This window comes from Patagioenas fasciata, chromosome 5 (assembly GCF_037038585.1).
Source record: "Patagioenas fasciata isolate bPatFas1 chromosome 5, bPatFas1.hap1, whole genome shotgun sequence".
Classification (NCBI taxonomy): domain Eukaryota; kingdom Metazoa; phylum Chordata; class Aves; order Columbiformes; family Columbidae; genus Patagioenas; species Patagioenas fasciata.
The window spans coordinates 43,502,379-43,623,953 of record NC_092524.1 but is presented as its reverse complement, the minus strand read 5'-3'; the positions used below and the strand labels follow the sequence as shown (position 1 = coordinate 43,623,953).

At 40.8% G+C, this 121,575-nt stretch overlaps 2 protein-coding genes and 1 long non-coding RNA gene across 8 annotated transcripts; all 3 read left to right on the top strand.

Annotated features, from left to right (window-relative positions):
• The first annotated feature begins 32,718 nt into the window (after positions 1 to 32,718).
• BAZ1A (bromodomain adjacent to zinc finger domain 1A) lies at positions 32,719 to 96,565 on the top strand. Of its 5 annotated transcripts, XM_071809394.1 has the most exons (28): positions 32,720 to 32,894; positions 33,568 to 33,717; positions 40,787 to 41,065; positions 52,816 to 52,959; positions 57,586 to 57,687; positions 58,891 to 58,978; positions 60,805 to 60,939; positions 61,600 to 61,702; positions 64,390 to 64,556; positions 65,356 to 65,451; positions 67,272 to 67,410; positions 67,862 to 68,008; positions 71,439 to 71,534; positions 71,663 to 71,887; positions 72,534 to 72,699; positions 72,963 to 73,076; positions 74,225 to 74,349; positions 75,028 to 75,144; positions 75,960 to 76,568; positions 79,219 to 79,382; positions 79,563 to 79,714; positions 81,971 to 82,119; positions 89,602 to 89,849; positions 89,949 to 90,175; positions 91,382 to 91,866; positions 93,055 to 93,200; positions 94,901 to 94,988; positions 95,515 to 96,565. In XM_071809394.1, exons 2-28 carry the CDS (start codon positions 33,605 to 33,607, stop codon positions 95,703 to 95,705), a joined length of 4,815 nt encoding a protein of 1,604 aa, XP_071665495.1. In that variant the 5' UTR covers positions 32,720 to 32,894; positions 33,568 to 33,604; the 3' UTR covers positions 95,706 to 96,565. The 5 variants fall into 5 exon arrangements, with proteins under 5 accessions (XP_071665496.1, XP_071665495.1, XP_065695283.1 ...); XM_071809395.1 differs by lacking the exon at positions 71,439 to 71,534 and having other exon boundaries at positions 32,719 to 32,894; XM_065839211.2 differs by lacking the exon at positions 75,028 to 75,144 and having other exon boundaries at positions 32,723 to 32,894.
• A 419-nt stretch (positions 96,566 to 96,984) lies between these two features.
• LOC139828110 (uncharacterized) lies at positions 96,985 to 106,043 on the top strand. The gene is made up of 3 exons (XR_011739384.1): positions 96,985 to 97,016; positions 100,224 to 100,841; positions 102,327 to 106,043. It is a non-coding gene; the product is annotated as an uncharacterized lncRNA (long non-coding RNA).
• Positions 106,044 to 110,290: 4,247 nt separating this feature from the next.
• On the top strand, positions 110,291 to 116,000 carry CFL2 (cofilin 2). Of its 2 annotated transcripts, none has more exons than XM_065838532.1 (4): positions 110,291 to 110,444; positions 111,860 to 112,167; positions 112,264 to 112,340; positions 112,433 to 116,000. In XM_065838532.1, exons 1-4 carry the CDS (start codon positions 110,442 to 110,444, stop codon positions 112,543 to 112,545), a joined length of 501 nt encoding a protein of 166 aa, XP_065694604.1. In that variant the 5' UTR covers positions 110,291 to 110,441; the 3' UTR covers positions 112,546 to 116,000. The 2 variants fall into 2 exon arrangements, with proteins under 2 accessions (XP_065694604.1, XP_065694605.1); XM_065838533.2 differs by lacking the exon at positions 110,291 to 110,444 and adding an exon at positions 110,611 to 110,720.
• Positions 116,001 to 121,575: the final 5,575 nt, after the last annotated feature.

The following is a 121,575-nucleotide window of genomic DNA, read 5'->3' as shown; positions in this document are numbered from 1 at the left end:
TAGCATAATGTTACTTAAAAGCCGCAGTACATTAGTTTTCTGGTTCGTTTTGTGTAGACCATTTATTGTTATCAGTAATAGTATTTATTATTAACAGTATTATATTTAATGTTCCTCCTATGGAATTTTTAGGTTTTCTTTCCAGAGTCTGCTTGATAACCAGAGCATCTATTGGCCTTAGTTGTGAGAAGCAAGTCCTTCCTGTTAGTTAGTTGCCCTTTACAGTGGGTATTAATGTAAAATATCGCAAGATGCCGAGGAGCCAGTGAGAATTAATACAGCAAGTCCAGGATAACAGAATTCTGTTCTGCTTCCTGCACTTTTGCTGTGGATGGTAGGAAGTGTAATAAGGGGTTAAGAAGCTGAAAATTCTGAACAGGTGTCACAGCTTAGCAGAGGCTTGGTGGTGGCGTAAAACATTGGAAATTTGTAACAGAACCTCCTCAGAGAGAAAAGATCCACATGCGCCCACCACATTTATATTTAGATTTAACATTCTAAGGATGTGAAGCTTTTAGTCAGCTGAAGGATGTTTCAGGTTTTAGCAAACATTAACAATTCAAGTGCAAAAATATTAACTTCAGAAGTTTGAGACTGTGCTGTGAATTTAGAAGCATTGTTAAAAAGTTTGCTACACTGCTTATGTCTAGTGCAAATGAGAAAACTTGAAATTGGATTTCAGTCTTCAAATGATTTACAGGTCAGTGAACTTGATAATAATGCTGTAGGCAAAAAAGAGCAGTGGCAATTAGGCAATCACTAATGTAGTAAATTATGCTGTAGAAAGGATAGTGAGTTTTAAGAAGTCTTATTTTTCATGGTCTGTTTGGAGTGGAGGAGGATGTTTTAACTTAAGTGATACTGAACCACTGCCCAAATACTGTGTTGACTCTATTCTTCATGCATTTAAAAATGAACAAAGATGGAAAGCTTTTCTTAAAGTGTTTATTTTATTAAAGTACAGTAACTGAGCTGTTGATTACTTACGGACAAATGCCCCTAGAAAGGGAACCTAGGAGAGGCTAAGCAATGGGTTGGAGGTAATACAAGGCTAATAGATCTATCAAGGAGAGAATAAAAAATGAGAAAATAATTTCATGTGCAATTCAGAATGAGGAAATGAGCACTATAGTAATCAGTACAGTACAGTGGAAGCTGTGACTGAATTTGAAGTATATAAATAGACTGCTATAAAAGGAAAACTGACTGGGTCTTAAAAGGCTACTTCATAACCTTACTAATACGTGATAAGAAAACACGATGTTGGAATGTTGCTTACTTCTTCCAGAGGTCCTGCAACATCTCCCGAATCAATTGTCAGAACTTCTGGCCCATGATACTGGGTATGATTTGTGCCCTGCACCTTGTTTTGGTAATACGGGAACTATAGCTTTCATTGCTCTTTATGCTGAGTCTTCAAATACTTTTTTTGGTGTTGATCTCAGATGAAAAACATTTCAATAGGCTGGAGCAGATCACCAGCATGTTTAATGACATCTGTATCCTCTGACTCTAGAAATAGCATGCACACATCTGGAGCTCATATGCAACAGAGGGTGCAACAGGGAAGCTCCCCCTGTCTATTTTAAACATCAGGAGAAAAGAGGTGAGTTCAAGCTGCTGAAATTCCTGTCTTCCTCTCCTGCCCTCACAAGGTCCTCGATTTAAACCCACACCCCGACATGTTCACAGAGAAGAGGTGGTGGTACTCCAGTTTGATTTTGTTTAACTGATACTCAGAAATACAGCTTCTGTGTCCCTTTAGACATCTCTTCCTAACTTGGCTTCATAGGGTCGAGCTCATAGGGCCATTCTCAAGGATGTTATGACCTGTTTAACTTCTCTGCTGAAGAGCTCAAAACAACTAGCAAGTGAAATAAAGTATTAATTGAATTTGCACATTTTCCAGCTTTAACTTGCGTTATCTTGCCCCTTCTAGTCCTGTTGTAGATTCCCACACAAAAGTGTAGCAAAAGTAAGGTGTGAGGAGGTTTGCAAAACCCTGTGTGAAAGTGGGCAAATCTGTACTCCCTGGATAAGCTCAGGCGGCCTCGGACATCAGCCAAAATCCTTCCAAGAGTGTGTATTGCCTCAGCTTAGGTTTTGCTTCTTCAGCTTGAGGAAGCTGCCAAGGGTATATCCAGTGTGCCAAGTCCTTGTTCTCAGTTCTGCTACTGCTGTGTGGCATGATATTTGGCAGATAATTGAACTTTTCTCTGCCTCAGTGTCCACAGTGAAAATGGAAATAACAAATCCAAAATCAGAGCAAGGTTGTGAATTAATTGAATATCAATTGCTTTGAGATTGTCATATAAAAAGTGCTAAACAGCCAAACTATGTTTTGTAAACTGACCTAATTTAAACGACCTGAAAGGCAAAGAAAATATCATTACCTCTCTGAGATAAACTTTCTGGCCCTTTTCTTCACAAGTCAGCTTTGAAAAGGAAGCTTAGATTAACCACACTGCAGTGTTGAAAATGCGTAAATAGTTATTTCCTAGTGCTCTCAGTTTTTACGCTCGCCTTGCTGTTAGAAGGCCAGTGGTGTTGGGAGGAGGGAAAAACTGCCACTGGTACCTGGATTTTTGGTTTTGTGTGCGAGGCAGCTCCGCGACAGCAACCACAGGTGTCATAGTGGCTGTTGTGTGCTGCCAGCCCCTGTGATGCTTGCTGCCTCCAGCAGCTCTTGGGCTGCATGACCGTGTGCTACATCTTGCCATCAAGACAGCTTTATGTCTGACCTCGCGGAGGTCCTAACCCCAGCTATGACAGCGAAACCCTGCGGTCAACTCGTAAATCACAACATTTCACATTTGTAGGCCTGAATTAGAACAAATTAATCTGAGGAACCTGCTCATCTGCAGTGCTGCTTGTAATCACCAGGAGCTTCTGGCACACATGGAAAGCCGCTCTGTGCTTCCTCAGCAGCATAACTTTCCATGTAGTACTCTGGCTTACTGCAGAACGAGTGATCTGAAATTTAAATCCGTCAAGAACTGCTTCTGTAAAGCAAAGAACACTCTGTGGATCCACTGTGATAGGGCAAAAAATGTCAAGGTGAAAGAATGATAGATTAGCTTTGCAGACAGAAAACATTGCAAATATTTTCACTTCAGATTGTGTTTTGAAAAAAATCATCAAATGCCTGGTGTGGGCAGCCTGGCTCTTGAAGGTGAGTCATTTTCCATGTGTCCTTTTTCCCAGTAAGTAATACTGAAAGGGACCGATGGCCCATGCTTGGGAAAACTTGATAGTGGGGCAAGCTTGAAAAAACCCAAATCCAGCTCCTCCATTCCTCACTGTCTATGTCCTCCTCTCTTTCCTAGGTTTCTCCTGTCTCTAGTCTCTTTTCAGCCGTCTTCTCCATCCCTGCTCCCAGCACCAAGACCGGCCTGTGGTGCGGCAGGAGGCACACAGAAGCTCTGCCTGCGCGTGGCTGCAGCCTGCACATTGTCTCCATCACTGGAAGACAGCAATAGTGAACGTAGCTGGTAACTTTAACTGAGCAACTTGTAGGGGTCAGTGCTGACTGGAGTAATGATGGAAACATTTTTAAGGGGCTGCTTTGCACGCTCTGGGAATTCTTGGTAAAGACTCCAGAGAAACAAGCAGAACCAGCTCTATCTCATCTCTGAGGCATCACAACAGACCCAGTCTCTGGCTCCCCCTCCGTAAAGCGGGAGCTCAGCACACTCAATGCCACGGCTTGTTACCAGCATTTTAATAAGTGTCTTCTTTAAATGTGCCCTGTCACAAGCCCTCTGCAGTAGAAGGGCTTGTGTTTGTAGAAATAAACAGATGAGGAGGCAGTGCTGCTTGGCCAACAAATGCATGTAAAATATTCTTTCTGGAAATATCTGTACTTGTTCATTATTTGAGAGCAGATTAATGTGGCACAGTGTTTTGGGAAAGGAACAGAGATAGAACACCATGCTTAAATATATATGTATTTTTTAAATTCCTCTAGCTCAGTTCAGCTTGCATCATTTAAAAAAATGACGTTTGTGTGGCCCTAGGGATGAGTCTTTTCTGACAGAAACAAGGTAGCAGTAGCCCGAAGGTTTGGAGCTGATCACCTCTGGTGTCCCTCATAGCTTGTAACACAGCAGTCCCCTAAGAGAACACATGCTGGAGTCATCCCCCACTCTCTCTTTCAGGAATGCCAACAAATAGATCTTAAAAACCCAAATCCAGAAGTTCGCTATTGCAAGTCTTTTGTACTAAGCATTTTGCATACCCACCTTTTTTTCTACTGTATCACCTGCATGACATCCCAGCCCCTCCTGCAGCTGTGGTACTTCGTTACCTGTAAACACTCGCCCAGGGATTTTTGGATTTGTGCTTCTTGAGAGGCTCCTCTCCTGCCACTTGGTGGGACAGAAAGAAGAGGAAAGCAGTTTTCATTTTTCATCACAGGGTGCAGTAGAGTCCTCCTGGGCTCTTCCTGCTCTGCCCCTTTCTGTGTGACAATGGCTGCGAGCACTCATTTTTCCATCACCTGCTCCAAGCCCCACCAAGAGCCCACAGGGCAAGTGGGGGAGATTTTGGGCTCTGCTCCTCTCCTCCCACCTTTCTGCTCAGCTATGCTTCCCTTCGTCTGCTGGAGCGTGGAAGGCAACCAGCCAGAGCTGTCAGCCTGGGCTGGAAATAGCAAGGATGAGGAAAGTCGTCAGGAGATTTCATGCTAAAATTTGAAGCAGAATATTTTACCGTGGTCAGTAGCAGCCCCAACAGAGATCAGGCCCTGATTGCAGCATTGTGTGAGCGTATGTATTGTGTATGTGTGTGTATATATATATATCCACCCACTGAATGAAACCCTTCTTATCCTCAAGAGTCCACTACGTACACTGACAAAGGTAGAAGAAAGGAAATATTATTTCCTGTCTTCCAGATGGGGCATTGAATTTCATGTCCTTATTGTGATTGTGTAAATGAGGTAATTGCACGCACATCATCTGCTGTAGGATTGGTGACTGCACTTTTTATGGTCAGTGTATTCAGGGACTGACAACGGTGAGCACAAAAATCTGGACATAGCTGTTAAAGGAAGGAGTCCCTCTTTTCAAAATGCAATTAAGATAAATAGTACAGTTTACTGGGGAGGGGGGAGGGGAAAGGAACATCGCTGACAGCTTCCTGGCAAAATGCTCAAGACACCAGAATACAGACACCAAGCTGACACACAGATAAACATTGCAAGGGCACTGGTGTAATGAAGAATTTGAGTGGAACTGCGTGCTTCCAACTGCTTGAACAAAGAAACAAACAAAGGAAAAATTAACAATTTTAGTAGTAATTTAAATGGAAAGCTAACAAAACTCAAGGCGTAGTGTCTCAAAAGTAAAATGAAACTAAGCATGATGTTGCAAAAGCATTTGCCAACTAACTGGGGCTGGGTGCTGAGCAGCAGTATTCTGTACTAGAGATAATAGGTTCCTGCATGTTTTCTTCCAGTCCTGCATAGCGTGTGCAAGCTGAGGATGTACACAAAGTGGTACATCTTAATAATTTTGAAAGCATTTTGAATAGTAAATACATTCCAATTATGAACTGTGACAATTAGGGAAAACGATTACTTGAACTTACTGGTAATCTTACAATTAATCTTGAACTACTATGTGTATGTGTATGTGTATGTGTATGTGTATGTGTATGTGTATGTGTATGTGTATGTGTATGTGTATGTGTATGTGTATGTGTATGTGTATGTGTATGTGTACTAGGGGTGTCTCTCTCAGAAGTCTGCACAGATGTTCTCCCTGATCCTTTCTCACTTGAGCATGTTAGAAAGGTGGGACTGGTGACTGGTAGGGTCACTGTCAGAGTTCTGTTCCTGACAGGCAATAATCCAGAAGGTCATCAGCAAAAAAATCCAAACCAGAGCCTGGCAATGGGTGGGTCACAGTAAGCATTCAAGGATTTTATAATCAAAACTGCTGCACGTGTATGTACAACATGTGGTGTTGCAATACCGTGAGTCTCTTAGTCTAATGCACTTATTGGAATTAGTAAGGACCTCCACTGGCTAGTTAAAAGCTGCGCTTCATAGACTGACTCTCAGTGTCATCAAGGTGTCAGCCAAAGATTCTGAAGCTGCACTAAGATCTGCTGTGGAAGAGACTCCAAAATATGTACAGCTTTTGGCCCTCTTTCAGGAAGGGGCTGGTTGTGAAGTATGGTACATGTTGTTAGGCTTTTTTTATTTTTTAATGATTCATATTTTGGAGCTTATTCCTGTTTGTCTTTCAACGCCAAACAGAAATTGCTATTTAGGTCAAACTGCTGTTTTGGTACTAATAGAAGGAGACATACGTTTCGTCTAAGGATTTCGCAGCTCTGCATTTTTCGGAGTGAAGTCCCCTCTTTTGGCTACCGCTGACATTAGGGCCACTCATCCCTTCCTATCAGGTAACCAGGTGAGTTGAAGCAGCTCTGTGCAACCTGACATCTGCACAATTTGAGCATCTTCCCTTTAAGGTGGCGGTGTTACACCAGCTTTTCGCGCTACCTCTGCCGCATCACTTGTGTGTGTACAGTTGTGGGGTACAGCTGGGGAGCTGCCTTTCAGATGGAGCTACATTTTTGTTCATGTGGTCTCTGACTACAGCATCTTCTCCTGCCAGCTCCCGCTTTCGGACCTCCTGCTGCCGCACTGTCCTGGCTCTCACCTTCTCGACTCTTCTCACCCACTGGCATGATCCTGCCTCCTGGCCCGTCCCTGGCTGCTGCCAGCTCTGCTGTGTCCCGCTTTTCTGCAGGGCTGTTTCCTCACCCTGACACCCCGGGCTCTTGCTTAGTGCTTCCCGATGAGTGTCAGCTTTGGAGAGGAGCCCCAACTCATGCCTAGCAGAGCTTTTTAGCCTGTGTTCTGCTCCGTGCCTCATCTTGGATGCTGGCGTGCCTCCACAGTGCTGCACACCGTGCTGCTTCCCTGGAACCAGTGCCTTGGAGGCACACGTGGGAACAGGAGACCTGCTAACTCAGGCGCCAGGAGAAGTCTGGCACCAGCACAGAGGTTGCTACAGGCCACTCATCCCTTCCTATCAGGTAACCAGGTGAGTTGAAGCAGCTCTGTGCAACCTGACATCTGCACAATTTAAGCATCTTCCCTCTATTAGAGCTGCCGTGACCTGTCAAGTGGTGCTGAGCATGGAAACTGTTAAAAAAAGGGGGAGCGTGCTGGTTCGGAGCCTGCTGGTGTAACTCCATGTGTGCAAGACTTCAGTGTATTTCCTTCAGTTCTTATCAGCTGAATATCTGACTCTCCACCTTTAACTCAGCACCGAGACTTCTGAAGAGGGATCTCTAAACCTATTTGTGCACAGATACTCATATCCTGAGCTACAGCCAAAGGTGTGGGCTGAGGGAGAAAGTACAAAAATGGCTTTAAGCTACCTTTGAAGTTCTGCCATATCAATACTATTTTGCTTGCTCTGATTAAAAATAATCATAATAAATAACACCTTAACTTGCAGAACAGTGACGTATGAGCTGGCTAGCAGTTATGCCAGGGCTTCTACTACCAGCTAAGGTCTAGAAGACTGAAGCACCTCTTAGGGCTACTATTTTCTTCCTTCCCATCCTCCTCAGGCTCTCCTGCAGGTAATAGTAACATTAAAATGACTTGTTTTGTTGTTCAGTTCTGAGAGCGCTTTGCTCACAGGAACAGCACAACTGAGCACAGCATGAGAATTAGATTAGGGTTTACTTACATAGATAGCAAGATGGTTTCTGTGAAATTTTCCGGTCCCTTTCAAATTGATCCTCTTTTACAGTACATGTATAATGTACAGTCCAACGCTGCATTCCTTTTTCTCTGAGCCACTGTGGTCTGTCCTTGGTTTTGTCTTTTTGTATTTGGTTTTGTTTGGTGGTGTTGTCTTGGGTTTGTTTGTTTGTTTCTTTGGGTTTTTTCTGGTCAACTGCTTTCCCCAAACTGAACTCAGAACAGCTAATGCCCCCCTGAAACTCTCTGGTAACAGAAGGATGTTCTTACATGTTTTACTATTTTTTTTTCCTCTTACCACTCATCAGTTTGAGTTGATTTTCATGCTCTGAATTAACAGAAGTTAGTTGCAGCACCCACATTTCATCATAACTATACATATGGTTTAGCTCTCACAAATAACAAGGACGAATTTTTATTTAACAGCTAGAAGGAGGTATTTTACTGAGACAGAACTAGATCATTCAAGCCAGGGCTACTGTCCTTTGAGTAATACAGATTTATGGTTTTTTACTGTCTTGTAACTACAGAGTTATGGTATCCAGACCTGGGATTATTCCTTTGTCCCTCCTACAAGTGGCTGCAAGGACATGAAAGGAGTGGAATAGACACACAGCTGGCCAGAAACTAATTCCCCCTTCCCCATGCGGGCCTTAAGAGTGGTGAGGGACCCTGGCAGAGTGGAGAGCAGATAAGCATCCTGCATGTGTGGATGACATCCGTGCTCACAGCCGAGGGGAACTGGCAGAGCTATCTGGGAGTAGCCCATGGGAATGGGCAAACCTCCCTGCTGTGACCACAGCACAGGAGAGACAAGGTGTAAACTTCACAGCATCCCCAGGGCAGCAAACACTGATGGTGATATGGTGGGCAAAGTAGCAATATACTGCTGGGTGCCTCAGAAAGAAGAGGTAAAATCTACAACCTGGGCCTCGGGATGAGCCCTGTTTAGTGTTGCACCATAGCTGAGCCCCTTCTGTTGCTTTCAGCCCTGAAGGGCCCAACCCTCTGGTGCTGCAGCCACTGGGTTTGCTAAGTCAGGACCTTCCCGCATGGGCGAGCTTCTCACTTTGCTTCTTGCATGACCCAGCCAGTTTTCTCTGCCTTGCAGAACCATCCCCTCTCTCCCAGTCATGTTCCCACTTTTATTCTTCCTACGATGTTTTCAGAAATGTATGTGGGCTGTCCCATCACCCCTCACTTCAGTAAGGGGAGTTGGAGTAGGAGGTCAACAGACTGGGATCACTTTCTGCCCGAACCAGTTCACCTGGATGCTGGTTCCCAGCCAGCCTCCTTGTGAGGTGGGAGAGGGGCAAGGCATGAAAGAAAAGCCAGAGAAATCGGTAGCAGCAAGACTTGCTCTGAAAGAATTAGGGAGAACTGCTCAGGGCTGTGATTTCTGCATCTGTCCCTGGAGCTGGGGTGATGCACAGCTGGCGATCAGCCTTCCCTGCCTCCTCGGGGTCCTCCCTGTTTCCAGGGCAGTTTTAAGGCACTGGGCATGCAAGGCAAGAGGAAGAGGTGGATTAGAGGGAAGAGCGACCGAGGAGCTGGTTGGAAGGAGGATGGCTCTGCCAGCAGCGGACTTTCTGGCAGCACCTGATGTGGACACAGCAAGGGATAGCAGCCAGCACTCCTCCTTCTGCCATGAGCAGCCCTCTTTCAAGTTCTCTCCTTCCACTGCCAGGATCACTGGTCTTCACCTGGTACCTGTGTTTTCCACAAAAACTTGCTCTTTCCAGGCTGGCTGATGAGAAGGCTCCTTCCCATCTCCCTTGTGCTCAGACGCTGGTACTCAAAAAGAGCTAAACCTGCGAAGCCTAGACTCAGCCTAACACTTTCAACCACCCTAAAGCCAGTGTTTTTTCAGAAGCTATGTTTATGACCACATATAAATTAGATACAGATTGCTTAATTTGCATTGGTGCCAGACACAGAGATGCACAAAACTTGGCAGGTATGCCCAGACACAAGGAGGGTGGGTGTTGCAGAAGGGTGGAGACAGGGCCCATGTTTGTGTTCCTGTGAGGATTGCTGCTGGCAGGGCAAAAGGGGTTTACTAGAACCCAACAAGTTTCAGATCAAAGCTGTGAAAGGGTTTTTAAATCCATCCCGCTCTCCGCCTGCACTGCACCAGCACTCTCTTATGCTTTGCTTTAAGCAAAAACTTTGACTGTGGTCAAATTATTATGCATGTGAAGAAGCTGCCAGCATGAGGCAGCTACAGAAGGTTTTGGCAAACCAGCTGAGTGTGAGACATCATGGTCGGACTCTGTCAGGTTTAGCAGTGATGGTGACACGTTGCCTACTCCCCATCTCCTCCACCTCGCTGCCAGGGTCACTGCCCCTACACCAGCGGTGGCCAGGGCAGGGGCTGCTGCCTCGGTCCGCACCCGCCCCAGGCCAGATTCAGCAGCAAAACCACCCTCGTCAGTATCTGCTCTTGTTTCCCCTGCTGCTGGGACTGACAGCACTGAAGAGGGTTACAGCAAGCATGGGGGAGGTAAAGCACTACAGATTGCTGCTGTTCAATCCAGTAAAGCCCATCTGTCAGAGCCCTTAAAATGGATTCAGTCCCAAGATGGAGGTTTCCCTTACAAATCAAGCAGCTTTAGTTTGATGCTATTTAGTAGTGTTTGCTTATAGTGAACCAAAAATTTGGACAGGCACTCTCTCCCAAATCTAGCTAGATAGTTTAATGCACTAACACAACCAGCTTGCTCCTCGTCACCCCGAGCAGGACAGGATGGGTTCCACACCTCGCCCCTTCCCCTTCATTTGCCAGGGTTTCGGCTTAAGTTTATAATAAAGATGGGTTTGTGCTAAGACACTGAGCTGTAAATGAGGATGCCTCTCACAAATGCCTGAATCCTGCTCTGCTACCTGGCAAAAGAGGCAGTAACTTGTCATGACTATGATATATTAAACCTTTTTTTGACAAAGATGACATTCAGAAAGGGAAATTCATCAGAGCTCTGCAGACCCCTTACTCCTGAACTAGAGGATCTGTGCAGGGTTTGAGATGTCTTAAATTGTTCACATTGTCTTCATGCCTTTAGCTGATTCATCTTGAGTTTTCTAAGTGGAGACATGGCAGAAATTTGCTAAAAAGCCAATGGAAATTTTGCCTGTAGGCAAAGGCCAACTACGAGTAATTATTGTGAAGGCACCTGTTGCCAAGTGAGGTTACGTACATCCTCTTTGTTTTCATCACTTCTCTCTGTTAAGCAGAAGGCACATCGGAAATTCTGCTGTCTGAGGATGACAGCAGATTGGGGATGTGGTTATCGGCCTCCACTTGCTACACCCTCAATACTCCCTCTCAGAGGCTGAGTGGGATGGCTAGAAAATATGGAGGATGTGGTTTCTGAATTCTGAATCATGACAGTTTTCCCCCAACACTCGTCTGTAGTAATTAAAAAATTCCAGCCTAGTAATTAGACTGTAGCTGGTCCCAGGCTCTGTGAGCCATGACATTAGCTTCTTAAATTTTAGGACTAACCAGAGTAATCAAATTATGGCTTTTTTTAATTAACAGTTCTACTAAACTGATACTCAATTGGAGGCCAAGCTAAGCAACAGCATTTTAGAAGTAATTCTGTTACTTCCACTCCTGATTTCATTTCTTCCTCAGGGAGTTGCAAGTCCCACGCTAATTCCTTTTGGAAAACCTGGTATCAGAATCAGACACAGGCTGCACACTAGAAACAGATAATGTGAATGAAGATATTCAAGCAATTTGATCTTTACTGTTTCAACCCGCCTCAGAATGGAGAATGGATTAGATGACCTTCAGAGATCCCTTCCAGCCCTATTTTTTCCAGTCTTCCTAAAATCTATGGGAATATGATGATCAAAAAGAGGTGGGTGCCTCTTGCTTCCAAAGATTTATTTTCAGCTGGTAAACCAATTAACTGCATGCATAGAAAAAAAACAACCAACCAAAAAACCCAAACAAACAAACACAAACACCAGAACCCAACCCAACAACAACAAAACACACAACAAAAAACCAAAACAACCCTTAAAAAACCTTAGGAGGCTTCCAGAACATTAAATATGTACCTCAGAATAGCTGAGCTCTAATTTAGACAGTAGAGATGTGATTAATATTTCTTCTCAGATCAGGCTAGAGCACTTGGAAGGGAGCTTGTGGTAGCTGTCAGCTTTTACCCTAGTCCTGCCTGGCCACAGGTTTCAGCTGGTACTTGGGTCCCTTCCCTCCTGTGCCTGGGTACCACTGAGGGAATAAAGCAGCAAGTGATTAGCACCGGTTCCTGCAGGACCCCAGAGGTGCCTTTCGGAGATCCCTCAGCAGACTTCAGTTCTGTCTGGTGACAGGATTATCTTGGTCCTCGATCCAGATCAAACAGATGTTGCCTTTGAGAACTTGTGCTTACAGCCTGGGGTTCTGGCGTGCCAAGCACTAACTCCACGTACAGGATCAGGCATTGGTGTAATACCTGATCCCCTATGTAGCTTAACACCAAACTCAAATTCTTTCATACATTGCAGCTTCTCTTAGTTTAGTTATGACCTCATACAGTGTTTTACCAAGTTAAAGGCTAACTGACACCTATTAACTGGTACTTACTCTAACATCAACCTTTTCCCTGGCTACTGCTCACCTTGTCCCTGAAATTAATCTTCAGGCATTGGACCACCCTTCCCCTGAAAACTGAGCAATAGTAAAATGCAACAATCTCAAATACTGTCGCAGCACATCTTAAACTGCCTACGCCTCACGGAAAAACCTGACAGATGCCAAGTGCTGTACTTAGAAATGCTTTGGTTTAGGTATGTCATTCTCTTGTTTCTTTAATACGTTTCTATGAAAACGGGGTTACGGTTTAGGATTTAATCTTCTGTGTACTCCTGACTTCAGTCATAATCTCTGTCCACAGCAAAATTAGCTGGGACATCATCTTCACAGTGCACATGAGATGTGAAAATGATTTTTTTTTTTCTGTAAATATCTAAAACCTAAGCAGGAAAATAATGAAAATAACCTACCTTCATTTCACTGATGTGTCATGCTCAAAGTTGTCTCATCCTTTTAAAATTATTCTTAGTGTAAATTGATTTTTTGGTATTGATTCTAGGAATACTGTCTGTAAGAAGTTATGTTTTGTGCAATATATTAAATAGTAAAAAGGATCTGGGTGCATGTATTTATAAAAAAATAGAATAACTCTTTTATATAATCCCACGTAACCCTAGAAATTAAATCAATCAAGAGGTATTTCTGGTTACAATACTGCACTTGTTTTTCAATTCTATGTTGTCACTAGAAAAGATGCTAAAAACCCTGCAGTTGTCTTTTCCAGTGCAGAACAGCATATACATTTGACACTTACTGAGGAAAAAAAACACTCCATGAATTTGCATGAGTAGCCGAAAAGCCGAGTAACAAAACTGGTGAAAGACTCATTGTAACAACACACAGAATAAAAAAACTAGCGGCTTATACCTGAAGTTATGTATTCATTATGGGAAAGTGAATTTAAATTCAATGTCAGAATGCTGTCACCTGCCCTAACTATAATGATGCCTTATGGTCATCTTAAGGAGGTTGTATTTGAGCTATTACAAAAAGAATCCCAAAGCAAGCAAAACCACTATTTCCTCGGAGAGTTGCTCGTTGTTCCTTGCTTCAAAAGGACCCAGGAAGCAGTGGACATATATATATATATATATACACACACATATATATATATATACACACATATATATATATATATATGGCAAATCAAAGACAAGTGGGTGATTGATAGGTTACCTGACCTTTCCCAGGGAATGACAGCCGGGAGGGCTGGAGAGGCCTGCGGGGAAGGAGGGCTGCGCCGCTCCACGGGGCACGAGCTGCTTTTATGCATCTTTCCAGACTAATTTCTGAACCACGTATTCTCCAGTCTTTTATGAGTTGTCTGTTAACGCTTAAGGGTTCACCTACATGTTGGTTTTGGGATTAGTGTAACTGCAGATCAGTTCAGAAAGAGGAAGCCACATGGGTACAAGCTACAGTGATAGACGCACCTCTGGCCTAGTATAACTGCAGCCACTCTAACAGGGCGTGAAGTAATTTTAATGATATTCGTAAGTTAAAAACATTACCAAAATATGTTTAAATCATCTTTGAGGGCAAATATAACAGACGAATGAGCTATATTGCAAGAGCTGGTTGAAATACTTTTGTGTTAATAGTGCTAGTGTTGGTACTTTAGAATAATCTGCATTATAACTTTAAAATGATTTGATAAATATTTCAATTTATTTTAGTTGTGACCAGCTTGTCAATGTGAGGCTGCTTAACAATAATTAAATCCGAACTTTATGAAATGCATTTATCCAAAATGATTTCTTAGAAATCTTAGCTTCCCATGAATTGCTTTAGCCCCCCTCAGTGATCGCAGGTTGGGACTCATTTGCCTCACCAGGCTAAAGAGAACAATTTAGATCATTTCACTTGAGGTCTCGGTTAGCACTTTTTACGACCATGAAATTCTCCAAGAATTAAAGGGTGACAGAAAAATCCCACAAATCACATTTTTTTAAAGCATTTTTCAAAACTGACTACGTTAGTAGACTTTATTGTCACCAGAAAGCCTCTGTTAATCCTACAAAGCATCTGCAATGAATAATCTTCCCCTCCCCCATTCTTATTTGCTGCCAGAAACAGCTTATAAATGCTCACTTGAAAACTCTGCCAAATTTTGCTTTTGGGCACACTGTTGTAAATAGAGAATATTTCTACTGATTTTGGTAGAATTACTCCAGATTCACGTGGATGCAAATGAAAGCCAAATTTTGCCTGAGTCTTTCCTCATCGGCTGCCACGCGGTGCCCTGGTCAGCACCAGAACTGCCGCCTCTGGTGTCGGTGGAAGGCAAGTGCTTGAGCCGAGCCTACCCATCATTTGACAAATTGTTGTAAACAGATTTGACCAACTATTTCTTTACGAAACAAACTGGTCAGCAGGCTGCAGGCTCTATTCTCCTGATGCATTTTACAGGAAATAATATCAAGTTAGCTATTATGAAACTACCCCCTCCTCACACACACGTAATTGCTTCCAGCTTGCTGATTATTACCCTTTCCTTAACTGATAGAGTGAGAAGAGAAATAAAAATATCTCCATACAGTGGGCCAAATCCTCATATGGTATAAATCGGCGTTGTTCCATCAAAGTCAATAAAACCATGTTGATTTACACCAGTTGAGGAGCTGGTGCTGGGTGCACTATAATTTTTTTACTTGCTTTTAAAAATAAAACCTTATGTGATTGTGTAACCAACATTGCAACAGAAAACAGCATTTTCTTTTGTGAAGTCAAACATGTGCCCTCCCTTTGACTTTCAAACATTTTCACTTAGATAGTCCTTCTACAGCTTTTATTTCCTCACCCTCTGGTAGAATGCTCCTACCACCCTTTTTACTGTGCCAGTGTCATGAGCAGGGTACAGACTGGGCTGAATGATGGTCAGACACAAAATAATAAGTTTGTGGAGTAATGAGGGTACGAAGAAAAATGCTACCACTACTCTTTCACACAAAAGAGGGAGAAGGGCTAAGCAAAGCAAAAGATAAGACAATTATTTCTCTGCTGACATTCTCTCTGATCTCCACAGCACTTTCCAGGTAGCTAACAAGTATTAACAGCTCCAAGTAATTAGTAATTCCTACCCAGGAATGGCAGTACAGTAAACTACTATTATAGATTGAGTTTCTTAAAAAATCTTAAAAATAGTACGATTTGAGTTATCGCAAGGTTTACTAAAGCTGATAGAAACTATGTGCTCTGTCTGGACAAACTCACATTTCTAAAGTCTTTCTTCAGTCTTCACTAAGGGCTGTCAAACACATGGTGAATTTTTTAGGAATACTCTTTGTGTCTTGTTCTGAACAAGAGCACAAAGAGATGTTCCACAGCAAATCTTTTACATGCATTTCAGAGGTTCTAGGTATTACAGTGTGGTACATTGTCAAAGAAAGCTCTGGTCTGTCCCAAACCCAATTTTTTTTTGGCTGTTTTTTTTGATTGATATGTGTATTCAGAAATTCATGATAATTTCAATAGCATCTTGAAAAATCTGAACAATTTTACTGCTAAAGCTGACATAGGTTTGTACTGGTTCAGAAAAGACTCTTAAGAAAACTTTAATTTATTAATTCTTTGTATTTAGCAGCTCATAATAGCATGATGGTAGTTTTGTTAAAGTTAATGGTGATATTTACAGGATCATAGCCTTTAATTTCCAATAGCCTTTTTGAATACTGTAGCAGACTAAGATGTAATAAAAATTGCAATAGTACGCATTTCCAAACGATTTTGTGCAAAATCTGGGCAAGATTAATCTCACTTTAAAATACATATTCCGTTGCCTTGAATAATATCTTGGAAATCATTCTATGATGTCTGGAATTTACTTGCAAAGACTGAATCAGAATTCAGTCTCTGTATTAATATACTTTTTTTGTTTTTAATTCATAGGCCAATATGAAATGTATTCAGAAATGACTGAAAAACTTTTTATAGTAAGACCTGAAAATTTCCTTATCATATTGGGCATGTACCACTGCACTACTTATTTTGATTTGGGAAAGATTGCTTATCTCTATTAAACTGTGAAGCCTTTCATTTTGGGATCCTGCTTTTGCTGTAACCATCATTTTGGATTGCAGGCTTTATTTTGTAATGAGGGTTTGCCACCTGGTTAAATGAATGACTGAGATATTGATGCAGAGAAATCCAATTCTGATCCTTCATTACCATGGCAAGGTATGACTCAAAACCATGATCTAGATCCTGGAGAAAACAGGGGTTTTCCAAGCACTCTATAAGCAGGTATTTATAGGCAGGCACTCTCCAGATCTGGGCAGAGGAAATTAAAATAAAAGACACAGAAATTGGCAAAGACTTTCAGTTCAGTCAGGATTGAAAGAGCAGCCCTGTCTCTAAAGAAAGGTGATGGTAGATCATGCCAAACAGTTCTGTCACAGGTAGGGTAGGACAGCCTTGCATAACATGGGCAAGAAATGTTGGGTCCTGCTGGAGACCAACAAAAGTTATTTAAGAAGTCAGGTGCTGTCCTCCCTGGTAGTGATGGGGACAAACAAGCACTAAAAAAACATAAAAAAGAGTTTTACTTAGCTAGAAAGTGCAGTCCTCCACAGGGTTGCAGTTCAGGCTTGCTAACACTCAGGAGGAGGTTTCAGAGGCTTCAGGAGGTTGGCGTTCAAGCTGGCAGCTTGATAAACCAGTCAAGAGGCTGCTCTCTGCAAACCTGACCCTGTTTCCTACTTGACAACAAGAGCGACAGTCACACGGCAACATCCACACTTGTGAGGCTTGAGCTTTTCCTGGAATTTAACACATTGCTCTTTGAGGAAGTTGTGTCAGCCAGTGTCGACACGGGTGACACGGATGCTGAGCCTCCACAAACCATTCGCCAGAGGGTCAGAGACCAGAGACCTGGCTGGTGCAGTGCCCCATTTTGGGGAGCTTGGATTCAGCTCTGATTGCTGAAAGTTCACCAAAGCAGAATGCTTTGAGCGAAACACTTCAAGCTCAGAGCTTGTTTCAACAGAAACAGCGAATCTAACCAGCTCCAATGCAAGGTTCCTTCCTCTGAGTATAATCTATGTATGGAATAGGTGTAGAAGATTTAAGTAACATCTCAGACACGCTTTTCTTTTAACGTATAGGAAAACTTTTATGCTCTTCCAAAGTATGGCAACAAAGATTGAAAAAAAGCACAGCACTGCTTTGCCGTAAGCATGCTGAAGCTTTGTGGCATCTTTAAACTGAATTCTTGGCTTTGGAGACTGGTGAAACCTGAAAGTGTACGGGATGTGAAATGTTAAGAACACAGGCAAATAACGCTTGGATACAATTCCCTTTGTTTGTGTGGAGTTGCATTTGTTTGTCTGAAGCCAAACTGGGTGGATAATTTTGCATTCTTCATCTTAGCGGTGAATTGTGTGGTTCTGAAATTTGAATAAGATAAGATCACAAACAAGTAAAAACATGTGTAGGCTGAAAAATCAATATGTTTCAAAGTAACACTTGAGAAACAAATATTCCTGTACTGATACACTGAAAACTATTTTAAGGGACTCTGCTAGGACTGTTAGTATCACTAACAGCTAAAGCAGTATTGTAAGGAAGCTGAGCTGCCTTCATGGTTAGATGTTAATCATGCCACCACCTAGAAATAAAGTACTAAAAAGGCTGATAATGGTAAACTGCAATATTGGTGATTTTTTAAAGCTTCTCAGTCTTTGCATAATAATTAGATCTTAACGACTGTAGTTCTTTTTAATCACTCGTGTTGAGGTCTGCTCTTTCCATTTACCCTGAAATCTTCTAATGTTTTAGTTGAATTTTTCAGAATAGCTACCCTCTTGCTAAGATGTTCCTATTTTTCAGTTCAGGACTCACGTCATTGTCACTGAAGAGTGGCAGAATTCCTGCTAACTTAATCATATTCAGACCTGTACCATGCCTAACATCAGAAAGCCATTAATAACTGGATTATACCAACCAAACTCTGTTCTGTCGGTGATGACACATCTTTAAAATAGTTTCCTCTGAATGAAATCTACATTTCTGTACTGAATTATTACTTGCTGGGAGTCATTCTTCTGGTAACTCCTACACTTTGCTGAAACAAAACACACATTGCCCTTGAGAAACACCTGAATAAGCCATGCTTAATATGATACAACTCAAGAATAATTAAAGACAATAACTGAAAACTGTAGGCTAGCAGCAATAGGAAGATTTCCTTTGCCACCAGAATCTGACGTTTTTCCTTTCATCCCCTGCTTCATTTAGGGTATTCAGGAATGGTGTAGGACTTGACCACTCAACTTTTCAGAAATAATCCTCAGAATCCCCAGTGTCTGTGTCTGGTACATAATTCACCAGGACAGGACAATAGGACAGAATGAAGTATCTCATGTTTATATTTCTATCTATATGCTTAACCCTCCTCAGTGCTAGCTTTGTCTGCAAGCAAGCCATATATGTACTATAGACATCTGCGTATTTATAGTAAAGAATTCCCCAAATTCTTATCACCTCAGCAGATGATTGAATTTTCTATAAAGCTACACATGCAATAGCAGTATCGTCCTCCCTGCAGGTATTTGTTTGGTCAACTGCATTCTTCAGAGAAATGCTGTGTTGACAGGAAAAGGGGCAAGTTGTTGAGTTATGAGGCTGTGGAACGATTGTGGTAGGCAAGACTCGGCAGCTACAAGTAGAGCTGTAAACCAAGACGGGTGTCAGGTCAGTCCTTCAACAAAGCCAGAGCGACTCAAGCAGCACATTGAGGCATACCACATGGAGACTTATCTGCTTAGTTCTACATAAAAGTTTTAGAACAGCAACAAAACAAACAAACAAACAAAAAGTAAAGAAATACTCAGAAATCAGCAGAACTACATCTTCCCAGTGAGGATCCTACTAACATTGATTAAGATGGAGTTTGGACTTGAGGCCTCATCTGAGAACATTTGAGAAGTTCCCAAACCCGTTTCTTTGGTTGTTATGAGACAGGGGAAAGTGCTGAATAAGGCAGCTATGTAACATACAAAAGGAAGATCCTCACACATGATGTTAAATTGTGGAGGAAAAAGAAGAAATAAATGAATCACCTACTTTTTTACCTATTTAACAATGATCGTAAATATCTACATGGCCCTAGAGTTCTAACTTTATTTTCTTGCAAGTTTTTAAAGAGCTGTGAAATCACTTGCTACTTGCCAATTACAGTATAACTTTGAATACTCAATAGCCACAGCCATTCTAGAAGAAGAAAAGCGAGCTGGCAGCTGAGCACGTGTGTTAAAATGGATATTTATGACTGGATGATGAAGAACAGCAGTTGGAAGGGATCAGGCCTGGCAGCAAAGGTAGGGCCAGAGACAGTAAGTGGGACTGGGGCATACGGGGCAGAAATGTCTCATTTGAAAGAAGGAAACAACTCTTGTAGTAGTGCTAGGAGACTCACACATGTAGTGTGAGAAGCCACTGTCATCTCCAAGGGAGTGGGGTTTTCTAGCTTGGAGAAGCCTGAATTAAACATGAAATCCGGTCAAATTTGGCATTTTTTCTTAGAATGTGGCCTGGTCCTGTTCTAGGAAGGCTTACGGTGTTGTGAATTGATCCTCTCACTTACAGGTCAATAATTCCTAACTTGGTCTTTCCAGTGCATTGCAAACTGTTAGGTCCACATTTGGGATCCTTCCGGAGCAGTGGCAGCTTGTTTAGACCCCAGAACTGGTATCCCAGGCCTTCTGAGTTCCCTCTTGCTCCTGGACCCAAGCCAGGGTGTGCTGTAGCCATCGCCCTGTTTGCTGGGGCAGCAATCCTCAGCCACGTACCCTGGGGGATGAGAATGCACTCCTGGGGAGAGGCTGCATGGTGGAGATGGGAGGAAGTACCATCCTCTGAAAGGGAGTCAGCACTTGGAAGACCAGGAACCCCACTCCACGAGCCCCTTGCCCAAAACATTCAAAGGTTAATCCTGTTGAAACAAGCCAATTTCCTACCCCACAGTAACACTATTCGTGTTGCCATTGGTACCTGTGCTGGAGTTTTAGACATAATCCATTGAAGTCCCTCATGCGTTATACTCACAGTTTGATGGTTAAAAACCCCACTGAAGAGCTGTATTCAAAATGAAAATTGAGATACAGCATGGCATTAACAAAATCCAAAGGGAATTCATACAGTAATACAGATGTGGTCTTGGTTTTTGCTACAAAGTTTAATGTGGACCTAGCTTGAAACATACCAGAATATGTATTACTTGTTATGAATAAGAAAACCAATTATGACAGAGTACCAAGTGGCATCTGCCATTACAAGTTATTTAAAAGCACTCTTAAGTACTATAAATATCCCAAGGAGCTGTGACTTCTTTCTCCACTGAAAACATTTTATAACATCAGAGCAAACTTCTGCTGTATGCTACTGCTATAAAACTGGATATGACAGGCCAGTGCTGAGCTGTGTTTCTGATTGATAAGGATGCATTTCAAGTAATACTAGCAATTTATCTTTTCTAATGATCTAAATTATTCTAGAAGTAGAAACAACATGTTCAAAGATATATATATATACATAACCAACCAACCAACCAAAAAACAACAAAAGAGTTGAAAAGGGCAACATTAATAGAAATGTTATAAATCTAATATTTTTTAAATCAGGCAGTGAAAAGCAAGGTGGAATTTACCTTGTACAGATAACAGATACCACTTTCCTTGCAGAGTGTCCGAACAGGGAGTCAGCTGAATCCTTTAGTGCATAATCTTTCTCTTATCTTTTCTTGAGACAAAGTCCATGTGAAGCGTTAAGAAGGTGAAGCAAATTAGTAGAAGATGAATTCTGAAATTGTTAAAAGAGTACTTCAAATAGGTGCCTATGCTACCTTTTACTTTTTTTGGTTGTTGTGTTTTCATTGCTGTTGCTGCCTGACCCTCCAAAATATGGTACTGATGAAGATCCTTCTTTGAAACAGGGTTTCATGTACCTACAGAAACAGAGGACAGGACGTGATAATCATTCACGCCAGTGAAGCAGATTTAAACCATCTGAAATCAGCATCTTTCTCAGGTGTCCTTGTTCTGTTCCCTTCTCTGTCAGACCTGGGAAGAAACTAGCCCACGTTTGGAGAAGCTTAGCTCTCACTGCATTTTGCTAAGTGAGCCCTGTAAGTTTATGGTGTCTCTAGATAGGCTTTTTTTATGTGTTACCTACTACACTTTAAATTACTATGAACCCATCTCTGCACTGTTTAGCTGCTTACTGTACTGGCAACCAAATTAGTTAAGTTGGAGGGTGTGAAGTCCTCTTTTCCTCTTAACTGGCATCACCTATCTCTTAGATGCACATTGAGTGTTCCTCCCACTAAATGTCTGATTGTCATAAAAGGAGAAAATAACATTTTCTTCCTGGCTTTAGAAGGTATTATTGGAGTATTTGAATTAGGGGGAGGACAAAGGGGTAGTACCAGCTCTAGCCCTTCCTCTAAAGTCTTTGTAAATAAGCAGACAGTAAGAAATTTCTTGTTCCCAAACCTTATGCTTGGCCATCAGGCCCATTCAGTGCCCCAAAGGTCTCTTTCTCTCTCTTTTCTTTCTTCTTCCTTCTCACACAGTATTTTACCCAGTCAGCCACAGGATTTGTAGCTAGTTGTAAAAGGGCAAAGGTTTTACGTGACTCTAGGCAACAGAAACACAGAAACAAAATTTCCGTCCCCTTGCTCTAGGCAACTTCTAGACAGAGGGCTGGCTTTTTGTTCTGTTTTTTTCATGTGTGTGCGTGTTGGTTTTGTTTTTGTTTTGTTTTCTCCTGGAGGCAATGCCTTTGCTCTTAATTCATTCATATCACACGTACTGCCTGGACTACTTCTTGCTCAGGCCTTCAGATTAAACCCATTGCTTTGGATTGCTGCTACTTAAATGTTTCCAGAGTTATCACTGTACAAAGCCACATCTCGGCGCACTCTCCAGTTGTCCTGAAAGAAAAGCCAGTAGAGCAGCTAGCTGTATAAATCAAGTACATGACTGTCAACAGATTAAAGGCTTTTGATGTTGATTATTAACAGTTTTCAACATTGTAAAATGTTGATTCTTTTTTACTACTCCACAAATTCTCATTACTTCCTCTCCAGAAAGAAGCCTCAGAGTGTGTTTGTATAAAACAAGCAACAGGAGCACTGAAATGATACCTAGGCTGATTCACTAGACACCAAGGAAAAGCAAACATGCCCAAATCCCATCAGTTGATGTTAAAAAAGTAATAATTTATTAATGCTGATTCTATCCTATCTCCAAATATGATGTTTGTTTTGTTGGGGCTGTTTTTGTTGTTTACAGAATTAATCAGCTGCTCCCAGCAGTGTTCCCAAGGCCGAGAGGCACTGCAGAGCAGGTACGCTCTGCCTGTGCCATTTGGTCCTTGCCGGTGTTCTGGGAGCCTGAGTTCAGAAGCAGGGAAGCGTGGGCTGTCTCAACGGGTCTATACCCTACAGAGCTGTTCCTGGAGAAGTGAAAATAGTTATGGCTGGGGCAGTTAAGCTGGCTCTGGACCTGTTTTGAACTGTTGGAGTAGTGCCAAGGACCTGGCTCAACTGATAGATTTTGTTTCCAAGCTGCGTAAGAGCAAGTAACCTGCAAGACTTCACTCTTTTTTTAGTACAATGGTTAAATTCAGATAGAATTATTTAAATAGCAACTACAATAGGAACCATGTAAACATTTTTCACTTTACCTTGATCACCCTCCCAGGTGCTGCATCCTTGCTTGTAGGCCTCTGGGTTCTGATCCTACAGCTGCTCAAGTGTTTTGACATACTGAACACCACTGAATCTTTAAAGATCCTGCCTACAAGGCATTTCTCTGTGTGTGTATTCACTTACTCCTTCAGAAAAATTGTGGATCATATTCATCCATATTATTTTTATTGGGAAAAAAAATCAGGTTTCTTGATGAACTAAAGAGAAATTTTAGTATGATTGAACTTATGGGGGTAGCATTCCCTGCTTCTGGATAATTTTTCATTGTACTGCCTTTAACTTCTTTACAAGTTCAGGCACACCAATGAGCTTTTCCTCTCACTGACCTTTTGCAAAGGCTTTGGAACACACTCGTATGAGGAAAATACTTATGTCTTGAAATACATGATTTTCACTATCTCAAAGGAAATAATAAATTACATTTAAGTGTAAAGAAAAGAGTGTGTAAGTCAGCTGATAGGGCTGGATTTTTAGTTTTACTAATACTATAGGGAGGAAAGCATATTATATCACATATTTCAGATACTTCAAGGCAAATCTCCCTTTGGTGGGACACGTATATACTTACACCAGTCATCTGATACAGAATTAGGCAGAGTTCCTATACAGGCAAACTCCAGGCAAAAGGAACTTAATTCCAAATAATGCTAAAGCTAGCCTATGCACAAAGCTTGCACTGGCTCATCTAGTTCACTTTTTACGCCCACTTAACTAAATACTTTTAAAACCTCGTGCTAATGTGCTAATATAATGTTTACACCTTGTTCCTCAGTGTGTCCACCAGACAGTTCCCACCACAGCAGCTAAACTGTTGCCAAAATAACTCTAGTTAAACTAGTTCGTGGTCTGGTCTGCATGCAAAACTGACAACACATCTAAGAGTAGGGTTTAGGAGTAGACTGTTAAAAAAAAGAGTCAGGAAATTTTCCTGCTGCATTCTCTAAGACTGTGAAACCGGAACAATTTACAGGGGCTTTTATCCCTCCCTCAATCCTTATTAGTTGATTGTTTATAAAATAGAGTGATAGAAGGGACAGGCTTAATTTTACAAAGAAGGATGGTCACATGCACAAGGTCTATACAACATGGAAATATGAAAGACTAGTTATATAGATTAATTCTGGTTTAACTGAAGAAACAAAGTCCAAATTATTCCCAGCAGCATTTTGTTGTTCAACCCCCACTGGAACTGATTACATTTTATGACTCTCAGCAGAAGGATCACTTAATTTCTGAGAGGTTTTACACGCGCCGTGCACCAATGCTGAGCGCTGGGTGTGATCCAGCTGCTGTACGAGGAACAGGGTGGCTCATGGCGCTGACCCAGGTGCCGCTTCTTCACCGCTGACTGACCAAACCCGGTGCCTGTGACACACACGCTTCAGAGCCAAAAGATGGTTTCTACACAATTTCAGCAAAGGTCTAAAAGGTGGAGTGGACAGCGGGCCTCCCTTGGGCAGGGTGACCCACTTCATAGTAGGTGACCGGTGCATGACTGTCGTGCTGCCGAGGCTCCTGACCTGCCACGTGGAGACACGTGGAGGAGGTCGAGGTGATGAACCTTGTGGCCTTCCCATGGCAGCCACAATCCCAAGCGTTCCTCCTCAGGCAACCCACAGGGGAGCGGTGACTTTCAGCCTCCCGTGCACCCCCTGGAAGGTGGGTCAGACAGACCATGAGGGCTGCCCCCAGAACGCCTCCCCCCGCCTGCTGGGGTTAAGCTTCAACCAGCCGCCTTATCTACAGGCGGGTGCGTGGACGCTCGGCCCTCCATGCGGCCGCCCCTGACGAGTGGTTTGTGAGAGAGACCCCGTCCACACACGCACACTGCGCTGGCAGCTTGAGGGACTGGAGGCCCCTCTGTGGATGGACATCGCTGTCCTGCACCAATGCAGAACAGCTCATGGGTCAGGCAGGCGTGAAGCTGCGAGGAGGGACACAAAACCAGCCAGACATCCAGCCTGGCCTTGGGACACCGGGAGCCATGCATGAGAGCTCCCTACATTGTGTGGGCAGTGCGGCAGTGCCTTGGCTGTTAAGAACCAGCCAGTGTAGAAGTGGCTTTGGCCTCCTCCACACTCACCTGAAAACGCGTGTATCCAAAAGTGCTTTTCTTCCAGATTTCACAGCACCAAATTCTGTCCAGATCCCACTGACAGGCCAGCCCGGTGCCCACCAGGGTGGCAGCATCGGCCCAATGCCAAGATACAAACTGATGGCAGCGAATAAAACTTCTCTGGCAGCATTTACTCATCAACACTGCAGGACTGAGCTTTGCCAGGCAGAAGAGCAGTGCTTCCATTTGCTCCTGCAAAGCCATTTGGAAAGTCACAAATTTTTGCAACCAGGTTTTATGTGAACGTCAAGAATTTGTATCCGTCGGCCTCAAAGATGGGCTGTAGTTACAGGCTGTTTTGAACTCACTGAGAATCCACGCGTCGGCACAGACCCGAGTTGTGTTTCCTGGCGTACCTTTCCCTTTCCTCCTCACGATTTTTACGACAAATCGTTCTCCTGCCAGCAGATTCCTTCAGATTGTGTGAATGAGGTATTATTTGCGTGGGGGAGGAAGGGGAAAGTGTTTTATTTCAACTTATGTCAGCTCTCAAACATTTTTATCCAAGCATGTGCACATCCAATATGCACAAGTATTAGATAATGCTGAGGTTGTAACTCATTTTGCTGCTAAACTCTCAGTTGCACAACAGGCAAGAAATGGAGAATTGAGGTCATGCACATGCCTTGCATGGTTAAAAACCTATCTATGAAGCAGGAAATTCTCTCACTGAACTTTAGTTTTGTCACAGAAGTACAACACACCCACTCACAGACATAAGAACACAAAAATCAAGGTAATTCAGGGCAGTGATGGGAAGCCATGGGCATTCTTAAACCTGACATGACCTTTTAAAACTTTCTGCTTAGTACTGACTTTAGTGGAGGTAATTATTAAGATAAGGTATAAAAGAACCATCTTGCACGCTTCCTCCTTTTTCTTATTATTAGCTGCATTTCTGTCACTGGACCTCAGATGTGTCAGTGGTACTGAGCATAACTGAAAGCTTTTTTTAGAGGAGGGGTCTAACCCATTGCATCCATTAGGGACTAGGCAGAGCTGCATGTGACCTTTTTGTTTTGCCCTAATGGAGGCGTGCAGTTAAAAGTAACTTTCTGATTTCTAGGGGACAACAGGATGGTTGGTAAGCTTTTTAAGTGTTACTGTCTCGGTACATCTGGATTTACATACATTTTTATGACATTCTGTAATTATAACTAGGGTGCAAACTTTAAAAAAAAAAAAAAAAAGAAAAAAAAGTTAGCCTCCAATATTTATACCAATTATATATACACACCAACCCTTAACATGGGTACATTTAGAGATGCATAACCATAAATTGTACCACTAGAAGGTGTTCCTATAGAACAACAAACTATGTGGATATGAACATTTTTACAACATTATATCTCTGTTCACACTGTGGGGTTATACTCAGTGAGGTTCCAGGTACTATAACTTCCATATGTGAAAGTGGTCTTAGGATTGTAAAGTCTTGCTTTTGCTTTTTGTTTAGGAACTTCTTGGATGACTGGATATTACAACTGAAATAATTTTCAGTTCTTGATTCACAAGTTACTGCGTCTTTAACAATTTCATTCTATCAGTTGTTGCACTAAACTGATACTAGTAACAAAAAGGTTTACATTTTCTTCCTTGCTATGAACGCTTAGCAACTGTATGGTAGCAATCCTATTAACTTTCCAGCTGTCCTGTATCTTCCAAAGCCAGCAAGACTGAAGCGCACACTGGATTTGCCACCTTTTGTTTTTCCTTTAGTTCTGCTCTACATGCATACTTTATATAGACCAAACACATTTATGAGTGCCTGACTTTTAAGAAATGTAGAAATTCTGTCAGAGTCTCACGTTCTCTTGACTGTGAGGCCCCAACATGGGCATCGTGGGACAGTGGTGTCCACCTAATACATGCCAGTCAGGACACGATCTGTGGGAGAAGAATGATCATGTAGGCTGTGCCTCAGGAGCTCTCCTTTCAGAGGATCTCCCTTGAGTATGGTGTTCCCCTAAGGAATATATTCTGTGCCCTTGATGTAGTATGGTGGGCTCCCCTCCAGCTTTAGGACTCAGCACACCAGGCTTGGATCACTCTGCCAGCACCCTGTTAATAAAAGCAGTTATAGAAAAGCAGCATCTTGCAAAAGCAAGAAATCAAAACTGCAGCTTATTTTGTACCCAGGGCAAGCGACCGCTTTATTCCAGCCCTCATCTACCTGGGCCAAAGTGGTGGCCAGAGTCTAAGGACGTGCAAGAGCGTCGTGCATCCACCTGCACACACCACGATTCACCCATGTGTTGTCAAGTGGAGAGACATCCAGAGACCCCGTCAAGCCAGCTACAGGCTTCTTCAACTTCGCTCTTATTTGGCATCTGCCATTGGAACAGCGTCTAGATAGTTAATCTCTTTGCTCATCCTTCCTAAAGCCCTCATGAGTAGCAGGACAGAAGAAAATAAGGTGGGGGCCAAAGGAGGCTCATGAAATGGATAAGTAAGTCAGAATACGAGTTACAGTTGTGAGTCATCACCTTTGGTGAATGAATGGCTCTATGAAAATCCAACATGGTCTGCATTTGAGCAAAATTATATGTTTCAGATTGGCTCATCACTGTAATCTTTGACAAAATGACCCAAATCAGCTACTGGGCCAATTTTTCTTCACGTCCTTCTCAACAGAAACTGCACTGCATGGGATCTCTTTCAATATGCAAGCAAGTTTGTCTAATCTCAGTATTACTGGAAAAAAAAAGTTGGGGCTGTATAGTCTTATAACAAAATCATAAAATTAACATACTTGAAATTATTGTTTCTACTCATGAACTGGCCAGAGAGGTGTTCAACAGAAGTAATTCAAGTAAGATGAATGTAAACTTAGTAAATGGTAGGTTAGTATTATGTAGTTTGAGAATTCTCAATCTTACATTTGACTGCATAAAGAATGTCTTACTGATTCAGATCCAGGTTTCAAGCAGGCTGACGCAGGATATTTAAATCTATTGTAAAATGCCATACATCACTCCAGGAGTGACAACACGCATATGTAGCAAAAGGTAGCAAATTCGCCCATCATTCATTCAAAACCAGTCATCGCTCATAATTCATTCAAAATATTGGTTAGCAATGAGAAATTCAGCATACTTTAGTGTCAGAAAATTACAGTAGTGTCAATACTCTGTACCCTGTGCACTACAACTAAGAAAAAAATGCAGTCCAAATCCTCTCAGAATTTAAGCTAGTTTCTGAGATACTATTAGGAAATGAATAGTAGTTTCACAACAACATTTTATCATTTTGTAATCAGGGTAGAGGCCAATCATACATGGTCATCTCTGCAAAGCAGATGAGGTCAGAGTTCCTCCCCACTAGTATAAGGTTATCAGCTTAAATACTGTTAATAGACTTTTCTGAGAGGGGAAAAAATAAGATATGATTAAAGTAAACTTTAAAGGAACATAACTCTTCATTTCTGGACTTGCATGGAAATTAAACATTCAATATCCATTAAAAGCAGTGAGAACTGTAGGTCTAAATGCCATTAAACTGTGGGAAAAAAAAAAATGAAGAAGATTAAATGCCTGTCTGTAAAATAACTCATGGTATAAGAAGCTTCTTGGTGCTCCCCGAGGGCTTTGTGAGGGATGGGCCCTGCTGTATGGGGTGTTATTTAACCTTAGCAACAGGCGAAGCAGACTCTGGCCGTGACTTACTGCCCTTTATGAGAGCAACAGACCCAAAGATCCTGCCTACATTTGCAACTGTGGAATGCCTGGGTTAAGACTATTAAGAAACTACCAAAAATTATTACTATATCAAGAAGTCACCAAGCACAGGAATTCTTTACCTTTATTTGTGGCCCATGTGAAGGCGTCGAGCAGCTTCAGAATAAGGAACCTCCTATCCTTGTGATTACAGAGCTGCTTTAAAAGCATGTTGAAATACAACTGAGCCAGAATGAAAGAAAAATGAAACGTGTTGTGAAAAATCATCTGCATCTCTTCCTTTTTTCTTTTGACTGAAGTATGTTATTTATAAGTGAGTATGTTATTAAAAACCAAGCATAGCGCTTTACAGCCAGTAAAAGACAATAGACCAAATGTTACTGTTACCCACAGCTGGAGTGGGTTGATAAAACCAGCACATTGTCTTTGCTCACATAGTTTAAAGTCTAAATAAAGATACGTGATCAAAAGAGTAAGTTGGCTCAGCAAGGTGGCAGAGAAAGGGCAAAAGGTGAAAAAAAGCTATAATGGTAAGTTACAAAACACACAAGCAAATAAATAAGGTGTTTTTGCTGGGTGCCATAGGCTTGAAAAAAGTGATCTATGGTTTGTTTGCATTACGAAAATGAAGGATTTTCAAAACAGCATTTGGAAAGAAAAAGGATTATACAATTCCCCCAAAATCTACTCAGTGCATTAAACTGAGTCAACAGTCACATGCATTTTGTCCTTCTCCTTCTTTACATGCTCCAGTCAACTGAGAAAAAGGTCATCTGGCTAAACAACTCACTAGCAACTTAACATTTACACAAATAAGTGCATTTTTCACAATTGAGAACCTGGCATACCACTCAAAGTCCAAGGAAGCTCTTTTTGAAGAAATCCAATGCATTTTTTTTCTCTGACTTCAGCCAAACCCTGAAAGAACAAACAGGTAATTTTACGGGAAAAATAAGAAGAACAAAAAAGCAAGTGAGCAAACGGCTAAACATACTCTACAGAAAAATCTCTCCCAATTGCATGATAATATAGGTAATACTGAGTAAAAATTTTGCTTTTGCATGGCTCTAAGTATATTATTTGGTTAAACATTAGTTATTCCAATATAAAGTTAGGTGTGAATTTAAAGCAGAAATACTCTGGTAACATAATTCCTTGTAATCTACTTGTTCCAGAATAACAGTAGTCACATGTGGAACTGTTTTGTAATGGATAACGCTGAATAGATATTTTAGAATACCTGAATAGATATTTTGGAGTATCTGTGTAAAGCAGTTCTTGGTGTTTTAAAGATAGGAAGAAACAGCATAAGACAAGGAAAGAAATCTATGATAAAGCAGGGAGCAAGTTAAAAGAACTAAACATTTGCAAATTGTGGGGAGCTTTGAAAGAGCAGCTGGGGGGCTGCCCCAAGGCTGGGCCAACACCGTCCCTAGGAAATTGTTCTACCCTTGTAAAACATAGAGACCAAGTGTTTTATAAGATTGTATGTTCCCAATACAGCTATTTTTAAAGTACTGTGAATAAGAACTGCAACTTCCCTAGCTAGGGAGCTCTGTTTAGTTCAACTGTTAGTGTGTAATTCATCTTTTAAAAAGAAAGCAGCTTTTTTTCTTTTTTTTGACCTCTTTGTGGCAAAATCCACATGAACAACTCCATTGAACGTCATCAATAATACCACACATGTATCTTGAATCAAAACTATACTTTCGGTGATGTGTTAAAAAAAAATTGCAAAAATTAAACTAAATGTAAAAATACAATCAATATTCCCATGGAAGGGAAGTAACATTTTTCTGATTTCTCAGAACTAATATCCATTGAAGTCTCAATGCCTACTTGGGAGACATGAGCTGGTGTCATCACAAAAAAATTGTTTCGGTTCCTGCTGACCTTACTGGGAGCAGAATCAGAGCCTGGATTTGTGGGTTTTAAAGAACAGAGCTGGATTCAGAGGTGAAAATTAAATGAACTGCTCCTCTGTATCCTAGGAACATGAAAACGTAGTGCAGCCCTATTATTTAGTGAGGATCTGTTCACTGGAAAATCACCAAGGGAATAATGAGTGGGGAAGAACAAGAGGAGAAGGAAAAGGTGAGAAGAAAAGAGAAAGAGGGCAAGAGAGAGCAAAAAGAAAAAGGGAATTTGCTTTTGATGTCACACTTCTATCACCTTGTGCATTTTTCATGGGTACCAACTAGTGCTAAAATAATGCTGTGCTGCCAGTCTGAGCACAAAAAAACCCCAAGAGCTGAGTTCCCAAACATCATGGCTTAAAAATAATGAGACTTACAAAAATTTGAACTCAAAGGTTTTCTTTCTAATTTGTGAGCCTTTTGGGTTCGCATAGTCAAGCTTTTCTCTCAAATTTGAGATTTAGAAATGTAATTATTTTTTGAGAAGAGCTAATGCTCCACTTTAATTACATCTGCTGAAGAGCTAGTGTTTAAAACAAAGCTAGGGGTTGCAAAATCCACTGTAATCATGAGAGCTGACGACTCTAAGAGTCATAACCATAGCATACTGTACATTTTTGATGGAAAAGGATCTAAAAATTACCAGATGTTAGATACAAGTGCTTTAACTCAAGTTGCATTTGTGCCCTTTGCTCGAAAGTAATTAAAAACTGAAAGTGAAGCCAACTGGCAAATGAAAATAAACTGGTAGGACTCAGGAGTTACCCTGTTTTGTAGCTCAAGCTTCATATTTTGTAACCTTAACAGGAAGAAGCGAGCATTAAAATTTCTCACTGCTTTTGATTAAAACCTGATCACTGTTAAACAAAGTAATTCATGGACTGAATGTAAACATTCTTTGAGGTTTTAGTCACACAGGTTTCAGCAGTGCGGGTCGTTGCCTTTACTTGCAGAGGTAAAGAAAACAACCTGTGCACAGGTGCAGGAAACAGCACAGAATCTTTATTTGCAGGAACAGCATTTGAAGTTGTAAACTTAAACTATTTAGATATTATTCACCTCAATAGTTCTTGAGAGTTTCTGCAATTGTTCTCTAGATTTTTCATGTAAGTGGACCTTGCGATGATGAACTATTATTGATGAGTACTTTTTGTGATTTTATGTCTTTAAGGTGACCAACACGCTTAAGAACAGTTAAATTAACACCCCAGTGTTAATTACCAGTGGCACTGTAAAAGCATTAGCGTAAAAAAGAAAAAAAAAAGTGGTGAAAAATTAATACACTAGTAAACCCATGTAGTGACATTATCAGTGAACTGTAAAAAAAAATATGAGGCAACATAAGGGGCCCGTGTACAACTCTTACGCTCATCTTACTTATATGTAATCTCACTTCCAGCAAAATATATCCGTACGCCCATCTACGCTCGGATAGCACTGCAATCCTTGACTTTTGGGCTGTAATTGAGAGAGAAACGTCTCCGGAACTGCAGTGTCAAACGCCGAAACCCCTGTGGATCAGCCGAGGGGAACAGCCCCGCGGGAGCCGCGCCTGCCCTGGCTAGCCGGGCAGGTACTGAGGACAGCGGATCTCACAGCACCGAGCGGCTGCTGCTCTGCCAGGGGCTGCTGGTCTCCCGGCGGCTCCTTGGCGCCGGTTTCGGAAGCGCTGGTAATGCCGGTGGGCAGGAGGCGCGGGCGGGCAGCGCCGCACGCCGCGTGCTGGGCTGGGTCGCCCCTCCGCGCTGCGCTGCCGTGCCGCCCGCAGCCCAGCCCGTCCGGCAGCGTCGTGCGGAAAGAGCCGCCTTCCCCTCCGCGGTCAGCTGGCCTGGGCCCATCACCCCCCGCACCGGAGATCTCCGGCTGATAATTCAAAAATGGAGGATGCGCCCTCTCAGCCATTAATTAATAATGTAGCTCGCTGTCTTCCTGTGTGACACACGCTGGAAGGCACCAAGCGGCCAATAAAGATGTAGGGGAGAGCAGGGGAAGGCTCCTCCCCGCAGCTCTTCCTGATTGAGGGCTTGAAGAAGTAGATCAAAAACTTCCCAGGAGCCGGGGGGGCAGAGGAAAAGGGAGAAACGCGGCGAAGGCGACCGCGCTTCGCACCGGCCGAGCAGCAAGGGCAGCCTGCGGCCGCACCAGGTGGGCAGGAGGGGAGGGAGCCCCCGCAGCGGCAGGCCGGAGCGCGAGCAGCCCCCCGCGTCGCGGCCGCACTGTCCCGCGGCGGCGGAGTCCGGTGGCGGCCGGGGCGAGGCGCAGCGCGGGGTGGGAAGGGCGAGGACCCCCATCAGGCAGCGTCCCGGCAGGAAGGGAAGGAGGGAAATAAGTGGTCGGCGCTGCCCCTCCTGGGTGTTTGCTTTGCGGGAAGGAGGAGGCGGAGGCGGCGGGGGAGTGGAAGTTGGTGTCCGGCCCGGCGTGTGTGGGTCAGAGGCGGAGGAAGGGGGTGACCCGGGGGCAGGGGAGCCGGAGAAGACAAAGCGCGGCGGCGGCCGGGGTATTCCCGAGCCGAGCACGTTGGGCGGCTGGGGCGGGGGGCGTCGCCTCCGCCCGCCGCTCGGCGTCACGGCCCCATTGTGAGGCAGAGGGAGGCGGAGGCAGGATCCGCCGCTCCGCGCGCAGTCCCAGGCAGGCAGCGGCGTGTCAGGCACACAAAAGGCCGCCGCCGCTTTCTCCCGCTCCTCTCCGGCTCCCCCGGGGGGAGGGACGCGCCGAGACGCTCCCTCCTCCCTGGGCCGGGGGGCGCCGCTGCCCGCACTCGCTCCCTCCGTATTTATTATTATTATTATTATTATTATTTTTTTACTTCTTCTCGAAGCGGGTCCCGGGGCAGGAAGAGAGCGCGGAGCGGGGCGATGCCGCTGCTGCACCGAAAGCCCTTCGTGAGGGTGAAGCCACCCGCCGACCTTCGGCCGGACGAGCGTGTTTTCTACTGCAGGGTCACTAACGAGATCTTCAGGGACTACGAGTAAGAGACAACCCCTGTGTTTGTGTCCGGCCGACCCCCCCACCTCGCCCTCCGGCGGCGGGCAGGGAGCGGTTTAACCCCGAACGGCTGACACCTGGGCGGGCAGGGAGGGGATTCCCCGGCAGCGCCGCGGGGAGCCCTGCCGGGGGTGGGGTGAGGGGGGACGCGGCTGGCGGTGAGCCCGTGCCCTCCCGAAGGGGGTGGGGGGAGAGGGCGGATCTCTCGCCCGGGGCAGGGGGAATCCCGGCCCCTCCTCGGCGGGGCTATCCCGCGGCCCCCCTCCCCTCGCGGAAAAGGAGGGGAGCCGGTTCCCGTCTACCCCCGCTGCCGCACCACTCCTTTCGCGGTGTCGCCCTCGCCCCTGCCGAGGAAGTGAAAGTTGCCCGTGTGGGAGGCAGCGGGCAGGAACGAGCGTCTGCCGGGCCCGGGTTCTCCCCTTCCCCTCCGCCGGCAGCCGCATGTTGGCGGCGGACGGCGCTAGGCCGCCCCGCGGAAGGGACCGCGCCGGGCCCTGGTTCAGCCGGAGCAGCGGGGCCGGCCGCCCTATTGTTGTGGTAGCGGTCGGGTGGGGGCCACCGCCTCCGGAGCCCGTTGGGCTCGGCTCCCCGGCCGGCTCCCGCCGTCGTTAACCCCTCGCTGCCAGCCCACCGCTGGGCTGGGGTGCCGGGTCTGCCGCACCGCCCAGGGCTGTGCTCGCCCCGCCTCCGCAGGAGCCGCCGGCTGACCCGGTTGGAAATGGCTGGCGGGTCGGGCCGCGGCCGTTGCTGCACCTGTCCGGCCAGGGAGCCGCGGCCAGGGGTTAAACTCGGCCTGAAACCGAGCGGACGCACCTGTCCCCTCGGGATCTCTCGTTCCACGGAGGTTTCTCTCTCTCCGCCCCCCCCTTTCTTTTTTTTTTGTTTTGTGCTTTTGCCTCCGTGTGTGAAGAGACCGATGGGAATTGTGAAACTGGCGTTAATCGTTGACAGTGTATTGCTCGGGTAGTCCCGAACTTGCTGCCGCGTACTTTATCGCTTCTAAGAACAGTGGGCAGAAAGTATTTAACGAGACGTTTTTCAAAAGCTCATAAATGTTTTCACTCCCCAGTCTGATCCAGCACCGTCCCCACCTACAAAAACGCCCCCGCATCCAAACTATCTTTTTTTTTTTTGAAGATGTGCAGACTAATGAGATTAAATCTGAAATACTTTTCGTTTGCAGCATATGAAATTAGAGCACACCTAAATCTTTTTCGTGTTTAGACTTGTTTTTCTTACTCAAATACACTTCACCTAATAAAAGAAACAGTATTAGGTAACTTCGAAGGGTAATGCCTTACTGTTTCTCAGACTGCATACTCAGAGGGGGAAAGGGGGCGTTGAATGAGTTGTTGAAGGTTTTGTATGGAGTGTTTTTGTTATTGGGTGTATAAGATCCCGAAGAGTAAGAGCTGACAGACTCCAGTTTCTGTAGGAATTAAGTCCCCCTTCCCCCAGCTTCCAATATTTTGAAAACTGCTTGTCTGGTTACAATTATTATTATCACATAATTAGATCACTGTCATGAATTTGTTGACACTGCACTGAAATATGCTTCAGATACATGTAGTTTCGCTGAAATTTCAGCATGAAAAGTATCCTTTTAAAAGACCTTCCTGCTCTCACAGGGTTTAGTGAATATTTTAAGAACTCTAACAGGCTTATTTACACTGCAAAAATGTCACTAAAAAAAAGTATGAAAGACCAAATCCCATGTTTAACCAAAGTTCACAAATTAAGGGATAAATTTAGACTTGTGTTCACACAGGCGATCCCTAGAAATGTCAGTGGGTGGTTAGCTCAGAGGTCGCAGTTTAGAATACGGTATTTGGGAAAACTGCAGAAAACTCTGCTATGCTTTTGTGTATGTGTTGAGTTGTGGGGCTTTTTGTCATTGTTGTGTTTTGTGATTTTTTGTTGTTGTGGTTTTTTGTTGTTGTTTGTTTGTTTATTTTATTAATTCTGGCTTTTCTGTTAGGTTGGGTAAAATTGGTGCTTTGGATTGAAAAGTTTTGTATTTTTTACTTAATGTGCCCCGGCACGGATGAGTAAGTTTAGATTGTTAGTTGTTTGTGGCGTAATCTACTGGAGAACATAGGGTCATCTTTCAGCAGGTTTTAAAGATGCTGATCCTTGGCTCTGCTGGTTGCAAAGTGATGCTTCAAATAGCTAGTGTCTTCTGAAAACATTTCCCATTTCTTTGCCTGAGCAAGGGCAATGAGATTAATAGGGAAGGGCCCACTTTTTGAAAATTGTTTTAGCTGTTTCTTGAAAACCATTGTCTAAATCAAGCAATAGCAACGTGAATTTTCTAAGGGGAGAATTTAAAAATTATAGTCTGACTAGATCAGGCGGTCCATATAGATACATACAGTAACCTGAATTCACCCCATTTCCCAGCTAAATGAACTCTTTTAATTACTACAAACAGTTAAGACTTAACTTGTTTTCTTGTTGTGGTTGTTTTTTTGTTTTGTTTCTTTCTTTCCCGGAGTACAAACTTAGCATTGAAAAGCTTCTTTACTGCCCGTGGCAGCTTTAGTAGAGAGGAATACAAATCATACATTAGTATGACTCTTCTCGATATAAGAAATCATTATGTTAATGCGAGGAGAATTTGGCAAGACTAGTATTCTGTAAAGTGACTTTCCCATTAAGAATGTATTTCCTTTTTAATCTGCAATACCATTGCATAATTTTGTAACCCTTTAAAAGGAGGTGCAGTGTGGTGGCAGTGTTTGATTGCATTTATCGGGAGTAACAGGAACTGGGGGGACTGGTGTTTTTCATGCTTGGTTGTAGTCCTGGTTAGAGGAACTGACCTGGGGACGGACTAACAGGAGTCTTGAGAGCAGTCATAGTAACTGGAAAAGCAAGTACAGGGATGCAGGTGATACATGAGAAACACATTAAACCAGTGGGATGTTACCACTAGCCTTGGTACCTTGTCTGTGAAAGTTAATAGCTGATAGAGGTGTGCGATGAAAGCTGCTATCAAAGTATGGGAAGTCTTGCTTGTGGAGGCAACCTGAAAAAGACAATTGAGTAGTATAGATACAGTGGTAGGAATGTTCTTCATTCTAAAACACGAGGAGAGGGGGGAGAGCAGTTTTGCATCTTCAGTAGTTACTGAAGCTTCTTTATAGATTGATCTGCGGAATTCTGTGTTACAGTCAAAATGAGATCTGTTCAAAAAGCTTTTAAAAGTGTCTTTAGTCAAATTAGGTGGATTTTTCTCTTTGGTTGAAGTGAAACTCATAACTTGAAATATATTACTTAATGCATAACTAGCCTGTGAATATTAAGGAATAAATGTCAGTTCCTTAGTTTTGTTTGTTTCTTTTGTGTATTGTTTTGGAATATGTATTTTTGACCACTTCTGTAGACAGGGCAGAGTATAAGAATGCTTTTGAGATCCGGAATTACGAAGTTGGTCTTCTGTGATTACTCTTCTGCCAGAGACCAAATAGATTATTTAGTAGAGGTTCACAGGGGCTTCAGGATTAAAAATAAAAATTATTACAAATTAGCCATTCCATAAATTTATTTTTTCCCCTGCTTTTTCCTCTGTCTTAAATTTTACTTAGCATGATTTTATTACATTTTACATTCTCCAATATATAACTCCATTTAAAAAAAAAGTACATCTTCAGCTTGTTTTTAAGATATGCTAAGAAAATGAATGAAAGTACATGATTTGAAATAAACATGTTCCTGAAACACTAAAAATATAGTAGATTTTGGACTCAATGGCACAGAAATTCCAAGTAATTTATTTCTAGCTTCTATTAATGAACTGCCTCCTATCAAATACCTACAGAGTAGCAATATTAAGCTACTTCTTAGTGATTTGCTAATAATTTTGTTGTTTACCTTACCTTGCATGGAAAACTATACAATGTAAATGAAGAAAGACATCCAGCTGTGAAGTCAGCATTAATTACTGCTACAAAGACAGCTCAGTTTTCAGTCCCTGATCCCTGAATGGTTGAGTCAATGTGGACATTGTCACCAGGGCACTGCAGTCCTCTTTGACTTCGCATGGGCAGGTGGACCACGCAAGTGAGCTTTGTGGACATGTTTTGTGTGGGCTTAATCTCTGTGTTGTCAAGAGTTAGAGGTCTTGAACTAGGGAGGAAGCCCTGAAGACCGTAACACCCTGTCATACCCTAGATAAAGATGTAGATGGGGCTTCAGATATGACATAGAAGCAGATGCATTTGCTCTTGTGAATTTAAGTTGAATGTAGAGTATGATCAAGTGTGTTACTACTATTTGAGTAAAGAGAAAGGGTATCACTGCTGCTGCTACCCTTCTCTTGGTTTGGTAGCTGTTGTGTCTGCTCTTTGTAAATCTTTTTGTGGTAATTGATCTGCACCAGAGACAGAAAGAGTACTGCAAATAACGTCTACTGCTACACTGTTGGAATTTTGTATTCTCCTCTCAAAGTTAAAGTGAGATTGTTAAAACAGTGCAAGAAAACTGTGTTAACAGGCTAAGCCACAGATGGTTTGGATGTGCTATAGGTAATGACAAGCTGAAGACAAATAATGCTTTCAAAACTTAATGTAATTTTTTTCACACTTTTTTTGTTTTTGCTCTCTCTAAATTCACAGGGGAAAAAATCTACACAAAACAAAAGAGGAAATGAGGGAGAATGAGACTAGATACACAAACTACTGTCTTATGCAAATGGAAAAATTGTTTCCTCAAATATGTTTCAGTTAAAGTAGTTAAAGTGATCTGAGTTTTTCACTTGCAATGATCATGGATTAAAAAATTGTAGAGAGGGGTTTGTTGGTTGTTTTGGTTCCTGCCCTGCTTCTGCCCTCCCCCCCCCCCTTTAGGATCAATACTGTTGCTTTAAATAGCATGACTGCCCGGTGTCTCTTCACAAAGAAGAACAGCAGCTCTTACAGGGAATCTTGGAGTCAACCTCAGTGTCTCCTTCCTCCTCTGCTCTGTCTGCCCCCCTTCACACCCCCCCCCCCCCTTTTTACTTTTGCAATTTTGTTCTGGTAAATTTTTCATAACTCTTAAGGGTGGTTTTTCTCTTTGCTGGCACAAGATAATTATCAAGAACCTCTTTGGTGAGACACAAAAATATATGTAGAGACACAACTGCATGAAGATTTGAGTATATGTTTCTTTAGTAGTCTTTCTGACTTCAATAGCCAAAAATGATTGTGACTCTAATATGGAAGTATTGAAATACAGGGCAGGAAAAGACCTGAAGAGATCGTGTGTTATGTATTGCATCACCTTTGAAAAAAAAAAAAAAAAAATTCGTGTAACTTGTTCTTTAAAATGTTTAAATAGCTGTTCTATACCTTAAAGATACTGATTCACCGTGGTTGACAACAAAAAAAGAACATTATGTCATACGCACAAAAGATGACTGACGGCCATCCATTCTTCATATATGGAAGAACAACTTTATTACTTGAAGAACAATTTCTCTCATTTTCTCTCCTTTGTTCTTCTCCTTTTCTTGTTTATAGTAAACAAACCTGAATTATTCCTCATTATTATGAGTGTTAGACCCATGTACTATCAAATATATTAAGCAGATGCAGGTGATGTAAAATCTGAAATTATACAACTTGAAATATTATTCAGATAATTTACGTCTTCTGTCCTTTCCCCCTTTTCGTAGCTGATGTTCTTCGTAGAGCATCTTTCTGTCACTCAGAGGAATCCTGTGCTCATACAGAAGGGATTATCTGAGCCAGGACCCTCCATTGTCCTCAATCTGGAGTTTCCATTTTCATTTACAGAATGTTATGGTTTATCCGTTCATCTGCAGTGAACATCGTCATCTGTGTCAGTCTAACTGATGCATGATTGCCAGCTTGAGTTTGCAGGGAGCCTGCAAGAGAAAACTCAAAGTGTGAATTGTCCTGTTCTCTAATCTCATTACTAGAATGATTTGAACAGTTCTGTCCTTTTAGAAATGGGAACACTGTGCAGTGTCAGATTTTTTTTGAAGGAATGAAACTTCAGTGTAGGCATCTCATGTAGCATGTGGTGTGCTGAAAGTGCTGTATGTCTGTCTTGAAATAGCTATGTTGAAGTGGTACAAGGCAGAACAGAATTCAGTTTGTCATGTTGCTGCACAGTTATGAATGGTAATCTGTTAAGATTTTAAAGAAAGGCAAATAAAAATTGTTATCTGAACTTGGGCGTATTGAAAGATTGCCCTGCTGTCCGATCACTGATCCTTAGTATGTGATATGTTTTAACATGGTTTTGTGAGTAGCTACATCATATACTTCATCTGGAAAGTGTTTTAACAAACCTCTGTTTTTCTGATACTGGGCAAAAATTGACAGATATTGACTAATGGAAGCTCATCTTTCTTGATTCCAATATAATAACTAGTAAGACAGCAATAATAATATAATTTTAGCATTAATTGAAATACAGGGAAGGAGGAGTATCAATATTTGCTAATGGAATGAGGGAGGAGAAGAATCTGTTCGAAAAAATAGTTTAATGCTTTTTCTAAGAGCAATGCAAACAGTGAAGGAATAAAAACTATTTAGAGAACTACTTGACATTAATTTTTTTACCTCTCCCATCTTTTCATTTATGAGCTAGGGTACTCAAAATCAGAAACTTATCCAAGTTTCAACATGTTTCTCTGATGTTAAGGTTATTTTATGTTTGTACAGTTTTAAACCCTCCTCTTGCAAGTATTTGTGGAAATGGGGGATGTGAGGAGGATATGATGCCTATTAAACTCATTGTGATTGTTTTTATGCATAAGGTTTATTATATGTGAATATTTGTTTGCAACACTTCTGAGACGTGATGCTCTGTTATTGTAGTCTGTAGTTAGAGGAGACTTTAGTTTTACCACAGCAATTTACCATACCGTGGCTATAAAGTGGTAAATAACCCTTGAGTATATACAACCTGTACAGGAATAGAGCTGCCTTTGCCTTTCGGGCTTGTGAAAGAAATTTGCTGCTGTGTTAATAGTGGTAAATTGCAAATGTTAGTCAGAACTCAACAGTTTTCTTTCTCTCCCCCACCCTCTTTCTTTTCAGTGATTTTTTTGAACGCACCATTCTGTGCAACAGCCTCGTGTGGAGCTGTGCTGTCACAGGCAAACCAGGACTCACATATCAGGAAGCACTGGAATCGGAGAAGAAAGCCAGACTTAATCTTCAAAGTTTTCCAGAGGCACTCATCATTCCAGTTCTCTACTTGGCCACCCTTACCCATCGCTCCCGACTTCATGAGATCTGTGATGAAATCTTTGCTTATGTCAAGGATCGGTATTTTGTTGGTGAAACAGTGGAAGTAGTTAGAAATAATGGTGCAAGGTAAGAATATTTTAAAATAAACACCTATTTCTTTCTGTTTGGCATGGGTGTTTCTTGTATGTGCTTCTTTTAAACCAAAGATCAGGATAATAAGCTCCATCAAGCACACCAGAAATGAGATGTTGTGCTTAAGCTAGTGACACTGCTCCTACTTGCTTTAATTAAGAGTAGGATTGTATTGCTGGGCTTGGTATCTCTTTCCTTAGCTTCGATGCAGCTGTGGAGGCAGGGCAGCTCTCTTGGGTTTTGACACAGCATTTTTTTGGAGTGCTGGATTTGCAAAGAAATGTCAGTCCCCTGGTGTATTTGTGCGAGAATGGTAGGTTGGTTGTAAAATGAGATTTAATTAGAATTAATTAAAAATTGTATGAAAGTTCTGGTGAAATAATCCAGAATGCAATTCATCACATGGTGTTTTGTGTACTCAGAATGGCCAAACTATAGAAACCTCAAAAAAAATGATACTACTTTCATGGTGTTTTTTTTTTAGGTAGGGATAAATTTTGAGTGCATTCTCAGACCAATTGGAAAATAATTGTAAAGTGTTTGTAATAGGTGATTATCTGGGATTTAGTGTCTGTTTGTTTCTTTTTTCATTCAGTGTTATGTTTACTCTTATACTGATGTATATATTGGGAGTGTTTTTATTGTTATCTTAGACTGATAGAAAGCTTGGAAAACCTCAGATGCTTTCTTATATCATTGGTACGTATGCTCTATAGTATAAGTAAGTTCTACAACATGAAGCTAGCTTGAGTCTTTCTTTAAAGGAACTTCTGGGAGAGGACTAGAAAAGGTCCATGTTCTGTCTAAATGAGTTTGCAGTTTCACCTAATTGAAGTTATAAATAGGAAAGATTTAAACATGCTTAACCTGGAAACACCTGAACAATGTGTGCTAATAGCCTTTGTGGGTTCAGCTGTTGCTGGTTGTTTTTTGTTGTTTGCCTGTGGGGTTGTTTTGGTGGTGGTGGTTGTTGTTGTTTTATATAAATGTTTGTTTACCCCTAGGAGGAAGGTGCCAGATTACACTGCAGAGTAGACAGGGCACAACCTATTGGCTTCTGTGGGTAGCGTGAGGTCTCTGCGCTTAATCTGGTGTATACTGGGTGATAGGAATGGGCTGGTTCAAAATGGTCATCAGAGAACATAGTTATTCTGTATGGGATTTTTTTAGTGGCTGATCTAGATGTTAATTAAGGCAAATTTTGTGCTGTATCAGGAAGAAAAATCTGCTGATGTGCTGCAGGAGATAAATTGTAAGGACGTTTGGATGGGTATGTGTGTAAGATCAGTGCAGAATGGAAGAACTTTCTTTATCTACCCTGCTTTATTCCTTTCAACCAGTGAAGTTCTAGTCTGCAAAACCAGGACAAGAACAACATTGGTAGACTTCATGCTTTCTGTACAGAAAACCAATATCCAAAATTTTTTTTATCCTTCTCATATTTGTACTTGTATCATGACTAGACCCTGTGTTCCTACTAGTATTACATTCCCTTTGCTTAGAGAATAAGGTGCGTGGGGTTTTTTATGTTTGTTTGTTTGTTAACCAGAAACCTGAATATTATGAACTACTAGCATAGTTCAGCTGTTGATTTTCATTTGCTCAATGAAATGCCTTTGTTTTCAATCTTTGAAGATACTGTTGGTTTCCAAACTAATAGCAAAAACAATGCTTTAGAAGAACAACATTTCCCCTCGCCCCCCCAGGAGCAACTCTCCTGTCTATTACTTTTCTAAACTCTTAGCTAAGATATTTATGCTTGTGCATCTTAGCTTTTAAAAACTTAAATGAAAAGTAGGCTTATATGCAATTAATACAAGTCTGTCTTGTTTCTTTGTCTTTTGAAATTAAGAATTATTTTCACTTTTCTTTTTAGACCATCGTACATCAGTTTTTAAGTTTGCTCTAACAAAATGGTTTCTACTTACCGTGTAAGCTACATTCTGTTCAGATAAAGTTGTGATATGATTCTGTCTCATGAAGATAGTATTATAACTTTTTACCACCCTTTAATTCAGTCTTCTAGGTTATTCAAAATTCTGTTGAGATGCATACCTGACAAATTTGTGTTTATGTTCCATTTTTCACAGATCAATATATTAATAGGGTATAAGCTGAATTTCTTAAGCCTTTGAGGTGGGCTACATAATCTAAAACACTCAATATTCAAATAAAATTTATTTCCATCAGAAACTAAACTGCAAAAGCTTGTATGTTTCAAACCACACAAGCATAAGCTTTTCTCTGGTAAAATGAAGCATCAAAAATTTGCCTTAGCTGATTGTATGCCACTGATATTCTAGACAAATGTATAGCAGAGAGCTGCTTCAAACCTTAAATACTAAATCCAGGAAATGTTGCAAATAACATGGTAATGCAGAGGGCTTTTTATGCTTAGAGACACATAATTAAAGAATACAAAGTGGGAGGAGGTGAGGCAGAGTTATTCTTCTGCCCAATTAACAGTTGACTTTGACCTATATTTTGAAGTACTACATTGGGTATTAATTATAGCAACTCATGTTACTTGTAAATAACACGACTGTTCAACAGAACGATTTGTGCATGTTTGTCGTGTGCAGCTACGTTTTTGTGATCTTTTCTAACAAAAATGGTCACAGTCCATCTGTAATGTAATTGCATCCTATGAGACAAACGATTTGGCAGATCACGAAAACCCAGTTGTGTCGTGGTGTTGTAAACTGTTCCGCTGCATTTATGTATGAAGTTTTTTGCACATGTAGTGTCAGCAGGGTTGGTTGTTATCTGAGCTTTGCACATCATTTAGTGTGAAGCCTACAGCATAGTTGATGTGTAGCCAGGGATAGGTAAAGGTTGATCAAGCAATTCAAGTATTTATATTTTATAATTCCAAAATTTGCACATGTAGTATTCTTGTAGGATGGATTACTTTGACGTGGCTTTCTGGAGTTCGAACAAAGTAAATGGGAGGGAAGCCAAACACCAGAAGGGTTAGCATTTTGGCTTAATGTAAATGTTTTTATATTGAGCATGCGAAGTAGTCTTCAGTACTGTAAGCAATGGACAAGTGATCTAGAAAGAGTAAGAGGACAAGTGCTTTGTGCAGAGGCTAGGCAGAGCATGACTTTTTTTTTTTTTACTTTTTTTTGGGGGGGACAGGGTAGGCGGGGGGGACGGACACTGGTGGTTCTTGTATCCAACCCGTATGTTCTGGTGGTTGCAGAATCTCATGCCCCATTGCTTTTTCTGGTCTTAGATCTCTACCAGGCTTTCCTGGTTTCTAGCCTTTTGTTGCGCTACACAGTTTTGATTTGGCTGCTTCTGCCTTGGTGCTGAGGTCTGGTATGAGGAATTCAATGAGTTTGGGAGATACTTTGTCTTCCTGTTGTTTTGGTATGTCTGGTGTCTTAACAGGCCTTATCAACCAAAAGAAATTACGAAGAAAGCCCCCCAGTCCTATGATGTGGCTTGTTCAGGCGGTCTGTGAAAATGATGTGTGTAATTTGGTAATCTAGTAGAATCAACAAGGAGATAATTCTACTTGCTCTTTAACTCTTTCAGATGACGTATTGATTAAAAATGGCCAGCTTTTCCAGCCAAACTGAGTCTGATTTTTCTCCCAAGTGGCAGCTTGTGCTGTGCTTTAAAACACGAGGTGATTGCATTCCCAGTTCAAGAACTGTAGGAACTGTGTTACAACGTTTTCCTAGTACTGCCTTAGTGAAAGACAAAATTATTATTTGAAACGTAAGTCAGAAACATCATATCATAGAGACAGAAAAATGAATCTAAAATGAAGTTTAAATTTGTCTGAGTTGCAAAGGAATTGAAAACAGATGACACTGTAAGTACTGTTAGAATGTCAAATTGCTATTTATGGAAAGAAGTTGATTCAAAAAGGCATGGAAATTATTATTTGAGATTTCATTGGGGGGCGGGGGGAATTAGAACAATATTTCATGTTAACCCTGGTCAGTTACAATGTAAAATAAACAGTTAATGTGTTAACTCACACTTTATTGAAGCAGAGGAAAAATGCTGACAATATCGCTGGAGTTGCTTCCTGTACTTGCTCTTCAACACTGAAAGCTTAAGATACATGCCATACTAGTTGGCCTTTTGTTTTCCCACAAGAAATGGAATCTCTTGCAGTAACCTGACCATTTGTTGCTGCCTTAGTACTGTGTTGTATTATTGGTACTTACAACTTGTGAAACTGAATTTCAACATCTTGGCACCTGAGGTTGGTCAGTCAGTTACCTGAAATTTGGAACTGTGAGGTGTGAAAGGCCTACCTGAAATAACCTCAGCAAATGCTTCAGTCACACCAAATAAAACCTATGACTGCCAAGCTCACTCAGCTGTAGGACCTGTTCTTTTCTGCTTGAGCAGTGTGCTTGTTTTTTGTGGTATTTTTTTTTTTTTTGTGTGTGTGTTGTTGTGTTTTGTGGGTTTTTTTGTTTGTGGTTTTTTTTTTTTCCCTCCAATTATTTTAATTTGCTGGAGGAAAAACGAGATGTAAAGCATGTGTAAACAAGCAGTTGTGACTTATCATCAGTGTTCTGAATCTGGGTGGTATCACAAGAAATACTGGTTATCTTTATTAGGGTATACAAGTGAGCAGTGCGATAATTAGTTAATTAACCTGTAAGCTTGCAGTCTGACTTGGTTGGAGAACTCCAGCTCTTCAGCTCCCCCTCCCCCACCCTTAAAAATAGCCAATGTGACTATACCTTCCCTTCCCCATGAAGGTTGGGAGACAACCAATTGTTGTCCATCAATTAGTATGGAACTTAATTAAAAAGTTAACCACCTGCAGACTCAAATAGGTTGCTTAGAGGTAGTGTATAAGAAGTCATACAGAATGTGGCAGATATGAAGAAGGAATATGTTTTTTCATTGAATTTGACCACTAGATGACACCACTGCAAAAGAATACTTGTGTCATGCCTGTGAGCAACAGCAGAATGCTTTAAGAGAACGTAGTGTTTTTAAAATGAACCTGCTTACAGAAGTAGTAGATAAAGTTCTCTGTTAGGAGGATTGCTGCATCTTATAATGCATTTGGTACAGGTTAGCATCCTTTCTCTGCTCTGAACGATCTAATGCTGCCAAGCTGTAGGAAACCTCGATAATCACAGAGCAACCTTTCTGTAACTGAAACTTCTTTTTTTTTAGCTCATCAATTGTTTGGCTGGTGTCCCAGTGCTTCAGGATTGTTCATAGTGGATTAACCACTGCATTAGACCAATTAAAAGATTTGCATACTGTTTTCATCTCTGTAAGTCTTAACTGGGGCACAGAAAACGTGTTGCTGGCGGTGGCTGTGCCTGGCTGATATGGAGTCAGGATGGTACAAGATAATCCTTGTAAGAGATAAGGTTATAGCTAATTTTCCAACTTTTTCGTTCAAACCAGCAACAAGGTATTACTTACATATGTTAATATACAGTTGCCTTCTGAGCACTAGGATAAGTTAGTATAAGACCACTAGGTAGTAAAAGGCAAATTGTCTTCCACGTTTAGACTCTAATGAGTTACAGTGAGTTTAAATTATATTCTAGTCCACCAACGATTTTTCCTCTTTGGCATTTAGGCTTCAAAGCTGACTGGATGCAGAGGTATTGGGGCTCATGTCCACAGAATCAGAAACTTATAGCGTGTTTATGTAGTGCCGAGGCTTAAGCGCAAGTTCCTGCATACAAAGAAGTTTCCTACTTTTTTTTGAAAGGTGAATTTGAATTCCAGTAGCAAAGTTAGTGTGGTGCTTGTGAAACAGCATAGCTGACAGTACTGGAGAGCAGCTTACCTATTCATAGAGCAAGTGCAGTTTGCATTTTTCCAGCATTGCTCTTTAAGGATCAGTCAACTCCTGGCCTGGAAAGATCACGTTTAAGGAATTAGCTTTCCACTTCCCTTAAGTCCTTTGGGATATAAATATATTTGTATTTGTTGACTAATAAATATATTTGTATTTGACTAATGGAAGCTATGAGATTACAATATCTGGGAGAGAACCTGCAATTGCTTTCTTATAGATTGTTGAACAGCTGTTACAACTATTTTTGGGCACAGCTAATCTCTGTTAGTTCTCATTCTGTGTTCTTTCTCTACTTTTGTAACTATAAATTTAAAGGTACAGTGTTTGGTTTGTTGTGTGGATTTTTTTTTTAATCAGTACAGTACTATGAACTGAAGGTTGGGCAATCAAAACAATGCATCTACTGCTACTTAGTGCTGTCCTAAATCTGCAGGAGACAACTGATGCAGCTACTGTGTATACCGGATTCTCTTGTCCTAAGTAAAAACATGCTGCTTACTGGTTTCTTTGAAGTGCACAATCTTACCTATAACTTGACAGACAAATGAAGATGCTGAAACTTGAAAAGAGCAGCTCTTACTGTACTTCAGGAAGCCATTATGTGTGTAAAACTTGCCTCCTCGTTGTGTGCTTTTGTTTTGTGTGTGCATTAAATAGTACCAGTTAGCTCAGTAAGAGATGTCACTTATTCTTTCAGATCTTGTCTCACTTTTATCTTTCTAATTACTTCCAAGTGTACAAGAACTGTTAGGACTAGGATATGAGTTATTGCACTTACCTGACATTTACTTCTTAAAAACTTACTAAAAGCTGACAAAACAGAATGAGGCTGTAGCTTTTTGGTACTTGCTACCATAGCTTCTCATATGTCTCTCTTGGGGTTTTCTTCATTCAACTAACTTCACATACTATTGGAAAATATGTCCTTTTTTTAATTTTGGCATTTGAAAAACTTTGCTTTCATTTGGGTGTCTGTTTTTTAAAAAGTGAATTTCCTTTTGCTTATGTCTTGCTGGTCATTGTTTTGTTTATGTTAAAAGTTGGCCTCAAAGTATTGCAACATTACTCCACTGCCCCATTTCAAACAGTTTTCTGCTGTTTTTTGACTGCTTATTGTAAAGCATACAGACACATGTTTATAAATCACATGGGCATTCAAGGGCTCTTGTGTTTTGGCTTGAAATGAGGACGTAGCAGAGTGCCAGACTATTATTTCTATCGCAGTAGTTAGCACCAGTCAGATCAAAAACAGGGGTGCAGAATGCTCAATTGAGGGGCAGTGAGAAGTGGTCTCTCTTCTCACAGCTTGTATGGCTGGATGTAAAGGCCCACCTGGCCTTTGTGAAGAACTTCTCGTGAGTAAGTTAAAGTGCTGGTAATTGCAGGGTCAAGGTTTCTGCTTGACACCCTGTGATGTCTGGTTTTGGCCCATTACATAGTGGAGTGCAGCTTCTCTTCTTCAAATTGTGTTCTTCTGCTGCTTTGGCAGGAGATGGAGATACCTGCTTGTCCCACAACTTGTAGTAGGTTGTGTACCTGCCTTTTAACTGCTGAGCTGAAAGAAATAGAAATTTGCCGTGTAAGTTACACTTACCCTTTGTTTTGGATTTTCCTGAATCATTCCCATCTTGGACTACTGGTGAATTTGAAGCATGTACTGTGTCATGCCCAACTATAATACCTTGTGAGATACGTGGTTTCCCAAGAACAGACTTTCCTAGCATCCCAGTGTTCGCTTTTCAGTTTGGAAGCATAAGCTACTGAGGTCACTGAGCTCCTCAAGAAATTATAGTGTATCAGGGCTTCTACATGAGAGAGGTCTTGCTGCTTTTCCTCACCTGCTTTTGTCCGTGGCCAATATTTGCTTCTTGTACATGCTGTAGTTCTCATCAGATCCTTCAGGGAAACGCTTGAAGTAGCTGATCTGACACAAACTTATCCAGCTCTTCACCTTGGCTTAGTTTTGGGTTTGTTTGCCTTTTTTTTGTTTGTTTGTTTTTGTGGGGGGGTGGAGGGGCAGGTAATAGAATTTAATGGCAATCAATGAACAATACTGAGTACTAGAGCTCCAAAAAGCAAGCACCACACCAAATATGTGGCTGGAAAGAGGAATGGCAGGGGAGGATTTCCCCCTTGGTAGTGATGAACTGTTAAGTCATCTCCGCATCTTGCAGAGCAGCAGCCTGAGGCTGCGGTTTGCTGCTGTTCACCTTCAACCTGCTGTTTCCTTACTGTTCTTCTCGGAGTGACGAAGTTCCATCCAACCTTAAAGTTTTCTGCTAGTTGTGTTAAGCTGCTTTTCAAAGCACAGCCCAGAATTGTTCTTGTGGAGAATGTGATAGAGTTGGATTTCTGCAGAAACCATGTCCTGTGCCACCGTGTCCAGCCAGTGTATCTTGCTCTTAGATTGCTAGAGTCACTTATGTTCTTTCACCTGGGCAACTGACCAACTCTACCCAAAATTGATGCAATGAAACATTTTAGGTTTTTTTCATTTGAGAGAGGGGATGTGCATGGGTACTTAAAAAAATTAACATTGGTGATATCTCCTCTGGCTTTGCATTTAAAACTTTTGGACTCGTGTTCCTCTCTTTCTTCAAAACAAACCCCAGATTTAATCATCTAGGCCAAACACTTCTTTTCCATAACATAAGAGATCCCAAAGAGCTTGGTTTCTGAGCGTAGAAAAAAAAAAACCTGTGAGCATAAAGGCCATCCTTGGAATTGGTCAGGGAATCCATACCCTGTTGTTGATAGCAGCCTGCAGTGCAGAGAGAGGTACGCAAAACTCTTTGAGTACAGGGTAATCCTTTTGCATGTTTTACTGTTCTAGCTTCTAGCTGTCAGTGTCTGAGCTTGAGTTGCTGGGACTTTTGTGTAGAAGTTCATGATGGTTCTATTCTCAATTTATCTGATCCTTTTCTGAATACCTTTTGGCATTTACTTACAGTGGCTGTAAGCTTTTTTTACAATATTTATTGCTATTAGAAGAAAGTGCTTCCTGACTGAGGGGGATATTAGGATATGTATTTATTTGCTTGAGTGCTCCTGTTTTTTCAGTTTGAGGTGCCCCAGTTCTTATTTTATGGGAAATAGTGAGTGAGCGTGGTTTCACTTTGATGTAAGCTCTGTAAAGATCTTAAGATGTCCTTTTTATAAAGTATTTCCACAAGTATGCTTCGAGTGTCTTGCTTCAGATTTCGGCTCTGCTGTTTTATGTGCTTTATGATATAAAATAAGAGTTGTAATAAGTGAACTCAGGGAATCATTAGGTTATTGAGAAGAGCAGGCCTTTGTTTGTACTAGAAACCAAGTGTCTTTGCCTCTTTTCGCCCAGGGAATTGGCCACTACTAGCCAGGACTTGAGTGTAGCAAGGGCTAAAAAAAGAATTAATAGATTATTATTTCTTCAATGCTACAAGGAGAAGTTGCATCACCTTCTTTAACCCCCTGTCTATCAGTAACCATTAACTTCCATTGGATTATGCTTTTATTGAGCCAGGTAATGTGTGTTTCACTTGATTCCTTCCCCAAAGATTTCTGGTAATTATTTGAATGAAGGCATAGAGGATGGACAATCACTTGCTTTCTGTGGTAGTTTATTCCATTAGTCATGCTTCCTATTTAATAACAAAAAAGGAAGAAGAAAAAAGAGGTAGCTGTATTGGGATTTTGCTACTTACTGAATCAAGTATATAGAATATATAATTTCTGTTCTTACAGAAGGAGATGTGATACTCTAAGTTACAGGGCTGTCTGATGGACACACATGTAAATTAAGCATTGGTAAAATACTCAGTGAACTAAACATTAAAGTCTTTTTGTTGAGGAGGATTGATTCGTGTGTGTGTGTGTGTGTTAGGCTCTTTATCCTTTCATGGCATTGCATAGCATAGGTTGCAAGTTAGCTTTCATGTGGCAGTTTTACTGTGATTGCAAATTCAGTGTATATGTGCTCCCTCTAGTGGGCTTCAAATAGTAAACAAATTAGAAGTGTCATTAGTCTTAAGCATTGGTGCTTTTGATTATTTTCCATTTGGAAAAAACAGACAACACTTAAAAGTGGTTTTTAAATGTAACTGAACTCTCTAGGAAATATATTTTATAATCTGAAACAAAAATATTTCCACTAAGAAGTCTTTTTGAGCAGGTGATCTTTGTTGGATTTAAGAAAATCAGCCTAATGCATTCTGCTATGTAGTCAGCTCCATATTATGCAGTATGAAGGGGAGGCGGTGATGTTCCAAATATTGGAAGACCAAGACACTGTTAATGACAGACACTTCTCTTAGGACTCAGCCGCAGTCTGGTGCTGAGCCAGACCTTAGTAAGCTTCATTGGCCTTGGACTTATTTTGTGAGCAGTCACTAGGCTCTATGTCTGTTACATACTTGGGTGCTCTTGATCCTTCACATGGAGTCTATTCACATTAGCACAGTTGATTATGCTGAGCTCCACTCACCAGGAAAAGGTGTCTTCCAGCCCCAGACCAGCCTTGAACACCGGGGCTGCGTTGGCACGGCAGCTCCTGCAGACAGCAGTCCTCAGCACACAGGCAGCGCTCGTGTCCCCATGGATAACTGGTTGTGTTGTTGTCTTCAGGAGTACATAACCACGTTAATGGTGCTTGGTGTTTTCTTTTAATTATTTCATGTTGTTTTAAAGTAGCACATCCTGTTGGAGCATCTTGGAGCTCTGTCCCTGTTGGAGAGAGATTTGGGGAGGACAGCTACGGGCACCAACTGCGTTACTGCTCCTGGCTAAATTCACAAGTGAATACGACCTAGGATATTTTAATGTTTTCAACTTTTGTCCTTTTTATTTTTTTTTTCTTCCTCAGTGTGTGCAGATAGTACATTCTGCTCGCAGAAAGATGTTTAAGAACTATTTTGACATTGTTTCCTTTTTGCTAGTGTTCAGTTCAGATAGAACAGTTAGAATTTGTCTGTCATAGATTTATTGGGGGAGGTGTTTATTTTTAGCTTAGGCGTGATGCCATGCTGATTCAAGCCCTGTGCTTCCTGCATTCTCCATTTTATTTATTTCAAGTGACAGTGTTTGGTGTCCAGAGAAGAGAATTATTCGGTGTTCTTTATCCCCTCACCCTCTGAGCTTTTAGTGATAGTATGTGACAGCATCCACTGACTGCAATAGTTAATTTTCATGAAGCATACAGGCTTGAGGAGATTAAACTAAAAAATATGAACCATGGAATTCCAGAAAGGGGTGAAAGTTAGTGCTTAAGAACCAGCTGTAATATAGTCACCCAGCATGAAGTGTCGATTAATTATACTTTTTAATATGTAGTTAATTCTGCCTTTTATAACTGACATTCAGGATGGTGAAGAGAGAGACTTGTTTTGTCATTGTGTGCATGCCAGATGGAGCCTTAATATGTGTCAGCAGATAAATGGGCCATTATTAAGATTAGATGCATAATGATCATTTCAGCCTTGTTTATTTAGGTCATCGACAGCAGTAGATGATCTCTTATAAGTAAAAATACTTTGGGATGTGAAAATCTTTTGCTTTTCTTAGACTGCTGTAAAAATAAATCTAAAAGGTTTGGTGTCCAGTTTTAAAGTAATACATTAAGTTAACTTTTTAGTTTAAGTGAGAACTGAAAAAAACAAAACCAAAAACAAACAAAAACAAACAAAAAACAACTGCAAATAATTCTAGCAGTGACTTGTTTTGTTGTCCAGAGTAGTAAAGCTGGTAGCTGTGTAAGCAGATGATTTTTTTCATTTATTGGATGGAACTCACAAAATTAATATTTTACCTAGTATTTCAGTGCAAGACTCTTAAGTGTTTACTTATTTAGTAGACAATACAAGATTCAGTTATAAATGTGTTGTTAAAATAACATCTGCTACAACTTTAGGCTCTTTGCACTATTTGAAGACTTTGAGGGTAATAAAATGTCTTTGTTTTATTTTAGGTTGCAATGTAAGATTTTGGAAGTCATAGCTCCAGCCCATCACAATGGGATGGCAAATGGCCACACCAGCAGCACTGATGGAGACACAATTGTCATCAGTGACAGTGATGACTCAGAAACGCACAATAGCTCTGCACAAAATGGGTAAATGATACTTTTACAGTATAAAGCATTCAGGCTGGGTGGAAATGGGACTAAAGCAAACGTGGTGGGGTCTGACTAAAACAAATTACTTATGTGTGTGGCTCATGAGTGTTCAAGCAGCCGAAGGTGACAAGTTGAATATTCACAGGTGCCAGTTATGCTATGTGTAATCTACCAGAGAACTGCATGTCATGAGAAACAGAGTACCTATGGAATAATCATTGTTAAATCTGTTTGGAATGACAGTGTTTCTGTTGACAGGTGGTGGAAGAGCCATGTGTGCCTATCATAGAATCATAGTTGGAAGGGACCCACAAGGGTCATTGAGTCCAACTCCTGTCCCTGCACAGGACAACCTCACAGTTCACATTATGTACCTATCACTAGTCCTCTCTGTGCTGCAGAACCTGTGCTACTATAGCTTGTAAAATGCAGTTATGTTCTGCATTTCTACAGTCTGGTACTATTTAGCATGATCTATTATTTCATGTCCATCATGGGGCTCAGAGTTTAGATTGCCTTATAAGAGGACATACTCTTGCTGTAACTTTCTGAAAAGTCTTTCCAGAGACTAAATGTGTTTGCATCCAAAGTATTAAAATGTACAAAGCTTTCTTCACTGTGAAAGAAATGCTGGAGTAGCTCAATAACATTGCAATTATAGCCAAGAAGTTCTCTTATTCAGTGTTTAATTTGGAGTATCCCTTTACCAATCAGTAATTGATCTTATGCATGTGGCTTATCCTAGCAGTGTAATGAGAAGAAAGATATCTGTCCTTCACAAGCACAATGTTGATGAAAGAAGAGGGTTTGAAGTGTGCCCTAGTCTTGTATCTGGCAACACACAGGCTTAAAGGAACGGCTGTTGTCTGTGAGATTCTGCGTGGATGCAGAAGTTATTCTCACTGGTTGGTGCATGAGGGCTTCCATGTCTTGGTGTGCCTTGCACAACTAGGGTGGAGCTCCTCACTTGGCTAAGAAGATAACATGGGATACATAATTTTTAAAATTCTATACTATCTCTTGAAGGCAGTGTCTGAGTTGTTCACAAAGAGGTCCTACACCTTGGAGAAAATAAGTGCTCTTTCTGTATTCCATAAGGCATATGGCATTTGAAAGGAGGTTATTCTTGGAATAATGTAAGCGTGCACAGAGCTGACTGTTGGATTGATCCCTTTATGTTGCTGTCACTTCCATGCATGCAGAGCTGGTAGTAAGACTGAGAATTACGCTCCCGGTCAGTCTGTGGTTCTCCCCAGCTCATTACTTATTTTGATAATGCAGGGAAGGGAAGGAAAATATTTCTCTTAGAAGGAGAAATCTCGTGAGAATATACAAATTTTGGAAGTACTGTTCTGTGGCATAACTAACTTTTATGCTACAAACTTAAATTGCAAACCTCTTATGGCTTTAAAATGCTTAGTGGAAGTTTTAAGTGAGTCTTTTTGTAACAAATGCAAGAGTGCAGTAACACTTCTGTTAGTTTCTGGATATATTATGGGCCTATGCAAACTTGAGAAGTATTATTTGCCGTACCTGTAAAACCTATCTGAAAGTAGAGCACTGTTGTCAATTTTTTTTATATTGACATCTAAGATTCTTTATACCCTTGCCCGTAACAGTAAGAATCGCACCGAACTGAATGATGCCGTTTTGCAACCCTAATCCTTCAGGGACTGTGTTTTGCTGTTTATGGAGAAACTTGGATGTCGAGAGTATCAACATTATTTGCCTTGGAACCAATGTCAAGTTGACATGTGCAGAACTGCAGTTCTGCCTCTGTCTGCACACAAATCTCCAGGTTTTGAGACCCAGCCTTCGAACGAAGCTGCAGTGCCGTTAAACAATGGCACAGCAGATGCTCAGTGTGTTTGTGAGGGGGGAGGGGAGCACAGCACAGATTGATGGGCCATCTGCAAATATTTTTCCTAAAGAATCTGTATGGGTAGAGAATCTTAACTGAAAATAGATGTCATTAGAGATCCCAACCTCTCTCTGACCCTACTGCTGTCTGTGTGGGGCAGAAATAGCACAAGTTCTGTACAAGTGTTCCTGCTGTCCTTTTTTTTTATTGTGTTCTGGTGTAAAAACTGAGGTTGTACAGGGAGGAAGAGGCCAGGATGCTCTCACTCCTGCACTCCTCAGAAAAACAGGCTGCCTTGTAAGGCCTGCATTATGAAGCAAAAGGCAGCAATCTTCTGAGGTCTTAAACCATTGATCCTATTGCCTGGGACCCTCTAGTTCTGTAGGGTGGTGGTCCTCGCAGATTAGCAGTGTACACACCTTAAACTGCTGGACTTGGGGTGAGGTCAAACTCTTGCATTCTCGTCAGCACCAAGGAGCAGGCTGGAGATTGAAGGTCTTGTGCTGCTCAATATATACAATACTGGCTGCAGCTGAATTCATGGCATTCCTCCTGCTGGGGCCGTGAGTAGTGTGAACCATCAACCACATCAGAAATACTAGAAGAAAAAAATTCTTGTTGAGTTGCTGGCTGGTTTCTGACAGTAAATTTGGGTGTTTATGCATTTTTATGTATCATCTTTATTTTGGAGAAGGGTTAATTGTTTCTGCAAATTTTGGAATGCAAGCAAAGGTCACAAAGCTTTTGAAAAAAATGTGAGTGAAACCTTATCGAGATTTTTATTTATTTATTTATTTTAAACCATCTTCAACCTAGGTTTCTGCCTTTATTTGGAGAAGAAATTACGAACAGAATACGTCTAAAAGTGCGGTCGTTGCTTGTCATTAAAGCTATACAATGTCTTCAGTAGAACAAATCTTTCCTCATCTTTAATTCTGGTCTTTCCTCTTTCCTTTCATCTTCTCTGACCCCTTCTTTATCTGAATCTAATAACAGAGATGGTATGTCTTAGCAGTTGGAATTGCTCAGTATAGAGTAGCTTGTCAGTGGCAACCTTTGAAGGTGCACAGAGACCATCTTTTTGTTGGGATCAATATACCAAGAGGTTACCTCTGTGTAAGGCTTGTATTGGAGCATAAGGAGATAAATGTTTGCATTATTTAGCCAGCATTCTTCAGGGGAGCTTTTTCCATTCCCAAACTTAGTCAAAGAGAAGAAGAAAAGCCACTACCTCTTTTGGAAAAGCAGAACAGCATTCATTGTAGATGCATTCTTGATTCTCTAACCATCAGTATTCTTCTATGCAGTTTTTCTAGTTCTATTAATACCACAAGATATAGGTAGCTCTAGCAAAACTCAGACCATATAGTATAGATAGTCCTCTCCTTGACAAGGTTTCTCAGAAGCTTCTTGGTAAAGCTACCTTAAGACCATACTGTGAATACAAGACAGCAGAAATTTATATCCAGGTCGTGTGGTCACTGTACCAAAGTAATAGAGGGGCTGATGAGATTATTATCTGTTAGTGGTTCAGAATAACCTCATTCAAAAAATGCAAGACTCTGCCAGGTGCATTTGCTTGAGTGCGGTAGAAACTAGTGTAATATGAGTGAGTCAGTTCCAGTTTTCACTTATTAAGTTCAAGATATTCTGTATTCTTTCCTTGGGATCTGGTAGTCTGTCAGAGCTGTCCTGTTAAGACTTGCTGTATGGACTCTGCTGCAAAATGGGTCTAACCTTTGCTAACTTTTATGTATTTGATATAATGTTTTATAAAGTGCAATACAACAAAAATAATACGACATTTATGCCAAAGTGCCTAGATAATCTTATGTAATTTTTAAAGCTTTCTACATATACTGGATGATCATTTTCTCCCTCTTCTGCACTAAGTAAAATTTTGACTTTGAGTTTGGATTTATGAAGGAGGATTTCAGGAATATGTTAACTTCTTAGGATAATCAAACTCAGAAACTAAGCAGAAAAAAACCCCCTTTGTTTGGGAATTAGGTTGAGGCCATTATACATGATCCAGTAAAGGTGGGAGAATGATTTTACTCAAACTAAAAAGTAAAGGTTAATGATACAAGAGTTAACCATTGATTGTTCTTTGGGCCCTGCTTTTGATTACAGACGGTATTTGAGTTTAGAATCTATTAAAATGTATAAAATAATCTACTTTTGGTATAACATGGGCACTTGGCCTTTTACTTTGTATTTGAACATTATCTGTTTGGAACCTTCATAGCTTGTTAGACTAACGGGCTGGAAATACAGGGGTGTATGTATGGTGAGGGGACAAGTTTCTCTTTGACACTATGAAGAAATTCCTAGTGATAGCCCTCATTACTTTAGCTTTCCTATCTTGAATCTGAGGATGATCATGGAATACCAAGTCATGATATGACCAAAATACAGACAATTTTCTGAGGGACAGGGATGTATCATTACTTATCTCCTCCTTTGTTCTTCCTTCTCCTCTCACCTCCCATCTCACTGGTAAGGACACCAACATCTCCGATCCCTTTTCCTTTTCCTTGCAGGAACTTTGATGCAAATCTATTAATATACCTAGTGGCAGAAAAGCTGACAGAAGTGAACAGGTCTTCTTTGGTACCAGTGGAAGTTACAGTCTGTGTTAAATATGGCTTGTATTTTCAAGAGGTCCATTATGTATGTGTATAAATATGTTAAATGTGTGCAATAAAAGACTGATGTTTTGTGATTGTAGTTAACTTTGTAAACCATCTTAATTTTTTTAGGGAGAAGAAAGCCATAATTGATCCTTCTTTGTTCAAATACAAAGTAGAACCTATTAAAAAAGATTTATATGAGACTGTTATTGTTAAAGCATCTCAACTAAGGTAAAAATTACTGTATTACAGTTAAAATCCTAGTTTATAACTGTGTGAGTTGTGTAAGTCATTGGAAGATGTTTTTGGTATCAAATGAATGGCATTTAAAAATAATATGTTAGAACTATTAATTAGAGGTACTGGAACAAAATACTGTGTTTCACAGGCTTTCTGTAGCCAAGGGTTCCAAGCTTTACTAGTATTAACACAGATAGTAACTCCTTACAAGCCTCTGTGCTTTTGTTGGCTGTTGCTTCTGACGCCTGTGCCTACTGCTGTGACTGATGGCATAGATGAAGTTTGAGAACCCTGTTCTATAATACTGATGAACTATTGGCATTGTGAACCTTCTGTGGTAATATTACTGGTTGGAAGTGGTGGAGCAGATACTGGTTATCAGACTGCTTTAAGATATAAAGCTGCAAAGAGTTTTTGCTTCTTAAATAATTTTGTCTTGAATTTAGTTAATGCATTTTTAGAGTAGATTGTGCATCGAAACTTTATAAACCGGATGCTGGAGGGGTGGGGTGGGGAACACCAAACTTCAATGATTTCACATTATTTAGTTCCAGCATGAATCCAGATTAGTTTTTCCATTAACCCTACCTGTGTAGTTGGTTTTCTCCTTCCTGTGAAGTAACGTGGGTTCCCTGGGGTGCCAGGAACCACGTGGAGCTGATGCTGTCCTGTAGGCAGGAGTGGCACAGGGTGCTCCGCTCGCTGGTTGGCCTGAGAGTTGTGTGCCTTTCCTTCCCCCATGAGAGGTGTGGGTGCTGCTTTCCTGTTGCCCTTGTTTGCTTCCACCCTCTTCTGAGACAATCAGACTGGAGTTTTATTTGGGGATTTTAAAAGCTACTGCGACAGAGAGGAATGTTTGGAGGATCTAGTGGGGATGAGTAGGCTGCTGAGTTTGTTTGTATGTGTGTATAAAAGAGGACATACCAGGATCTTCAAAACAAAAATTACAGATGCATAACCAACTTTTTAAGTATTTCTTGGCTTTTGTTTTGTTCATAAGGAAATTTTTAATTGAATTGGGGTTGCGAAGAATGGCTGTTAATTACAATAGTAAGGATGTAATTTATAATTAAGAAAATGAGAAAAAAAGTCAGTCACATGATCTGTTACCTGTGTTTTTGCATATATTGTGAACTGTACTTAAACAGTAATTAAAGATGTTAGTGATAATGCTACCTTTCTTTCCTAATACAGCCGAAGGAAACATCTCTTTTCCCGTGATAGACTTAAACTTTTTCTGAAACAACACTGTGAACCACATGATGGAGTCATTAAAACTAAGGTAAATAAGAAGGAATAATTTGTGGGATAGAATATTGACCCTACTCAGTCTTTCTTTTGCTCTTCTCTACTAGCTACTCAGAACCTCTCTTTAAAATGACATCAAGTTTAGCTTTTTGTAAGTATTGAGTTCGTATTTGACTTTTCCAGAATAAAACAATGAATACTGCAACTTTTTCTGTAAAAAGAGGTTTATGTTAACTTTTTCTTGTAAACAAGATGGTAAATTTTCTGTACATGAAGCAGAATTTAATTTCTTCTTTAGCTACCAGTTTAGAAAAGTCCCAAAAATAAAAATGGGAGCTTCTACCTAGAAAAATATTATTTATTAAAACATAATATATTTTTGCTTAGTCTAACACAAGTTGTTTTCATTCTTCAGGGTATGCAGCTGGTATTCCTAAGTCAAATAAAAATTATCTATTTCTGGTTTGGTACAGTAATCTAATATTCTTTTGTAATGCTTTTAGCTGGAAAATACTTTATTATAGGTTGTATTAAGTCTCCAGGTCTTCAGTGAGACAGAAGTACTGAAGAGTTCAGGTGGCTGGAATGGGCATTTGATGAGGCCTTAGGTGTTGGAGATGCATATTTTTGTCATCTTTTGTGGAAATATATGGTGATACTTAGTGCTAGTTCAAGCTGAAGTTCATATCTTAGCCTGTGCAGTATGACTCTGAGAATTTTTTTTCCTTGTGCTGAAGGAATTGAGCAGCTTCTCCCATGGTGGCCAAGCAGGCGGCAATTTCCCTTGCCCCTCTTGCTGTACCACAAGGAGATCCTGCATCCTTGCACTGCATATTGCAGCCTTGACCCTGAAATCCTTTTGATCTTCGTCTTGTTTTTAGAAGGAAGCATGTTTGTTTATTACATCTTGCATTTTGTGTGTGTTTAAGAGGAATCCTCGTACAGCTGTGTAAGTGCTCGTTCTGCACAAGGAAGCTCTGAGAGATGAGAGCATCAGTCTTGCCTCTGAAAGCTGTGGAAAATAACAGAACCAACTAATTTCTGAATAAGTTTGTAATTTTGAAGTCTATCTCTTTTAAGGAAGTGGAAATAGAAGAAAATAGATCTGAAAGGGATAAACCACCACCTTCCTTGAGCTAGTTAGCAATTATGTTGTCCTTGATATGATACAGTGAGCTGGGTGTAGTGATCTTTTAGTGATGCTTTCTGGTGCCTCAGGAAAATTATTATATTCTATATGTGTGTGTTTGTCTTACTCCACAAATGCCCCAACAAAAAGAGTATCTCCTTGTTCCCCTGCTGATTGCCTTGCATTTCAGCAGTTACGTGAACATGTCCTGTTTGGGTTATCTCCTGTGTGTCCTCATCTGTATCACTTCATAAGGGTAGAGTTCCTGAAGTCACCAGGTTAAAGCTGACTTTAAAAGAAATTTTGACAATTAAGAATGAGAGAAATAATAAATTTTCTTCTCCTCCAGAACAATTAAAGTATGGTAGAGAATCATATGATTCTTCAGTAAATTTATTTTCCAGTTTTCTCTGTCAAAAGTAATTCTCAACATATTTCAGTAACTTGCTAGGAAGACTCTGTCCAGCTGTGTTTGCAAAAAGGCATCTAAAGAAATAAAATCTTGCCAAATTCTATTTCCAGATGTGTGCTGCTTACATTATAATCCACTTTTGTGGATTAACTCTACACTTACACTTTTTCAGAGTTTTATTTCTTATCCTAAGCTAACTAATTGTAAATCTAGTTACTTTGTCTTTTTTTTTTTGCGAGTTAATGATTCATTCATTAGCTTATGCTTATGAAAAGGTAAGAATTTAGCAATTTATATGTGCTTTCTCTCTCTTACTAAGGCAACATCAATTGCAAAATATAATCTAGCAGAACAAAATTTCTCCTACTTCTTTCCTGATGACCCACCTACATTTGTCTTCAGTCCCGCAAGCAGACGGCGAGGGAGACCCCCAAAGAGGGCATCTGCTAGTCTTGTGAGTAATGACATTTTTAATTCCAGATGAAGACACTTCAATGTAGTCTTTTGAGTTATTCCATTTTCTCTGAACTTTCAGAATAGTTGGAATGCAAGTTTGATGTTATACTTTTTTACTTTGAGGATGAATTGGGATATGTTACATAATTGCTATTAAAGTAGATTGCTTTACAGTTCAGCTGGTAGAAGGGACAATAACTGATGTGTTATCTTCTTATTTTTATCTTTCATATTTTTGTGATCCCACCAAGAAACTAGCTTTTTGGTGTGTTGTGAAGTTACATGCAGTACTTGTCCCTTCTTGGAACAATTAATAAATAATTTGCTAAAAACCTCTAATTGGTACTCCTAGATACACGTATGTGACTTGATCTCAGATACAGTTATGTTACTTGCCTGTATTTAAACACAGCAAAGCTTAGTGCTCTAAACTGCTTTATTTAAAAAGAAAGCTGGCAGAAAAGTTTTGGATTTTCTCCCCTCCTCCCCACCATTAGGCAGGATCTCTGGGTCTGTAGTATGTTTGTGGGAAACTCTTACAGCCTGTTTTTATTCTTGTTTTAGAGAACTGTTGAAAAATTTGGAATATCTGTTTCTAGTCATTTCACTGTAGATATTATGTTCTTTCTTTCCACTCCCCCTCCGAATTCTCGATCAGGAGGATGAAATTACTGCTAAACAAAATACCCAAGGAAACAAAAATAAAGTACCAAGGGAAAAGACAAGATTCCAGAAGCAAAAAGAAGATATGCAGGCCATGGGTAAGTTGAGGTTTAGTCCTATGACTAGTAGAACCAATTTTTGCAGGTCCAAGAGCATGCCATAATTAGAGTACTTTTGGGGTTGTACCTGTCAAAGGGAAAATGTCACAAGAGTGCAGTGCCAGAGCACTATTGCAAAGTGCTGCTTTCAGTAATTAGAATGCTTGTCTCCTGGATTATTTATTTATTTATTAGTTTTCTAAAGTCGGGAAACGTAGGAGGCTTGTGGTCCAGCTATGTTGATTTCTGTCTCAGATAAAGAGCAAAATACTTGCAGAAATTTGGATTCTAAAGTCATCTATAAATTTTACCAGCTGAATGTATATCAAAACATGAGCATTTAACAAAAATCAATCTGTTGTATGAAGACAATCCATAAATGGAAAAACTACATCAAAATTTAAAAGAACTACAATGCTTTTTAAACCCGTAATAATCCTTAAGCAAATCTTGAGTCCTTCTGGAGATGTCTATGGGTAGATATCTAAGATATGTCTAAATGTTCTGCAAGATTACTTACAATCTGTTTACAAATTTTTCCAGTTAAGAGAGCACAAATCACTTGAGGTTTTTATTTTGGACTGATGGAATTATTTTGGCTTAGTTTTGTCCTGCTTCTGATCTATTTAAACTTTATTTCAAATGAAGTAAGGGGGCCCACATACCTTTTGCATGGATTTAACTAGATGAACTGGTGCATCTTCTTGAGGAGACAAAGCTCAGACAAGGAGATGTTCTTCTGGATTGCAAGCACTGATGTCCTTCCTAACAAAAGAGTTTCATCTGTGGAAATGTTTCAGTGGACTTCTGGTTTCTACTACTTGTTTCCATTATCACAGAATATTTTATGATGGCAGGAGTGCCTGGAAATTATCTAGTCCAACATCTTCTTAAGTAACTGCAAAGTTGTCTGAGACTGCTTAGGGCCTTTTCTTAGGAGATGGGGACACTGGGGCTTAATGGGCTCCACTAAACCTGTGCATCCACTTTTCTGCACAACCAGCATCGCCACCTGTTTACGTGGTGGAATGGACAACACAGAACAAGGTAATCACTCATGAATGTCAGAGCTGCTTTTTTTGTGTGTGGCATTAACTGCAGCTTCTAGAAGACTAGTTAAGACACATTCTAGCTTAATTTTAACTTTGTGTTATGCTGTTGTACCCCAAACCCCCACAGCTTTGAAAATGAAATGACAATGAAAAAGCAACCAGCCCTGAAATAAGTTGCATGACATGGAGATCCAAATGTGTTCTTTGTATTTTCTGCCACCTCACTAGAAAGCTGTCAGAGCATGTTGATATTCAGACTTTGTAAATGCTTTCTGTTCTTTGCTGGGGACAAAAAATTATGATAGGTGCATCAAATAAGAAGTCATAATCAAAAAAATACCATGGTGTCAAGCGTTCTGTGTTGTTCATTTTTGGCCCAATGTTGGCCCATGATTATAAACCTTCTTCTTTTAAAATATTTTTTGTTTTTAAGGTGCAGGTTTTTTTATTTGAAACCCGCACCACATTATACTGGTTGTTTAAAAAGTATGGTACCATCCATACAATGAGCTTTAAAAGTACACTTTCAAATATACTATATTAATGTAATAGAATACTAATTTAAACTTTTAACCTGTAAATGTTGTTTAATTGGAATTACAATTACTGACATTCATAAAGTGTGTTATAAAGAGCTGCTATAGTACTTCACTGATTATGTGAAAAGGTAGCAAAATACCAAGTACCTTGAACAATCAGCCTGCTTAGTATGTAGAAGACTACAGGGCTCAGCTTTACTGCTGTTGTTTGCTGGGTGAGAGCTGTCACTGGTATGTACAGTAGCTATCTGTAGAAACAATCTAACCCATTTTCAGAACTTTATAGGAAAATGTAATCCAAATCTTTGAGTGCCATCCTCTTGGTAACAGAAGGATCTTTTTTCATTTTCTTCACTCATGATTTTAGCTCTCTTGTTTATTCAATTAAAATGGGAAGCCCCCTGATACCCTTTTATTTGTTAGTGTGTGTGTACATTGACAGACATTGTCTGTCACAGAAAGTGGAAATTTGTATCCTGCTGTTCTTCTGTAGACAACTGCAAAGAATTCTGATCTCCTCAGGCAAGAACATTTTTTTTACCAATTAAAGTTAATCTTAAACTGTGTAGCAGAAGTAAAACTTGCACAAAAGCCACTGAAATACTTAGTAGGTTTCAAATGTATTGGCTTTTCAGTAATTAATGTATGTAAAGATCACTTATGTAAAGGTTTTTACTATCACAAATATTTCATGGTTATATGCCACACCTAGTTGTGACATGCTTTTATTAGGCAGTCATTACTAATTATGTTGGTGTAATTATATGCAGTTGGAATCGATTCTCATCTTTATAGGTCACTTGATAGAAAACAATGCACAAGTAGTAAACTTCTGTATACGTATAAAAACAGAGAAAGTTGACTTTATTACCGTGATGACAACCTTGTAAAACATCTGTAATACTTAGGCTTAAAATTCTGGTTCTCTGAAGAACTTTCAAGTGATTGAATTTCTAGTTGGCATAGAAGCAATTGAATTGTCATAACAATATCTTTTTTCATATAGTAATTATAAAAAGACTAGTTTGTTTAGCACAGTTAGATAAAATTGACATTTTATAAAAGAAAAATAACTGTTTGTTTTTTTCCTTTATAGCTTTTGAAAAAGCTAAATTAAAACGAGAGAAGGCAAATGCTATAGAAGCTAGGAAAAAGGAAAAAGAAGATAAGGAAAAAAAGAGAGAAGAATTAAAGAAGATTGTGGAAGAAGAAAGGATGAAGAAGAAAGAAGAGAAAGAGAGACTCAAAATAGAAAAGGAAAAAGTAATGCATTTGCAGTTTATGTGTTTCATATAGGAACAAGATAATGTCTTTCTAGTTTGTTTCTTAGTTGCTGTCTGCTTCAAGTTATTTTCCATGAACTGTTTTCAGTTCATAGAAATGCACTTTTGAAGAATAGGCAGTTATATGACTACAGATTTGTATTTCTGGATAATATTTTCTATATAATTTTAGTTCACGAACAGTTCACTTTGAACATAATTCTGAATTAATGGTGTGGGGTGGGAGTTTTTTGCCAATGATGCCTGACAGGATTTGATTTGATGGTTGTCTTCTACTTAATTGTTAGAGACTGTACTGCATCAGATTCACAGCTTATTAAATGGTTGTGGGTTTCCATGTGGTTTCTCTTTGAATTGGAATTTTGTCATTCTGAATGTGAAGAAATTATTTATTCCACTATATTTCACCACAGCCACATCCACGATCAATTTTGATGGTCTTTTTTGTGGCAACTTTTAATAAATACTCTTAGTTTTAGTTTTGGTTTTTTTTATTTCCCTCAGCCACTTCCATTAAAAACAAACAAAAGCAAAAAACCCCACCACAACAACAAAAGAAATAAACCAACCAAACACAAACGTGTCTAATTCAATGAAGTATTACCAGAGTTTACTTCAAAACATTTTTGCCAGTATCTTCTTATAAAAAAAAAAAATCGTTCTAATTAAAAATGGTTTCTTTTTTTTCTTCAGTGTGATTGAAATCATAAAGGAGACAGTTCTAGAAACTATAGTATAGATCTGACCATATCAAATACAATTGTGACTCTCTCTTTCAGGAAAGAGAGAAGCTGCGTGAAGAAAAAAGAAAATATGTGGAATACCTGAAACAGTGGAGTAAACCTAGGGAAGATATGGAGTGTGATGATCTTAAGGTATGATTGAATTTGGAGTAGCTCAATCTTATTCTTTACAGGGTGCCTAATGTAGAGGCAGATCTAGATCTGATCTGAATACTCGGGGTTGTGAATCACCTGCAGTCGTGTAATATTTCCCAGTGCCGATGCTAAAAGGATCACCTGCATCTGTATTTTCACCCTCCAGAAAATCTTTACAGGCTGTTCTCAGTCTTAACATAGAACAGATATATCTTTAAAATGCTGATGTTACTGAGTGGAAGGTATTCAGCATGCCTGACTCTTCTGCTAAATGTACAACATGGTCTCACCTAGAATAAACCCAAGTTACTTAAAAGATTTGAGTAGTGAAGAAACCAAATTTTTGCCTGCAAAATGTAGAAAGGACATTAGCTTGTTACTCTCTGTGGCATTCTTTTGATTTAAACTCTGACAGTATCCTTGCTTAACGAGCATCTTCCTGAATGATCCTAGAAACCTAGAGAAAATAACAAGAATTTATGTCCAAAAGAACTTAATGTTCTAAACAAGAATATAGTGTGGCTGTACATAATGGAAGATTGTCTAGCGTTACACATTTATGTACACTTTATTATGATTTGTTGCCACAGGGGATAGTGAAAGGAGGGAAAACTGTCAAATGCAAGGACGGAGGTTTATTTGAGATACACAGGGAAACATGACAGAAGTGCAAAGAGGACAAGGGAGGACTACAATAATGAATATATTTGCAAGGAGAGCTGCATAGGCCCTTGAATATGTGAGGAAAACCTCTTAGCTGCGTAGAGAAAAGAGGAAACTGAAGAAAGGGAATAACTTGGTCAAAATGAGAGGTAGCTCTGCAAAATAGTGCTGCGGTGTTTCAACTGGAAAAGAAACAGGGAGTGGTGGGAAAGTAGTGTCATCACTGCAGTCAAAATTGACAAGAATATGAATACAGATGGGTGTAGATGAGGAAGCAAGAAGATCCACCTGTCTACTGCTTTTAAAAAAATCCATTTTCAGGAAATGTGTGAAATACCTTACTGTGTTCTTCTCAAAGCACAGTATTTGGCGTTCTCCTTGTTAATGTTTGTGAACTGCCATCATTGTGGAAAGGAGCCATCCTTCTGGAAATTGCTAAGAAATGTTAAGTGAAGACAAATCTTGAAGAGTTACATCAAGATACTAATTTGAAAGTCAAACTCAGTGTTAGTAAACACTGTTGTGTGAGATTTGGAGGTGGTGTCTCTGTTCAGTGGTCTTGTCTTATGGTTACATGAGCTCTCTTTAAAATGTTTTTCGTAACTGCCTCACCAACATAAAACCCCAAGTACCAGAACACTCACTCATTAGACATGATCTTGCATATCCTAGTATTAGATGGGTGTGGTTTTATGTGAATGTGATGGGGTTTTGTTTGCTTGTCTTTGCAAGCAATAATGAGTAACTTTTAAAAGAGTATGTTTATTTTTGCTTGTCTGGACAGTTCCACCAAAATTAAATTCAAAACTCTTGTGAAATAATGCAGGTTTAAAGGAAAAATCTTGACAGCCAGTGTTCTTGATTTGTAGTGCATTTCAGTTCCTTTAAAGGAAGATACAAAATAATTCAGCTTCTCAAATGTTAATCAACTTTTCTCTCAAGATTTATGTCTATGTTGCCTGCTCTTCAGTTTTTAAAGTCAGTACTACCACAGATGTTACCATAATAATTGATTACATGTCTTGCAGAACTGTTTTTAGTAAAATGTAAAGAAACCAAACAGATACACTCCTTAAAATCATAGGCTAGTTTCAATCACTTGTGTACTCTACAAAAACCAAATGCAATATTAAGTTGTCCCATTTGGATTACAGGAACTTCCTGTTCCAATGCCAGTGAAGACGAGACTTCCTCCTGAGATCTTTGGTGATGCTCTGATGGTTTTGGAGTTTTTATATGCTTTTGGGGAACTTTTTGATCTTCAAGATGAATTTCCTGAAGGAGTGACTCTAGGCAAGTTGTTGTTTATGTGGCAGGGTACCCAAATTTTGTTATGCCCCTTCTTCTATCATCCAACCAAATATCTTATGTGCACGCAAGTACTAGTGCTGAAATTTTTTCTGTACAGCTTTAATGTTGGTGCTTACACATGCATATAAATCCACTTTTCACAGTCAACTTCTGCAGTGTTTATAAAATCAAAATTAATTTAAATGTAGAAGCTATTAATCTACGTATTAAAATGTCTACTTGTACTTTACTCTTGCAGTTAAATATTAAGAAAATAATGTTGTTTTGTCAGCACTCTTCCTGACAGAATCACTTTAGGAATATTTGTAATAAGTTATGGAACAGTAACTTGATTATCATACCTGAAGGAAAAAAAAAAAAAATTATGCACTGAAGAGCGAAAACAGTTTCCAACTTTGCGGTAAAAGTGACGCTTCTTAAACTTTATTCACAGAAGTTTTAGAGGAAGCTCTTGTAGGAAATGACACTGAAGGCCCACTATGTGAATTGCTGTTTTTCTTCCTGACTGCCATCTTTCAGGCAATGGCCGAAGAGGAAGAGGAAGTGGCCAAAGATCAAATAGCTGATGCTGAGACCAAAGGTCAGATACTTAATTTTACTGCTGAAAAACTGAAATGCCACTGGAATTAACTTTAAACTGCATGATTTATGGCATTCTTTATTTAACCTTGTCTTATTATGCATGGATATTGTATGCAAATTGACTTGTTTTTTCTCTTTTAACTGAAATTAAAGCTTTAAACTGGGCATGGAGGGTGGGATCGAGGCGGGGAAATAGAGAAAAAACAAGCTCATTGTCACTACAGTTGTATCCAACAAAGCATAATAAGCTTTTTAACAGCACTGCTTATGTTTTGGCGGTGAAGGCGAAACTTTGTCACCTTCTACCTCTTCCTATAGCACTGTTAGATGTTTCTCCTGAGGGTCAAGAAACAAAGCAATTTCTTAAATCTTCTCAAAGGTCTTTATCTGTAGCTATAAAAAAAATCTGGACCTGACTAGATTAAAAACTAAAAATCCCCAGCACAGTTAAAATGAAGAATTTTATGTTCATTGTTTGTCAAGACTTGGTGTGCATCCACAACTCCTAGGTTCTGCCATCTGTGTTTTTCGCAGAATCACAGAATGTTAGGGATTAGAAGGAAACTCAAAAGATCGTCTAGTCCAGTCCCCCTGCCAGAGCAGGAACACCTAGATGAGGTTACACAGGAATGTATCCAGGTGGGTTTTGAATGTCTCCAGAGAAGAAGACTGCACAACCTCCCTGGGCAGCCTGTTCCAGTGTTCTGTTAACCCTTAAATGTCAGAAGAAACTTCTCAGTAAGTGGAACCTCTTGTGTTCCCATTTGTACCCATTGCCCTTTGTCCTATCATTGGTTGTCACTGAGAAGAGCCTGGCTCCATCCTCGTGACACTCACCTTTTATATATTTATAAACATTAATGAGGTCACCCCTCAGTCTCCTCCACGCTAAAGAGACCCAGCTCCTTCAGCCTTTCCTCATAAGGAAGATGCTCCACTCCCTTAATCATCTTCGTTGCTCTGCACTGGACTCTCTCCAGCAGTTCCCTGTCCTTCTTGAACTGAGGGGCCCAGAACTGGACACAATATTCCAGATGCGGTCTCACCAGGGCAGAGTAGAGGGGGAGGAGAACCTCTCTCAACCTCTCACAGTTACTCTGCCTTTGCTCTTCACTCTATGGCTGAAGTTGCCCACGGTTTCAGAGGCATTTGTTGTACACTAAACACTGATAGGAACTGCAGGCTTGGTTCCAAATTTATGTGGTCTGGGACGTTATATATGTATTTTCGTCCTTAGTCACCTGTTTCTCTTCTGTGTTCAGGCAACTCAGTGGTTTGATCGATGGTCTGTGAATGCTCTAAGCCTCATTCCAGAGAGCACTCTACCTAGTGCTTTGGAAAGAGTTTGTCAATAACACAAATTTACAGTATTTTGTATATTGCCCTTGCACAATTTGGGTTTTTAATGCCCTTGCAAGGTGCTTCTGCCTATTTATTTCAGCTCAGTTATTTATAAAGCCTCACTGTGGACCAGAGAACTGGTCTGACTGCTTTCTTATGCTCATTGAGGATCTAATGATGGTCTCTCAAAACTGTGTGTTAGTGTGAGGAGGTAGAAAGAAGCACCAGACTGGGAGCCTTGAAAATATTTTAATATGTTACTGTTGCTATGTAACTTCTGTGTTTTGAATCTGAGGTCTAAGACTTCTCCCAATTCTTTCACCCTCTGTGGTGCTTGGTGGAAAGGGAAGGCAAACATTGTCACTGTGCTGTTGTCCAGTCCAGTGTGTCCTGTGTTTATGGACTGCCAGACTGCCGACTAGTTAAAGGAGAAGCTTTCGCCCTTCATGCTGATCTTGTATTTCATTAGAGGTAGATGGGAACGTAAGACCCCTCCCAGTTTGAGGTCAAGTGAATCCTGTGGTTCTACTGAAAGGCAGATGCGTGAGGTACCGGAAGGCTCTTTTAATTCCTCCCTTGAAGACTGTGTATTCTCATGCTTAAGATTTATGTTTGATTTATAAAATGCCTTTTATATAAAACATGCACACTATCTTAAGCAATAGAGGTTGCTCTTCTTAATTGAATAAAGTTACAGATTTGATACGAAGTTAACAAATATAGACTGTATTTTAATTACCGTTGAATTTAGCAATTAAACTTTTTTTTTTTAACAACTGAGAGCCTTGCTTGGACAATATAAGCAAGGATTCCATTATGAGGTAATCACAGAATAGTTGATTAGATTCTTAATTATTCATAGAACTGATCACAAAAAATGTGACGTAACTTTTGTATTTTAATTTGATTGTATGGGGCTGGCAGTTGCAAAAATCTGCTATTTCACTTGTAGTTCAGCAGAGCTGTGGGCAGAGCACTTTATCTTTTACTTGCCTTTGAACTTTCATTTCTTGTCACTCTTGTTTAGACATCTTCTTTCCTGTAAAAGAACTACATGTTCTCAGCTTTGTAAATCTGGTGAACCAAGCTAGTAGTAGTCAGCATTTTTGCTCACTTAAATTCTGTACAGGCAGTGTTTCTGCAATAGAAGACACTGTGGATGTGGGATTTTGGTGTGCATAATACTTTCTCAAACCCTGTTACGCAGATACAGTGAGAGGAGAGGTGTGGAGGTTAATTTTGCAATGTTTGGGTGACAGTTTTCAAAGAACATCAATCATCATACAAGACTCTGTTGTGGATTTGTTTTTTTACATAGCCTTAGTTTGGATTTGTGGCTGTTTAATGACTTGGTGACTTTTAACTGCTTAGTGATTTGGACTTTAATAAAGTGAAATTGTTGAAACAGTATACAAGGCTGAAAGAATTCTGCCAGCCCTCTGGAGAAATACCTGTAAGTGCTAAGGAAACTTGTCTAAGAAACAGGAATTCTGCCATTTCTCCCTTTCACTGCTCTGCTTCCTTGGTCAGTTTGCTGATGTGTGATGCTCCTCATTAAGTGCAGGTGCTTGCTTTGGTGAAATATAATTTTTTTTTGTCATGCCTTAGTAATTGTATTTGTGCAGAACAGTAAGGCTATATCTAAGTTACAGATTAAAAGTATAAAGGGAATGGTGATAATCAGTATCTGATTGGTTTAGGTGGTCTTTCCTAAAAACAAAATAATGATAGAATACGAGTGTTCTTGCATTATTTGCTTTAGCTTTCAAGTGTGTTTACGGATTTGTTTCTGTTTTTATGTTGCCATTGTGCATGTTCTGTGCATTGGGGTTGCTTTAAGAGCTTCTATATAGGGAAAACAGTGTAGCATGTGGTGCATGTCCTTAACTTTTAGTTGGATTTTTAGTTGCATCTAAAGATGTGTAAATTTTAATTTGGATGTTGAATTGAGTTTTGAATACATTGATGCTTTTGTAAATATTGGCCCCCTTCGCTTTGTCTGCAACTTTAAAAAAATGGCTTGCTTTCCTCCCCTCCACAGTACAAGTTTTAATTTGCACTAGAATAAAGTGTTTATTTCCTTAAAGATTTAACAGAGGCTTTGGATGAAGATGCAGACCCCACAAAATCTGCACTGTCTGCAGTTGCAACTTTGGCAGCTGCATGGCCCCAGTTACATCAGGGTATGTGTGGGTTTCACTTCTTGTTTTGTTACTGTTCTTATTTTGCTCTGTATTTTAAAGCACATTTTTAATGTTTATATGAATTTAAGTATCTATATAAAATAACTGTTCACTCTTCTCAACTGTAGGCTGCAATTTGAAAAACTTGGATCTTGATAGCTGCACTCTCTCTGAGATTCTCAGACTTCACATTCTAGCGTCGGGTGCTGATGTAACATCAGCCAATGCAAAATACCGTTACCAGAAACGAGGAGGGTTTGATGCTACTGATGATGCTTGCATGGAACTGAGATTGAGTAATCCTGGTCTCCTGAAGAAACTTTCAAGTACCTCAGTGTATGATTTGTTGCCAGGTAATAAAGGACAGTAAATGTTAGAGGTGATTAGATTGCTCATCAAATGATCAGATTTATAACTGCTTCAGATCAATGATGGTCAAAATGTGCTGTATTATAGAATAATTTAAGTTGGAAAGGACCTCTGGAGGTCACCTAAACCACCCCCTGTGCTCCAGCCCCGACAAGCAGCAGATCCCACCAGATCAGAGATAGGTGGAGCAAGGCAGTCTCATTAGTTCTGAGGAGTTTTTTAAAATACCGTTTAAAAAAAAAAAAAAAAAGTCGGTTTTACTTGCAGAAGGGAATCTCTCTGGGAGAAGCATCTGAGTATTTGATTGATCTCCTGCTTTTTATTACTGTTCTGGTTTGGCTCTTTTGTTTGTTATTTGGAAATGGAGAAAAAACTATTATTTGCTGTTCCTTTATCTCAGTTTTGAAGATTACGTTTTATGTAAAAGTTAATAAATCATGAAAGAAGGCTTGCATCTCTGAGCAAAGCAGGTATTTCAGGAAATACCTCTCTGCAAGTGCAGCTGGTGCACTAATAATGTTTGTTTGCTTTTTCTTGAGTGAGAACCCATCTTCAGTCTGGAGTGTGTACCATTAAGGCTTATTTATCAATTGTATGATGAAATATAAAAATTGGTCTGAATTTTATTAGGAGAAAAGATGAAGATCCTTCATGCCCTCTGTGGGAAACTTCTGACTCTCGTCTCCACTCGAGATTTCATTGAGGACTCTGTTGACGTGTTACGACAGGCAAAACAGGAGTTCAGAGAATTAAAGGCAGAACAGCATCGCAAAGAACGAGAGGCGGCAGCAGCAAGGTAAAACCAGGATATGGAAAGCTAAATTTTGTTGCTACAAATTAGATTAATTCCCCAATTTCGAAAGGCATGTGAGAAAAAATAGCAGTGTTTGTTTTATACTGTTTTCTTGAGACCCTAGGAGTGAAACTTTATTGTGCTAAGCGTTGTCCTTTCCCATGTTACTGTTATTTTTAGATGATGCGGTAGTATAAAAGAACAAAGATGTAGCCAGCTCAGATACTAGATGAATTGCAACTGGTTTTCTATATTCTTTTTATTAGGATACGTAAGAGGAAAGAAGAAAGGTTAAAAGAACAAGAGTTAAAAATGAAAGAGAAACAAGAAAAGCTGAAGGAAGAGGAGCAAAGAAATCCTGCTGTCGAAGTACCTCTTGGGTATGATACATAGTATTACTGTGACACATATGATACAGCACTTCAGTTATGTGCCCAGACCTTACCTATGTAATTTTCCCTGATGTGATCATATATGAAGTTATATTTAAATATATAGCCCTTACCGTTGATTTTATTTTTCTTCCTAGTGGAATTGCTTTATGAAAGTGATTTTTTTTTTTTTAAATCAACTTTTATTGTACTCATAATTTTACCAGCTGATGAGAAATTTACAAAATCTAATTTGTTGGGGGGTTTTTTGCATTACTTTTTGTCTTGCATTTATTTCTTATCTGTGAGTATCTTCATAACAGACCATTCTAGTTTGTTTTCTAATTTGAGGAATTGATCTGAGCTAGATAATACTGACCTTACATAACAGTTTATGAATCAAATTTAATAGCATTTTAAAAAAATGCTGTGTTATCTCAGATGATTTCCATAAAATCAAGGTTTTTTGTTCTATTAATAAAACTGTATGGTTTCAGGTGATAAGATTCATGCACAGGCATCTGTATATGATTCCAGAAAAAAAGCAAAGTGTGTATACAACACTGTATCTTTACCTGCTTGAGAAAGGGAGTTAGTTAAATAAATCTGCTAGCAAAAGGTGAGCATGGGCCAAAGACAGATTTGTGCTATGTTTTTGGAGCTGTAATTGAAGAAAACCCAAGTTACCCTTTAATGGTTGTGTGTAGTTCTGTAGGTTTTTAATTGTATTTGCTAGATAAGGGGGAAATGTGTAATAAGCGTTTTATAAAATGGTATACATTTTGAGGAGGAAACACATTTTTTTAGTCATGAAAAAATAATTCAGGTCAGTAGAACTTCACTAAGATGTCTCCAGAAAGGATCTGATTATATTAATGCTCTTCAAATGAAAGAGTGAATAGCAAAGAGCAGGCTTTAATCTTTAATATGAAACTTCCCATTTATAGTTTAGTGGGTTTCTGCTGGATTTTAATACATTCTATGACTTGGAAGTTTATTTTTAAAAAGGATTATAGGTCTTTAAGTAGCTTAAATATTTCTGAAATGTAAATACTGTTTGTATAGAAGATGCCGTATTCTAGTGTGTATTTTTTTTCGTTCCGTTCAGCTTTTAATACATGGCTGATCACTTAGCTACTTTTATTTTATTGTGTCAGGGAGGAGGAACGGGAAGACCTTGATACTAGTACAGAGAGCAAAGAAGCTGAACGTAAAGAGCAAGACATGGACACAATGACAGAGGATGAAGAAGAGCTGGGACCAAACAAAAAACGAGGGAGAGGTAATGCTATAATGTTTTGTTCATTCGTGTACATGTATGCACACACACACACGTGTGCAAGCACCCGGGAAGTTCTTGGGTTTTATAGAAAATTTTTATGAAGTATCAATCTTTCCTGTATATTTTTTAAAGGAAAAACAGAAAACCCACCCAGACATGATCCTAATGGGCTCTTAAGCATTGAGCTGGCCTGATGTAGTTCTAGTGGTCAGGTGTACGGTGTCTCACACTTCTGTTTCATCTTGTCTTCCATACTTGCCTTCCGGATTCCTCTTTTGTCTAAAAAAAATGCCCAGGCGGTTGCTGGACAAACCGTTACAGTTATGAGCAGTGGACTCAAAGACAAGGAGTTAGATGAGGAGTCTCATCTAACAGGGTGTGGTGTGGGTTTGGTGATTTTTGTTAGGAAGCTGCAAAAACAACAGGTATTTTGAAAGAAAATGTTATATTGAGTGGTTTGGTTTCGTTTGCCTTTGTTAATGAAGCAACCTAACTTCTGTACAAGAATACAACTAGGTTTCTCCATAGATTCAATTTCCTCAGCAGTGTGCTAGTAGGAGCTGTGGCGCAGTAAATGGCACAGCCTGCAATTGGTAATTAAACATAGATACTGCCACAGGAGGATGAATTGTTGATGGCTTTGGCCTGCTACCTTATCTGTGTCTTTCTCCCATGAAGGCCTTGTGCTCGTGTCTGTGCCGGTGAAAGTCCTGGATGATCATGGACTTAAGGCTACATCTTGTACAGTTCCTAACAATACCTGGGATAGAAATTCTGAGTCATTCAGTAATGCAGGTTTGAATATTTCCTCCAGCTTTATGATAGCAAAACAATGACGTCTTAAAGAGAATGTCAAGTTTCTCAAATGCCTGTGTTTGAGACATTGTGTGTGGAGGGTGAACAAGCGTTATTTCATTCCTACAATTGGAGACACAGGAGGTCACCCTGGAAATTGGTAGAAATTGACTACTGACAGCATCTTTCACCATTGCATGTGTTAATTAGAAGATGTGCTTTTCTAGATGACTATCAGGACGTGATTCTTTGGTAAACTAAGATGTCAGCTGGAATATTTTCAGCTGATATAAGTTGATGGTAAAAAATAGTAGTGTACATATATTTAAAAAAAAAAAAAATAAAGTAGTGTAACTGAGTTTGCAATAAAAGCTCTTAGATAGGGATTCTGGTTTTGCCTGAGGTCTTTGGGGAGTTTAATTGATAATTTAGAGTAAGATAAATTAAGTCCAAAACATAGTTTGTATTCGATAACGAAATTGCTAGAATTTTACTTGATCATGATATTTTTATAACACAATTTGGGTTTTCTTTTAATGGTGTTAAAAATGACTGTCAGACTTGGTCTAGTTTCTGTGAAGTGAAAGTATGCTAAAGACAGCTTTCTCTTTATCAAGAGAAGGGGGTTAATCACTTGAATTTTTCTTTGACAAAACTAGTATTGTTTCTTTACTGAGTTGATGGTCTTTGACAGGGTAAGTTTAACTAGTTTTATCAGAAAGGGACAGAACCAAAACCCGCCCTTTACTTGAGTTTTTGGTTAAAGAAAGAATTTATAAGTGTCTTCATATCATTCTTTTTCCCTTAACTTTTAGGAAGGAGAGGGCAAAATGGATATAAAGAATTTACAAGACAGGAAGAGACCCCTTGTGAAAAGAGTGAACCTCTTACTGCTGAAGAGGAAGAAGCTTTAAAACAGGAGCAACAAAAGAAAGAGAAGGAACTGTTAGAAAAGATTCAGAATGCAACAGCCTGCACAAATATCACCCCGTTAGGTCGTGACCGTCTGTACAGACGCTACTGGATTTTCCCCTCTGTTCCTGGATTGTTTATAGAAGAGGACTATTCTGGTCTCACAGAAGATATGTTGCTGCCTCGAACCTCTTCCTTTCAGAATAATGTACAGTCTTGCACAAATGAACCTCAGGTATTCAGTAAAACTGGAGAGTCTTTGAAATCTTCTGAATCTACCTCCAATATTGACCAAGATTCACACACCAGTGTTGTTGTAGAAGTGCCAAGGCCAGTATATAAACCAAACCGTTGGTGCTTTTACAATTCTCGGGAGCAACTGGACCAACTCCTAGAGGCTCTCAATTCCCGAGGACATAGGGAGAGTGCCTTAAAAGAAACTCTTTTACAAGAAAAAAGTAGAATATATGAACAACTAAGCAGTTTTCCTGTGGAAAAGTTCCATATTCCAGGTAAATGAGGAGTTCCGGATCTTAATTTGCTTCCATGGCTGTAATTTCTATGTTAATATTCTAGAAACCTCTAATTCACGTTTAATTTTAATTCCTAAGAAATATGAATTATTCTTAAGCATTATTTCAGTCTATGGAAAACAGGTTTGGTGTGTGGCCTGTTTCCCTCTGCCCATGATAGATGTTTTTTTCTGGTGTTTTATCCTGAAAAAAAGCAATAATTTTTCTATTATCTCACTGCTTTTTAAAACGGGATTGGCTTTTAAACAAACATCTTTAGGAAGTAATTTGAGCTTTGGGAAAAGATTAACTGGAGAATAAAGATTAATATCTGCTGAAGGCAAATCATAGTATTGATCATCTGATGGCCTCATTTCCAGTATGATGAAAGGAGACACAGATATGACACTCGAGACAGAAACATTGCAAAGGGACACAATTACTACCTTGATGCGTTGAACAGGGCACATTCTTTGCCAACATTATAATGCTTTGCATTATTTGAAAGCCTTTACTGGCCTGTTGTGAGGAAGGGAATGACAGCATCTTGCAGGGTCATACTAAAACCTTTGGGAGGAAAAAGTAGTGTAGCCTGTTGGTTGTTCTGTGGGTTAATGTCAGTGCAGTGGTTTCTTTTCTATTTTTTTTTTTTCCACCTTCTTTTGGCAGAGGCTTATTACAGGAGGGGGACACATCTGCAGGGCATTGTTGTTTTTATGGGTTTCAAAACTGAGAAGTGTACTTGAAACCATCCTAGACCTACGATTTAGGGTTTTTTCCCTTTTCTCCTAGCCAAGTATTTTGCCATTTATTGGCAAGGCATTAGCCCCAATCACGGATAAAATTCTGCATACACAGGATCGCAGCTGGCTTGTTTGTGGTGTGTTGGTGGGTAGAGGATGTTACTAAAATGAAACTCGCTAGGGTAATGTTTAAGAAATTGCAGTTTGTTTTGAATTATACCAAATTACTGTCAGGATTTTAGTGTACCTGAATTATTCACGACAGAGCTGAGTTGTGTTTCACTGGAGTGCGTGTGCCAGAACGTGCCACAAACACGTCAAATACTGCTAAATCTGTAACCGCTTTACCCTTTCGACAGAAACTAGCACAGGACAGAGTTCTTGTGTAGTAATTGAGCTTTATTTGGAGGCCTCATGGCTTATGGCTATGTTTGTGTTTTTTGTGAGAAAACCTATTGCTTTCTGATATGTGTTCGTGTGTGTAGTTCCTTATTTTCCTAATTGCCGCACCTTTATATTTTGTATGCTGTTTTCTGCCCTGAAGCAACTTTCCACAATCATAGATTTTTCTCTTTCTATGCTAGAATTATAGCATAATGTTGATTTAAAAAAAAAAAAAAAGGCAGCTTCAAACTTCACTTTAATAGAAAGACAATTCAAATGCAGTGGTCTAATACCAGTGCCACCTCCCCTCTGTGGTAGGTGCCCACATGTAGCTGTGTTGGCGAGGGAGTTTCTCTGCAGTGGACGTTGACTACTGCCCTGTTGTCTTCACTTAAATGACTTGCAAGACAAATGGGAACTACTCAGTGATTTTCTGGTGCTGTAAACTGCCCTCCTCTGTTTTCTAATTCCCACTCAAAAGAGCGTTGAAATAAAACTGATAACGTGCTATTACCTGATTTCATTCCAGTATCCATTAATATTTCCTCACCAACTGTTTGCAAGCCAATTGCTGCTGTTTCAGTTTTGCTCAAGAAAAAATCATTTCTTCCTTTTCTTTTAAACCAAAAAGAACTTTTCTCACATCCAGACATCAGAGTAAGCAAGTATACATTTTAAGAATATTTGCATAGTTACTTTCAGTTACAGGGAATTGTTTCTGCAGTCGAGAGCACCTTAGAAAATTCATCCTGTACTACTTTACAGCTTTATGGTAATGTTTTATTAAATACCTCCAAGTTTTTGCATTTACCTCCTCATCACTCCACTCCTAGAATTTAATATAAATCCTGGGAACTGAAACATTTGCCACTTATGCAGATTTACAAGCACTAATTTAGGATCTGGGCATACTTTCAGCTCTTTCCTGTGGGTTTTGAGCTTTTGCATGAATTTTCAGTTCTCTTATGAAGAGATTTCTGCATGACTGCCTATCATCAGCTCTTCCCATCTTTTTCATAAATTATGTTGCTGTCTTGTTCTGTTTTTTCCCAGCCTTTAATTAGAGGACACAATCAGTCTAGTCTGTGCCTGTGTCATCTTGATCTGTTTGTTTTGGTTTAAAGTTAGATTTTTAAAAGGGATTATATATTCTTCTGTTAGTTTTTGTGATTATCTTTTGTACATGCTTATTTTAAATGTTGTCATGATAAAGATCCATGCAGGAAAGAAAACTGAGGAGTTCTCCTGTAAAGTAAGGGCCATCGAATGTGAAAAATGCTAGAAATTTGACTTTATTCTCTCTCTTGGTGTTTGTTTTCCTCCTTGCACTTACAGCAGTTGTTGACCATCTACTACTTCAGAAAGCATTTTAAGATGAAAGAATTACTTTTAAATTGACAAGAATTTGTCATCCTGTGTGTTGGGATGAGTGGATGCTAATCCATAGGTCATCCCTTAACGCTCCGCTCAGCTACTTTAAGGAAGAAGGTCCACTAACATGAAGTTACTCGGTATTTTTGCAGACAAACCTCAAAGTGACATTAGACCTTCTTCAGGACGGGGAAGGATGTCAAATGCCCATGATGGATCTTATGTATCTGCAGAGAAGCAGCTTGAGCTGAGACTTCGAGACTTTCTTTTGGACATTGAAGACAGGATCTACCAAGGAACATTGGGGGCTATTAAGGTATTTGTGAATTGTAGCATACCTAGGAGCATGGTGGTGCCATCAAGTCTGTAGCTTGAATGAGAACTCTTGCATGCTGTGGGTTTTACTGAAAGCATAATTAAATTTAGATAGTAATTGGCACTAAAAGTTTGTGGCCTCTGATTCTTTAGAAACTTCAAGTTTCTATGTTGGCTTCAGGTTACAGACAGACAGTCTTGGAGAGCAGCCTTAGAACATGGGCGGTACGAGTTCCTGAACGATGAAAACAAGGAAAATGGTATAATTAAAACTGTGAATGAAGAATCTGAAGAAATGGAAACTGATGAACAAGATAAGTTTGTGAAAGACAGGTAAGAGCTATGGTTTAAATAATGACTCTTCCCTGTGAGATTTACAGCAGTGCTCTGGGGTTTTTTTTAACCTTAAAGTGTTTTTAGCCTCAAATTCTTTGGAATAGTGTTTTTTAAGATTGAGTTGTAAAACGTGACATTTTTCTTTGGTTTATATCTTGTAAATGACACTGTTCTATTACCATATAAGATTAAGACACCAATTTTTACAACAACTTCTACTATTCAGATACTACACTGTTCAAAGTGAACATCAATTATCAAATAAGTAATACATTAATTCATTTTAAAATCATTTGAAATGCAAAGAAAAGTTAATCTGACAATTCCAGTTTGTTTTCCAGAAGGAAAAACAAACAAAAATCCAACACTTTGTGAGAAAAGTAGGAGTGTTTCAAAGGGAACATGGTAATAGTAACAAATTGCTGGTTGAAGTGGCCACTGTACCTCTTCACGAGTCACAGCGAGAACCATCAGTGCAAGAGGCCACGGTCTGGATTAACCTTAAGCAATGCAGCACATCAGAGATATAATCTTATAATTTATGAATGATGATCATTTTGCAGAGCAAGCTGCAGCATAGGAAGAGAGGAAACCTCAAATCATATAGTGTTGTTTTGTTGGTTTGTTTAGGTTTTTTTAATCAAACATTTGAGACAGATGTGGGAGTCCACACTATATCTGTTTGTTGTAAATCAAACTATAGAAACTGAAGATTTCTAAATATTTAATTCGTTCTTTGCAGAAATATCTTATTTACTTAATAGGTGTACAGTTGTATGTCTTTATAGAATGTGAATGTTGAAATATTGCAGGAAAAGAAATTCATTTGAAGTGATCATTATACCAACATACTGTTTGCTTATGTATTCTGTGAGGTTTTCTGCAATTAGACTTCTGTGAAAGCTTTATTTCTGGGTGGACTCTTGAATGCTGTGTTGGATGTAGGAATTTAAAGTTCTTTAAGGTTTTTTCCTTTTTATTTCAGTTGGTTGAATTAGTATTTTCATGTAAGACTGTCCTTCAGATTCGAGTTCTCTAGTTGCATGCAAAATGAATAGGGTCATCCTCTATATTAATGACACAATTTAGACATTTGCTTCCTGAAAACCACAACATAGAAATATTCCAGTGTTTTAATTAAGAAGCTAAAATTCATCTGTCTCCAGTTGCCTTGGGCACTTGCTCCATTGCCAGATCCCAATTCAACTGCAGAAGCTTGTTGCTTCTTTTTTTTTTTTTTCCATTTGATACTGACTCAGTCAAAGTTTCTGAATAAAGTCTGCTCTAATAAAGCCTTGCATATTAAAACAGAGACTATGGGATTCTGAAATCATGTGACAGATTGCTTTTGATGCTGGGCTTTTTATCCACCTCAGAGCGAGTGACATCTCATTAAGACCTTGGAGTTTGACTAGTGAAATGTAAATAACTATGCAGCTTTTTTTCTGTTTGCTTTCAGGCTCTCGAAATGTGTGTGACTGCAAAATATAATGAACAGCTTTTAAGTGTGAAAAAAGAACAGGGACAAGCAAAAGCATTGCTCTTTCACCAGAATAAAGCAGAATCCAGACAGTCTTAATTAGGTTTTTTTTTATAAACCCCAAGTAGAAATTGAATTTTATTTTCCTTAGTGTGAGTTGCTTTTCTACACTATACTTAATGTAATGTTTGTGGTTCGGGAAGATTAACTACACTTTGAAATTAGTACTTAGTCTTTGGTCAAAGAGAGTTAATATTTTAGAAAAATCCTCCAAGGACGAGAACATATAAGTTAACAGTTCTTAATATAACATTCTAAAATGCTTTCTGGTTGTATTTAATTTTCTTTTCAAAAATCTTATTAATTGTGGGGATATATGTAGTTGAACTTCTGCAGATCAAAGTATTCTAAAAGGCTGCACCTCCCCCCTGGAAGTGTTTTCACTGGAGAATCATTGGGAAAATAATTCACAGAAATCTCTCTAAGCTAGCTGATGGATGTTGGATCAAATCTTATGGAAATCTTAATAATAGTATTGAAATTTGTCATATGCATTTCTTGACATTTAGATAATTGTTACCGAAACATTATTTATCTAGATTTATTAGACTAATTAAGCAAATATGAGAACTGGGATAACCGTCTGTTCATATCTGTAGCCCATGCATGTCTGTGAAGTGAAAATAAAAATCTGGATACACACCTGTACAAATATCTATGGTATTAAATTCAAAATACATTAAAACATATAATTTAATATATATCTATTTTAGACTTGTTGGGTTAAAAACTGAAGCTCCAAGTGCTGCGTCAACAAGTACAAGTACTCCTCAGCCAGTTAATAACGTGGTCCACTACTTGGCATCTGCACTGCTTCAGATAGAACAAGGAATTGAGCGCAGGTTTCTCAAAGCACCTCTTGGTAAGCTTTAGAATTGAAACTGTTATGTCTCTAATTTGTGTAAGATTTTGTAACAAACACCCCTCCTCCCAAACAAACAAAAACCGCACAAAACAAAAACAAACAAAACCCCACAAACAACACAGAAAAAGCATGCACTCCAAACTCACTTCTTTTGTATGGCTGGATGCTGTAGAGGGACATGTTGGGGAAAAGAGCAAATAACTGATCTATTACTACGTACCGTTGTAAAATTTAAAAATATTAGATTATCAGGTTACAAGGCCATAGATCATGACGAAACATTAATATTTTTCTTTTCTTCATGTCCTGAATTACATGTATTAATTAATTTACAGGATATTTTACTCTTTAATACATGCCTGTTTAACCTGGATCACTTCAGTGATCTTGTTCATGTGGCCATACAATTATACGGATGCATTGTGAGGCAAGTTGTGCTGTTGGGCAGAAATAAGTGAGCTTTTGGAGGGAATACTCCATAATTCAGCATGCTGTTGAGGCCAGTGTATCATGCAACTATACCATGAGTTTCTTAAGTGGTAAAAATGTGTCCTCCCTTTTATGTTGTTTCTGTGAAAGCAATATAGGCCTGGTTTATCTTGATCACCTTGTTCAGCAATAGCAGAATATTTGCAGTAAAACGTAGTAAAGATTTACACTGCGAACTTTCAGATCCTCGGATTTTGTGTTCATGCTGTAAACTTAGAAATAAAGGGTTGCAAGAATAAATTAAACCAAAGCACGATTATGGGCAAGAGGAGATCCAAAGTGCATAAATTCACTTGTTTTCCTGTGATCCCTTAAGTCTGGATTCCTTAGGATGCATTTGCAATTCAAAACTGGGGTTTTGTCTTGGAGAAGCATGTGCAGGTGGTTCATCCTTCCCAAGGCAGCTGTCTCAATCAGGCTGCCCTTTGGATGTGATGGCGAGGACAAGTGATGCTCTGTGGGCCTCACAGCTTTGCTCCTGGCCTGGGGGAGTGCAGCGTGGGTCACCAGTGCAGCACAGACTGGCGGTACCCCAGAGCACAAACTGCTACACTGCCTCTTACATTGATATTCTCCTCTCATAATGACTCTGTACAAAATCCTTAGGCTCTGGCAGATTTTGCCACAGCAGTTTAAGATGAAAATGCGGGTTTTGGTATATTAACAGTAGACATTAGTGCCCTGTGGCACAGTTGACCTAAAACTGTTTCTGCTTCTTGGCTGCTCCTGCATGGAGTCTGGTGCCTGGTTATCAGTTGACACTGAAGATGAGTTTGAGCTAGATTTGTGCCGGAGACTGACACACAGGCATGGGTTCCCTTCCACAGGCTTTTGTTATCAGTGTGATGACGTCTGGGAGAGGGAAATGTAGCAAATGATTGAGATGAAAGGGGAGAGCATAGGAGTGGTTTAAGCTGCAGCTGTTCACAAGCTTTACTTGGTGAAGTGTGTTTGGTCAACTCAAGGCTGTCTGCCCTTTCCAGGCTAGGCATGATGCAGCTTATTGCCTGCCACAGGACTAGATTTACAATATGTGCCTGGGACAGTGAATTGACAGTACATTCAGTGTTTGCCATATAAACCTGCACACGCAGAGTGGTAAATACATTGTGCAGTACATGCCTCCATTTCCAGACTCTCTGTGGGAGTATTTTGGCAACAGCATCTTGCTTGCAGCTCTAAGTTTAGCCTGTAAGGGGAGGAACGTGGCTATTAGTAGGTTATGGGCATACATTGGGCATCATGAGTTAGAAGAAAAGGACTAAAAGAAGAAAGATGTCCCTGAAGTAATGGAGAGGAAATTTTTTAGCAATCCTCCTGCGTCTTTTTTTTGGTGGTCCCAACTGTGCCATAATCTGATGATGGTTCATGTTTTTTGCCTAACCTTTTGTTGATGGTGGGCTTTCTTGTTTGTTTTTAACTTGGGAATCCTGTTTTCCTTTAGACGCTTTATACTGTGTGACAAAGAAACTATATAGGGAAAACAATCTTATGTGATTTGCATGTCTTAAGTCTTACATGTTTGTTTACCATACTGTGCCTGTGCATCTCTTCTGCTCTGATAAATGGTATTGCAGTAAGATTATGCTAATGTATAGAATAATCTGCATAGCTGAGGGAGCAGGAAGGATCCCAGGTCTCCTCAGCTCTGGCTTACTGCCCTAACCATTACACGACAGCATCGGGTTCCCTCTTCCTTGCTTTACCTTTGGTGCCAAGCGTCTCATGTTTTCAGTTGCGTAATCGGCTGCTTTTAGCGGGATACGAGTCTGAATGAAGGTAAGATTTTAGTTTTGTCACTAGAGAGCTCTTGGAGGAGCCACGGCTTTGAGTGACTGTGTAGTAAGGAAAACTTAAACCACACACCTCTTTGATTTTTCTGAGTGCTAGGCAGTTACACAAAAGGTGCTCTGACTTTGGAACATCTGGATGTAAATAGAAGGTGCAACTGCCAAGTGTCAAGGAAACCTGTGTGTTTGAGAGGCATCTGGCAAACTTGCGGGATGCAGCCCTTTCTGGGTACATATCTTCAGCATTTGCTGTGTTTCAAAAACCAAGTGTGTAAAATTTGCATGATCTTACATTCAGCTTAAGTTCCCCCATTGGAAACAATGTCTTAGTGTGCTACCACAGTGAGCTCTATTTTTTTTAGTTTGCAACTTGCATATGTATAACATGGAAAGGAAAGTTCTATACTTAGCTAGGAGTTCTGTTTTGGTAGCAGTACAGGGGAACGCTTTTGATAGAGAACGTACCCGTGCATTTCTGCTTTACACCAGACTGAACGTGCTTTGTCAGTGTGTCAGTTGCTGCTTTTGCCAGGGCAGTTTCTTTTCCCTCTCTGCCCCCCCCTCATTGTGCTCGGCTCCTGTTAGGGAGTGGAGCCCTATTTAATAGTTTTTAGTTTTCACTCTGTATACAGCTTCAAGCACTAAAGACAGGGCAGTGAAATTCAGTGCAGCCACTGGCAAGTTTGTCCCAGTGGCCTCCAGGGTGCGAAACAGACAAAGGGACCCAGCGCAGCAATAAAAGGACCAGCTGCTCCTCTCTGCACCGGTTTTGTTCTGAGGCTCTATCACGCTGCCAAGAGCCTTGCTGGTGATTCTGATAAGTTTAGAGTTGAGGTGCGTACCGAATATTCAAGTGGAAGAGCAAGAAAAGACTGACGCAGAAGATAGCAATGCAAAAGGAGATCTAGAAACCCCAGAAACAGCACCCTCTGCCTTGCAGGGCTGCTGGATGGCTGCTAATCGTCTCTTGTCTGATGATTAAATATAACATGAATTGTATGCATTTTTTAATTACAAGCTGCATTTTAGAAATCCTTTCGTTACGTGTTAGCTATGAAAATTTCATTGTTCTTTCTGTAGCCAGCTCAAGGTAATGTTTGGGGAGAATTGCAAAAAGGGGGATGCAACTTGCAGTACATGTTCTTCCTGCAAAAATTCTGAGTTAAAATATTAAAATAAAAACAAGCTGTTTGATGGAAACTGAGTGCTGCTTCTCAGATTAAAAAAATACATTTGAGGGGGAAGAAATACAAGCAATTGTGGATTTTGCTTCTTTTTTTTAGTATAAATTACTTTTCTTTAAATTTCAAAATACTTTGCAGTGGAGAAGTAGGTCTGATCATTCCTATTACATAGATGTGAAAATTGAGGTATAAAATGATGAAGTGATTTGGTTGCCCTGGAGCTCAGTGAGGCAACCACAAAAAGCCCTGCTGCCTTCTGCACTAGAGCAGGACTGGAGTCACTAAGCATTCTTCATATTTCCATACAGAAGGCTGGATTCTAATTCATGGGAGCACCTCTGTGACCAGTATAGCAAACCGTTTACCTCCTTTTAAACTTGTGCCACATATTTTCAGTGGAACAAAAAAATCCAAACCAAACAATAAAACAAACAAAACTACCAAACCCCAAACCACAGCTTTTCCCACTCCTTTGTACTTGTCTTTGTTCCATTCACTTCATTCTAGATTTTTATTATTTGTTTCCTCTACTCCCAAAGTTACTTCTTTTCTATTTATAATTGTCTTCCTCTTAATAGCATCAGACATCATCCAGCAGTGAACTGGGATAGGATTTGTATGTAGGCATACTTTGTTCTTGTGCTTTTCTTACTTCTCTGTGGAGTTCCATGAGCAGAGGCAGTGAGGTGCAAGTGGCCTTTTTTTTTTTTATGAAGAAGAATTATTTGCTTACCCTTCAGAGAAGGCAGTCAGAGAAGGTACCTTGCATTTGGAGCAGATGAGGTTTACTCTGGCTCTTACTTCCTGGGAGAGTTAACTTCATGGTTTTAATACTTAAGAATGCCCCTGCATGAAAATATCCGAAGTGTCATTTCACATGGACAGATGAGCTCGTTCTCTTGGTCCTTGAGGGCGGTGCCTGTGAACTACCTGTATTTTCGAGATGTGAGGAGATTCGTGGTAACACACACCAAACAAGTTGTTTCTGAGAGAGAAACCTGTGGTCAGCAAGCTGCTTCTATAGCCATTTGTACTTGGAATGGACAGAAAGGTGTAAGGGAGGGTTGATTTAAGAGTTTTCAGGTTAGCCCTTCTGTTTGTAGTGGGAGTTAAAGTAAATCCCAGGATGTCTAGTTCCTTCGTGCATATTATTCTACTGCCTTTTCCTGCCTACCTTTTTCCACATATGCGTGTTGAGAACCACTGTTCTAGTTACATTTTTAGACTACACAAGTATGGATTATAACAATTAATTAAAAAATAATCTACCATGCTTCGAAAAGGTATTTGAAATAACTTTATGAATTTAATGTTTGGTAATGCAGGAGATGAAAGGAACCACTGGGGGGATAAAAAGAGGAAGAGAGTGAAAGACAAGAGTAGTCAGAGTAATTTTTAATGTTACTTGTTTTAAATTTTAAATGTTACTTGTATTGCTAAGAATTAGAAAGTATTGAATATTTTATCAGGTTTTCTTTTATTTTTTTACTATAATAATTTTATAGCCAGCTCCTTATGTTGAAGAAATTGTGGTATTGAAGCCAAAGGCTTAAACGTGGGTAGGAAAACAAATACAGCTTAATAAATAAATAAATAAAATTTTAAAAAAAAAGTTTTCTGCAACTGGAGATAAAGAACTGTATTTTCTTTCTATCACTTTGGGACAGAAATTTGCATGTTCACATAATCTGCCCCCCCCCCCTTTTTTTTTTTTAACTTCACGGCATTGTGCAACTGCATGTCCTTTCTAGAAATACTAAAATGGAAAACCCTTCCCTGAACTCAATTAGCTATTGACAGATGAGTGCATAGATCTGTCAAACAACTTCATTTGCATTGTAGCGAGGCTTGGGAGGCTTAGCTGACAGAGGGGTATCCCACTGCGCCATGTAGAGCTGCTCAGACACAAAGAAAGAGGCTGTTTCTCTCTCCAAGTTAACAATATTAAATGAGAAAGATGATGGATGGGGGAAAAAAAGTGTTAATCTTATTTTACAAATTGGGATCTAAAACAGTGGGTGTTGTTTAGCTTGTTTCTCTCAGCAGCAGGATGTGCTGAAGCAAGTTGTACTCAGTAATTTCTCTCTCTACATTGACACTGCAGTTTTGCAGTGCAAATATTTGTTGTGTGGTGTGATGAACTATACTGGTGAACCAATTCAGGCTAAAAATAACCACTCAAAAAACCCACCAAGTAATAATGCTCAAGCGGCTATTGTCAGCAAAAGAAATGCTTGTCAAACTATAGATACACAAAAATTAAAGTGTCTTTGCCAGAGTTACAGTAGAAATCTGCAGCAGAGCAGAAGTGGGTCTCACATTACAGTCTAGTGTCCCAACAAGCGGTTTTCATTTTCTTCTTACTGCATTTTAAAAAATACATTGAGAGATGTACTGCAGTGCTGTGAAAAGGACCTTGTCCGCTATCCTTCATAAGACTGAATGAACTTAAGACAGGAAACCTAAGGACGAAGTAAGAGGAAATTTTAGGAAATCTAGATTTGTATTTGCAGTTAGCGAGTGGCTATATTTTACTTATGAAGCTGTGTTGCCTGTTTATCCTCTGCCTTCTCCCATTGCTTCTCTTGTGCTACTTGCTGCTCATGCAAATGTATGCAAGATTAGGCAAATCCTGGCAGACAGTTGATGAGACGGCAGAAAGGCCTTGCCAGGAGAGCAATTAGTCTCATTTTTGTTCTTTCATTTTATTTGTTATTAGATATTTTCTCTTCCTGTTCCTGAGGAGAGCTGCTGTGGCAGACAGGTGGATTGGAGGCCATTTCTCTGCCCACTGTGGCCACTGCAGCAGGAGAGGGGGCGTTTGACACTGGAGTGGATCATTAATCAGCAAGAGATTACACAGCAATAACTGGACTATGACTTCTAGAAGGGAAATCTGTGCATGTCTCTATAATCAAAAGTACTGCTGTATTGTCTCTTTGTCAAACCTTCTTGCTTCAAAATGCAAGAAATTAGCTTTTGACATTCATAAAGAAATTCCCTTTCTGCTCAGCAGCAGCAGTGCAGGGTGTCATTTATACCTTCTTGTTTCTCTAGGTCCTCAAACAACCCAATTTCTCCTGTAATCCCCAGCTGCTCATTCCCATTGGGTACTGCCCCTCTCGCTGTTCTGTGTATGTTGCTGTGGCCACTTTGGTGGCCTGGGTTGCAAACCAAACCTGCCTGAAAATATATTTTTTCACCACTGCCCCCCACCCCCTCCCTCATTTATTTCTGACTTAATTAGGATTCCAGGTCTTGCTTGGTTTGCCCTTAGGTGTGTACCAGAGACTCGTGTGCTACATTGTTTATCAAATACCAAGAAACATTTCTGTTTCTACCAGACCTATCACCCCATCTGGTTAACCAGGCAGACGTGCAGGTTCTTGTGAAGGTGGAGTGCAGGGCAGAAATAAGGTGCTGAGGCAGGGGGACAGGGCTGGAAGTTGGTCTGCTAGACTGTAATGGGGCCAATGCAGGTGAGAAGAGCCCTTTTAGCTGTTTTTTTGCCAATCAAGTCTGTTTAATGCTGGGTTCTTTCTTTAAATATTTTGGGATTTCAAAACATACATAAAATTGAAAGTAAATTGGGAGTGTGTTTTTGGTTTTGCTTGGGTTTGTGTTTTGTGGTTTGTTTTGTTTTTTTTAAATCTTGAGTAATCTTCATTTATACTGTATAAATTTAATCCAATTGTTAGGTTTCCAGGTTGATATCTGAGTAAGACTTTTATGTCTTACTCATGTCCTAGGTGTAACTTGTATGTTGAATTGGTATTGAAGACTAAAATCTTACAGCTCTTAGAGCTTTAGCAGCTTGGAAACTAAGGAGGAAATATTCAAGTATTGAAGAGATAAGACACAGGTTGTTATATTATCCCAGTTCACTACTGCTATCTCTTTGAAAGTCAGAGCCTTACCTCGTAGTCTAGAATAATCTGAGTGCTTGATAAAGAAGTTTGATTGTTCTGCCTTTTTTTTTTTCTTTTTTTCTTTTAAATCCCCTTCTTTAATGGAAGATGCCAGTGATGGTGGACGGTCCTACAAAACAGTTTTGGATCGTTGGAGGGAGTCACTTCTTTCTTCTACCAGTTTGTCCCAAGTCTTCCTTCATCTGTCTACACTGGATCGAAGTGTCATCTGGTCAAAGTCCATCCTCAACGCTCGCTGCAAAGTGTGTCGAAAGAAGGGCGATGCAGAAAGCATGGTGCTGTGCGATGGCTGTGACCGAGGCTATCACACCTACTGTATCAGGCCCAAGCTGAAGGTATCTAGGGAAAAGGGCTTCCTTTTGGCACAAAAGTGAGTACTTCTTAATTGCATATTCCTAACAGTGATTTTTTTTTTTTTTTCCTTCTGTTTGCAGGTCATTCCTGAAGGAGACTGGTTTTGTCCGGAATGCCGACCAAAACAGCGCTCTAGACGCCTCTCCTCCAGACAGAGACCTTCTGTGGAAAGCGATGAAGAGACTGCTGAACAACTAGGAGAAGGGGAAGAGGAGGCAAACTATGATGAAATGAGACAAAGTGAGGAAGAGCATTATGAAGAAGAGCAAGATGGGGAGGATGAATCTCAAGAGGACGAAGAAATAAGGTAAACAGACATCTGGTAAAGTGGTTTCCTACTGAAATATCATCTTGATCATTAGGTGGAATAGTTGTTCACAAAAGCACATATCTTGGAAATTCAGTCTGGAAAAGATGTTTATAAAAAAAAAAGGCATCTTGTTATGAATTTGGCCATTACTGATGTACTTTGTGTTAACAAAAGTTAGGTCCACTGGACTTAGACTCACTTTTCAGGATGAAAATTCCAGCCTTGGATGTATGAGCGAGAGATGGCCATGAGAGTTGTAGTTCTGTATAGCTACTGTTTGAATGTAAAGTGTAGAGTGTTTCAAACAGTAAAGATTTTCTGGAGAAAACCTGGAGTTGTTTTTGTCCAGTTTTGAATTTTGGAGAACTAGCTTCATACAGTAAGTGTTGGAACATGAGGGAAGACAAGGTCATCCATCGGAGTCTATGTGACTTTGAGAGGACTTGAGGACTTCTGCAGTAGCTGTTAAAAAACAAGCAACACCCCACCAAAATGAACCAAACAGAAAAGACCCCAAACAGCTAAATAATCCAATGTATGTGATAATTTCAGTAAAGTGATGGATTTGATATACATGCCAGGAACATAGAAGTTGAAGGAAATTTTCCTGATCTCAGACTACTTTTTTTCTTTTTGGTACAGTCTTTTAAATTGACTGAAGCAAGATTATTTGCAGCTCTGACAGTTGGCATTTAATAACTGGGGAGAACTTGAATCTCCTTGAGAAGTGTATTTATCTCTGGGCTCTTCCTTCTCTCCTGTAACGGAAGGAGAGTCTTGAGTATTAGTTATAAACCCTGACTAGAGCATAAATTTTATACTTGGTGTGTTAGAACTGCAGTTTACTTAGGTAACTGATAATATAGTTCAAAAGTCTTGGTGGTTACAGTTGCTGTGAGAAGTAAGTGATTTAAAGAAATTGATACCTGGTACTCCAGTTAATGCATTTGTATTGCTCAAGCTGCAAGAGTGATCAGAATTCTGGGCATTTCTTTAAAGCGTGTGCTCCAAGTAATATTTATTTAAGAGACTTCAGAGCAGTATTTAAGGTAATAGTAACTGGGTGACTGCATCAGCCTGAAAGCCAGCTGCTCACCAGTCCAAACTTGAATGGTTGGGATTTAAAATGCTGATTAGAAAACTGAGGGAAAAGAGAGGAATGGGATTTTGGTATAAATAAAAATAATTGTTCACTTTTTGTAGCCCTTCAAAGCCAGGAAGACCGCAGGTCAAGTTTCCATTAAAGATGAGAGCAGCAAAACTGAACAATCCGTTCTCAAGTCGTAACAGCCAGCATCAGGCAAGATACGCTTCTCGGAGTCAGCAAAACACACCTAAGCAAGCTGATCCTTTATCTAGAGTGACCAGGAGGGGTATAAGAAAAGTAAAATCAGCCCCTCCGGCTGTGACAAAGCCTTCTTTAAGGCTTCATAGCCGGACCACTCGTCAGAACCAAAGTTCATTACAAGCAGATGTATTCGTGGAATTACTTGGTCCTCGAAGAAGACGAAGAGGAAGAAAGAGTGCTGACAGCACACTGGAAAACAGCCCCTCCAATTCCCTCGGATTTAGAATTGTTGAAACAGCAGATCCGAGTGAACGGCTTAGGAAGTGTCCGGTTTCTGTTTCAAAGCTTTCGCTGCCTGTTACTGAACCCAAGAGAAGAGGCAGGAAACGACAATCCACAGGTTAGAGAAATGTGTTTGTCCGAAACAAAAGCAGTGTTCTGTTCCTTGCTAAAATGTTTGTGTGGTAGGGCAGGGAGATTAGAAGTGGTGGTTGAAGGTGTCTTTACCATTTCCAACAAGACAGCTCCCTCTTTTGCAGTGACAGAATGAACCTGAAAAAAAATTTCAACCATCTAAAGAACAGTACTTAATTTGCCAAGGAGATTTATCATAACCATATTTTAAATTTCATATTTCCACGAAATATGGAGCAATTGCTAATAAGTGAATAGAAAATGTGAAAGTGGTATTTATGCCGTAATCCCTGCAAATGTTTCCTTATAGCTTTTATGGTTTTGTTTTATTAGAGAGTTAAACAGTGAAGAACACAGATGTAGGCAAGGTAGTGAAATTGGGAATATACATGTACAACAGGAAACTGCTACCAGAAGAAAAAGGTTGTCTATCTGGTATAGGGCTAACAGAATCCTTGTGTGTTAAGCTAATCCAAGTGTTTGGTGGTATGGAAATACTTGGAAAGCTACAATAACCTTTTAAAAACAAAAAGGACCCTGTGTGGGGCTGAGGAGTGTAAAAGAGTTTGCACTGCAGTGTGGCAGCATTGTATTCTGCACCACTTCTGTCCCTCACCATTGGGAGTTTCTGGGCTTATCCTCTAACCACCCTGCTGACTACTCTTGAAAGCCGATAAAACCACTCTGAATAGAGGTTTTGTGCAAGTAAAAGTTATGAGTAGGCGGCTTATTCTATCTTCCTCTAATAGGGCTTTTCTTTAGGTGTTTAACTAATTGTTTTAAAATTGAAATAGGTGAAAAAATCCTTTCCAAAATTAATGTGGTGAAGAAGAATGGATGAGGAACCCAGCTAAGTCTTGGTTCTTAGCATTTTGTATGGCAAGAGAGACATTTAGTGGTTAATAACAAGGCTGTAGCGTAGTTAATACCTGAATCTAAACTACATAAGTTGTGCCCTGAAACTATAATTTTAATAGGGGAGAATAATGGTGTTTCACTTTTTTAAAATGATTTTTTTTAACTTAACAGGTTTTTATTTTTATCTAATGTTTTTTTGTTTGTTTTTGTTTGTTTGTGGTGGTGTGTTTTTTGTTTGTGTTTTTTGTTGTTGTTTGTTTGTTTTGTTTTGTTTTGTTGTTGTTGGTTGGTTGGTTTGGTTTTTTTTTTTTTCCAGAATTACCTCCTCAAACCTCATTGAACAGGAGAAGTTCAGGACGTCAAGGGGGAGTCCATGAACTCTCAGCTTTTGAACAACTCATAGTGGAACTAGTACGACATGATGACAGCTGGCCTTTCATGAAACTGGTTTCCAAAATCCAGGTAACTGATAAAACTGGAGATGGAGTGGTAATGCCTGGGAATCCTGTTGGCCGGCGGTAAAAACTTGGGATTTTATAGCATTGCTCCAACAGGGGATACAGCTAAGCAGTGGGATTCAGGAGAACTCTTGCATTTCCACTCAAATACTTGGTGCCAGAAATAACTTTTCCAATTGACTTGTTATTGGGAAGATTTAAAATATGCATCAGGCATTTAAAAATGTGAAATGCTTTGATTTGGAAAACAAACCTCAAAAACAAAGAGAGCACAGGACTGCTAAAAGTAAGCTTATGGTTATCAATTAATTAGTTGAATTAATCTTCAATTTATGCAAAGGTATTTTGAGAACAGACCTGCAATAAAATAACAAGGTAGGAACAACTTCACTCTGTTAACTGTAATGCAGTACAAAGATGATTTCCTAGCTTAGTTCTTAATTTAATTTCTCTCTTGTTTAGATTTTAAAATATTTGATGATAAAGTAGGTACCCAAAGTAAGTGCTGCTGTAGAGGTTTGTGTTACAACAGAAGTTCCTGCAGCACATCAGCTTTTCTGCAGGCTGCCCGGGCTTGTCAGCTGGGAGGTGCTGCTGGAACTGTCCTCTCTGACAACGCGTCCGTCCCCACAGCCCCTGCACCAGCTCTGCTCGGGCCTCCCGCGGCAGCCAGAGCTTGCGGGTTAAGTCCTCTGTTAAAATTAACAGTGATAGCTGATAGGTGAAGGCTTGAAACTTCTAAGGAGTCACAGATAACTGAAAGGATTAATGCATCGAGACAAAAAGAATTGTGTAGAAAGTGCAGAGGAGGAGAAGGAGAGGAGTTTTCAATGAAACAGAGACTAGCGTCTGCCTGCTAGAGTACAGGAGTTACGTTCTTGCGGAATCTGGTGAAGGCAAGGAAGCTTCTTAGGGAGGGATGGAGAATTCAGCTTAGTTTTGATCCTGAAAAGAAGCTGCTAGAACCCAGTGCATTCCGGTTTGCCTGAATCAGTCACTAGGGGATAGTCTCTGTATTGTTCAGAAAGAAAAATCCATACCTGAGTGACCCAAGTTTTCTTCATGATGATAGAAATTTTGGGCTACGTTTTTGCTGCCTTTAAGACAATGTAAGGAATACATTGAATGACCAGTGCACAGCAAGCCAGTACTTGCACAGTGTGTCCTGCTTGCTACAGGAAGCTTCACCACCTTCTCTTCAGCACAACTAAGTGGAATCTCAGGATTTCATTTCTCTTGCAAGATGGTGAATAGTAGTGGAGTAAAAATGGCCTTAACTCAGGATTAAGGAGCTTTTAATATTTTAATATGCTACAGAAAAATGAAAAGTTTTTAAATCTTGGAAATATTTTTTTTTGTCCTTGACAGATGGGAATAGCTGGAACACCATAATGCTTATTGGCTCAGGCAATTTTCTTACAGTTGTTCACAGGGCATTTAGGTTTAGATTTATTCACTGAATTGCTGGCTAATGTTTGTTGTGGTCTGCTACTTTAATTATATAAAAAATTGAAAAGCAATATCTGCAAACTAATATTCTGTCCAGGAAGTGGAGGTGGTTGCTTAGGATTCCTCTGCTTATATATAAAGAAAACCAATATGCTTTCTGCCAGTGCATGGTTTGCTTAAATTTTTTTCACAGGTAGAGTTTTAAGCTTCCATTTGTTTGTCTATGAATCATTCTATTTTTTTTTTCTTTTAAAGGTACCAGACTACTATGACATCATAAAAAAACCTATTGCCTTAAATATAATCCGTGAAAAAGTGAATAAATGTGAATATAAATATGCATGTAAGTATTATTTATTGAAAGAAGTAAAGAACCATGTTCTCTCTCTAAAGTAAATTATTGTCCTAAAATAAGCTGTGTCAGAGGATTAGAAAACTGAAATTGTGTTTGATTTGGGGTTTTGCGGTGTTTTGTGTTTTGCATTTTGTTTTTGTTTTTAAAGAGTATTTTAAAATAAGATTTGTTGAACATAGTTCTTTTACCGGCAAAATACACGATGTACAGATGAATAAGAAATTAGCAGATGAGAAACTGCTGGTAATTTCTCAAGCCTTTCGATGTCAGCGAGTGATACTGATGAAATATTTAGAAAAGATAGCATTGTTACTGCTTCATTTGTATTTCCTTTATTGACAATCAGAGAAATTTAACCATGTTTACATGGCACTTCACTGAATAATGATAGAAACTTGACACATGTGTAAAGACATTTTGTCTCTGTGTAAGATCACTGTACTAAGTCAGTGGTGTCACACCGCTCTCTTACTTGAGACACGCGAAATTAATTTATTTCCTTTTTATTTACTAGCGGAATTCATTGATGACATTGAGCTGATGTTTTCGAACTGCTTTGAATACAACCCTCGTAACACGAGTGAAGCAAAAGCTGGAACTAGACTTCAGGCTTTCTTCCACATTCAGGCTCAAAAGCTTGGACTTCCCATCACATCTGGTAATGTGGACCACGCTGCTCCCGCGGCAAAGAAGTCACGAATCTAACCTCTGCCTTCCAAAGGATTTTCTGAGGGAATCTGTTATTTTCATTAAAATGAAATGTTAAATCACGCAGTCGTCATACCTGTATAAAGCAATAACAACTGTTTATCCACCTTGAAGTGTGGCCTGCACTATATTCTCAATGAAATATTAAGCACTCAGGAGAATGTAGGAAAGATTACCTTTGCTACAGTTTTATTCAGTGTCTAATAATTTTGATAGATGTACTGGGTACAGTACTGGTTTACAGAGGTTTTGTACATTTTTAATACATTCATGTGTCCAAATAACTTCCAGAAGTAAATTGTTTATTCCTGCACCAAATGACCTTGTTTCATCCTCTAGATTTTGTAGGAGCTGTGGTATTGAGGGCTTTATCAACTCAGATAAAATCTTCTGCTGTAGCACAGTTGAAGAAACTGTGTGTATGTTTAAAACTTGTTTGAGCATATCTTCTCAACACTACACATGAATGAGTACAACTGCATATCTTTTAAGTACTGTACCAGTGCTGGCTGGAGGTATTCAGTCTGAGTTTATTAAGTAGATATTTATTTAGCATTCAAAGTAATTTGTGAATTTGTTTTGTATTTATAAAATTTGTACTTGGGGATTAAAAACAAACAAACAAAAAAAAAAGAGTTCCATAACTTTTAATTTTTTTTTCCAGTGGGTTTGTGGTTTGTTTTTTCTTTTTTTTTTTTTGTTTTGTTTATTCCCCTCTAACTTGATGATCAATCAATAAATACCTTCCTGTGTCCTTGGAAGTTCTTCTAGCAATGAGTAAATTTACAGGACTGTGCTATAAGTTTCTACATACAACTTTGGAAGTGTACAAATAAAATGACACATTTTTCAAAGTATTTTGAGCTTCTGGCATTTCTTTTTGAGTTACACTGCTATACCATCTTCCCCATGAATTTACTAGGACAAGTTGCTGGAGAGAACACAGCAGAATCTGGTTTCAGTGTGAGTACCCTGTCCTAGATTTGGCTGGAATGGAGTTAATTTTGTTCCCAGGAGCTGATATAGTGCTGTGCTTGGGATGTAGGAAGAGAAGATGTTGATAACGCACTCACGTTTTAGTTGTTGCTACGTAGCACTTATACTAAGTTGAGGACTTTGCAGCTTCCCATGCTCTGCCAGCTGTGAGGTGCACAAGGAGCTGGGAGGGGACGCAGCCGGGGCAGCTGACCCAAACTTGCCAAAGGGATATTCCACGGCACGTGACATCATGCTCAGTATATAAACTGGGGGGAACTGGCTGGACAGCTGGGATTGCTGCTTGGAGCTGCACTGGGCATCTGTTAACAGGTAGTGAGCACTTGCACTGTGCTTCGCTGGTATATTCTGTTCTATTCTGATTTTTCTCTTCCTTTGCTGCCTTTATCTCAAGCCACAAGTTTTACTTTCTTTGATTCTTTCCCTGATCCTGATTCTCCTGGGAAGGGAGGGCTGAGTGAGCGGCTGCGTGATGCATACTTGCCAGCTGGATTAAACCACAACACACCCTGACCAGTATTTTCAGCAGCTGCAGCCAGTGTGATACCTGGTCTTTGAGGGATGCAAATGTTCATCAGTGTGTAAGGAGTAATGTAAGAAGTTCATGTATAAGTTGTATGGTTCTTTAATTAGGATATTTATTTGAACAGTGTAAAACCTCACTGATTAGTTTTAGCTGACCAGCAGCTTCTTTAAACTATCCTTACTATCCTTGGTAGTCTTACTTTCACTATTTATTAATTTAAGTTTATTAAACTCAGTTTGAGTCCATAGCTTAAAAACCCTTTTAAAGCCAATTTTGCCCACCTGGAGGGATGCCATAGTCTGCAAAAACAGTGTGAGCAGAAGTTTGGGGATAGGAGTGAAGAGGGTAGGAAAAACTAAAACATGAGATTTGCTGCTGCAGTGACTTCTCTGTGTTTGTGCTGGCTCGTGCTGCAGCGTGACGACCTGTATGTGCTACAGACCTGAGCAAGAACTTGCTCTGCAGTTGGGGGTTTTCTTTGCTGCTGTAGAGTTTACCTGGCCTTAGAGGTGGCAAGAGTGGGCATTCCCTTGAGCCTGGGGAATGGATGGTGATCAATAGGAGACTGATCAGGTTGAAGTGGTGGATATCTTCTTTTTAAAGTCTGAGAACTGTGAGGGATATGGTTTAGAAACATCCGTTCTTGTTCAGAGCTGACACCTCTCTCCTGTCCAGATCAAAGATGGATTTCTTGTTGCCACCACAAAGAATGCTAAATAGCATAAGGAATGTGAGCAGCAGAAGGCTTTTTTGCAGGGTGTAGGTTGTACTTGATTATCCATGTATCTGTTCAGTCCCAAGAGGATGTGATCATCCTGACTTAGCAGGTTGCACAAACAGTTGTGCAAGTTCTTGTTCGCATGAATTTGACTTAAGTGTGAATACTGTTTGGGGATGGAGGGCACAGTGAGCTGAACAAGTCCCTCTGTGGCAGATGCAATTTAAATTGTTACTGTCCCCAGCCTACTCCCAGCTGTCCATTCCTATCACTCTTTCTCCAAGGTTATTTCCTTCAGTAGCTTCCCCTCAGCCACACAACTATAATTTTTAGTTTGGGTAGCGCAAGTGGGAACAGTTTAACCCAAATCACTGCTTGTGATGGTGATGTTTGTCTGCTTGGGCTAGGAGTCAAGCTACCAATTTGTCATTAAGTTTGCAAGCCTAAAGCCTTACTTAGACATGCTGAGGTGGGAAAGCGCCCGCTTCTTTCAGCAGCTGTGCTTAAAATATTTGTATATGCTGCATGTGCAATGCCGATCTGACCATCCTTGGCTTTTGTGGTGCTCCCAGGGCATGAACCAAACCCTCTGTTCCTGGCAGCAGGCTGCCTCAGTCAGTACTTGTGTTGCGGCTTTTTGAAACTTCAGCTCTGCTTTTTCTGAGTTATGGCAAGATGGCTTTTTATGGCTGTTTATTTTCCCCACACATTCCCCTTGGAAAAAAGGGGAATTGCTTTGTATCTCTCCCCTTGTCTTAGGAGTGGAGATATTCATTCTCCTTGTCCATCTTTCTCCCCTGGACAAGCCCATATCTTGGTGCAAGCAGCCACCCCACATCCTGTTACTGCTGGGGTAAGGGAGGTGCAACATTTGCAGGGGGCTCCAAGCCACAGTTCCACAAAGGCACAGAAATGGGGTAGGGCCCAGGGCTTGATTTCAGATTCAGAGGCCCTGACTGATCAGGCTGAGCCCAGCTCTCCAGGAAAACAGGCAATAGGCTTCCTTGAGCTTCTGTCCTCCAGACAGGACTTTTACAAGATCCCAGAGTGAAAGTCTTTCCCTTCTTGGTAGCCCAGATATTTCTTTGCCCTGGCAGGTATCCAAAGGCTGCCAGACCAGCTGTTTTTCCTGCTGTGCAAATTCTGCCTCTTCCCTCCTCCCACTCCTTTCATGACAGAGCTAAGAATTACCGAGTAACCAACCAGCCTCAGCAATTTCTTCTGATGCTTTTTGTCTGTAAGTCTTTCATAACCATGGGGCCAGTTCCCTTGGAAGAACTGGGCTCCAACCCAAGCTACTGTCTCTTCCAGGAAATCTCAGCATTTCCTCAAAACCAACTTGCTCTGCTCCCAACCACCACAGACTGTCAAACATTGAGAAGACAAACCCCTGCAGTGGCTGCCGTTACTGGAAGCTGCCCTTCCTACCCAAGCAGGACCAGGTCAGGAGGAGAAGGCCTGTTCTCAGAAATGCTGGATGTAGCCCTGTGTGGTGGCTGCAGTCAAGCTGATACTGGCTGCTCATACTTAGGAGTCAGGTGGCAGCACCAATGTAGCGAAATTATTGTGCCAGGTCCCTTCACCTGTGTTAGGATGCTGATGATCACCTTGATTGTCTATCCAGTGTCAGATTCACCTGCTAGAAGTTTAACTCCTGGAAACCTTTGACGATGCTGGAAAGCTTGAGGTGCTTCCATCTGGCAGACCTTGTGAAAGATTTGGGCCAGAACTCTTCATGGTGAAGGGTTTGGGCTGGGGACACCACTCCTGCACCCAGTGTTGGATGGCTCTTGTGGGGAGGGTGAAGTTTTAAGTATCACAGGAGACAGCACATGAATGTTAGTATTAACAGTAAATAAAGATGACCTTATTGTACTCTTAGCAAACATGGGCATTAGAAACCAGTAAGAAGCAGCAGAAAGACAGCCTGAACTTTCATGTGTAATCATAGGGAAGCAGAGATTGACAGACCCTGAACGGCCCACCTTGCTGCAGTCAGCAGCTGCCCCACAGCCAGTCATCCCTGAAACCACCATGGTCCAGAAGTGGAGATTCTGCTATGGACGAGTGCAGGGAGCAGATCTCTGGGGACACCAGAGCATGGCAGAGTCCTGCCCAATATTATATTGCTGCTGAACTGGTAACCTAGTACTCTAGGATTTAGGAGATTACATGTGTGGTTTATGATTTTTTTTAAATCATTGATGTAATAACTGAATTAACCCTTACCTTACCAAAACCTTGTATCTTCCAAGTTTTATCTATTTGTATTCAGATATCTAACAGTGGTCACATTGCCTAGTGTGGAACACTGTCGTCACTGATTGCAACAATTCCAGCTAACAGTTCCTGGGGCTACCAAGGACTGTCTCTATCCTGCAAAAGTGCTCACACTCTTAAAACAAAACAAAACATCAGCATCCAGATGACTGCAGGTAGTTATCTGTGCGGCACTTGGCTCACCTGCTGTAACACCAGGACATCTCTCCCCTGCACTGCTGAACTGCTGCTTTGATCTTCACAACCGTGACTGCTCGTTCCAGTTCTGCAGAGGTGCTGCTTGGGCTCTGCCCCGTGTCCTCGAAGGTGGTGTTCGGAGATTTCTCAGCCTGACACTGTTGGACCTACTGATGTCGTCTTCCTCCTGCCCTTCATCAGCAACCTACTTCCCTTAATTTGGTGCTTCCTTAAACAGCACTATCAAAATTTTAAGTGCACAGTTGTATATATGTCCAGTATCAGGCCCATATAATAACTCCTCTTGGAGAATTCCCAGTTACCACTGATAAGAAAGTTTCCCATTTTGGGGCATTGGGTTTGAGGATGTTTGGATTAAATCCAATGCAAAAGGTAAAATGACTTGTGCTGCAAATCAAAAGAATTATAAAGATGGGTAAGTAAATCCATCACCTTCTTTCCCATCTGTTTGCTAACAGGGATGCTGAAGTAGCACTATCCCTAAAACATGGATGTGTGTGTGTATACTGGGCAAAGTTTTGTATTTTGAACTGCTGTAAACCACCTATTATTAAAATAATGGTTATCATTCCTGAAGGTTGTACTTCTATGTCTTTAAAAGGTACATCTCCAGTACCTGGGAAAATGCTGGAAAAACTGTGATTTACTTAGACCAAGAGTGGTCTGGGAGCAAAGCCCAGCTTACTCTGGCCTCACCCCGCTCCCAGCAGCATCCGGGAGCCTGAGCTTCAGTGACAATCTGCGGCTGGGTCTGCATTTAAACTTGATTTTGTTTTTAAAGTAATCAAACAAATCTGGTCTGCTGGTGGTGAAACATTCCACCCTCAGCCACACACCTGCAGCTGCATTCTGGCAAGCAGATACTTTTCCAAACCAGTGCTTTTTAATATTTGGAGTGCATTACAATGCTAAACAGTAGTTCATACTACACCTAAAATGTTTTCAATGGCAGAAGGCCACAGGCTGCGCATGTTTTGCAAAAAGTGTACTGAGGCCAACTTTGGGTTTCTCTACTGTAATACATCAATTTCCTGGGTTTGTAGTGCTGGAAAATTGCTGGAATTAATGTAAATTTTTTTTTTAAGTGCACCTCCATCTTTAAAAACTTTTAGGTGTGAAAGAATAAGGTGAAAAAGTGCTTCCTGGGTGTGCAAACACAGGAGCGTGTCAGCCGTTGCCTTGCGAGAGGCTGTGGGTCTGTCGGGAGGTGCTGGGCCCCGCGCCAGCGCCCCACAGCCTTTGCCAGGGAGGGAGAAGGCCATGAGCACCCGCACCCTGCCTGTACCCTGCCTGTACCCTGCCTGTACCCTGCCTGTACCCTGCCTGCGCCCTGCCCGCGGCTCGCAGCCTGCATCCAGCTGTTCAGGTCACTCGCTTTTGATGATAGAAATGTTTGATTGGGCCAAGTTTCCTACGAGGATGTTACGTGACAGCATACTCTCCAGAGCGCTGGCTGCTGCCCACAGAAGATCAGCTTTCACTTATTCTTCTCTACAGTCGTTCGCCATTCCTTTCGCGGAATCACAGAATTTCTTAGATTTATTTCAAAGAACCGCGAAAGAAATGTCTTTATTCTAGTAACGTAGTGCCACGGCGCTAGCATCGTGTCGCAGCACAGGGCCATTCTGGCGCTGTGTACAGCCTGATTTAACAGGGCCCTGCGAAGGGGCTGGAAACGGCAGCTTGCACAATCATTTCCCATGTAACAAAGTTGTCTTGCAGAGAATATCCCTGCTCTGCTGGGATCATGCACCTTCCAACCTGACTTTTGTCAGTGTGCAGTTCCTAGTTTACCAGTTTATTTAGGCTTTGTATAGCTATTTTCTAGATTAGCAGTCTTATAGTAACATATATAATAAACTATACGCTTTCCTATTTTTCTTCTCCAATCGCCTTACAGATGAAATCAGTTCGGAGAGGGAAGGACGTGGAGGAGACGGGCTGTGCTGTGGCTTGGCTGCCGCGCATCAGGCGGTGGAAATGGCAGAAATGTGAGCCAGGATGCTGAAACGGGATTTGGACGGCAGTTCTGCACTTGACGCCGGACAGCATGGGGATTTGCCTGTGGGATCAGGGCTTCATAGCTGCCTTTCGCGAGCATTCCTGAGCAGATCCCACCATCGGTCACATGCTGGGCCCCGCGGTGCTGGCACTGCTCGGGATCGCGGCTGTCCCCGAAGGACGCTTCTGCACTGACCGACAGGTCCCGCGATCCAGCAGCAGTTATAAATATTCCTGTGCCCCAGCCATCCTAAAGCCCATCCTCAACCATCAGAAAGTGATGTCAACTCATGTGTTTAGCATGTTAGGCTTAACTAACATTTTATTTTTAGATTGCTATCTGAAAAAGAAAAATCTAGCTATTTTAAAAGGCAAGATCAACTTTTTAAGCAACGTATTTTGTGAGGGGGCTTTGCAATGCTTGGGTAGGTTTAGCCCACACATCTTTTGTTTTCTTTGCTTCTAAGAGGTTTCTTAGTACCAGTCCTTGGGTTCAACCTTCATCAAACACAATTTCCTTCCATTCACATCCAAATGCTGCAAACTGAGTCCCAGGTCTGTTCAGAGTAATTTTAATAGTATTAGAACTTCAGAACCAAAAGTGTCTGTCCTCCTTTTTGTCTGATCTTTGCAACTTCCAATCTTAAGAGGCCACATGAATTAATCTCCTGTCTTGGCACTTTTGTGATGGCTTCCTCCATCTCCAAGTGAAGATTTGATCCTTTCCTGGTGATTACTTTTTCTATTGCAAAGATGTCTCCTTAAATCAGATCTACATCATAGAAGTGCTGATCACGATTAGAAACAGTCTGTTTTCCCAGGACCTTATTCCAATGCGATGACATAACCCCAGTATGAGGGGAAGCCTGGAGTGATGAAGGTTAGTAGCAGAATAAGGCCAAGGCTGCAAGACCTGGGATTAGTGCCCAAAGTCTATGTGCAATCTGTGCACAGTACTGCTCTGCACTTGTCCAGCCACAGGAAAGCAAGGATTCCTTGTCCCGCCAGGAACCCTGGCTATCTCAGAGGGCCTGCTTTTTGGGGACTCGCAAAGCTGAATCATTATAGTCCTTACATGCCAACCAGCCCCAGCATCTTGAACTTCTGCATGCATCTATCCAGAAGGGAAAGAGCTTTCTGAAATCCTTGCCACCTCTTCCTGGAGAAGCACCAGTCGTGTCATCTGCTGAGGTGTCTGACTGCATCCTAACTTCTGGCAGTCATCCTCCTGCGAACCAGGCTGAAGCCATTCAAGAAATGACCCCTTCCAGCTGTCCTGCTCCTCTGCTGAGAGGCGTCACCGCCCTGTGACTGAACAAATTTTCAGAAACCTAAACAAGATGAAAGCACTGTTAGGAAAGTCATAAACGTGGACTTTATTTTGGTGACACTGCTGTTGTCCTTCTCTCTGTCAGTTTTATTATGTTTATGTACTAAATTTTACATACTGTGACCAAGCAAAGAACCAACTGTTGCATCACAGCACAAGCAAACAGGCCACATTTCTATCTCCCTTCTAATTTTAAAAAGAAACAAAAAATTCTGCTTCTGTGCTGTGGCAAGTCTATTGAAATCCTAGTCTACAAAGCACCAGAATTTGAATTCCTAAGCTTGGAGGGAGAAACTTGGAGACTGCCAGCACAAGGACTATCACTCCATTTGTAAGACATGGGGAAAAGATCAAAAATCACTGAACGCTACTGAGGCACATGCACAGCAAAAGGACATTGCAGCAATAAGAGAGATGTGGCTCGAGTGAGGCATACAATGGTGATGAACACCCACTGTAGTAACAGACAACTTTCTCCTGGTGGCAAAGGCAGGGATTTTTGGCGAGAAACTCAAAGAGGTTAGCAACGGGTGGAATTGCTATGGAAGAAGCACCTACCAGGACCATTACATTGATTAGCATCCCTGCTAACGTCAGGCACCCCAGTTTTATAGCTCTCCTAGAAATTCCTGACTGAAACCAGCAAAACTATCAAGGGCACCTCCTCTGTGTGACTCGTATGCGTGTCCTTGAACAGTGCTGGGAAGGAGGATGAGGCTGGTGGATTCGCCTGCAGCTGTGAGTAAATGCCGTGGGCTGAGGAAAGGCGCTTCCCGGGTGTGACTCCCCATGTGTTACCCTCCTCTGCTGCAGACGCAGACAGCCAGAATAACATATTTCACGCTAAAAGTGGCATACTTCAGCTGAAAACAAGCTGGCAGTACCAGAAAACGTTTTAGGATATTTTTTTTTTCATGCTGGTTTTACAGCTGTCACACTTTTAGTGCGAGAGATTTTCATTTTCAGGGGACTCTGCCATTAGCTCATTTTATAGGAAAACATTACATATATGAAACAAGAACACAGAAGGGATGGATTATCCAGGAGAGGTTTTACAGGTGACTGATACATCCAGCAAATTATGCCATTGCTTTTTGACTGCTTGAAGAACATTTCTGGACTTTTATTTCATTAGAATAATTAAATAGTAAGATCTATATCTTGTTTAGTGTTACAGCCTATTCTTCCAAAAGCGTTCTGGCAGCTCTTCCCCTAATCCACTTACCTAGTGTATAGGTCAGCTATACACTCCTGGTTTTCTAAAGGTCACTTTGGCTCCCTTCTTGCTATTTCACTGTAATAAGCATTTATTCTTTGATGCCCAGCAACTACTGTGCTCCCAGGAAATGATGCTGCTTTTTACATTTCCTCTCTTTAGATAGGATTTGCCATATTGCATCCATGTCTGCTATATAGCCAGGGTTCTGCTTCACTGTATGTACACATAAGTGTCTCTGTGACATATCGGTAGCTGGAGGTAACAGACAACGTCAAACTCTTAGAACCTTGTGTTGTCAGAGGATGCTTATTGAGAAGGAAAGTCTGACTTTACTGTTTGCTTGAAACAGAGGTTTCAAGAAAATAATTGAAGCAGGGATGGGGATCCAAGACTCCCTGCCCCTCGCCTTGCCGCAGCCTTCCTGGGTGACCCCGGGCGACTATCGAACCGGGTACGTAATACCCATCAGGCAGGGATACTTCATTAGTAATCCTAATGAAAAGTTTTGACACCTTGGAATAAAAATGTTACATGTAGAAGTGGGAAAAAACAAACAAACAAACAAACAAAAAAACCCAAAAAACTGTCTTTACCATGGAAGTTGGAAAAAAAGTGAATAAATTGAATAATTGCTGTGGTCAGTGGCTGATCTTATAAATCCTTCCTTACCTGAGGTAATGCTGAAAATTCATCTCAGCTGTGAAAAAGAGGCAGCAAGAGGGAAGACCTGGGAAGAAACTGTTCATGGGGAAAAGGCATTTTGCAGGACATATAGGATTTATGAAGGCAGGGTAAATAGGAGTTACTTCTTCTAGTGCTATGAATGTGCAAACCTTTGTGAATGTTGAATATGTGCTAATTACTTAGAAGTATTTTTATATTCTGTGTTCATTAATAAGGTGCAGCGAAGTTTCCCTGTATTTGACTTCAGGGGAACTTCTTGTTCTGTTCAGCCATTTTTCTGCCATTAGTTTCCACATTTCTCTCATAGGAGGCATTTTTATTTCCTTTTTTATGTTTAAATACCATCCCTGAAATGATGTCATTACAAGGCGAAACACTTTAATTAAATCTCTCTTCTGTTGTCCGTTGGCCGATGACAGGCCCGGCGTTATGATTCACGGGCATGTGTGACTTCAGCACGGGGCTGAGAGGCACGGGGGAGGGGAATTCCACCCACCCTGCCCCCAAAACCAGGTGGCTGCGGTTCCTCCAGCACCCGGGCCGGGTATTTTCCTACCTCCCTCTGTCCGGGAGAGGAGTGTAGGTGAACCCGGCCAGGGAGCGCGGGCGGCTGAAGAGCTTTCCAAGGAAAAAAGAAAAAAGAAAGGCTTTTCTTCAGCCACACCAGTGCTGGGTCAGAAAAGCGGCTCCACTTGGCAGGGAAAAGGGCTGCTCGAACCAGCCGAAGCACCGCGGCGCTGCAGCTGGCAGGGCTGCTGCAGCAAGTCCTGCCCCACCTCTGGCAGCCGCATCCCCGGCTGCAGCGAGGGCTGAGCGGGAGGACGCCGAGCCCCGGGCGGTGGCTGGGGAGGGCAGGTAGGCGGTGGCTGGGGGGGGCAGGCCGGCAGCCCCCCCAGGCCGGGCGGCAGCAGCCGCGGGGCCGCGCTGGGGTTGCGGGGCGGCCGCCCGGCCGTGACTCAGCCGCAGGAATGCGCTGGCAGCGGCCCGGCTGACGCAAGGGGCCCGGCGGGCACGGCCGGCACCGCGCTCTTCCTCAGCCCGGCCCGAGCCGCTGAGAAGCTGACTGATAGCGCCCCGGAGGGACTCGGACCACACCGGTGGAAGAGGCTGCTTGAAGCCGCACCGGTGACCCTGCCAAGGTTCCCCGAGGGGAAATCCCGGGTCGCTGGGCACCCCTGCTCCACGGCAGCTACGCACCTGCCCCTTGCTGCAGCACTGCGGGGTGAGCGCCTGTGAGAGACACCGCAAGTCTTGCTAACTTGCAGTGAAATTGTGCTAGGATCCACCGCTTGTGGTCAAATTATTTTAAAAAGAAATGTATCTGCAGTGTGAAGAAAGGCGCAAAACCTCAGTGTTTGCCTTTCATTGGGGTTTTCTGTAATACTCTCTTACAACAAGTTAGATTTTATCCAGCATTCTTTGCACTCCCACTGAAAACACAAAATTGTTGGAGGGAAACAGGACATTTTCCAGAGGCACACAAGAGAGCAAAGGGGGAAAGGAAGTGCCCTGAGCAACAGATCTCAAACTGTACACTTTCCTATGGATTTCTCTCTTGACTGATTTTTTTTTTAACTGAACAGTGTTAAGACTTTCTGTTATTTCAGTGTACACCTACACAAGTTCCTCTGCTTTCCCTTTGTGGCCTTCTTCCTGAAGGTAATCTGGCTACACCAGAAGAGACCTGATGTTTCCTAGCAGAAACCAAGTTTCTCAGTTGAACTGCTAGACATATGGCCCCACTTTCTTCTATCTCAAATGAACTCTTTTATGAAACTTAATTACTTAATTAAGGATCTTAATTACTTTTGTGACCTCTATGCTTCTGCCAGATTTAACTCAAGTAAGCTAACAAGTTAAAAAGTCACTGGGACAAGGACTAGCCCAAGCGAGAGAGGGGATGCCCGAGGAGGCCAAGCAGAGGCCTTGCTGCCATGGGAAATGAGGCTGAAACGGTAACATCGAGTTTAGTGACTCTGACAGAGAAGCAAAGGGGATGTACAGGGTACAAAAGGAAAGGACTATGACTTCAGAGAGCTTCAATGCATAAGGCAACTTAGTCAATTATAATCACTTTGTGCTAATGAGCATCCAGGAGTTGAATCCAAACAAACAGTGCCTTCTGCTTCCCAGTGAGTCATTTCTTCCATCCCCGGAGGGCGAGGGGAGGCTTGGAGGGCTTCCTCAGAGGCATGCGCTCCACATAGGGTATCATTCACAAAGCTTTTAGTGCTGCTGCTGCTGGGCTCTCTGAATCATAGGGCTATTTTGGTGGTGCCTGGTGGGATGCAGGTCTTGTAGCACAAGGGTAGTGAAATTCAGGGCTTCCTGAGTGCAGCCAAGGTGGGGAACCACTTTCGTCCAAGTGTGCTCCAGCAAGATTTGCTTGGTCATTATTGCTCTTGGCTGGACAGTGGCCATTTCTGTGGCCTTCAAGGTCACCACTGGGCTCTATCACAAGTTCCTTCCCTGATTGCTACAGTCACTGGGAGTCCATTGTTCATTTTCTCGAAAATAAGAAGCCCCTTTCTGTTTACCTGTGACCTGTTTTTCACCTGGAAAAATTATCTCTAATTCTGTTGAACTCATTTATCTCTCCGAGGTGTCTATAAAGTCTTAAAATACTCCTTCAGTACTCCTTCTGTACTCTTGACAATTTGCCGGGTACCAGTCAGTGATGTTCAGGAGCAGCCCTGTGTGCCTGGGTGCCTCAGGTATGCACCTTGTGAGGTGATGAGAATAACAAGCACTTCTGATTCATTATTCGGTTTCCATGGCAGTAAAGACAGAGGGTTAGTCATGCACAATTTTGGAGTTGTCATCCCTGGAGCATCTACCCAGCCGCACAACTCCAGAGCTGGTAACTCTTTCTTGGAGCATCTACACAGCCGTCCAACTCTGGAGCTGGTAACTCTTTTTCCACCTTTCATTTCACCAGCCTGGGATGTGCAGTGCAGAGGCCCTGCATCAGTGGCTGAGGGCACTCACACACAGCGCGTTCATGGTACTGCACCAGTGTTAGAAGCAGCATGCTGAGCCCACGGGAGTGATGTACAGCACAAGGGCACAGCTACATCTTCTTACAAAGGCGAAGAAACCCCCGTGCTGCTTTTTGCCACAGTGGCCTCCCAACATTGTGTATGGCTGCAAGGACACAGACCTCCACTTGAGGCATTGAGGAGGGCCTGTGTCACACACAGCGCCGTGATACACTGCAGTGTCGTGAATGCTGTTCTGGGATACATTAAACCATCCTGATGAGGAGGATCTGAAACTACTCCAGTTCACCCCAGTCCATGAAGCTACACAAGAGCAGAAGATGCCCAGAAATGGGGCTGTCAGGACATTCCCATGGACTTACGTTGGTTTAAGCCAACCATGAAACTGTGTTTTGAGAGTTACCTGGTTTAGAATTTGTGCTATTAATTCTCATTAACAATTTTCACCTATCCTAACTAGTTACTTGCTTGATTGAAAAGCAGCACATATTGAATTTGAAAACTGAATTGTGTAATGGCTGACTCTTTAAATGCAAATATGCAATAAAGGTTCTCCTTCCTGGGTCCCGCATTGCTGGCCCTGAACAGGCTGTAGGAGTGAATGAGTGGCCATCAACTAGAAAAAAGCTGAAGTTAATAAACTGGCCATTTTCAGCTCATTGGTGGGGGTCCTGAATGTGTGGGTGTAACAAGCTGGAGGCATAATATAGCTCCACATCAGTGATTTCAAAGCAGATGGGCCAAATTTTGAGTATTGATGCATGTAATTCGGTCTTGAATTCTGCATACAGAGAGGGCAGGATGTAACTCAAAAACTGGAAACACAGTGGCTCCTCTAGTCAATGTAGCAGAGAAAAGGGAAAAAATCCCACATTCCCCACACAATGCAGCATGAATGTATATATACATATATGTATATATATACATGCATGCTGCTAAAACACTAGTTAGCTGTTTTCTACAAAGGTACTATTAGCAATTCAGGTGTTCTGGAGACAGACAGCTAACTGTCCACAACACAGGTGGGGTGCTCACACACACTGCTGGTTGAAACCCTGCTTGTTTCGGAGCTCTTGGCTTTCACACACACCAGTTCAGGAAGCAGAGAGCTGCACAGTCCTGACCATCCCCTTGTCCCCTGGCATGGGCTGTAGCACACAGCAAACACAAAATGCGCCCTACGCCGTCTTGTCAGGCACGTGCAGACACACAGACAGCACTCGGCCATGAAGCACGAACAGTGGTGCGATGCCAAAATCGTGACTGTAGAGCAGCAGAACACACCCTGCCGAACACAGCGGCCCCAGGCAGGAGCTGCGGGCAGAGCGGGGAGCGCCCATGCCTGGCTCCAGCGTGACCCGCGCCGTCCTGCCCCACCCGACACGGCTGCCGGCTGCCTGTGCCCGGCGCCGTCCCCTCAACAGCACGCGGCCGCCAGGGCAGGCCTGGGACTGGCCGAGGGTGGAAGCCGGTGGCTGCGAGGCCGAGGCCGCCGCCTGGGCGCTGCCAGCCGCACCCCCGGGGCAGCGGCGGCTCCCCGTGCCGCGCAGAGGGCCGGACCCCGCCGCCCGCAGCCCTGGCCCAGCCCCGCGGGGGGCGGCCCGGCACGGCGCGGCCCGGCGGCACGTGGTGGCGGCGCGGCCCATGTGACCGGCCCTCCCCGGCCGCCGCGGCTCATCCCCCGCCCGGCCCGAGTCCCCGCCCGCTTCGCCCCCAGCGCAGCGCTCTCCTGCGTGGAGCAGCACCGCACCGCAGGCAGCCGCTGCCCCGGGACCCGGCGCCATGGTAAGGGCGGCGCGGCGCGACCGAGCGGGGAGGGCGGCTGGCGGGGTCAGCGGCGGCGCGGGGCTGAGCAGAGCAGGCCCGGCGCGGCCCCGCGGCCTCTGGCGGCCATTTTAGTCTAATTTTAGCCGGGTGCGGGGGGAAGGGGCGGTGGGAGCGGCCGCCGGGCAGGAGCGGGCGGCAGGGCGGGCCGCGGTGGGGCCGGGGGCTGGCGGCTGGGGCCCGGCGGCGCGGCGCAGCGCTCCCTGCGGCACCGCTCGGGCGTGGGAATGCCTCTCGGTGCGGGTGAGGGGCGGCGGTCTGGCCGCTGCCGGCGGGCGCGGGGAGGGGGCTCCCGGTGGGGCCTGCGCGGCTCCCGGCGCCGCCTCGGGGGAGCCGCTGCTGCGGCCCGGCCGGGCCCAAGAGGTGTCCGCGGCTGCTGGGGGAGCCACCGGTGCCGCACCGGGCGCGCTGGGGCTGGAGGGAGGGTCGAGGCGAGCGGGGCTGTCGCTCCCTGGAGGTGAGGGCCGCCCCTGCGAACAAAGCCGTAAAGGGGGCAGGCGGCTCCCGCGGGGACAAAGCCGGCGGCTCCCAGTGCACCTGCCTGCCCCGCACCGCCGCGGGCAGCGCCGCCTCCCCAGATGCGGCTGCGGGGCCGGGAGCCGGGGCGCTGCGGTTAGGATCAGCCCGCGCCCTCGCCATGGGGTTCGGTACATTGTTGTATTTTTGCCGTGAGCTCCCCGCTTGCCCTGCCAGTGTCTGGTTTTCTCGCTGTTGTAGGCTCAGGTTTTGAACGGCATGCGAGCCCTGTTTTCGTACAAAGAAAGAACAAGCAGGGAATACTTGTGTGCAGTAATGCGAAGTAAAATTCAGGAGTTTTTAAAGCGTGATGTTGAAGCTGACACAATGCAGAAAACATTTCTGCTGCTTGTAGAGCCTTACATCACCCAGCAGTATGAGAGTCATGACAGTGCTGGATGTGAGCTGCTGCTGTAGTGTTTGTTCCGCTAAAAACAAACAAAAAGAACAAAACGTCCACCCTCCATCCCAACCCAAAACTACAAACTCCTCTCCTATGTTCAGCTCCCCTCCAAGCCCCTGCTTCCCAGCCTTCCCCCCAAATAAGCCAAGGGTGTGATAAGGTAATGGAAGACTGCCTGAGTAGTACAGTTGTATGCCTAGTTGTATAAAACTGCCATCCAGAATCACAGCTGAAGATGCTGAGATCTGCAACAAGAGAGTACAGAATTTACACCTCCTTCATATCTTCTGCTTCAGTCCTGCAACAATTACTAAATTCGTAGTGTGTTCACGTTGAGTACAGTATTTTTATTCTTACAGGGGCAGGCAGACTTCTTTATCTAGCACTGTGGGCTATCATCTTGTCTGGTGAGTGTTAATTTCTGCTGTTTAAATTATTCCTTTGATCTCATTTACAGGCTTCTGGAGTAACAGTGAATGATGAAGTCATAAAGGTTTTTAATGACATGAAAGTAAGGAAATCTTCAACCCCAGAAGAGATTAAAAAAAGAAAGAAAGCCGTTCTCTTCTGCTTAAGTGATGACAAAAAACAAATAATTGTAGAGGAGTCAAAGCAGATATTGGTTGGTGACATTGGAGATACTGTGGAGGACCCCTATACAGCCTTTGTAAAGTTGCTACCTTTGAATGATTGCCGATACGCTTTGTATGATGCCACATACGAGACAAAGGAATCTAAGAAGGAAGACCTGGTATTTATATTCTGGTGTGTAAGAGCAAAGCTTGTTGTTAAAATTGAATATTCCAGAATTAACACTGGATGATTGAATAACTGTTGTGTTTTTTCTTTTTTCCTTCAAAGGGCTCCTGAAAGTGCACCTTTAAAAAGCAAGATGATCTACGCAAGCTCTAAAGATGCCATTAAAAAGAAATTTACAGGTACGGCCTTTAAAATGTTTTGTTTATTGTTTATAATGCTGTCTAGATCTTGAGGTTCTCACAAGTACGTTTGTTTTCCGTCTGCCTTTCAGGTATTAAACATGAGTGGCAAGTAAATGGTTTGGATGATATTAAGGACCGTTCAACACTTGGAGAGAAATTGGGAGGCAACGTGGTAGTTTCACTTGAAGGAAAACCCTTATAAAAAGACAGACAAGTGCCATCTGGATCTAAGGAGCTTCCATTTCTGCAGCTCGTTCAATTGGAATAGTATTAGTCTCCCTGTCCCCTGCCCTCCTCAAAAAATAAGTCCTTTCCCTAATGCCCCTGAAGGAGATGTCATTGTTAAGCAGTCTACCAGTGATTGCCATTAGACTGTTTAATCCTGGTAGTTTTTTGTAGGATCCAAGGAATGCTTTCACGTCATACTCTTAGCCAAAACTGACGTGGCAGGCATTCCTTGCAACGCGTACAATGAATGTGATAGTTAATGTGAATAGTCCAGCAGACAGCAAAGGGTAAGCTAATTGAATGCCTTGAAAGTATTGTCCACTGGTCGGATGGTAGACTCTATACAGTATTACTTACAGTTGCACTTGATTGCAGTTCCATGAGGCTCTTGTGCATTCATACACCTCACCTGCCTTGACAAGCCTATTTTTGTGACATGGCAGCACACAACACTATGCATTTAAAGCACTTTTTTTGTAATATGTTTGACCTGCCCCCCCCAAAGGAATGCCAATTAAGTTGCTGTAACTGTGTCATCAAATCATTGTAGTACCTCAGTTTCATTCCTGTTACATGCATATCTTTATAAATGAAGTAGCTGTTACGATGCCTTTTGTTTTCCAGTGAATGTACACTACTGAACAGGAGTAGAAGTTACCTGTTTACCATGTGAGTCTTGAAACACTAAAGTTTTGTAAAACATCAATCATGGTGGCAATTTCTGTATTAAAAAGAGCCTTAAATGGAATGTTGTTTTTTCGAGATCAAGAACTGGCCACGTTGCAATAAAACTTGTGGCTTATTACAGAATGTTGCCTTGTTTTCATTGGAAAATACAGTTTTTAAGTATGTTTAATTTAAGCATATTTCAGATAACTTCTGTGGAAAGTATTGTAAAGATAAATAATCATTAATCTCAAATAATGCAGTTTTTTCATTCCTAATCATGATTTAGGCACTGCTTTACAATACTTTGTGGCTCTGTTCTGATCATTCAAGAAAGGACCTGATTCTAGTTTACCATTGAAGAAGCTACCACTACTAGAGACCATTAGTTCCATGAAACACTTGTGTCAGAAACATATGAAGTGATTAACCACGCAGCGTGTTTCGTACCTGAATGTTCTTAAAGTTCTACATGTCAGAGTTAAACCTTGCACAAAATCTTACAGCTCGCCTTTTTTTTTTTTTTTTTGCTAAGATGATGTGTAATGCCAATTGTATGCAGAATATGAAGCCGGTAAATGATTTTTGTTTCTTGAGGGTTGCAGTTCTTGGTACAAGAAATAGCCTAAATTAACTGTTCTACTTGTTAGCTTCTATGTAAATAGAACTGGAAAGTGTTCGCCACTATTGAGGCTTGCACTGGGGACATGTTTTGGCTGGGAGCCAAATAATGCTCTCCTTATAGAGAATTTGATCTGCTCTGTGTGAGCAATCCTCCGCTAGCCAGAGCTATTTATGGCAAACACATGCTTTTGTATCTTGTCATCGTTATCCACAAATGGCAAAACTGGACATGATTCTCCTGGTATGCGTAAAGGAGCGCTGTTGGGCGGCCACTCGCAGCTGAGCTGTACATGCTGCTAGAAGGAATGCTCTTTATCATTACCTTATTTTAAAAAGTTGGTAGAGTAGAACTATGGAGCTTTTAAATATGGGCCCTTTTATGTTCAGTTCATAGCCCCTTTTCAACAAGGAAACAGACAATAATAAAAAAAAAAAGAAAAAAACAATTTTTAAAAAGTAGTTTAAATAACTTGGTGGTACTGTGTTTAGGCTCTCTTGTCCTGTAGAACTTTAAGACTTTGTTTCAGGCTTCTGGGTATCCCTATGACTTGCACACCTCATTGTGTTAGCTGTTGTATGTAGACTAAACTTTACTAGAATTTAACTAAAAAGGCATGATGACCACTGACTTACTAAGTGTATTAATGAGTCTTGGTTTTGTTCTACAAAACTCTCCTTTCAGGTACCTTTTAAGGTTGAGAAGTAACTGATGGTATGCATGTTGTCTAGATAAAGGAAAAAAACCCTTTTTATTCCTCAAAATAGTCTATTTCTGATTATTCACGTTGTGTGTAAAGCCCAGTTTCATGTAAGGATCTCCTTTGTGCTTTATGTTTGACTTCAGTTCAGTACAATATAATGAAATTATCTTTTAACTGATTTTTCACAAGGTATAAATGTTTTCCTTAGAAAAAGCCAAAACTGAAAATGTTAAATTTTAATAAACCATTTGAATTTCATTTTAGACAGTAAACTTTTTTAAGGAGTACTGTGTTTAAATTTATTGTTTGTCTGTGCTGCAAACAGTCTGGAAAGATGTCTGTGGCTTCTAAGTCGACTATGAAAAGTTACTCTTTTTTTTTTTTTTTTAACTAGCTTTGATGTGTATTCACTCAGTCCAAGTAGATAAAAAATTGAAGCACAAACTGTATTTATGTAAGATTCCTACCAAAACAATTTTGGATCCAAAATGATCAGCCTGCCTTCAGTTTGTTCCTGAAATGACTGACTGATGCGAGGTCCAATTCAGATGGCTTGCTTTTTTTTTTTAAATAAAAAACCAACAATAAAGTGCTACAGAACTGTTACTGTTTGAATTATAAAACAAATGAGAGACAGCTGGCATCTGTTCCAAAATGGTTTGTCAGCTGTTGTTTTCTGTCATTATGCAAAATGGTGAGGGCCTCATTGTGGTCGAGAAGTGGAGGAAAATCCTCTCGAGTTGAATATTTTCTGTGTATCTCAGTGTAGACGTGACTTTTGGGTATCATGGCTTCAGTTACTTTATTGATCAAGAAATGTAAAATAAACTTTTCATGAGAGTAGCTTGTGCAGAAACAGCATATTTCTTCTAAAAATACTTTGAAACCAGCAGTTGTTTTGTTTGATTTGGTAAATCCTGGAAGAGGTATACACGAGGGCTTGATTTCCCCAAAAAGGGAAATCAGTCCAAGACAAGGGTGAGAAGGTGACATTTATGCTTGTGGCGATTTTAGAAATACAAAGCTTAAATAGATAACGGACTTGAGTGTAAAAAGCACTCCTAGTTAGATTGTTAAATAGAGTTTGAGTATGTTCAGTTAAAATCCGAAGTGCTTTTCTAAGTGGAAGAGTCTTTTTCTGCTGTACCGTTCCCTCAGAACAAGCGATGAAACACAGCAATTGCCACAATTTGATAATAAGCTTTACTCTCTTATGCCAATTCCAGTATAAACCAAATTTTCATGTCTGCCTATTTTTTATAAACTTCTGTAAGTTACCCCTTAGTTTGTGGTGGCGAGTTAATGATTGTAGAGTGAAAACACAGCACTAATGGTGGATGAAAGATCATCAATGTAGCACCTGTCTATTAAGTATTGAATTTCTTTGAAATATTTCTGATTTTGAAAACCTGGTATAAATAAAATTAATTTAAATGTCTCCAGATGTTGAGTATGTTTGTGTGCTAGGTAACACCTACACTAATCACTTTGCTGCTATCTTTGGGAGCCGCCCAGACACTGTGAAAGGAGAGATCAGAAAGTAAAAGCATGGAGTATGTTTATTTTTGTAATGGGTTTCACCTACAGCCCATTCAGTTCAATACCCAGCTGTAGCAAAAGCCAGCACTGGTGGCTCTGGAGATAGGTATAAAGGAGTTTTTAGTGGGATGGTGATGGGTAACTTTTTTCTTGTGTTGGGTCCCAGCTCATATGTTCAGAAAGTCTGATTTTTTTTTTTTAAAGGTAGCAAAAAGTATGTTGGCTGACGTAAGTCATTTTAAATACTCAGAAGAAACTGAACTGATGCAGTGTGACAAAAGTTGACTCCATGAAGAATGATCGAAAGATTATTCTTTTGGTATCAGTGGTATCTCTCCTGCTAATGTAAAATCTCTTGGATCTAGGAACAGCTTAACTGGAAGAGAGTTGATTTTGTAAACAAAGCTGTCAAGAAACAGTTTCACTGGGTTTTGTGGAGGAGACAGGCCTTGACACTGTAGATGAACAATCTTGTTTACCTAACAAACTTTGTATGTGGCTATAGGGGACAGATATGAGAACACACATTAAAAATGAAGGAAAGGTCTCTAAGAAATTAAAGATCTTAATAGAAATTACTGCTTAGTTAAAAAATGTTCTCATTCTATTCGTATCCAGTGCTTGATAACCTCTTGAATTTGGGCATTTCCCTGCCTCACCCCCCATGCTGTTAAATCTACAGTAACTCCCATACATCTTACTATTCCTTGCATTGCTTATCTCTGCCATCTACTAATACTATATGGAAAAAATACAAAAGTGAAAAATTAGAACCTTTCATAGGAAATTGAAACAGGTAACATAATATGTGTTATTTGATGATGTAATAAAATTTTCTTTTTTATATTGCAGCAAAAATGTGTGCTATTTGGAGGCACTGGGTGATTTTGACATTGCCTTTTTATTATCATTGTAGGTTAATATTTGTGTTTTCAGCTTTACTTCATAGTTACTTAGAAAACTGATGATTGGAAAATAAATTTGAAGGTGCTGCTGGTTATTCTTCAAGTTCCTAAATGTCAATTTGGACGATAAAAAATATGCCAACTTGAATTTCCTGCCGTTAGCTTCATTTTTATTCCTGGGTGAACAGGCGTAGGAATGTGTGTAGCTGTAATCATGCCTTCTCCTCTTCCACCTCTTTATTTTTAAAAACAGCTGTGTCACTGCAAATCCCTACCATCTGCCCACCATCTTCTGTAAAGCTTTGCAGACAATCTCCACTTGTACCTTTTAGTATCTATTTCTCCCCTCTTGTTTGTGATTGTAGAGATTTGATTTAGAAAAACTGAACACTGTAACAATATGCTCCTCAAAAGCTTTTCTGGTATGCAGAAATTTAAAAGCATCAGTTACTCTCTGGCGAGCACAGCTGCAGCGTGTACATCGGCTTGAAAAAATAGATGTGATTTTGAGAACAAGTTTAGAAGAGCCTGATTTGTGGCAGTGCTGCTTTCATCTCTGACCTTCTATTAAGGCTAATGTGAGAGCTAAGCTTTTCTTCCATTTTAGCTGTTTCAACAGAAAACGGAATGTGCGCGTAGCAAACAAGGTGCAGAGGAAGGTTTAGAAGATGCAGGTTTTCATGGAGATCTGTACATCTTGGGGCGGGGGGGAGGTTACAGCACAGGATTGGTTTCCTTTTAATTTCAGCATGGGCTTGCAGCTGTAAAGACTGAGCTTATGTTGTCTTTTGCTCTGCCTGAACATTCTGATTCCGCTGTCTCAAATGCCTTGATGCTTTTAAGCAATGAAATAGGAACACACAGCCCTGTATCAGTGCAATTTGTTTTACTCCTATAAATATGAAGCCATGCTGTAATGGGGCTTCTGGTTAGTGATACTGTATAGGTGGTGCACCTGAGCTGCATTTGAACAGCCTTTTAAAATTGTGTGGTTTTCCATTATACCCGATACAATAATTAAGCTGTTACATTGGGAGTGAGGATGATCTGATGTAGTTCTTAGTTATGTGACTGCAAGTGACAAATGTAATATATGGTCATGTTTTACAGTCTTAGCCCTGTTATTTAAGTGTGACTTAGAGATTAAACACTTCCCAGTCCACAGAACTCATTGCCTGCCTAAATTCTTTCAAGAAGCAGTAGCTTGATTTTATCTCTTTGTTGACTACACTGATGCAGAATCCGTCATCTGAAGGTTTTTATTCTTCTGCATTGGTGAATTCCCTTTGTCGTGCTACATCATTTCTCTGCATCCACACTTCAAAACCAGTTCCCAGAACTCTCCTTCCAAGTAACCAGAATTCCTAAACAATATTTATTCTGCGTGACTAAAGTAGAAAGGCATCTTGTAGAACACACATAGGAAACAAATGCCTGGCATTATCCTCCGTGGCCACTGGACATGTTTGGCCCTGCCTGCCATCTCTGACTGTTGGGTTATTCTGATGAGAACCTCAGCCCCTTCAAGTTTGTGTGCAACAGCCCACCCAGAAAATGTGTAGAAACAGAAGAGAATGTTTTAATTTTTCTCATATAAATACTTCACAAGCTGACTGAATGCCTTGTTTACTGGTAAGGCTGAGTGAAACAGCTATCAGGGTCACAGTGATAATCCCTTTTTCAAAAACATTTTTTACCTGTTCTGACAAAAAACACCTTGCTTTGATTCTAGCCAGTTTTATAGATTTAGTTCAACAGGTGCAGTGGTCGGAAGTATTTTCAGGGCAAGCTATATTTAGATATATAACCTTTCAATAATTCTGGTAGTTGCTTTGGTCCCATTATTATTTTAATTCAGTTGCTTCAACTCCATTACAATTTTAACTGCCTGGAGTTCAGCACTGCTAATATAATGCTCACAACACAGCATAAACAACACTTAAAAGTCATCATCATCAAAACTAGTAATAATCCAATTTAATTTTATTCTTTATAGCCTGGTCTCAGTTTTGGAAGGAGGATGACAACTCTCTTAAGAAAGTCAAGTGGTCTGCCAGTGAGCTCCTGACCGAACACCTGCCATAGATCTTTATGAGGGAGTTGAACCAGTGTTGGAGTATCCACATAGAGCAGTTTGCTTTGCTTTCTTGCATAGCTGAATAAATTCCCTGTCCTGGGATATGTTGAGGTTACTGTGGCATCAATGTCTAAAGCACTTCACCGCCTTTTTCATTCTGAATAGAATGAACAGACTGCAATTACAGCTTTTTCTTATGATACTACAGTCAACCATCTCAGCTATGTATTTTATTTTTTCCTGATTACGAGAAGGGAGCAAAGAATGCTTCTCACAGCACTGTGCAGCATAAGGCCAAAATACAGCACTGGAATTACATCTTCAGGAACATAAGGACTGCTGTTGTTCTAATAGTGAAATACAAAGTCAAGATATTTCCAGTAATAGCTTTGTACACAGCAGATTCAAGAAGCATGTGGCTCTGTGTTTATCTGCAGTTATCCTGTGCATAAAGTAATGATGATACATAAAAATATATTTAACATAAATGGTAATTCAGAATCTTACTTTAATTTATCAGCTGTTTTCTTTGGAAAATGGTGAGGATAAGATTTTTCCAAAGGTTTACTAACTAATATCTATGAAATGGAATAACTTATTTTCATATATGTGCTTTAAGTATTATTTGTCTAGATATTTACAGAATTTCCTGCTTTTACCTCTTTTTTTTTTTTTAATTTTTTTTAGAAATTGTGTTAATAATCACTGTTTCTACTCTAATAGCAAACTGTGGGAAGATGAGAAGAGTTATTAGTTGTTTCTCTTTCCATCAGCATCTTGCATTGTGTGCAAATACAGATCCTCTCAATTTCTTCTTAAAATAGCATTTGGATCACATTCAGTGGTTAACGGACAAGAACATACAATTTTTCTAAGTCATTTTACAATATTAATATGAACATGCACATGTTTTTGAGCTATGAGATGAAAACCTTTAATTACCAAAGGGCATATTTTGGGGAAAAAATAATAATTTTTTTAAGCTTATATTTTTCTCTGCTAGCACGTTTTTTATGTTGTAAGTTGCCCATGAAGTTCTTTCTGTTTTCTTCGTTACTTGGTTTTGGTGTTCTCACTTTCCCCACACTGCATCATGTTTCAGTCTAATACAGATTGGATTAAATTGTTACCAAAGGAAGGAGCTATTATGTATATAAAATATACAGTTACTGTAGAAAAGAGTAAACTGTTTGCTTGACCCAATTTTATGGAGCTATTTCTTGCTACGGGGATGGGATCACAGTTAAGGAAAAGGGATGAATGGGTTTACTGAGAGTATTTAGGAGCACTCGGTGGGAATGAGATTATTATTGTAGTGCTTAATCCTGAAATAATCATAGACCATCTCATCAATCTTGCACCAGCATTAGAGAGATGAATGTTATGACTACTTTTTGATACATCTGCAATAATTTTACTTTGGTAAAATTTAGAATAGAATATTTACACTTACGACGAATGTTTCAGTGTTTTCACATGTTTTTCAGAAGATGGTTCAGAACTAGTGGAAATGTAATCCTTCAACGTCTTTTACGGGGCTGAAAGTTAAAGTGAAGGTTATAGAAGCAACCAGTTCACTTAATCTATTTTGGGGAATTGCTATAAAGTTATGAGGCTTGCTTTTCCATCTGTGGGGCACAGTATGAAAGGGTGCATAGAAAGGGCGTTGTGGTGACATAGTATCTGTTATCACTGACATTAAATGCGTTTAACGGCAGTCAAGTTCCAAGTCGCGCTGTATGCAAAAGGAATAAAAAATATTCTCAGATCATAATTTGTCATTTTCATGGGCAGTAACATTTTGTTCCCTTTGAACAGGTATAAGCATCCTGCTGTGTCTTTGCCTTCTCAAGGATGCAAATGACAAAGCTGAGCCTTTCTCCTCCCTTTGACTGGCTTTCCGCATCCCTTCTCCTCCAAAGCATCTTCCCTGCCTCTGCCTACATGCAGAAATTGCACACCTGCTTCTTTAATCCTCCTATTTATCTCAGTTACCTCAGTTTCACCTCTGCTCATCACCACCCTTTTCGCTCCCTGGTAGCTCGGGTTCTCCTCACATTAGCAGTGTGCTTTAGTCTGTATCATAAACATGCACAACCAAGAAAACAAAACAACACACCAAACAAAGAACCACAACACTTTTGATGCATTTACCAGTTCCTCTTGTTAAAAATACATAACCTTATGAAGAAATTGTTCAAAGAGTAAACTTGGCTACAGTTTACTAGAGTGGCAAACAGTTTGAAATAATCTCTCGAGCTGTTTGAACAGTTTCATTCCGTCCACAGGATTTAACTCTGAGATCCAGGCTCCACCATTTAGATGGGAAATTGCCATATTGGGTGATTTTGTGCTTTCCGTGGTGCCAGAGGCCTGAACTTTCATTTTTCACAATCATTAAAGCATCTGTTTTCAGCTGTTAACTTCCACAAAAGTGGTAAGTACTTACAGTGTGGGGAGATGTTATGGATGCCTGAATTTATGGTCTATTG

Coding starts and splice junctions, on each gene's coding strand:
- BAZ1A (XM_071809394.1), top strand. CDS start 33,605: ATGCCGCTGCTGCACCGAAAGCCCTTCGTGAGGGTGAAGCCACCCGCC. Junction 68,009..71,438: donor AGCTGATGCTGAGACCAAAG/GTCAGATACTTA, acceptor ATTTCCTTAAAG/ATTTAACAGAGGCTTTGGAT. Junction 72,700..72,962: donor CGAGAGGCGGCAGCAGCAAG/GTAAAACCAGGA, acceptor TCTTTTTATTAG/GATACGTAAGAGGAAAGAAG.
- CFL2 (XM_065838532.1), top strand. Junction 112,168..112,263: donor GACCTGGTATTTATATTCTG/GTGTGTAAGAGC, acceptor TTTCCTTCAAAG/GGCTCCTGAAAGTGCACCTT. Junction 112,341..112,432: donor CATTAAAAAGAAATTTACAG/GTACGGCCTTTA, acceptor TCTGCCTTTCAG/GTATTAAACATGAGTGGCAA.